The 127,461-nt window shown below is 39.9% G+C and overlaps 3 protein-coding genes across 3 annotated transcripts; all 3 read right to left on the minus strand.

Annotated features, from left to right (window-relative positions):
- Positions 1-693: 693 nt before the first annotated feature.
- TPH2 (tryptophan hydroxylase 2) lies at positions 694-51,040 on the minus strand. The gene is made up of 11 exons (XM_084500313.1): positions 50,853-51,040; positions 47,078-47,230; positions 45,847-46,030; positions 45,643-45,743; positions 42,192-42,259; positions 36,126-36,322; positions 34,211-34,346; positions 29,291-29,417; positions 8,760-8,855; positions 1,292-1,425; positions 694-1,203 (listed from the first exon to the last, which is right to left on the minus strand). The coding sequence occupies exons 1-11, from the start codon at positions 50,949-50,951 to the stop codon at positions 1,029-1,031; spliced, it is 1,470 nt and encodes a 489-aa protein (XP_084356439.1). The 5' UTR covers positions 50,952-51,040; the 3' UTR covers positions 694-1,028.
- Positions 51,041-62,292: 11,252 nt separating this feature from the next.
- Positions 62,293-92,950, minus strand: TBC1D15 (TBC1 domain family member 15). The gene is made up of 17 exons (XM_084500445.1): positions 92,825-92,950; positions 81,357-81,455; positions 81,051-81,125; positions 80,284-80,422; positions 78,648-78,858; positions 74,859-74,961; positions 73,701-73,898; positions 72,097-72,225; positions 70,097-70,200; positions 69,734-69,828; positions 69,069-69,185; positions 67,204-67,304; positions 66,379-66,478; positions 65,894-65,991; positions 63,963-64,079; positions 63,300-63,386; positions 62,293-62,655 (listed from the first exon to the last, which is right to left on the minus strand). The coding sequence occupies exons 1-17, from the start codon at positions 92,846-92,848 to the stop codon at positions 62,449-62,451; spliced, it is 2,004 nt and encodes a 667-aa protein (XP_084356571.1). The 5' UTR covers positions 92,849-92,950; the 3' UTR covers positions 62,293-62,448.
- Positions 92,951-104,370: 11,420 nt separating this feature from the next.
- RAB21 (RAB21, member RAS oncogene family) lies at positions 104,371-116,814 on the minus strand. The gene is made up of 7 exons (XM_084500497.1): positions 116,446-116,814; positions 110,209-110,268; positions 109,896-110,003; positions 108,255-108,318; positions 107,429-107,483; positions 106,926-107,014; positions 104,371-106,065 (listed from the first exon to the last, which is right to left on the minus strand). Exons 1-7 carry the CDS (start codon positions 116,614-116,616, stop codon positions 105,926-105,928), a joined length of 687 nt encoding a protein of 228 aa, XP_084356623.1. The 5' UTR covers positions 116,617-116,814; the 3' UTR covers positions 104,371-105,925.
- Positions 116,815-127,461: the final 10,647 nt, after the last annotated feature.

Consider the following 127,461-nt stretch of genomic DNA (forward strand, 5'->3'; position numbering starts at 1 on the left):
TAATCACCCCACAAGTGATCTACTACCTGATAATCATCTTGACTATAATTAAATAACAACTTCCATATTCACCTTTTTATATGTACTGATACGATGTAGACTCAGTCATGCATGCCCATGTCAAGGTTGAATGTGGGATAATGAGGAAAGGCAAATTATGCATGAAATGCAATAGAGGACTATGCTCAAAGGGAATGCAGAAGGCACACAATGATGTAGAAGGGCTTTATATTCACATCTAACAACCTGGAATTAACACAGGCACTTCCACTCTTGTTTCCAGATAACCCCTGCAGTGGAAGTATGCTCAGGATTGCTACAGGTAATACATGTATGAACTACCACTACCTTTCTGCATGAATTGTCAGAGGTTGGTTTCTTTGTTTGCTTTTATTGTTTTGCAATTACTCAGCCACATTGAACATTTGTCAGTTGTAAATTCTCATAATCTGTAACCTCTACAGACCTTTTAGTACTATTACATAGCCTTCCTGATCTCTGCATCGGTATATAAATTGTATTGTTCAGTCACAAGAGACACACAGTGCTGTTACAAATATATGGGCAAAACACTGTCTTCACCACTATATAAAGAAATACAGATTGTCTTACAAAGAAAATGGAAAATGTTGCGAATACTTTTTTTCTAGATTCTTAGGGGAGGAAAGGGATTGTGAAGAAATAAACTCAGGCTTAATGAAATCAGCAACACCATTTCTTATACATCAAAGGGAATCATCTTAAGGAAACAAAACTATTGCCAGGCAAGCTTTTACTGGTGTACTTGTACATGACATTGTGTTGAGGAATTGCTGGTTATATTCTGCCACACTCCATGTTGAATTTACAAATTAGCATTGCCTTGGTTTGTCTGCACATTACAATTAGACAGAGCTACACAATGTTGCAAGCCACAGGCCAAGCTGAAAAGGGAAAATTGATGGGTTTGAAAAGTTAGCCATATCATGTGATGTTACTAGACCGGCTACAGAAAAAGCAGCTGACAGCAAATCACAGTGCCACACATATCAAATCCCTAAGTATCTGTTCATTTTGCTTAATGCATCACATACAGTGTTTAGATCGCTGCGTAGGTCCTGGACAACATTTTCTATACTCCTGGTATCCTTCAGAATCTCAATGCTTTGCGTGTATGGATTGAAATACACAGAGAAGGGACGGTTGATTGATTTAGCAAAGTCCCTGAAAGAAAAAAAGAAAATTAACACCTTTTTTTTTCTACCACTAAAGAAAAGAAAATTAGATTTTAGAGTCAAGGGAAATAATTTACCTCATCTTTTCTTTGGCTTCTTCAAAACTTTCTGAAACAAAGTAAGCTTCCTGAAATGTGGTGATAAGGCATTCTTGCAAACAGGTTGTCTTTGGATCGAATGTTTTCACCTTGGCCTTGTCAGAGAGAGCATGCTGCACAATAAAACACAGGATCTGTTAAACCATATCTTGATACTGCTTTGTATCTGTACAACAGTTCATATATACAGCTTCACTGTGCTATATGTTTTCTGTTAGTTTGTAGCCTCTCTTGTCTTATGTACAGTGGTCTTTCAGTGTGAATAGAACAAATCATCTGTTACTCATAAAAAACTATTTTTAAGAGTCATTTTTCCTCACAAATACTTAATAAAATAGCAAAGAGCAGATTAGAAATCCATCTGCCATATAAGCATACACACCTTTAGATGGAAATGAGATAGTCATAAAATAACCATTCCTGACAAATTATCTACAATTACAAATATGTATGTCCCCAAATGTCACTTAACTGCAGAATTGATCATCATCCCGGTAGGTGAATTAAGCCTGACCAAATCATTCACATATCCTGCATTACATTTTCAGGCCAAATTCATGTACTATTTTCCTGACAGTGAGTTTGAGTGAAACTATATAAATGAAAACCCATTATTTAGTGCCCATGTATTGTGTGCTGATGAAATGCATTGCCCTCCCACTACATACACCTGAGTAATGAACATTGGTTTTAATACTGCAAGAAAAAAGGAACTAAAAAAAGAAAAAAAAAAAAAAGGCATGCAGAGGTACAAAGCAGACGCTAAGTAAGATGAGGCATGAAATATTGCTGCCCAGAGAAGAGATTTCAGATTAGCCTTCATTTTTACATGTCTGGCAAAAGCCACTAGAAATGACACAGAGGTTTCAAAAACTGAAGACCTGGTACTGAGACATTTTAACAATAAAATTTATTTCTACCTCCCCCTTGGATGCTCATGTTAGCTTTTGGATCTAGTTTAACTCTTCGAGCACACACATTTTCATTCTCAGTGCTCTCTGTACTAAAGTACAAGGTGAGGAAGGAAAGCATATATAGGTCAACTTCTGTTAGGCCACTAATATCTATCCACAGGGAAGATGTGCATGAAAAGCACTGAGAAATGACATAGAGAAAATCCCTGAGATATGAAGGTGTCTCTTATTTCTTTATTTTTATTTCTGCATGGACATGCTTTACAGCAGAGTAAAGTATTAGCCTTGAGGTATTCACCACTGTTTACCTGCATTCTTCTTGCTTATGCTCATTTCTAAATCCATGTGAAAGGCTCTGAAAATATCACACTAGTTAGTTCTCAACCTGCTGTTGCCAAATAACAGGACATAAAACTGGAACAAGAACCTCTTCCTCCCACCCTCTCTCTCTCCAAAAATAAATACATGAAAAATTAATGCATGGTAGCTTAAAATGTCAGGAAACTAACTTTCTTTAGTACATGTATCATCTCCTTCTCACAAAGTTTGCTGTTTCTAGACAGCCATCAGTGAAACAGGTTTGAAAACAGAAATCAAAAATGGTCTACATCAACCAGCACCCTCTTCTAAATCGATTGCAGAAACAGCCTCACCCTGACACTATCTCCTTGCACAGCCACATTGTGATCTAGTACCTGTAAATGCAGGCATTTACCTCCTTCCACTGAATTGGTTTGTCTTGACTGGCATTATAAAAAGCTCCCTGGGTTAACCACGGATAACAGCATCTCCTCTTAATGTGTCTCTGTACTTTCAGATGGGACCTGATGCTTCAAATGTCTAAAGGACAAAGTTTGAAAACTCTGAGGGGAATTAGTGAAACCCTGTGCAGGAAATCAAGAGGGTGCTACTGGCCATGCTTTCTTAGGAACTGAATCACTTCTGGTGACCACTTCTGGCACATGGATTCTTTCCTGTACTGTGACAGCTTGAACAGAAAGAGTGACAGAGTTCTTTCTCCTCTTCCCCTCGCAAATGGCCTCTGCTGGTACAGGTCTGCTCCTTGGACAGAAATACAGTGAGAAGGGATTCTGCAAAATCACAAACAACTACTCGAATCACTGAGCCCTCGTTACATGAAAGGAGATAGTTTAAAGAGAAGCAAAAGTTAATTCTTTATCACAGTAGATGTCCTCTGAGAGGGCATTTCTGGTTCTTCTTCCCAGATTATCCACATGAAATGTCTCCTACTTTGTGGATCCCAATGTAGCTTGCGCATGAACAGAGCTGCTGCTTCCAAAGTAATTTGATGTGCAGACATCAGGAAACATGCAGCCTGGAAAGAGATGGTACAAAATTCTGACATGCCTTCCAAGTTAGCTGACACCTTATCAATTATTATTGTTAGGATTGCAGTTTTGGAATGATGTACCTAAATTCTGCTGAATTCCCACCTGAGATACGTATTTCCCTTCCAGGATATGGCCTTTTGGCTCCTGGATCAATTAGGCATTGTCATTATGACCAGAGCAATGGGAAGGATCCTGCCGTTCTGGGTAGTGTTTTGAAACTCTGCAGCCTGGTGTTTGTAAAGTCTACAACTGACTTGGTGTGCTGACACCAGCAACGCCATTCAGCGACGGAACACAGGCTGCAGAAAGACCTTCATACAGACCATAAACTGCTTAGCACAAACTAGGATGGTCGGGACACTGACTCAAAGCTGAGATAGAGGCTTTTTTTCAGGAACATTATGGTGCTCTAAAATGTTGCTCCTTGGCACTCTCAACATTGTGAAGTACAGAATCTCAACAACAAAAAAATTTCACCTGGTGAGTCCAAAAGCTTTTAAGACCTCAGACCTGTATTTTTCTAATGAATGCCATTCCCTTATGCTTTGGTTGGACATACAGTTCTTCAGTGAAATCAAATGCCTAAGGATGTAATATGGATTTCTCCATCAGAAATCTCTTAATTCATCCACCTTCATGAGAAGTCAAGGATATTGATAATATGGAAAACAGCTTTCAGTCAAAAAGAACATCTCACCGCCTTGTGAGTTTATAACAACTGTCTCTAACAGCCCACTCACACAAGTTATATGCTAATGAAGTTGTTGGTGATTCTCTTTCAGTTTAAGCAACAGAAGTTTGGAGTGAAACTTCCAAGTGGATCATCACTGATTCCCAGGAAAAGCAGCAATGTTAGACTATGGGACATCTCAAGAATTCAGCAACTACTTCTTCCTATTGGGAATACGCATAACACTACAGAAATACCTCCAGTCCAACTAGATCAAAGACTAAGAAAGCAATTCAGACACCGAACCACAGGTCTCAGGTATCTGTACAGGGATGGAAGCAATAGCACAGGACCTAAAGACCTATAAGTTTCTGAAATGCCAGCTGCAGAGCTGGTCAGATATATTAGGGCATCTCAGACAGCACCAGGCATTTACGTGGAGCAACCATCAATCATTTCCTAAATGACAAACATCACTGACACATGAAAGATCAGTTTTGTCTGCAATTTCTCCTTTGCATATAAAAAAAATAATGTAATAATATAACTTTAAAATTTTTGGTTTCACCAGAAAAGAAGAAAAAAAATAACTCCAGCTAGCAAGGGGTAAAGTTGAGACGAGTTATAAATACTGCACTGTCTGAGGATGACAGCAGGGCAGAATAAGAACACTGGTGAGAAGTTGCCTGCGTGCCAGAACTGGTTTTATCACCTTGCTGTTCTGTGAGAGAATACAGTCTCAGAAAACCTGGTCTTAAACGTTATTCTGCTTATGCTTTTCAACATAGGACACTCCCAGATTTGTGACCTGACTTTAACAGGATTTTATTTTTTATGTTATCAGTGTAAGTTTTATATACTGTTTAGAAAACAGGAAGAGTCTCGATTTAAAAAGAGCACTATAATGAGCATCTGGGATCCAGGAATTATTTTCTCCATCATCTTCATATTCTTCAAAAAACAAAACCAAAGTATTTGAGACTTTTTTTGTTATAACGGCTGATACTGCCTCCTCTTAACACAAAACTGTCATTAAAATAAAACATGACTGGATATTGTTACTTGACTTTAAAAAAATCTATACAGAAAGACTTGGAGTCCACCTCTCTGTTAAATATAGAAGCGTATAACAGGGATATATGAAGATCTACAGCCAACTGAAGTTAATAGGAAGACTTCCTTAATCAAAGGGTTCAAGAGAGCATCATACAAACTAAATGGATTAACATTTCCAAAGACATTTGGACTGCCTTTTAGAAATAGTTTTAATAATTGAAATGTACATTATTTCTGCCTTATCTCTAAGCCCTAAATATATACTGTATAATGGCGTTAGCTAGAGTTAACCTGATTATATTAGGCAGAACATTTATAACCACTTACTGTATTATTCTTCCCCCCCAGTCTTCATTTTTAATCTTCTCTTTCTCCTTATTTTGTTGTGCTTTTCAAATTTTCTGCTTGATGTTTCCACAGCATGCACATGAGGAGTTGCATTTTTCAATATCCGAAATTTGAAGTCTAAATACTGAGTGGGGGAAAAAAAATGCAGGAAATCCTATATTGATAGGATGGTGCCCACATTTCTCTAGCTTTTAGTTCTCCTTTGCTAAAGCTGTTGACCAGATTTGCAGGGTGGAACAGTGTAATATAGAAGCAGGGATGACTGAACAAGCCCTTCACTCATCTGAAACGCCCAAATCCTGCTGGCATCTTCCACCCTGCAAATACTGTGACTCAGTTATTTCTAGAAATTTCTAGATATTATTTCTAAAATATAAATATTAGTATCAAATTAGTATTTATATCAAATATCCGTAAAGTCTAGATAGCAAAATTCAACAGTGAAACAAGACCTACCTTCCCAATGACAAGAAAAAAATAAATATTTTACCTTCATGGAGAGGACTGTGGGGACAACAGCTGCTGTTGTCTTAAGAATGGCAGCAGTTATTTCTAAAATGACTTCTTCCCTCTGACTTCTGTGGGAAGCATGGGGGCTGCACACATAGTCAGGCTTCATGGCCATGCAATCTGGTGTGGATTCATCCCCATGCACCACAGGAATAGCTAGCATTGTTCACATAGTTTTCAGAGCAATTGCTGCCATCCATTAGCATTTCAGTTACAATCAGGATATTGGTATCATCAGGATCTCAACTACAGTCATTAGCATTACATGTATTACATACCTTTGTAATAGTACATACAGTACATACATCAGCATTACCTTTCAGGTACCTTCAGATCAAGAAGGAAACTTTCCCTCTTAGTGGGTGCTTGGAGATAAAGTCAGAGGTAAGGGAGGTTGCTTTCCCATGAAAGGTCAGAGAACAGCAATGGCTTGATGCAACGCTGTGCAACAGTGCCTTGAGGTACCCAGGGTTTCTCTTTCCTGAGCACCTGGCTGACATATCTTGTTGAAAAGAAGCACTGTCAATGCCAGGTTTCTGGTCTAGAAAGAGCTTCTCCCCTGGTCAGATTAGCAGAAAATATAGTGCTTTTTTTTTTTTTTTCATTTTGTTTTCCCCCTTAGGTTCTTTTCTACCCTAGAGCACAGTCCCACAAAGATTGTCTGGACATTTTTCACCTTATCTGTTTCTTTTTGGATACTATGGGTATTCTTGGTATAGTGCTGTTCTGTACCTGCAGTGCACAAGCGCTTAGTCTCTCAATAACTGAAATGTTTTAGTCTAAATTAAGTCTCTGTGATCAATACATTCAAGATATGGGTGAAATTTAATAGCTTATGATACACAAGAGGTCAAATCAGATGATTTGATATAGTCGCTTCTGGCTTAAGATCTATGAAATAAATACACAGTGTAATATAAAAGTGTATAGTATCATTGATTTATGGCAAAATTATTATGATATATGGCCTTACGTTTGAAGCCAATCAGTACAGTCTATTAATGTACACATTATTTAATTTTTACTGTTGCTTTTCAAAAGAATTATTCTTTGCATTTATACTCTGAGATTATTGCTGAGTGATGAACACAGAATCGGGATCACAGTTCAGTTAAGATTGCTGTATGGTAACAGAATGTGCACACTTGCCAAGAATAATGTGTTTGTTTATAACATTGATGGTGTAAGATTTATGATGTTCTTGACTATCTATTTCCTTGTTTTTATGCTATAGATTTTGTAAATGATGTGAAAGGTATTTTCAGGGTCATCACTTAATGGCTGCAACTGTTAGTTTAAATAAAGGGCCTGATTCTCTGCAGAATCCTGCACCGAGTTTGAGTCTCAGCTCTGGATGTTGTTGGGCCAGGGGAAAACAAGTGGTACGTATTCATCTGCTTAACCATCTTTGCACTGTGGGGATACAACATTTCCATGCTGATGCTGAATGCTTCTGTGGCTAAAATATGCACTGAACTGAGAAAAAATGTAATGAAATCAAATTAAAAAAAAGTTATTTTCTTTGACCTTTTTTTCTATGCATTTCTTTTAATCCCTTTCTGCAAGCTTGCTAATAAAAGAATAGCAATTTGACTACTGAGCTTCATTATTAATATTCTCAGTTACAGGTAAAACAGCAAAAAGAGACTGAAACAATTCTATTGAACTGCCAGGTACTTCACTGAAAGCTGGCCAACAGAGGTGGGAAGATGCTTAAATGCACATAAACAACAGATATATTGCAAAACAGTTTGTAAGCACTATTCTGTATATGGTTTCTGAAACCAACTTTTTAAAGGAAAAGCAATGAGCTCATCTGGGTCCCAGAGGAAACATGGTATTCTTCCCTCTCCTTCCCGTCTCCATCCCCTTCCCTTCCATCTGGCCAAGAGAGATGTATTACATCTCAAAACACTATACTTGTGACAAAATACCTTTTGCTTGTTCATTGTGTTTACTATGCATGAAAAGAGGCAATAAATGATCCACTACAACTACTCACACCATGCAAAGGTAAACACTTTTGACTTTGTAAGAATAGTTCCCTATATATTGTGACATACACACGTACCTCAAGTCTAGCATGAGTTTTTATGCATACCTTAATCCTAAATACAACTAATCTACTGAATCAGTACCTTAATAAATGCTGTTGTTTTAATATCAATAACAAATCCATCAAAGTATTTTGGATTACTTGCAACAGAATTGTGTCTGATTTCAAAACATGTTTCTTTCACCTACTAAAAACATATTCACCTCTTCTAAGCAAAGCTTTCAAAGCCCAGAACACCCTGAACTCTGAGCCTCCATTTACAGGAAATGCAAGTGTCTTATGGGCTAGTTATTTTTTAAATTTCAAACAGAAATAAATGTTGTAGTTTGTGGTAATTCAGTCCTTACAAATCCATTTCATGCTTCACATGCCAGCTGATACTTGTAAAAAGGATTCAGGTCAATAACACATTTTAAAAGAAAGCTTTTTATCTTGAGAACTTTAACTGTTATTTGCAAGTCAAAATATTTACATCCAACTATTATTTTATTATTATTAAAAGAAACTTGATTTTCCTTAAAGGACACGTCAACCAACATACCTTTAGTTCTCCAATAGAAGACAGAAGTCCCGCCCCATAAGCACGTAGCTGTCCTTCTTGTTTGCAAAGGCCAAATTCAATCGTAAAAAAATAGCACTGTAAAATATATAGAAATACAGATATATGCAATGTAGATGCAAAAAAAGCATTTCAGCCAAAACAATTGGCACTATAGTCACCTCATTGCCCCACTTCTTCAGAATTTCATGACTTAACATAGATTCTGGTAGAGTATGTTATTACTACCAAGTATTTTAAACATCTTGTTCTGCAGTAAGGGAGCTTTGCCCAAAAACGTGGTATTTTGTTTTCTTCTGAGCAACGAGGCACTTGACAGGGAGAGCCAGTTAGGAACAGACAAGCAAGACCATTTAGGTATCAAAGACACAAACAGAAATCTACAGAGATTTGTGAAATAAATAAGGTGCTTTAGAAGAAAATCCTACAAGGCACATGGTCTCCCTGCCTACGAACCTCTGAAGATTTTTGAGATCTAGTTCAGAACACTCAAATTTGGCACATATTTAAGTGCTGTCTTGAGTTAGAATAAACATACAAAAGTGCTTAAGAGCTTTCTTGAGCCAATGTCTTAGTCCTCACTAGATTTTACTCTGTCATAAAATGAAGGACCAATATGCCATTTGGCATCTTGAATGACAAAGAAAATTACTAGTGAGTTCACTTGGCTCATCCATTACAATTATTTTCTAGGTCTATATTCAACCAACATAACTAGAAGGCAGGTAACATAGCAGAGCTGATGAGAAATTGTGAAGGAGGTTGGCTAAATCAGCATAACAGTAATGTATCTAGCTTTGCTGTGTTCACCTAACAATGTGAAATGTTAGAGAGACAGTAAAGAGTACAGATAGTCCGGTATCTGCTAAATACAAAGGACAATCACATCTGCTCCTTTGGTAATGAGTTTTAGTTGCTTTTATTATGACACGTCAAGATGGCTTTTTGATGTTAGATCAAGCAGATGAGATTAAGTTAGTAACTATTTCTACATATGAAGGTTTGGGGAAGTTAGAAATCAGCTTCTACAAAAACACTGCATACATGCACACACATTTGTTTGTGTGTGCGTGTGCATTTATTCGACAATTTTAGTATTTGTGCACAGAAATACAACTCTGCTGAAACTAAGAGCCTTACATGTTTTGTATGAAATTTCAATTTAGACTACAGTTTCATTTAACTATGTAGCAGGTACTGTGGGTGAAGCTTACTTGTGTTGTTGTTTTTTTTAGGATAAACTTCAACACGCTATTTGGTACTAAATCTTAAACTTTTCTGAATATCTTCAAAATAGACCCTAAACAGATGATTTTATTTATTTATTTGCCATTTCCCACTTTTCTTACAAACCCCACTTTTTTAGACTGAATCTCCATCGCTAACATAAAAGAGCAGTAATTAACAGCTCTTTTAAGTTCAGCAACAAATGGTTAGAAATTGAGAAATGATTCATTTCTCTGCCTCTCATAAAAGTTCCTGTAGTGCCACTGATTCACCCAGCACTACATAGAAATGCATGATTAAAAAAGAATAAAAAAAAATGAGCCCTGCATCTGATCTAAACCCGGTAGACTGGGAAGAAGGAAAGGCTGCAGAGACTTAAGATGCCTTTAGTCAGGTTCCACCACAGCAGTCAAATCACAGATATCCACAAGAGGTGAAAGCACAACATTGTCAAACAAGAAATCAAAGTTCCACCTCTGACTTTGCTATTGACTTGGTAAGCCAAGCTGGCACATAATTGTTCATTAGCAATTAGCTGATGTCATCACTTAGAGGAAGGCCAAGGCAACTGCTTTCCAAAAGAGACATCTCGGGAACAAACAACCAGATGCACAGAATGACACAGGCATCACTGTAGGACTTGAGTGAGGCTGAGACACCTGCCACCAAGGAGAGAGCAAATTTAGCTTCTTTGCCTAAATATTTCACTAGAAAAACCTTTAGAGGGTTACAGTTCTGGTTCTGTACATGACAACAATGTCAGCAATGAAATGCTCAGCTTTATGCTTAAACCCCACTAGCATCTTTGAATTACCCCTTCAACAATCTTAAAAGAACCAACGTGGTAATGATTTTTATACTATGAACAAGAACATCCTGATAGACATGCAGCTGTACTGGGCCCCTCATAAAACACCGTGATCACAGTCATTTTCATTCTCAAAACAGACAACAGCTAGGAAGAGGGAGTCTGCTGTTTTTCTCTTATAGATCCACCATGGTGGCCCTAACTTTGTCCCCGTAAGTGGTCCTGAAGAGGACCAAATGAATGTCCTGCTGAGAACGCCCTCTCAGCAATCTGCAAGGCCAGTGAAGGGAGGGTGGAGAAATGCTCTCCACTTTTCTGAAGATGGGCACTAATGGGGAAGGAAGAGGCAGAAAGCGAGGGGATATAAAACTAGCACAGGAGAGAGCAATCTCTGCTGTCCAGGGGTAGGGTGTTCACATGACAGAGGGAGACATCAATTTCATTTTTCCCTTAATAGCTAAACAGAGCATAATGAGATATCTTTTTATCTTTTTTTTTTTTAACTGATGTTGCAAAACTATTAATATTACTATAAAAGGGAGCCATATTTATGAGTCAATACTTACTTCAATGTTGATAAGACATGCACTCTCAACATATCTAACCTAAATAGCGAGCGTACAAAATGACCTGATGATAAAACACGACTGCCCACTACTAACCTGTGGTATTAAGCTACAGTATTAAGAAGAGCCCTTCAAATGAAAAGATGATTTTTTTTTGATAAATTTGCCATATGCAAAAACTATAATTTCTACAATTTAAGAGAGCTCTACTTAGCTAAGAAAATGAGAATAGCACACCCAATGCTGCCATCTTCAGCTCATTACTCAGTAATACATGACTCCCCCCACCCTCCCACTCACATGGACACCCAGAGAAGGCTCGGTGCCTTGTGAGACTCAGCAGGCTTTGGAAAGCCATGCTGTCAAGTCTACAAACACTGGAGTGTGTTGATAAGGAGGTTAAATATTAACTATGTAAAGACCTTTTTTCTTTTTCTTCTTTTAATACACTGGACGCATACCCACTATATACAAATACCCACTCTAGACCTCTCTTTGTATGGAGCAGCGACAGTAACTTTAGTTACTGCTATACACGTATATTACAGAGAAGATAACTTGCTACTGCAGTTGGAGTGACTGAATAAAGTAACGGCTGCTTAGATGAACAGAACTGTAAAAGCCTTCCCTGAAGGCAAATAGCTGATAATTATATCATCATTATGTGTAGACTGGTGAACATAAGCACAAATGGGGATGTTCAGGCCTTCATGTTCTGATTTATATCTTTGACCTCTCTCTGGCATACTCAAAACACTGAAATTACAGCTTGCTCCCCAACCTGCAGCCCCAAACACATGGCTCCTGTACAAGCTACATCAGCATCCTGTCTTCTCCCATGACTTCCACTTCTACCTCATTTTTGGAGTGAAGTACAGCTTGCTACATCCTACAGGTGGGCTCCTGGAGTTCTGTTGGGTTCAGTACCAGATGCTCTCCCTTCTCAGCTGGCCTCCTGATCCCTTCATTCACTCCCTTGTCTACACATCTCTTCTCCACCCCCACCCCCAAACTACAATACCCCCAAAAGTTCCATGCCTACAGTTCACTGCCCAGAGTTTTCCTTCTCCTCCTACACCAACACCACCTTAAGACCTCTGCTCCAGTTTACTACCCCATAATAGACAACATAAAGAAACAAACATATTTGGTGGCCACAAAGAAGCTCCAGAATTATGCTAAATATGACAGATTATGTTGGCATTTCCACGCTAATCTCTTTCAAGTACTCTTCTCTCTTCCTCCTATTCATCTCCCTTCTCATTCTTATAAAAAGATTATGTTATAGGAGAACAGATGAACTTTTGGTGCTTCCACTCCCAAGTCCTTCCATACACATTTACAGCAGCAATGAGAATGGCATTGCTTAACACTCCATGGAAGCTCTCGGCTGGCACAGGAATCAGTCTTCTTATGCAGTGATATGAATTCATGCTGAGATCAACAAGAACAATAGCATTCACATCCATGGACAGCAAATCAAAATGTAAAAACACAAGTCAAGGAAGAAGGAAGTTTAATATTTAAAGCAGGAAGACAGCAGCTTCCTGCCAAAATAACTATTGCAAACTACAACAAGAACAGCAGGATGACACAAAGCAACAGAAGAGATGTCTTCCTATCTTGTATAAATTCTGTAATTCTTGAAAAGCCCTCCACTAAAATGCCTTTCTGTCACCCAAATAACCAAAGATGAAAAATCACAGCACCAAATGAAGGATTAAAAATATCTTTTTAAGCCAAGAGACACCAATGTTATGATGAAGACTGTACCAGGAGGTTGATGCAGTGTGGGATATTATTTTAATTTATTTCTCTAATTTAACTGAAGTATATGACTGATAATTTACAGTCATGCTCATTAAACGCTGTCTACATGTGGGTTCAAAAATGCATAAATAGATTCATGGAAGAAAAACCTTTAAGTGCTATTACATACTAATACAGCAGGTCTCTTCCTTCAGAATCCATGAGCCAATGGTCGCTGCCAACTACAAGGAGGTACAAGGAAAATATCACCACTGTAGTCTTTAGACATACACAGTTCTCCAGACATCTACAATTGACAGGAAAGTGATAAAACAGATCATGCCCCGGCAAACTCCAAGCTTGCTCTCCATGGAAAACACGATGTCTATTCTTCACATTCATGCACAGTCCTGCATTATAATCCAGACTACCAAAACAAGAAAAGGTTCAGTTACAGATATGACAGCTAACATATATATATATATATATATATATATATATATTCAAGTTTATATAGAAATTTGCAAAGGTAGAAAAGAGGTCTGGTAATTGCAACTCTCCACATCTGACTGGTTTTGAAGATTTTTTTCAAATCACTCTTCAACATCATTTTGCATTTGTGAATCTCCCTCCTGGGACCTGTGCAAAGAACTTGTGCAGGCTGTTGGGTGCTTATGTCACAGACTCAGTACTTCAAAATCTGCCTTGTCTATAAAAAGACCCTTCAAGCCATTCCTTTTCACATCGGTTTCTTATGGCATAGCTGAGAGACTGATATTTATGTTCACTTTGTAATTTTCAGTATGATGAATAATGAGATTTTATCTGTTCTCTAAAAAGATGTTCTCAGGATGAGCACTGGGAACACCAGCCGTGGTCAAGAGCTGATTCACTTGCACTCCTTGTCACAAGGGGCAAGAAGGAGGGACTGAGTAATTGCATGACTGCAAGCACATCATATGGACAAGAATATTCACCACTTCAAGTACTGCTAATGGGATGGGGATACAGCCCCAAGCTGACATGCAGCACCAGAAATAATCACTTATATGTAAGTACAGATTTAATTAGTTGCTGTGAAGATAATACAAATACTAGTATATGTAAATACTTACAAGACCAGTGCCAAATAAATATCCTTAAGGAAAAATCTTTACATTCTTTCTACTAGATTTATGATTTCAAAGGATATTTGAATGGGCTACTCTTAATTCCAACATGTGTAATATATTCAATAATTTGCAAAGATTCATTCCTTTTTCTTTAGAAGAGAAGACCTTTAGCTTTAGCTTTAAAATTACTCACCTGGAGATTAAATCTCTCACATAGCTGTAATTATCTTGTAAGAGGATAGTTATATACAACTGAAAGACTTTCAAAAATCCCTGTTAGAAATTAATCCTAAGAATTAATGAAATACAGGTGTTTTCTTCCCCCTGTAAAAGTTGCTCAGATTGAATGCAAATGTTGATTCAAAGCCATCTGTGACTCGTTTCTGCTTGCTTTCTTCTTTCAGAGCTAGCATAAACAGATTTGTGAATGCTTGCTTATTCTTCCAGTCTCCAAGGTATCAATAGCCACCAATAATAGTAATAATAAAAAAGCTAGCATTCTACATTTGACCGAATTATTCAAGATTTTCAGCCTGTTGAGTAGTGTCAGGAATGCTCCACTACAAGAAACAGACAGATACAACACAGGTAACCCAGGCAACTAGCCAGTACAGCCCAACGTTGGCATCCAAACATCAAGCAATACAAGCTATTTGACAGCTATTCATGTGGGAACAGTATTGCATAAAAATGCAGGGAGAATTTTGAACAACAAATAAATCTCATGATGAGCTTGTGAATAGATCAAAAGAAGAAAAGAAGAAAAATTCAATGGATAAGTCTTTCATTATAGATGATTCGCCTACCTCCAGGAAAGGGAGTGACCCTATTCACAACCAACAGCATTTCTAAATAAGAAAACAAAGTTTAATTTTTCAGAGTTACCTTCCTGAAGAATTTTGTTTAGTCTGCCACTTTGAAATGTACTTAGGCTCACTGAAATGAGGTCTCCTTCAGGGATTTCAAAGTGTGTATATTTAACAATATTCTCCTTTTTCCCCTCATCTGACTGCTTTGCATTCAGACCTTTCACTAAGGGTGAATGTTTGGAACAATCTTTTTATAAACAGAAGTTTGAGTAGATGTGGTGATGCTCATTAGAGCACTCTGGATTAGAAGCACCCCAGCCTTCACGTTTCTGTTGACAGCCATAGCGCACAGCATCACTACATGCAAATTCCTCTAATGCAGTGGCTTGACACCGTCAGAGAAAGCATGCACTAAAGTTAGTATTGTGGGTCTCAACCCCTTGCGAATACTTTGAAATATATTTCTTTTTTCAGGAGTTTCTGGAGAAAATCTCATAACAGTGACCAAAATAAAATCATAATCCTGAGCTTGTAAAGCAGAATTTGCAGAGCAACACTCCAGTGGCATCAGTAAGGAGGTAACTTTATACCACCCAATGCAAGAGAGCTCACCAAAGGTAAGAAAATGGGTCCACAGAACTGGAGCCATTGGATATCCCACTCCATGTGCGAATTACTCCTAAATAATCTAAACCAAGGCCTGCTCTGTGCTGAGACATTTGTCCACCTCTCTCATTTTATCTCAGTCAAAAACCTTGGAGACTCAGAGCTGCAGAACCAAACACCTCAATGCTTCAACAAAAAGAGTTTCTACATTCACGGTCTGACGTTTCCCATCAAGGCAGCCAAAAGCACACTCACTTCAACTTGCTTAACACTGTCAGAAGAATAATTCCTAATTTCTCAAATGTAATTAACTAATAGTGCTGAAGCTTAGTATGTAGCTAAGGAGATGAAACCATTGAAACTATGAACTGCTGCTTAGATCATTTGTTAAACATAAGGCATTGAAGCCCAAATGCTTTACCCTTCCTATTTCTCCTTCCTTTTCATTTGACTCTTATCATGAAGAACTTCTAAAACCTGGAGTTTCAAAGCTTTATTAATTTCATATGGAGTTATTAAGAACAAATGATGTGCAATAATGAACCATTCCCTTTCCAATTTATTTTACAATATGTAATGTGAATTCATGTTCAGTGCTCCCTACAGTAGCTGACATGAATATTTTCCCCTTTCTTTTTCAAGCTGTTGCTTCAAATTTCAGCTGTCGAGACCTTTCACACAGTTAGCTCAAGAGGCACAATCAGGTCTTTCGACATGTTTGCTGGTCTCCAAGAAATACGGTTCTCTGAATTTCCGAAAAAAATTAAAAAAAAAAAAAAAAAGGCTGGGTCAACATATGTCACTGCTGCCCACCCATAGTCTTCAGCCTGCGCTGCTTCATGAGACCCATCTGATCCACCAGGATCTTCAGGGATTCACAGGCTGCAAGCAGAGACTGTCTTTAGGGCTCTGACATCCCTGTTTTCCAGATCTTGTGCTGCTATTCTTCCAAATGAGGACTTTGCATTAACAAAACCAAAGCAAGAACACTGCTAATTTTATACCTTGTCACAGGCAAGGACTGGCACCCTGGAAGTGCCCCCTCAGCATTCTGGATCATACTACAGCCTGGATCTTTGCTAGAAAGATGCCAAGGACTGAGTGACAGGTTGGCATGACCCAAACACGAGCAGAATTTGGAACAAATGCACATATGAGAGGTCATTGAGGCGTCCTTCACCTGCCAACACCTACATTTTATGGGAAGTCATCAACCTAAGGACTGGTGCCCCAGTTTTGAAGTGTATTGCTTAGAACCTCCAGAGATGAGGCAAGAACAATCTCAGATACACTTCTTCATCTGACATTCAGAGCAAACATCTCCACAAAAGCCTAGCCCAGGCCTCAAGACCAGTCTCCTGCATTTACCTGTGGACCTCAGCACTGGTCCAGAATTGTTTCCCCCTCTCTAAAAGAACATCTTCCACCCCCAGCAAGCATTCTCACAAGGAGACTCAGAACAGAAGGTGCAAAGCTGTAGTGCTCCCTGAAACATCAAGAAAGCCTCTTTGGACTGGGGAGGCATGCATAATCTGTCCTTTTTTGCATACTAGAGTGCTATAAGCGAACTATAGAAGGAGAAGACTGGCACCAGAGCTTCTTCCACTCTTTCTAAGAGAAGCTTTTGATAGACTGGCAAGATAAATCCATGGATTCATGAGAAGCAAAGCTGGAGCAACAAATCATAGTCTGGGCAGTCCTCATTTTATAAACAGAGAGCTTACTGAATCACTGCCCTATGTCAGTCCCCTGTCAGAATGAGTTACTGCAGGCTGCAAGGCCTCTTTAACAGCAATCCTTGGCCAGCCCAGAGACAGGCCCTCGGCGTTCCCCTGGGGAAGGCACCAGGCACATGTGTTTCTCAGGATGCCATTCCCTGGAGCAGGCTGAGTCCCACCTTATTGCCAGACCGATTACCGTGTCTGGCAATTGCACTGCAGGGAGTGATGCAGACTCACCAAGCCTGCTGAGTGCCTCCCATGACATTTTAGCGGAGGAGGGATATGAGGTTCTTAAGTACATGATCAACAGCAGAAGTCCTAATGTGTCTGCTAACGAGGAGAAATAATATCTCCAGAAAGCAGAGCAGTCTCCCAGGGCTGGAAAGATCTCAGAACCTGGGCAAGCTCTAGAATTGGGGGTGCAGAAACACACTAAAGAGATGTTGACAACTGGCCAATGCATTTGTCAAATGTTTATTTCAAGGAAAAAATGCACTATTTCTTGGCAGTCATATCCACCTAAACATTTCTTTGTAACGAGAAGGGAAAAAAAAAAAAAAAAAAGAGGACTTCATTCCAAAAATAACAGTACACACGCTAATTTTCTAAACTTAAAAATAAATAAATGCTTGTGTCTATTTACTGAAAACTGATTTAATAACCAGATAGCTAAAATCTGTTTTCAAACATCACAGTTTCCAACAGCAACACTGCATTTAAACCCAATGTTCTTTTAAACACATAAATGCAAGGGGACTCCCAAAAGCTTTTCTGGCTCTTAATGTATTTGCTTAACCTGCCTTGCACAAAAAAATAAAAATAAAAAAAATAGTAGGCATCAGCACAAGTGCAAGTTCTATTCATGTCAAGCTGACAGATGGATCAAAGAAGAAAAGTAGCTCAGGGAATTTTAAATATCTATTAATTTTGCCACTAAAAATATGTCTAAACTGGAGACGGCTTTCACAGCCTCAAACAAAATCTTTTTCAAGTACAGTTGAGTATCTCCTTGTCTCTCACTGATTTTAGGCTGTGAGGGCATGTAAAAAGAATCTGTCATAACTACAGATTAGTCAAGTGAGTCACCGCTGGGTTACCTGCCAGAAATCTGTAAATACACAGCAAATTATATGAATATGCATTCAGCAAGGTGGAAAAAAGGTATACTAAGCAAGTTATTTGTGAGCACAAATTGCAGCTCTTCCCTGCATAGACAAAAGCCCAGGCAGTTTACAGCAGCTCTGCTCTAGAAGTGACTTACCAAACATAAAGGTCACTGAAACAATCAGTTATAACCAGGCTCTCACTCATGTGTAAGGTTTCTGCTCTCATATAGGTACTGAATTCATTGCAGACGTGTGACATAAGCTAATAGGTTTCTTGAGAGTTGAAAAATTAATCCTACAAAGGTGTTTGCATGCTAGAAATGTAGAATGTGGTGTAAGCTATAATGTTAACTATTCATACAGTCAAATTATACATTTGTAACAATTGTGGCCTACGGGTTAAAGAGAGGGAAGAAAAACCTTTAGAAAAAGATTAATATGTTTTTTGGGAAAAAAAAAAAATAACATCCCGGGAGCACCCACTCTTTCCAGCGTTTCTTTTAAAAGAAATCCAAGCTGTTTTATCTAGTGTTATTAGTAGGAACCTTTATCTAGCTAGTGGGTACCATATTTTATCAATGCCACGATGACGATCTGCAGAAAGTTCTCTACAAAATACAGAAAATATAAAGCTTACAGATACAAACTGAAGTAAAATTATCTTGTCAAAACTAATGCTTTGTCTGAGGAAAAAAAAAAAAAAAAAAAGTCTGACACCAAGCTTGAATCTGAGAAACAGCCCGATTGGGACAGGGGTGTTGGAACTGCCTAAAGCAGCACCTGTTCTGCTGTTCTGGTCACTTTGCCTACAACATCATCAGGCACAGCTGGATTCAAACCAAAACAACCAAAATTATCAGATACAAGGCTCTTCTCCACAGACTTCTCTTTGGCTTCAACAATGCCCTGAGGTTTAGGGTATTTGCTTTTACTTTCCCAATTCATCCACAAAAAACCCTATATACAATAACGCCTGAAGCCCTACCAACCCTAAGGAACACCCAAGCGAGTTTGAGACATGCCCTACCACTTGCACTTGCCTTTGACAGAGACTTCCATGACAGTAAAACCACGTGCTCTCTGGAGTTGGCTTTTTTCCTGCAGAAGCCCATATTCTGATACGTTAATCTTTTGCTTGACAAAAACTGTTAATTTTACAGTGGCAAATCCTACCTCCATTTGCACGTGCACAACCATATTGACTTTCAGGGAGACTTGCATGGAAATGTAGGTCTGTGGGCTAAACCCTGACTTAATTCTTTGAAAGCAATGGCAAACCTATCCTTGGCTTTCTGAGGTGTCAGGACTGGCCCTGTAATTAAGATATACTTACAAAAACATTGCAGATCACCCAAAAATATATGAATTAAAAATGTATGAGATCACATTGATGCAGCACTCTGATGCCATTTGATAGAAAGATTACAACAGGCACAAGAACCACTTCAAAAGCTGTAGCACCAAATAATTGAGCCCTAGGCATAGTTAGCTCTTTATGGATACCAGACAGATTTTGTCTTACTTCCCTACTTTTCTCTGAGCACACAAAGAAACTACTCAGGAAAATGCTTGTTGAGAGAACTAGACTGAATACATGTGATATGCTTAGTCCTCGAGCCTGTATTTAAAACAATTCAGATTAGCACAGTTGTGAATATTAAATTAGGATCTTTTCAGCTCTCACAAACATGAATTCTTAGACAGTTTCCATAAAATGATGTTATTTGGGTTATAGATAGTAGCTACAAGTATCAGTGTCCTTCCGGAAGCAAAATCATTTACTGAAGTACTCCAGACAAGCTAAAAGACGAGCGTATGGTTTGAGGACTTTGCTCATTAGACATAATTAGTTTGATTTCTGCCTGAAAGCAGAATCTCTTGGCTTCCTTCTCCAGCTGGTCCCACCAATCCTCAAGAAGAGGGCTGTGTGTGCAGGGCTGCAGCTACGGTTGCACTCTGCAGTGCAGCAGGGTGCTGAGACGCTTGAGCAAGGGGAAGCTGGAGCTGGCCCACCCCAACAGCATTCAGATCCTAGCCGGATAACCAGGCAGCTGAATTCATGGGGTGGGGCTGATCCTAATAGGACTCAGTAGGGCCAGCCCCACATGCAGTCACCCACACTTTTTTCCACAGCACTCCTCAACTGCTCTGGCTCCACAGAAAGCATGGGTAACACTAAGTCAAGCACTCACAGCACAGACAATCCCTTGGTCCTAAGTGACGCCTAAACAACACGTCTGAAATTAGTTACCATGTGCTGGACTCCTTCACTTCCCCACAGTCCTCCTTCCTCTAAATGCTTTTTTTCCCCCCATTTCTTTTAAATATTCATTCCATAAGTTATGTGCTTTGCTAGTAGTTATTACCCAAAACACTTGTACAATTGCTGCTCATTGGAAGCAACAATTTGTCCTGGTTTCATATTGTGTATAAAACACTCTTTATGCCCTTTTGTTAATATATGTCCTACTCTAGGTCAAAAGAGAGAAAAAAACCACCATCAATATTCATAGATCGCTTCCATCTATTCCACCATCTCTCTCTCCTGGATGCAGCACTAAAGTGGCAGATCTTTGCTATTTGAGTGCATTCCTAAACTCTACAAATTCTTCCCAGGCTGTTTTTTTGAGGATCACTTTTATCACTGTAGCAGCAGAGTACACATTCAGTGTGAGCTACTGAAGTACCAGCAGAGATTACTATTGCAGAATCTGCAATTTCTTAATGAAAATGAAGTTGCTTCTGAAAATAAACAAATGTAATTAGCAAGCCAGTGCTGTGTGAAATGCGCACCATTCTCTTGTTAACCTATGTGTCAAAATGTATTACTTGTGTGCATGTAAATTTGCATTTGCAGTTCAGTAACCTCGCAGATCATGGTCTAACCACTTTTGGAAATATAATCCTACAAGAAATAAAAACAAATCCAGTGTCTGGCTATAGTTATTTTATTAGAGGCTTTCTCTTCAGCATGTCTAACTGCTTAGTGCTTGATCTTCATAAACCGCATCCTGTCTACAAGGAGTTATATTATTTCCACAACAATTTCTAATTCTTTCCCTGCTCCCAGTTAAGTCAAATTAGTCCTCTCTTGCATTTAGCTTCCTCATTGCAGGATTGGACCCAAGTACGCAAACACAAAAACATGTTATTAAACAACATTAGGTCAAGTTACTTGCAGGTACAAAATTTTGCTTGGTAGGGCAACTTGAGATCCTCTCAAAAGGCAGGTCAATCACCCAAGCAACTGCTAGAATGCAGCAAGGGTTCACCCTGTGTACCCTCATAACAACAGATGAACTATCCTTGTTCTTAATTTTAAGTAACACCAAAGCATGAAATGTTCCATTTCCAGATGTAGCCCATCCTGTGACCTAGCCTAGAGACTACATAAAACAGGAGGTTTGTTTATAAAATATTTTGCAAACTGATATTTTATGCCACTCTCTACAAATCAAAAGCAAAAAATAAAAATAAATTCCAACAGCAGCGGTCCAGCTCCCCACCTTCGTTGCCGTGGCTGACAACATGATTTCTTCATCATCTAAATTATTTCTCCCATCCCCTCACAGAACTTGCAGTAGCAGAAACGCCCCTTTGTACCTTCTGCTGATCAGAAACTGTAGGAACTCATGTGCTTGAATAGTGATGCTGGTTGATAAAGATGGATCCACTGATTCCTACTCCCCTCCTGCACCTGGATGCAGCCCATTTCTCTCATCCCCAAGCAGCAAACCATGTCAGCTACTAGGTCCGCTCTTCCTGCCATACAAAAAGTCTTTAAAATATATGGGCTCTCATTTCTATAGCAATAACATTCAAACCTGGCTTAATTCTGTAGTGCTGCTCTTAACCAAAACAGGCATTAGGGCTGGAACTGTTCATTTACCCCATTGCCCAGCATGATGATTTAGATATCCTCTCTCTTCCTTTTCTTTTCCAGTTCTAGCCAGAAGAGTGGAAGAGGTTCAGGGAAGAAATAGCATGCACATAGTTACAGAGCATCTTCCACATGCCAAATAACTAAAACTATTGCTTTTAAATGCACATAAGGAGACAACTAAGGAAAAGTATGATGCAATTCTGTGAAGTCATGATGGCACTGAGAAAGCATATAGGGATGATTTGATAATTCTCTCTTCAAATAGCAAACTACGTGGCATCAAAAGAGCTCGTAAGAATCAGGCTAGATACAGCTGAGGGAGATAGTTCACCAGACAGCAAAGAGTTGAGTCACAGAGCTCTCTGCAGAAGGTATTGTGGGGACTAAGAGTCTACATGTCTTCAAATATAGACAGCTGTCACTGAACAGATATCCATTCAGGAAAATTAAATACACAGAAACCACATTTGGCTTAAGAGTCCCTCAGTGTCAGAAAGCTGGAAAACATTTAAAAAGAATCAGGCATGCTCGTCCCCTTCTTACCCTTTCTAAGCAGCTGCTTGGGACTGCCCCTGGGAACAAGGCACTGGCCACGTGGGCTGACCAGTACAGCAGTCCTTACAGACCCAAACTTGGCAATAGGCTGTCCAAATCCAGAACAAAGACTACAACAGACTGTCACAGTTCCTGCAGAAAACGCACAGGGGTTGCTCCTGTTTCATCAACTCTTCAAATTCTCCCTGTAGCAACTTCTCTGGAGTGCCAGCTTATTTTTATGTAGTACAGAGCCATTTGTTTCTGAGATACAAAGCTAGTTAGATATTGTTGCTGAGTTTTTGTTCTTGTGCCATGAATCTCTGATGTGATGACAATGAAAATGCACCGCAAGAGAACATTGCAGTATTCTAAAATATTAAATATTGATCCCTGGAATCTACAATTTTCCCCTTTTAATCTGGTTCTGTGATAAATGTTCTATACTATCTTTTCTGATCACCTATTTGATTATACATGCAGACTTGACATCAGTGCTCCAATTAGTTTATCAACTAGCCCTTAAAACAAGCCCTTAAAATCTGGGGTCAAACTATTATCTGTTATTAATTCCTTCAAAACATTATGGAAAGCAAAACCAGAGATTAGGGCGTGCTTTTAGAGCTGCAGTCTGTGGGCTCAGCACCACCTCACCAATCAAAGAGAGTAATCCATCAGTACATCAGCCTTCTCTCCTGGTTCAGACAGACTTGTATGACTTTGCAATGATCAAGGCCACAAGGTCTCATCAGCATTGTCCTCTGTTTTAGTATCAGCTTCAGATTTTACATTTGAACAATTTCCAAACATATCCACGTGTAGGTGTTTTTGCCTGGTCAAAGTCAGGAACAGACATAGCCCACACCATGGTCTCATACTTCTCAACTGATGAACAGTATGGATGACAGCATTTTCAGTCTCATGCTGTGTGGCAGGACAATGTCTAGCTGTAGTTTTCTTTCACATATATTTCAGCTTTACAATCCCAGGTTTTACACTGGGGATTGGTTCATCTTCTCTAAGTGACATGCATCCCCAATCAGAGTTGTTTCATGTCTCCCATAAGTCTGTCAAAATTTACTCAAGCAGTTTTTAAATCATATTCATCACACCCAGCTCTTCATGCTGCAGATCTTTAATTAACTACAGGTGCAGCTGGAAGCAACTCCTTTGCAAGAAACTCCATTATGCCTCCATTGGACTTAGGGTACGCACTCTGCTCACTCCTGGCATTTGTCACACAATTATGGCATACATTTGGGATACAGAAAAAAGACTGAGTAGAGATTTGAATGTTAAACTTCAATATGCTCAGTGAATGCCATAGCTCTTGGGCTATAATAGCAGGTTTCAGTTGGCCAATACACAATTATTTTTATATGGCAGAACAGCTTCAGCAGGGGATCTGATCACAGACTAGCACAGTGGTTAGTTTGCTGCCTATCATTTTGCAAGTGTAAATGAGAAACATTCAAGAAACCTTGATTTTCCAGATGCACAGTGGGAATGTTCAAAATCTCAAGTATTTACATAGTTTTCTTCTCTGCTCCATTTGTTCATTCATGGAGGAAGGCAGTTACCCAGTTCACAAGCTGTACTTACAGCCTAATGCTATCGATAGCCCCTCTGGGAAACCTAATCTGTTTTGAAGATGAGAGATCACAACAGTTTGTGCCATCTAGTATGACCACAAATGCTGCATCGACCCAAAGCTGGTAAATGCAACTCAGCCTTTATCTGCAATGCTCCCGTTTCTTCCATTCTGGTCATCTGCCCCTCAGGTGAAGGGTCAAGGAAAGAAGTCTTATGAGGAGTAGCTGAGGGAACAGGGGCTGTTCAGCCTAGAGAAAAGAAGGCTTAGGGCAGATCTTATCTATAGCAAGGTGGGGATTGGACTTCTGTTCCAAGCACCAAGTGATAAGATGAGGGGAAATGCCCTCAATTCGTGCCAGTGGAGGTTTAGGTTGGATATTAGGAGAAATTTCTTTACTGAAAGGGTTGTGTGGCATTGGAACAGGCTGCCCAGGGAAGTGGTGGAGTCACCATCCCTGAAGATCTTCAAGGTATGTGTAAATGTACAACTTCGTAGCACGGTGTAGTGGTAGACTTTAGTACTAGGTTAAAGGTTGGACTAGATGATCTTAGAGGTCTTTTCCAACCTAAATGATTCGAAACATAATGTGTAATTGTCCTGAATTGTGTGCCAGTTGTTCGGTGTAGAAGAACTTGAATGAAGCCAACAAAACCAGACAGCAGAGATCCTCAGGGAAGACAGGCAAGTAAGCTCACATGAATTGCTTATCCCAGCATATATATCTAAAATACTTTGTGTGTGACTCACACAGAGATAAACTAAGGTCATCAGTAGAAATACACCATTGGCCTCAGCATTTATCCAAGGCAAGGTAAAACGTTCAGATTCATAACAACCTTGAAACGTATTCACAAGACCTCACCACACACAATTCCTTCAAATTAGGAAGCAATTCACTATTGTGATTTCTGCATAAAGACTAGCAAAACCAAGAGAAATTGCTTGATTTCTACTGCCCTATGCTACTAAAATACCGGGAGGAAAATATTGTTAAGAAAAATGAAAAGGCAATTTTTCAGTTTTGGAGAGATGAGGGTTTAAATGTACCTTACAGTAAGTAACTATTGTGGGAAAAAAAGTTACTAAGGCTAATTAGCCCATAATGGACAAATTCTTGGATGGAAAGATTTCACAATAAACCGCATACAAACCACAGATACTGCCCTAACCTCCTCTTTTCTGAATCACCACCAATTTGCCCCAATTTCTGAATCCCCACTCAATTTTACATACATGTCTACTACTTAACTGCCCTGCAAAGGGCAATCTGAGCTATGCTGAAAGAGCTCAGCAGGAGTTGGGAGTCATTCCTGCCATCAGCAAGAGAGAGAATCCTGCTTATCGGCTTGCAGCTTTACAAAGGCAGCTGCTCTCAGGCTCACAAGTCCACAAATTACAAGATAATATTGAAATATAAACTGAGGTGTATTTTTTGTACAATTTTTCTGACAAAACCTTACATTATGTGCTGTTAAATGTGTTGTAAATGATATATTACATAAATTAGCTGAAACACCTCATGCCAAGTCCTCCCTCCAGCACAGAGTTTGATAGGTAAGCAGAAAAGACAGTCTTTGTTTATTAGTACTATATGAAAATGGAAAGACCAAGCATGCTTGAAAAATCAACTCAAAACCATTTTTTACAAAGTCACACACAGTAGCTCAAGACATTAGTTATGATGATCATAATTAGTACCCAGGCAAACATGGCCAATATTGTATTTTCTGAACTACTAAGTGCTTTGTACCACAGGACAAGCAAAAAAAAAAAAAGGATTGTGGAAATATTTTGCCTTGTTGCAGTAATCTGTCACTCATTCACTTGTATTTTTTTTTTCTTACTGCCCTAAAATATTGTAAAGGGAACAGTAACTCTCTAAAAACACTGCTAAAACGGTCTTTTGGCTCTTTCAATATGCCATTTCTCAGGGTTAGAGTGTTTAACTTTGAAAAGGAGCAGCAGCCATCTCTTCCCCCTTGCCCCAGCCTGACTACCAGACCCAAACCGGAGGCAGAGGTAGACTCACATCCCTCCCTTTTCAGCCCTCTTCCACTGCAGCCGTCCTTCCCCTGCAGCTGGCCAGCACCTCTGCAAGGTCTCCCATCTAATCTGTGCCCTCAGCAGGGTTGCACAGGGGTGACTAATTGCCATTTGGCAAACCATTCTGGTCTGCCTGGGGACCAGACCCCTGCTTGCTCCCCATGCACCGTGTCAGCTCTGCAGGGACAAAACTACTGGCACCCTTCCTTCGCAGCTCAGGCCTGATGGCACACAAAGAGCAGATCTATCAAGGCAGATACAGGGTGGCTTTTGAGAGCAGACTGGAGCGGAAGATTAGCAAATCACCTGTAATAATTCTTCCCTTTCTGGTCTGAATTCCTAAGAGGCGTTTTCCTCTCTTCCTAAAGCCATTGTCCTCCCGGTAAGGGCTCAGCTGTTAATGTCACTATCTTTTGAAACAGGTCATGATAATGGCAAGCTTGCCTTGAGCATATTGCTTCGAGCTCATTAATATGCATGTTCTCCCTCCATTCATTTGTTTCTCTATTTACTTTGAAGTTGCCTAGCTGGAACCTGCGCTGTTTTTCTGTGTTAAGACTCTTGGCTGGCATTTTTCAGCTTGCTGGTTTTTGTTGGCTTTTTTTTTTTTTATATAAATCTAGGATGGAAATGGGACGGAATATTGCAAAAGTCAGTTAATAGCACATCAGGTGACATTTGGTGCACAACTAAATGCATTTCTTGGCCTCTTCACCCTCTCTGCTGAGCTATATTCTTTCTACTTGCTCTCAAACTGACTCTGTTTACATTGCAAATTTTAGGACAAGTAATGTCTCTGTATTTGTCAAGCACCTGCCCCAGGGGAGTATAGCCCTTCATTGTGCTTCTACAAAAAATAACAACACCTGGGTTACCATAAGGCTCTTTTTAAATGCCTTTTTCCACCTGAAAGAGCTATTTCCAGCATGGGAGGAGAAATCAACTTTGACTCAGATTTCAAATTCTCAGTGTGATAAGGGAAAGTGACTCAGCTGTCTTCTTTTATTTTTGGCTTTGTGATTCAGGAGCAGTTCATTGTTCAGATGACACAGTCAGTCATAACTGGGAATTTCTGGGAGGGGGAGAGTAAAAGCATTTATATAATATTCAGAGGTCATTTTGAATTAATATCTCTCCCAAACAGATTAGTCTCAACCTTGTCCTCTGCAACAGGCCCATGCCATCTAAAGTTATTATGGGGTGAAAGACTTGAATACACCACTTTTTTCAAAATACCTGCAGAAACAGCCAGATAGCTAGTTTCTCTTGAGGCTGCAACTCATGACAAGGTAGGTCTGCTTCCTATCAAGTCCCCTCCTAGCAAATTTGCATATAGACACACAACTTTCATGAGTCCTCCATATGAACAACAATTTCTTCTCAGTAGACAGCCATTGGAAAAGCAAAAAACGTATCCTGAAGCATGTGAGAGGAAGCAGCCAGGAGCAGGATATCAAGCCTGTCTAATTACAGAGTGAGGATTTTCCATTAAATAAAATTGGTGGCCTCATCTGGAGGGCTGCAGGAGAAAGTAAAAAAAAGGGTACAAACAAACTCCTTTTTCAATAGATGGGACTCAGTAGATGGGACTCTAAGACTGTACTAAGCCAGTGCATCACAACTACGACAGTTTAACAGAGCCTTTTTTGAATCTGCTTTCAATAATGAATCCAAGTTATTTCTAACCATTAAAATCCTCACTGTGCTTCTCATGTAGGAAAGCAGTAGTACACAAAGTAAGTTTTAAGGTAACCTGGTAATTAAGGTAATTTTTCTGCTGGATCTCCCAGAATTTTTCATCAGATAAAATATTTAAATATTGAGTTTTTTTCTAATGCAATAATGTTTATGAAATTATTTGCAGCGTAGGTTTTAACGGAATACACACAAGCAAGCTGCACACAGCAAGTTAAAACAGGACAGCTGAACTGAGCAAGCAGTATAGCCCAGGGGTCACCAATCTATGTAATGATGCAAAGGACAGCACGTGAGCTATTTGGAAATGGCACTGCAGTAGGGCTGACAGGCTGGCAGGAGCAGAGAGTCCTGGCAACTTGACATAGCCTTTCAGTGCAAACACTCACACAAGAGGCAGGAAGGTTCCAGTTGGGTGGTCATCTAACATCTTTAACATGCAGCCTCTTCTGTTCTCACTTTCTGTGGGAACATGCCTCATTTGATGAAACATAAAATCCTGCTCACAGCTACTGGCTGAGGCACTTGACCTCAGTCTAAATCTACTGCAGCACAGCCTTGGCTTCGGAACTACATGTTCTCCAACAGGAGCAGTAACAAGGATGCAAAATCATCTCAAAATCTATCACACTACAATACAGTGAACATCTGCAAGACTGATCAGTGAGTACAGAAATAGCAGTGCTAAGAGCCAAAGTGGCCACCTGTGGAGGAACTAACTGCGTAGAGCTGAGAGTACACACCAAAATGTTTTTTCTCCCTCCCCTCTTCCAAATTACCTTGCTTACTTGTTTTCAGCACCTTAAAGCAGACAAAATCCATCTCAGCTAGCCCTTGAAATTGGATGGTTATTGCACATAAATAATAAAACTGACTACTTAAAGATGAGTGTTCAGCTTTGCTCTTATTAAAAACAATGGAAAAACACCTAAAGCTCTGAGATTGTCACATCATAGTCATCTGAAAACACAGTCAGCTCTCATAAGACAATACGTGTCATTTCATCAACCAAAACGAAGGACAGATAGGAGGGAGCATGCCACAAAATGAACTGACTCACGGTGGCTAATTTCTGAACATCTTCATCAGATGCTCCCAGTGAAGCAAGTCCTATCTCTTGAGAAAACTGGGCAAATTTGGGATCAGCAAGTAGAGGTACATGTCCCAGGAGTTCATGGCACGTATCCCTAGGGGAACAGAAATGAGAAGAGAGGCATTACAGAAATAAATTCCATAATCAATTTAACATAGACCATTTTACATGGGTCTGACCTCTGCTTGAAAGGTCTTACCACAAAGCATGTTTTTACAGGCTCTCTCTCCCCTCTATACGGTTCTGTAGAAACACACAGGTTTATTTCTATTAAACGGGTTAACAACTCCTGTTCCATGATTTCCCCATCATTTCCAGATTGACTGGTGGGGCGTGATCATTGTTGTCTTCCAGGCTCAATTCCATGAAGAGCGAATTGCCCAGAGGAAAGCCACTTGTCTCGCACGTACAGTTTTTGGCAATTCTCTCCACATGAATCAAGCTCAAAATCCTACACTCTTCTTCTTCTTCATTACCTCTTCCACACCTGGGCACAGCTCCATAACCAGACATTTTGCTACTTGCCACTGGAAATTTAGGGCAGTATTTACAGAAGTATTTGTGTTTAATTTTTCATTTTGCCATGACTTCCTGCTGAAATTAAGAAGTTATTTTTCTTACAAAGTCCAATTCTCACCAAGCAGATTCCAGAAAAAGCAGAGAATTTGTCTTGTTTCAGAAAATCTGTCCACATCTGTAAGTGCATTATTAGTCACAACAAAGTGCAAATATAAGTCTAAAAAAAACTCACCAAACAAACAAAAGTGCACATGCATCATCTACAAAAGCTCTCAAACAATTCTGAAAGTTTTGGTGCATTTGTTCACAGAAAATAATGGAGTTGGTAATAAAGTTCACTTTAAAAATCAGATCTGACATTTCCTTTGCTTTTGTCTCTTCAAAGACACTTCTCTCTTTTTTTTTTTTTTAAGCTGTAAACAAATGTTTTAAAGGCAGGGAGAAAACATCAAGCTTTCTGCCTTCTATCCAAAATCATCCAATTTGTCTTTTATAAACTATTTTTGTTCTAAAAGACACAGAACCTGACACTTCAGATAAATCATAAACAGAAAAACAACCCTCTATATAATTTAAAGCCTCCTATTTTTACTCACTGCTCTTTACCATGAAGCCTGTGCCAACTGTGCCTAGGTAGGTAATGGTTTCTGAATGCATGCAAATGAACATTAGCATTTTGGCATTCCTACTTTGCTTCACCAAAAGCTGATCAAATACAGTTCCAGTATCACAAGGTTACTTGAAAGTCTCTCTTCTCAGCCCAGCTGGCCTCACTGACAGATGCTTGACAACATTTGCTTATGTTACCTTCACACTTTTTGGTGAGACAGGCAGAGCTCAGAAGTTGTGCATGACAAGTTGGAGCTTAGCTCACATTCAGCTAATTCGCTCAGCCACCTAGAAGAATTACCAAATCTCACTTATCTTCTTTCCCAGACATACGTATTTCCCAAAGAAAGATAAGAGGATGTTCATGACACACGATGAAACAAACACATTCCACCTGTTACCTAGAGACTCAGCTGCAGCAATATAGACTGAGTGTTCAAATTAATTGTGTGCCAATATACTTACTCAACAGCTCTGAAACAGGTTTGATAATGTACAGCTGGCCAGGAACAGCATCAGACTTGCATAAGGAAAACTGCTTCCCCCACCCCATCCACTGCCTGGGAAAGCTTGCCCTTCCTTTAAGGTCTTCCTTCCCTTGTTCCTACATCACTGCACCTTCAAGAGCCTGGGAAATTCACAACTTCTCCTTATTTGTATTTATTCAAAATCAGCTGGCAAGAAGGCTTTTTTGTTGTTGTTGTTTTAATCATCTCCTCACACCTTGGCTCCAGGCAGGCTTCCACAGCTGCATCTCTACTACTGGCTACTGAGTGAATGTCTACATCCCTGTTTTACTGCGCTGAAGTCACAGCTCCCAGAAACAAATAAGACGTATTATTCCTTGATCTGCGCTGGGGCACAGGCTCTTTGTGTCACTTCCATCCTTGCACACAAAATGAGAACAAAGGCCAGCCGTACTAGCTTGGCTCTCCTGGAAAGGAAAAGAAGGTGAGAAGGCAGAAAATATTTCTCTTATGCCTTTACCTTGCAGATTTTTCCTTTAAAACTGTGCAAAGTATTTTGAATGGGTAGTTAGAAAGAAGTCATCTTGAAACACAAAGCATATGAACAGCAACCACAAAAATAAAATAAAATAAGGCGTACCACGGCTTCCAGGCAGAACCGTGAACCAGCATTTGGGATTGTCATTGGAGCCCCTTAGATTTCTGTGCCTGTCTGGTCCTTTATAGATAGTCTAAACAATATAACTCTCTGCTTAACTACCAAGTCTTGATTCTTTTGTTTTGTTTTATTCAGAAAATAATTAAGTTCCTTTAATTTATTCACACACATTGCTCAGAGAAAATAAGATTTTTGTAATGCACTTTTCACAGCAAAAGATTTTTCTTGGACTAAATTAGTTAGCTGAGCAGAGGAAATCTATATAGCTCTGTGAATGTAGTAGGAACATAATGAAACTCAGAAAGAAATGTTTTAAAATGCATATAGTAGTGATACAGATCAAACCAAATGAACTCTCTAATTTGTATCTAGCTCTATAGCCTGGGTGTTAAACCTGATGGAAAGCCCACTGAAGTCAAAAGTAGTTTTTTTACCAGGTTTATATTACCGAAATGCAACATTCACCAAGCCATGGACCTGCAGCAAACCTCATTATGGCCCCATATATCAACTAGCAGATCTCAGGCCATTGCAGCTGCTGTGGAAGATGAAGAGCTGTCCCTGCTCAAGTCAGTTTAGTTTTGCCATTGATTTCAACAAAGCCAGGATTTCACTCCTACATTTCTGGTAACACCTACTCTGTGTTCTATTTTATGAAAAAATCACATACAATTTAAAAGGGATTTTCAAAATTTTACAGTGGAGTTCCTCATAGTGCACATTATTTCATTTATGTAGTTTCTGAACAAGCAGATCTGCAGGAAAAAGGTAGCATAATTAGGGCATGACAACTTCATTCCTCTGTTAGTCATAGTTAGAGTTGTTAAGACCAAAATCTGAATTTTTAAGCTTAGACCGAATAGAAAACAAAAATATTAATTCTAATTGAACTAGTATTACCAGACAGTGACATTCCAGACACCATGACCAGAAAGGTTACAGAAGGTAGTTGCAGTTACTACTAAGGATCAGCCGTGACATGCTGCATAATTCTGAACACAAGCAGCATCCTGGAGACTACAGAGGATACAAATATACAAATCAGTGAACCAGAGAACATCAGTAAAAATACAGGCACACTTAATTGTTTCCTGAAAGATGTTCCTTCCTTGGTTCCTGTTCGAGTCATGCACCTAAATCCTCTATTAATAGGCAAAAATATACTCCTAGTTTTAAGTTAATAATGTCATCACTCACCTGCTATGTATCAGCAGGTGTTACAAACTGAGATACTGGCTTCCCACAGGAGAGAAAATAATTGGTGCAAAGTCTGGTATTTCCTAAGTATATATTTTTATTTTTTTAAATATCTACAGGTATTCTCAGACCAGAGGAAATCCAGCAGCATACATCCGAGCCTTTCTCTCTAAATTGTAACGTCCCTAAAACTTGCAAGTGCATTCCTTCGGTGACTACCACCTCTTTCTCAATGGAAAAATGGACACAAAACTAGCCTCACGGCATTTTAGCAAATGCTTTGCCCTGTCCTCACGCTGAGGAAAAGAGTAGGTAGATGAGTGTCTAACAGCACCACCTGCTGACTCCGGTCAGAATAATGTTAGTGCATTTATAAATCCAGTTTAATGCGCAGTTCCATTAATCCTTTTACATCCAAAAATATTATTCCATGGTTTCAGCAGTCTATTCATGAAATCAAAGTTAGGCATGGGTCCAAATGTTTACAGAACTGGAGCTGAATACATATACATGAACCCTTTGTGTAAATTTTGGCGAAAATAAAACACACTGAAATAGTACAAGCTGAGTAAACAATGATGCAGTTTCGTTGTAGCTGTCTGATAACTGATTCACTGCATAAATGCCATTCCTGTGGTTTACAAGATCAGCAGCTGCCTTTGTTGAAACTACCTCCATATTACCTGACATGAATTGTTCTGTTATTACTGCACAGAGCACAACATATATAATACAAGACAAGAACTATAATCCCTTTGATCTTTTTTCCCCCCTCCATTTTTCACCAAGAGATCAAATGCCAAAAATATTTCCTCCAAACTCACAGCACTGTTTTGGAAAAGCCACAATGCTGTCCCATGAAAGTCATAATTAAAGTCACTCTTATTTCTATCGTGTTCTCTGTAAAGGGCTTCATATCTAATATCCTTACTGGGTGAGAAAACTGTGCCTCCTGACTTGCTTGTGTTGTATCATAGGCAAGAGATGAAGTTTTGCTGTGGTGTCTGGCCCAAAAGAGATCAATGGGGATGCAAGGAGATCAAATTATAATTCTGAAAGTAATTGTTTTCAAGGGATTCAGTGCTTTTCTTTCAATCTTCTTTCCTTAATTGTCCACCAGAAAATTGTATGTTGGTTTTTTTTTTTCAAAATATTTAGTTGAAAACTTACATCTTCCACTGCAAAATAATTTAGGTAGATATTTTTGACCCAGCAGCTAAATAACACAGCTATTTAAGACCGCTGCAAAAAGTCCAAGAAAAAAATCCTAATTAAATTCTGATTCCCCTAAGTGAAGTGTTTTGTCACTGACAGCATAATTATATTTCTACATTTGCAGCAAGCTTCCTCTTTTCAACCTTGGCAACTTCAATTGGGTCTTTTAAAAATTCTGAGAGCATTTCTTTTCCAATCACTGAAGCAAATGTAGCGACTTACGGTTCTGGTGTGTAGAGAGGATCTGAGCCATGTCGTATATACTGAGTACAGTGAAAGACTCTGTACGCTAAGCCAGCTAAAAAATCTCGGGGAGAGAGGTATCCAGCAACTGGTCTCACTGTGAAGCCAGACCTTTCTGAAGTGAAGGAGATAATAAAAGACCATATTATATATCATTACATCAATTTCTGAAGACAGGTAATGGCCTGCAGTTAATTACCAGAAGCATGACATGGAGAATATTGGCTAAAGATCACTGTATATAATTTTCACCTATTAAGTACAAGAACTATTTTTGCATTACTAGCATATGTTTTTTGAAAACAGCATGAGGTACTTCAAAGTTTGTTTAAATAACTTTGTATAGACAAGAAGGTAAGGTACCATACAGGACGTTCTCAAATCACAATGCATCTGATTTTTATATATGGTAGCAAAACAGGAGAGAAGCATCCAAAACAGAGGATGACTTCCGTAAATGTATTAAAAACTAACAAAGCAAAATAGGATTAAACCAAACCTGTCCTTATTTTTACAGATAAAATACTGCCTTTCAAAGTTGAGGTCTTTGTTTTAATTTTTAAGAAACTGTTGCTTCATCAGGTAAGTCCCAGTAGGGAATTATTTCAGACTCTGTAACTTTGCAAAGGAGATTTCTCTTCCACATTCATTCTTTATTCTTTCCAAGAATTTACAGGAGAAAAACTGTTTCAAGTTTTTCTTCAACAGATATTACTGTTGTTCTATTTAGTCTGAAAATATTTCTGAAAGAAGTGCAAGTTTTTGAATTTCCAGTTACAGGAAAAGAACATCTAGACTTTAGCATCATTTCTTAGAAATCTGAGCGCAGTACATGACAGATCCAGAAGGACACAATAAAATTCAAAGACCAGTGAGTCCATTATGCGTCAATGCAGGTGTTCACAAACAAGAGTTAAGGATGAAGCAGGGACAAGGGAAAGTAAGCCTTCTATTATAAATGTTATATTTCTCTTAGTTAAAAGTTTGCTATGCACATTTGGGATGAAAGAGGTGGTGAGGTTTTTTTCTTCCTTCCCCCTCCATAGTATTTAACAGCACATAACATTTCTTCTTAACATATATCTTTGCAATATTTTAATTCCTGAGCTCCTGAGGAAGAGAATTAAGGATATGTGAATATGTGTCTGGAGGAACACCTGGGGAGAAGAGAAAATCTTAACTGGATTCTTTGGCGGCTTATTCTCTAGAGTTAAAAACAGGTTCTTCTTGTCTACCACTTCTCCTTCCACATAGGATACGTTTCCATTATATATAAGAAAGCAGAGTATTTTCAAACTCTACTGTGTAACACTCTGATCCCTTAAAAATAACATGAAAGAAGTGGCAGATCACCCATGGAGTCTCACTGAGTTTATTCAAGGTACAAACGTAGTGACCAGCTTCATGAGGTCTTGGGCTTTCAGAAAAGCCTCATATTCCTCAGGCTGTATGTCAACATGCCAAACCTCTTTGAATTCAGTTATATTGACATTTTTTTTTTTCAATTTTATTTTTTAAACTGCCTGGATGTTTGGGGGATGCATGCTGTGGTCATCAGGACACCTACCCTGTGGTAATCAGAACAGCAGAACTAACTCAGCTTTGTTTTCATCATACTGAAAGGCTTTTCTCCCTGTGCAAGACAGCATCAACGTGATACATGATTAGTTGTTTAATTCATCTCAGCTTCATACCTGCAAATACATACAACTGTCTTCACTCAGCAAATTCTCTCCCGTGGAGAACATCAAACACAGAACGATACTCCAGCCTAAACCAAAGTTGGCTGACAGTACCGGGAGTCTTTTCATTCAATGTGCTTTGTATTACATACTAAGAGAAAAGAGTATTTTCATGAAACACTATCTATTGATAAATCAAATATGAATCTTACCTTTAAGGAAAATAGAAACGTCTTCCAGCTGAGGCACGTTATCCTCTCTATATCCACAGTACTTAGTCAGCAGAGGAAAGTTTTTTAAATATTCACGACAAGCATGGGTGGGATAGAGTTTACTGAGTTCCCTAAATACCACCCCCCATGTCTTAATTTCTTCAGCTGTGTACTCCACTCTGGGAATGGGTTGACCACTGGAAAATAAAATTTAAAAAAACTGAATTCAAACAGCTTCTAGATAGATTCTGGATAACAAAATTTCTGTAAAAAGTATTAATTAAATAAAACTACACAGAGCTTATTTTAAAAAATATTTTAAAATAACAACTAGATGCTTCTTTCTTGAAGTTTCTTCCCTACGTTACATTGCACATATCACATATATTTCATAAGAATTGCGTTTCTTACTAAGCAATGAGATTATTTCTTAATCTTTGTATATATCATATTAGAAAGATGGATTTCTTACATAATGTGTTTGTATACCAAACTAATAGCTCTGTTTTCTGTTGATGATGCCTTTGCAATCATTAGCTGAAGATCCTAATTCAGTCTAATGTGTATACTCAGTAAGACCATCAGTAGACTTCATGCTCTATCCATTCTGTAACATGCATTATATTCACAGAGCATCATTGCCTAAAATTTTACAAAGTGAAGATTAGGCAATTATGTAGATGTTTAGAAATACTAGGATCCAATCAAAATACATATATTTACTATTTGGATTAATGTTTAAATGTGCAGGTGTGTTTGGAATCCCAAACTCATTCAGGACTGCATGACAAGTAAGCTCACCTTGGAGCCAACAGCCTAGCCAGAGGGAAACTAAGCTTCTAAATACATCACAATATTTTTCTTCTGCACAATTCCTCTGCCTCTTCCCACTTACTCAGATGCATAGAAATTGCAAAGCAGGAGCCTCCCAGGGTGCCTGCTAATCTGTCTCTGACATCCAAGATTTGCCTTAGTGGTTACAGCTAATTCAAAGCTGACTGACAGCACGGAGTGTGAAGGGCTCCCTCCAACTTGCACTGCCTTGTATTTAGCTTTAAGGAACTTCCCACAGCGTGGTCTTCACCTCACATTATGAATTCCCCCTGGAAACTTTACAATCTTTCTCTGGATTTAATGTTCACAATCCATTGTATGTAATCACAAAATCTGCTATGTCCCCAGGTGTCCTTCTCTTTTCCCAGGCCGTTATCAAGCACAGATGAGCACAGGGATTCACAGAATCCCCTTCCAGCCCCCTCAGTCCCTATCTCCCACTCCCCTGCCGCAGTGGGCACCCCCAGCTCAGTGCTGCAGTATCATTCAGTGTCCCAGACACCAGACCTGGGTGGCCAGCCCACCAAAGTGGTGCACCAGGCATGGGGAAGTCTCACTGCAGCACTGCAGAGCTGCAGCACTGTGCATTTGCCAGCAGGCTGAGTGTCCTTCCTGGACCTCACCCGGCTCACAATCCCATCTCCACCATGCCAGGTAACAAAGAACAAGCCCTCGTGTCACATGCAATTGCTGCTATGCAGTCCCTATACGCACTAAAGAAGAGCATCTGCCCTACATTTGTTTGTGGCTGTCCTCTATTGAAAACTTACTATTTAATCCCTGTGCCTTTCACTACATCAAGGTATTTTGACCACAGCAGTACCTGTCAGTTAAAGGCTACTTTGTGTGAGGCACTCACACTTGTCAAAGACTCTCTGAACATACAATGTGTTAAATCTGCTAGTTCCATTTCAGCCACGCTTTTGCAGACCTGACAAGAATTGCAATGCTTTTAGCAGAGCATTTCTCACCAGCAGAAGCTGCGTTACCTCCGTGTCCATAATACAGCAGGAATCAGCCCTCCACATCTAGCATCTGTCCTCAGCAGTACGCTCCACCAACCTTATGCTGCCTGCCAGCTGATGGAAAGCATAACAGAGCTATTCCAAATTGTACCAAGCACACCAGGAATTCTCTTTTCCTTAGACCCAACAGCTACATCAACCTCATCAACATTCTGCCCATTCAGAGCAGCAAAGCTGAAGAAATCTGGGCACCAATGAAAAAAAAAATAAATCAAGTTTCTATTTAGCGTGTCACTAGAGAGGCATAAAGAAGATCAAGGACCTGAACCTTGTTCATTGTTCACTACGAGGCTTATAACTTTGTTACTGTTTCAATTAATTCATTAGTACTGAAATAAGGTTCACTGAACATTAATTCCTTATTAAAATTTATGCCTAGGAGGGCTGGTCTTATTTCCAGATGATGGTGATGCTGCTTTACAGAGATCACAGTAGCCAGATTTGAGGGAGGACTGTGCCATTTTCACACAGCCCTGCCAAGCTCAGTTTTCTCACCCTCTTGCTTCAACAAGCAAGCCCCACCTTGCAACTCATCACCCAATAAATCGTATGAGTGTCAAGCCTGCTAAAACAGTTCTCTTGGGGCTGAGGAAGACAACTCTACAGGCTAACCTGACCTGATTTTTTTATCTCCTCTTATTAAAACAGGGTCTTTCCATTTTGCCATGGTCATGAGCTATCAACTCACATTATGAATTCTCTCTATAAACCTCATACTTTTCCTCCAGATTTAATTTTCTCAACACTTTTTCAATCCCTAATTGCAAGTCCTGTCTCAAAGGGCTAATTAGCAAGATTAACACATTTTCACTATCTTTAGGATAGAAGCTAACTGAAGGAGGGAGGAATATTTATTTTTTGGTCCATTTATTTCATACAGCTGATCTCCATTGATGTTCTCTATCAACATGTCTTTGGCTTTAACACCTAGCACCAGCAAGTAGCTGCTCCTCCAGCTTTGATTCTTAGGGTTTTTTTTTTTCCTCCCCATCCCCTACTGAGGGCTCTTTATGTTCCACCAAAGTAGAATATCTCCTGCTACAGTACAATAGCAATTCACAAAGAAAATGCCAATCAGGGATTTTCAATTCAACAGTTTTTGACAGAGCAGTTCCTTACAGCTAATTCTTTGTAGCCAAATCTTTTATTTTTTAAATATAAGAGGTTCAAGACAATGCTCTAAATTTGTCTCAGAGGGAAGCACTCCATATACCAGAACTGTCATCTATGTTACCGTGAAGCTCTCCCAACATTTCCTGCCAAAGCTGTTCTTTTTGTATAAATAAGTAAATAGTCATCAGACTGCAGGAGAGGGTGTAACGAGATTGCAATGCAGCGTCAAGACACCTAAATTAGTTTTGAATGCACCAGCATTGGTAGCAGAAATAGCTCGGCTGGAGCAGCACAGGGTCCTCATGGAGCTGATTTACCCCTCCCCAGGCTGCCTCTGCAGGGCAGACATCTGGGAGGAGAGACTGACTGCACAGCCCAGTGGATGTGGCACTTGTGAAGACAGCTGCTTTAGCAGACCTGAGGAGTATGCATGGGTTTTTACCACGTCTTAGGTAATTGCTCTAATTACTGGCCTCTCAGACATTTTTATTCTGGTGTTATTCCTGGCTAAAAAACTTTAAAGCTGCTGATAATAGCAGGAAGAGTTTGAAAACTTTTTACATGTTTGAAAATATTATTGGGATGAGGGAGTATTTCTGAGCAGCTTCGCTGAAGTACAACATCAGGTCTTCAAATAACTTCTCTTTTGGGTTGTTTGTTTTTTGTAATTTGCCTGCAGAAATGCTCATTGAGCCTTCAAAATCTAAGGAAGGAAAAGAATTCTCATTTCCTTTAGCTGTTTTTCTGGGAACGTGAAAGATTTTTCTAAAAAGACATTTCTCACTAGTTTCAGGGGGAAAAAAATCCTTGTAGCAGAAGACCAACCACTGCTCAGTGAACCAGCAGAACCTCATCAGCACTTAGGCAGCTTAGAGGGGAAGAAGGGAGGAAGATATTTCCAGCAGCTTAGCAACTGTGAAATGCAGGGCACTACCACTGCTAGCATCATGGATAAATGGAGAACTGTCCAAGTTTACTGAGACAGCTCTACAAGTGCACACCATCTGCCCTCATCCACAGGTACCTGCTTGACACTTCACACTACAGTCAATGCTAGGCAGGAATAACCAACTCTACAGCAAGAATTAGACTGGGGGAAAAATTGATCAGCTGCAAACAAACAAAAACCCTGTCTCAACTAGTATTTGAAAACTGGCTAGCTTAGGACTTACCCAGCAGAAGCCCAGTGTGCCGGATGAGTGCCACGAGCACCCAGCTAAATAAACACCACCATGGGCTGACGAAAGGGGAACCAAACACTTGGACATTTATTAGATTGGTTATGGCATAACAACAGGAATGGGACAAAAGCAAAGAAGAAACATAATTGGGAATATATAGTGACAAAGCCAAGTTAACCTTCCTGTCTCCACCCCTAGCCTTCTGCAGCCTGTGGATTAGCCCTATATTAAAATAAAAAGTAGAACCAAAATAACTTCAAAAATACTTTTCTGAATTGCTTCATGGCAGGACGTGCCTTCTGTGAAGGCAGCAAAAACTGTTGCACTTTATATCCTTTAAACAACATACATAGAAATCCCAGCGGAGAAAAATTAAAAATCTGAAAAAGTAAAATGGAAAAGAACATGAAATTAGTATGTTCTCTCCCTTGATAATGAGGGCAAACAAAACAGTATGATTAGAATTAGTACAATGCTTATGTGACAAGAAAATTGCAACGCAGTAGGTATTTGTAGGTAGCACAGAAAGTTTCCTAACTTCCAGGGATGGCAGCAAATTGAAAATACTGACTTGACAGGGAAAAAAGATCAAAAGGAGGAACCACATGGAGTGTACTTGTGTGCAGGCACCAGGTCCATTAACTACAGGGCAACCCACTGAATGAATTCTGAGAAGTTTACAGCTGTGGTGGCAAAATTCATAAAAGGCATTTTGCAGCATCCAGCATATTAAGTTCATGAAAAGAATCATAACTCCTTTTTCAGTGAAAAATCAAAATTTCAGGCTTCAACAAGTTGAGACCCTGATATCCTCCTGGCTCTATGGAAACTACTGATGTATGGGGGGAGAGGGGAAGAAATCAAGGGGGACATCTAATTCTGCTGGGCTCTTTAAAATAAAACTCTTTAAACCACAACTGTACTGTGATATGATGTCAAGGATTTTTCAGAAAACAACACAGATAAACAGCATCCAGGGTTCATAGACTCTTTCAGAGTGCACAGCACATCCAAATACTAAAGAAATTGCTTTAGCCCCTCTCCACATCAAGGTCAGGACTGTATTGGGCTCCAACTCTCTTTAGTAATCAAAAATCATTCTTGCAGTAAAAGCAAAAAGCAGTAATTCTTTGTCATGGATTCAAACATTGCTTCCTATATTGGATAGCCTGTATAAACCCAAGTTTTCCTTCCATCTCCTTTCTCTTTTTCTTCCCCCCCCCCCCCCCCCCCCATGTTATGTTTGTCACATATGGAGTATCCCGTGCAAAAACATATTCCTGCTCCTACTTCAAAAAGCTCACCCTTAAGTCAATACATAGTTTTGGGGGCTCTGAACATCCTCAGGACCTGACTCTTACGTCTTGGCAGCACTTCTGCAGGCAGTGATATGAGTTATTTAATAATTATTACTGACTAGTTTTGAGAGTTCATCCTATACCAATGGTAGGAATCAAACTGTTGTGACAAACACGACACTTATATGAAGCAGGGGAAGTGTACAGCACTCCTACTGTGTACATTTTCCTCTGGGTGCCTTTCCTGGTATGTGTAGCAGTTCTCTTCACAACAAGCACCATTTTCTTTGGTCAAAATACTGAGTAATGATTTGGCATCCAGTGACCATGGATTCAGCAGTACCTCAGTTTTTCATTAATAAAAGAGTTCCTTAAGTTTAACCAGCTATGAATAAAATGCGGAAAAGATAGCGCTCACATTTCAAATATTTTACTTGCCTATGTCTGTACTGAAAGTGCAAGAGGATTCCAAGCATCAGGTTTTTGTTTTATAGGCTACACTAGCAAAAGTTTAAAGGATGACGTTGTCATCTGCAAAACTTCATCCTACAGAATTAAGTAGAGCATGAATTCTAACTAGTCAGCAGCACAGGGAAGAATTATACCAGTACTTACTATTTATAGCTCATGGCAACATCCACGAAGTACTTTCTTCTCTGTCGATAGACATTGTCTTTAAATCCCTTAAGCGAGGAAGAAGAGAGTAATTTATAATAAAGACAGAAAATCAGCTGTAAGAATTATAAAATAAATCATTAAAGTGTTTATTTAGTACCAAATTACACTGTATTTTGATTAACACCATCTACTGGACTGTAAGAGAAGACAAGGATTTTCTTGCTTTTTCCCCCACCAAAGTCCCACGGGAGTATTTTCAAGACAGGTTTGTGCATAGTTGTCATTCATCCAAGACAGCAAAAAAGGGAAACTTTTTCCTTGTCATTTCATCTCATGCAGGTTTTCCTTAATCTGAATGGAGATCTACAGGCAGGCATCAAGCAGAATAGCTGACCTTTTCTTAATACATCTGTCATCACTAGAAGACTGAAGTGCTCAGGGTTCGTAAGTAACTCATTTTGAAGACGCTGCTTCAGCAGTTGCCATCTTAACCAACACACCAGGGACTGAACCATCAGCCTCCAACAGCAACTACATACATTGCCCCAGTTTGAGCTACAGAGGAAACACTCTACGTTGTGGACTACAGCAGGCTCTTACCTTTTGCATATTTAGCACAAAAGAGCTGTATAAAACATACACACCAGTCAGTTACAGCCCTTCAAGCTATTCAAAACTAAACCATCATTTCTTCTGTACCTATAAAAGATTTGGACGCTTCAGGTTTTTGACTACAAAAGTTATCTACTTTCAAAGCAGGACTTGTAACCTCTTGAAAATGAAAGAGAGTAAACAGCTATCTAAGCTCCATAGTTAGTAGCCCAGAAAGTGCATTTACATTTCCTCAAGTGGCATGACCTAAACAGACTGCTCCCACCACCTAGGCACAGCTGAAAAAGAAAACACCATTTTTTTCCTTACCGCTCAAATATACAAACACAAATCAACAAAAGGAATGAAAAGACAACGTCTTCTGTTTTAAAACGTCTGTATGAGAAAACTGGGAAGGTATTTTACTGCCCTATAACCAAAGCTGTGCTGCTAGGGCAGAGTGAGGGAGAATGTCAGAGGACTGCAGAAAACCTCCAAGCCTCCGCTCTCACACAGGTTAACAAAGGCCTTGTGCAACACCATTCAGGTACCGGACAATCCATTTTCTTCCTTGGCATTCATTTGGTTATTGACTTGCTGTACATACCTTATAGTGAGATTAGTTACTTCATAAACTCAAGCACATATCTGCCCTCTCTGAACCTGCATCTGTGTGGCCTGCTTTCTACAGAGCCTAGCGGTCCCCCTGCAAAATGCAACTGAAGAGTCCAGAATGACACATTATAATGACACTGCCTACTGACAAGCTTTTTGATAGACAAAAATTTGCTGAAATTTTGGGGAATATCCTTGTCTGCTTAATACCTTCTGACATTAGCATTATGTTACTCAGCTATAGACCATTCAACAGACAAAATGGGATGGATGACAGCACAGGTGACTTAAAGGTCCATCACGTGCAGTGAAATCGAGACTGAAACCATTAGCCAGTTTGGAGTTGATAAGTATCTAAAGTGGTGCTATGCTGGTTCCATAACGAGGTAATTCTCTTTGGTCCTCTGGCACGTACATACCAGCATGAAGGCACAGAGCAGGCACCAGAACTAGCATCCGAAAGGCCAGTCACAGATTTTAGGATTTTTTCCCCCACCTCTAATACCTTGTGTGCTGCATAAGCTAACAAATGGTGTGTAAATTATGTTTATAAGAGTTCCCCCAAGTGTAAAATATATATTCATATAATGCAAATGTCTTTTTTCATTGTCTGTAAAAGGGAATGCAGATTTTCAGCAAAGCACTCAAGAATTTAATGAAGGCACCTGCTCAGAACATAAAACACTATCAAATGGCCCGTCACAATCATCAACTCAAGCCTAGAATGAGTTGCCATTATTAAGGCCTCTGTTTGAACCAAATTACTGTTAATGGCTGAAGGCAATCAACAGATTTTTCTGTTCTGAGAACACAGTAGGTAAATCCTAGCTTGTCATCAAGAAGTAAGTGGCAGAAATCAGGACCCAGGAACATTCTCCCTAACTGTAGACCCACAGAGCAGGAATGGTTCATGCTCTGCAGGGGTGGCTGGAAACCAAGCAAGGTGCTGATGCTTATCGTGGCTGATAGGCAAGTGACATGAGGGACAGGGAAGTGAGACTGCCAGGGGACATGGTGATGATGCCAGTTTAATCGTGCATGTCTGCACCCAAGACCCTGCCACAGCACAGTGGCTGTAAGAGCTGTGGAGCAGCCAGAGCAGGAGGCAGTGGTCTGACTGCCACTTGTGTGCTGCACAGAGTCCTAAACACCGGGTCACCAGGACTGCCTGCCCCTCCTCAGCCAAGGCAGAGGCCAGGGAAGAGCCCGGACAGGCACTGTAACACCACGGTATGGCACAGATGGATCTTTGGAGTTCCCTACACTGAATTTATGTGAACGCATTTAAAAAACAGCCTGCACACTACCGATGAAAAATATACATGACAAAAAGCAAAGGAGACTATTGCCTACAGCTAGTTTTTAATCTGGATATATAACAAGACAGTCTTAATGTGGTCAGGTATTTTAGTTCATTACTTCCCTTCAGCTGGAAGTTGAAGTTTCCTACAATATCAGTTGAACCCATCCTTTTTTTTTTTATAAATGGTTGAAAAAAGCATTTTGAGTAGGAACAAATAGAAGTAGTTGCCACCAGTAATGCTGAGCCAAGGTGTGCAAAAGGTAGAAACTGATTTGAAACAAGTGAAAAAACTTCCAACACTAATGCCTGATATCATCTGGCATTTAAAGACTCTGAGGTTACGAATTTATGGATATATTCCAAAAATATATATATATTTTTTTTGCCTCTTGAATTGAGGATTTGGTACTACTGCAGATAATGCTTATGTGAAATGCAAGCTTTTGTCTCCTGTCACTGAAGTCAGGAAACAATGCGAAGCACCTTCCCACCTGCCACATCCATGCAGAGACAGGAACATGTGGCTCTGTTCTATTTTGTAATTATCTTCTGAGTGGCCAGGATGTCTTTCTCCATACTTCTTTCTTCTCTGACACCTAGGTTAATATCAGTTCTTATCTAAGAGCCACTTGTGGCAGAACCTAAGGTCACATTGATCTAAACTCCCCAGTTTGTCTGAAAGCTTCTATCAACCAGCTAATTAAAAAATAAGTGAAGGCAGGACAAAAGGGAACAAAGTTGTTCAAGAGTAAGTTTTCAGGGGGACTTCCTTTTTGCATGTCCAGCTACAGAAAAGTAGAATTGATTCATTGAAGAGAACTAAATCATCACCTTCTGAGAATTCGGAAAAGTACTCAAAATCAGCAGTCAACATGCTTTTTATTTGACTGGCAAACAACCTGAACATGTTATCTACAATACAATTTTTGTTACACTTACAGGGTGATCTGCATCGAGCTCAGATCCATACATCAAAACTCTCTGTGAGCATTTGTCTAATTCAGATATCTTCCTGGGGAACCAAGGGACACAGTCAAGATCTGCAGAAGACAGAATGCAAGTTGAATGTATTGAGTATGAGATTGAGATACATGTCCAAAAAGTTTGTCAGCGTCTAAAGCGAGTGAAATGAAGGAGCCTTGCCTTCCTCATCAGTCCAGATGTTTTCTGGTGGATTGAGAGACACGATATTAGTTTGAAACTTGAGCAGCTGGATTAGTTCATTAAATTCTTTTTTACTGCAGTCACAGTCCACAAAAATTTCCACCTCTGAGTTCCTCCTCTTTGATTTTCGTGATTCAATATGAACCATACTGACATGTTTCTCCTGTGGAAAGACGAAAAAATGGATTAAGAATAAACATATCAGTTAGAATGGTAATATTGACAGCATGTTCTTCAGGGAAGATTTTTTGAATTTTAGATGAAGGTCCCCTCTGGTACAGCCAGCTAGCTATTTCTGCTTTTCTACCTCTGGACTTACATAGTAGGTAATTCTTTCACTGGCACACTCTATAAGGAATGCATATAGTGCATCTCCTTAGCCAACTCATTCATCTAACGCATTCACAGAAGGAAAAGCTTCCATCTGCTGAGGGGTTTGAATCTGCTATTTGTAGACTGGTTACAAAGCCAAGTGGGATCATTTTGATGATCTATTCCTGAGTAACACAGGCCACAGGACTCCCCTGCATGTTTCCAGCTGGCACAGCGCTAACAGTTTTAGACACTCTCTTCAGAAGTAAGAAGAGTGGTTTTGATATACCCTGGGTTGAGAAGACTTACAGCCTAAGACTTGCATCACACTGCTCTGCTTTAATTATCCTCAGACACACCTCCAAGTCCTCTCAGTTTATTAATGAGGTAAGCAGACTACATCAAGTACCAGCAGCCTGACTGAAAACCACCAATTGCATGGGGATCTATACAGGAACCAACACTTTACAATTTATGTTCAAGTTAGACACAAAGCCTTGACCCTGCAAGCACTTAAAGGTGCACGTAAATTTATGACCAAACATTGTCCTGCAGCAAGGCTGCCATCACCATCTGACTTCAGGCATATAACTTAGGTGCTGAACTGCTCTCTGAAAGTGCTTTCTTTCATCACAGTCTGTACAGAGAACTTCAAACCTAATTTACGGTATTGAGAATCACACTTTAGAAATCTAAAGTGAATGGTGTGAACATCAACATCACTGTTAAACTTTGTTCCAGAAAACTCTTTGTGAGTCCAAAATGCTTTGCTGAATGATCCATAAAATTTGAAGTTACACTCTGCAGAATTCAATAAAAGTAACTGCACTCCCCGGTGCATTAATTTACACCAACAAACACCTGACCTTCCTCAGTCTGGTCCACAGAATGACTTTACCTGGAAGAGCCGGAGAGCTTTCACCAACCCGCCAACTTCATTCTTCAAGGAAAACACCACAGCTGTCTTTCCACCTTCAGAAGCCGATTCACCTTTCCCATTTCCCTTATTCCCTTTCTTTTCCTCGTTCTTCCCAGAACTTGATCTGTTCAGCTACAGATAGATAAAGAACATCACTTCAGATGTAAAAGGGCATTTCCCAAAATTAAGTCTGTTTACATGAAGAGAAATATTTGTTAGAAAAACAACTGAATGGAACCCATCCAGACTTAAAGGTTAATTCATTCACTTGAAACTAGAATCACAAGTCAAAAGCATCTGTTAGAGATGATTATGTAAGAGTTCAATTCTTAAAAAGAGGAAAGGCAAAGCATATGAAAGTATAGGATACAGGTATAATTATACTATTAGGGCAATGCTATCAGTAATAAACAAATTGAGTAGAGATGGTCAGAATTACTGCAAAACCACTACTTGTGGTGATGCTACTGTAATTTGTAGGAGTCAATTTATGCTGATTTACACTGGCCTGTATTTTTGTACTATCCATTGTCAGAGTCCAATACTCTGACCAGCTGCTTTCAGATATTCCATAGGTGGCAAGTGTAACATTTAATACCAAATTTAAATATCTGAAGATATCTGATGTCACCCCAGAGCTCTGATTTATCAGAGTGATGTGCAATGTACTGAAGACACAACACAAAGGTAGGCTACACTTAGCAAAACACAGCAGAGGCAACCCACAGTTCAGCCACAGGACCAATGCGATTTGCATGACTGGTCTCTGTGCTATGCTCACTGCCACACCACTGCACAACCAGAAATCCCAGGAAGGGATATGAGCGTCACAGCCAGTTCAAGCCCACCAATCTCTGAAATCCTCCTGTTCATTGCTCAGTTTCTGTACCCCACACTGGGCTGAGCCGTGCATTCACTCACCTCCTACAGCTCTGGGACTCCAGGAGACATTCACACTCCTCTAATGAACTCAGGGAGAAACATTTACACCACCAGCTGATCCACTTCACTGCTGACAGCTGTTCACCTAAACTCCCCTCTGTGTTGAGACGAAATCAGCTTCTTTGCAGCTGCTGTGGCCAGAGGCACCCCACAGGATACCCTGAGCTTCACCAGGGTATCCTCCTGCCCACCACCACTGAGCCTCCCTCCCTCATAGGTAGGGGTTTAGTGGTCAGTCATGGGCATAACATAATTGTTATACTGTGAATGTAATCTGTTGATGTGGCTATGTAAGGTCATTTTTCCCAAGGAAATAAAACCCCTGTTGGTTATACATATGAGGACAGACACACAAGCTGAGACTGCACCTCCCACAAGTGAACCAGCTGAGGAACTCCTAAAAATAGAGGAAATTACATCATCCTTGGCCACTCTTACAACCTTCTCTTAATTTCAGGGGTAAAAACTTTGCTTTAAGCCATATTTCGTCCCATAGCTTCAAAAAAAGTTTATGGAATTATATTTTGTCAAGACGCAAACTGTACAGTGAGTCAGACTTTGTAGACAATTTTAATAACACTGACTACAATTTTCAAAAAACAGTCTGCATTTTCCAATATCCATTGTCATGATTCCTGAAAAATGACATCCCCAGTGAGGAGGTAAGTGGTTTTTGAATAACAGCATCACCTGTAATATGAAGACTGAATTTCTATGATCACTTTTTTCTTTAGATTCATATACAGGTATTCCCTAATTATTAATGGATTAAATTGTTCTTTGGTAAATTGTAGAGCAGCAATAAACATAAAACAGACACAAAAATAGGTGGAGTTTTTTAAACAGGTCTCAACAGATTCTTAAAGCCAAGATAAATCTCTATTCTTGTTTTTTTTGCCTTTCATGTGGGACTGTAAAGGCAGGTTATCCCACCTGCATAATGTCTGTAGACCCATGACAATGGGCTTCAGCAAAGTCTCCTCATGCTTCTAAGAGATTTCAGAAGTTTTCATCGAATGCTCCATGACCCAGGAAAAAAGTCAGTAAGCTTTAGTCTAATTCCTCTTCAAATTGGATTATTTAAGATAGCTTTCTTAGAAATAGATATCACTGACAGATGAGGTATTTGCATCACATCCATCTCAATGCATCCACACGGTTCATGTCAAACTGGAATATCTCCCTCTGCTGAATGAGACCACAGCTCTCAAGTCAGCTCTCACTGGACATTCTGAAGAACACACTGAATTAAGAAGAGGGGTAGTTGAAACATCTTCTTACCAAAAGCTACTCTTTAAAACAGTACAAGTTAAAGAGCCCACACTCTTTTCAGAGCATGCTGAAGAGTTTGGTCTCTTCTCATCCTTTATTAGATCACACACAAACTGGAAAAGTAATTCTGCATATGAAACGGCATACGTAGGATTTTAAACATTTACCTTTCAGTAACTGAGCTTATATGAATCTGCTTGGTAGTAGGGTTGCTTAGGAAAAGGTCACTTTGGCTTTAACTTCAATATATTTGGGATTAACTTAATGGGTTTTTGGGATTTGGCTGAGGAATTTTCACACCTATCAAGAACACAACCTCCACACAAAGTGTCAAAGAGACAAAGATACTATTTAGATGGCATCCATGCTTTTCCACTGTATGCTGCTTTCTGGAAGCTCCGTACAGAGGATCATGCAGTACCATCGTTTCCTCCAGGAAACAACAGCACTTGGCACCTTCCAAGACTGTCCCAGGTTCACCAACACTTGCAAGCAAGCTTTACCTGAAGCGATGACTGAAAGCCTCTCTCAGGCATAGAAAAACTAGATTAGCTTAATTGTTATCAATCTAGTAGGGGGCTGTGTTACTGCCAGAACTCAAATCTTATCAGCCATGCTTATTAATACACTTTATAATTAAATAATGATTAGCAGATCAACTTCCCTAATGAAGACAAATTCTCTGGAGCAAGCGCAAGTGCTCAAGAATGAAAGAGCGACCTACAGCAGAACGCAGTGAAGTAACTCAGATATAAAAACTGTGAAATGAGTTTATCACAGTTCATTCGATATTGCCAACAGAAATAAAGCATGTACGAGAAAGAGCATTTCATGTTTTACTATAAGGACTGGTCCACAACTGGCACAAACTGGTGCACTCTGTCGGCTCTACTCAAATTATCAGAGCCTCCATGCACTGTGGATTTGGCATAAGGTATTATATGGGTAACCTTAAATATCTAATGCATTCATAGCGGATTACATTGTTAGCACCATTAACACTCTCTGTTATTATTAATAAAGCAAACCTGCTCAAATCTCTTTACCTGTAAGCACACAGAAGCGTGTCCCGTGCTCGGGATCACCCAGGCACCTGTCGCACCCGCTCGGGATGGAGGTGCCAGCAGCAGGCATGCACTCACACGAGATGCTACTATGGAAGTGTTTAAACACCACGCTAGGAGGCTTACAGGTGCTTTAACACGGTGGGTGCTGCGGGTACAGCACAGAGCCAGCGGGAGCACCGCCGGGCTGTCAAACCCCAGCACTCACCCACACCTGAGCCGGACCCCGGCGCCTTGCAGCGGAGCGGGGAGGTTTGAGGCTCCAGCAAAACTTTTGCCGTGGCTTGAAGCTGCTTCCAAAGCAGCGCTGGTTTAACCCCAAAGCGGCTGCCTGCCCGCGCAGCGCCGACCCCCGGGAGCACCGGGGTGCCCGTGCAGCACGGCTCCCATCCCTCTCTCCCTCTATCTTTCCCGAGCCGGGACCGAGCCGAGCCGGGCTCCCCCTCGGCACCCCCGCTCCCAGCCCCGGCACTTACGGCGAGGCCGGCGGGGCGCTCCTCCGGCAGGGCCGAGTCGAGCGAGAAGCCCCTGCGCGCCCAGTACTTGCTGGAGAACATCATCATGGCGGGCTGCATGGGGCCGGCCGGGCGGGGGCAGCGCCGCGCTCTCAGCCTCGCCCGCGGCGCCTCCTTTTATCCGCCCCCGCCGACACCGGCGGAAACCCGGCATGGGGCGACCCGGCGCCGGCTGACGGGAACCGGGGGCAGGAGGGCGCCCACGGCCTCCGCTGACCGCAGCCCCCAGGGCAGAGCCCAGCCCGAGCCCCCTCGGGACCCCCTCAGGAGCCGCCACCCAGCAGGGTCCCGCTGTGGGGAGGCTCCCCAGGGCTGCGGGTTCGGCTCCTCACCCCTCAAGGCGAGGGGCTGGGGCACCGAAAGAGGCAGCAGGAGGTCACCTGGCCCAGCAGGGCCAGCTGTAGCATTAATTGTTTAATTAGAACACCTTCGTGTGGATTCTGACTCCGTGTGCTTATTGGCGGGGTGCACTGTGCACGAGCCTATGGATAACAGTTTGGGCAAGGAGACATCACTCTGAACCCAACTGGAGAACCTAAAAACCTGTCTCTGGAGCCCAAACTGCAGCTGTGGGTGCCAACAGGCATTGGCTACAAGCCAGAGCCACCAGGGTCCCTGTGGGTGGCTCTGGGGAGCAATGGGCAAGTGGTGGCCCTGGGGGGACATGGGGACAGCAGGCCTCACTCAGCACATGCCAAGAAAAAGTAGCGGCTGAGTTTCTGCAAGGAAAAGTTGTATGGAAGTATTTTCACATTGACTTTGATGTGAGGAATTCTTTGATGTAGGAACTCATCTCTCCCCGTTTTATAAAAATGTAGGTTGGTTCTGAAAGGAAGCATTAAGGGATAAGAGATATATCTTATAATGAAAGACTTAACAAACCTTCTACATTAAAGGATGATTGATGACTTGCAAAGAGTATTTCCACTGAAAGAGAATGCTTAATTGGAGAAAGCTTTTTAATCAAGGCAGCAATGGCCGTGGTTTCTACCTGAGCTACATAAGGGCCAGACTCTGATCGTACGACTCTCTTATAACCACAACATCAATAAGGCAATTAATCATCTATGAAGGTAGAAACAATCCTGTATGGCTCCTGGAGGTCTGTTTGTATATTAGACAACTTCACTTGTCTCTGAATTGCTCATGTCTCAAGGGTGAAGAATTTTTTTCTAAAGAATTTGTTTCCTACTTAATTTCAGACTAGTATAAGCTCAGAAATTGTAAATGAGCAGAAAGTAATTGCTCAAACAATAATTTGACTGCATTGTTAAGGTAATGTCTCCGTCTCTCAAGCCTACTTGGGAAATTGTGTTAGGATTCTGTATTTCTCTTACACTAACATACTCAAGTCGAATACTCATTTTGTCACTTACTCTCGTCACTTTCTCTTCCTATTATTTTCTTCCTCACTTCTCCCGTTTTCTAGAACTTTTCTATTAGCTACCTTGAACAGGTTATCTTACACAGTGTAGAACTGAACACCACAACTGGATCAGGAGCATTATTTCATTAAGGTTTGTTCAAATACATACAGTTTTCTCTGTTCTAAAGCATCGGTCAGGGGAAATGACTGCTGTGTCCTTCTGCAAGTCTGCAGTGCTTTTCCCTGCAGTATCCCCAAACAGGAGCAGCCTAGCTGAATGTGACAGCTAGTACCATATAGCCTTAACTGTTATATGTAAAGATAACATACATCGAGAAGAAAAAGTTAAAATTGGAGCCACTGATCTGAAATACTGAACAAGGAGATACACAAGTAAAGTGGCAGAAAGTCTTAGCACCCGTGGTGCTAAGTTTCATGTCACATCTAATGCTCAGCTGTTGCTTGCCTCACTTTACAAAGTCAATGTCTCTGGCTCTAGCCTCAGCATCTTATACCTAGTGTTTGAGACTGTGAGTACAATGGAATCTTATCATTTACTACAATTAACAGAAACCAGCAAAAGCTTCAAGTCCAAACTGGCCCCTGTCAGACAGATGACCCCTTTCTTAAAAGGAAAGGTCATGACTGATGTTCAGGACTGGGATGCTTTTGCAGCTGCCTCAGTTTTCACACAAGGTCTGAAGCAAGCACTTTTAGCCTCACTTTTCCAGAGTTTCCCATGTGTAAAATGTAATAATGATCCTTTCTTCTGCTTGACGACAAGCTTGTAATTATATTTGGTTCCCCTACTTGCTTCTGTAATGCAAACCAATCATTTTCATTATGCTAACTCACAAAGTTTTACTTTGCTTTCCCAGCTGGGGAAAGCATGTCTACATGTGTTAGTTCAGCCTTATATCCAAAGTTACCAAGAGATATTCTCTGTCATGTTTATTCAGTATTTTTAATAACGGGAAAGTGAATCAGAGTGTTTAGACTTTGATATTCCTGTCCACTATGCGTGAGATACCTGGACACAGTTCCTGCAGTTGAACAATTTACGGGAGCAAGATTGCTTAGCACTCTCCAAATGCTCCAGTGACAAAAACAAGCTCTACTCGAGGCTTTTCTCCTATCAGTGTGACAGAGCATGATTTTATCTGCTGCTAGATGCTAGTTGTGCAGCTGGGACACCATACAAATCAGGGGTGACCCCACTACCCAGTAGCCTTGCTATCTATCACAGCTCTGTTTGGTGACTAGAGGCTGGCAAAGATTTTCTGTCTCTTGTAACCTCTTCAGGATGACTCATGAATGCAAACCAAACAAAGCTACTTTATGTCGCCATGGACTGTATAACAGGCAGGGACTACTGAATGATTCAACTCTTTTAACAATGCTGCCTGCCCATGAGTCCCACAAACAGATTGCCTATCCCCAGAGAGGAAATTATTCTTTTGTAACTTCTGTTTTGTAGGTGGATTTTTCCATATCAATGCCAGAATGAAGGACACATATTTATGGACAGAAAACATTTCTTTTTTTTCCTAGCTGCAGTACAACAAACAGTACATGGCTCTGGGAATACTGCTAAACTACAGATTTTGTTTAGAGCTTCTAATAGCACTAAGGAGATTTTAATCAAAAACAGCTTTTGGGAAAAGATATCTACCAAGTGATAGACTGACTAGGAAGGTCTGGAAGTACAGATGGTAAATTTTGATGCAGGTTTTAGAAGAAAACAATGAAATGGAAGGCTCTCATAGACTTGAACTAACAGAGAGGAACCAGTTGAAAATGCTATGCAAAATATAAACTGTGTGACAGTGAACATAAAATGAATTCATGATCTTCAGCAGAAGGAGGGTTAGAGAAGAAAGCAGAGATTGACAATTTCAGATCTAAAAAATAAATAAATAAAAATCAATAAAAACTTCAATAATTCAGAGTTATTACAGCTTCTGAAGGGATGAAACCCAGTGCAGAAAGACAACCTTTTCCTTCCGGTACTGGCTTTGGCTAGGATAGAATTAATTTTCTTCCTAGTCACTCATATGGTGCCATGTTATGGATTTGTAACCAAAACAGTGCTGATAACACACCAATGTTTTAGCTATTGCTGAAGGATGCTTACGCAGTATCAAGGTCCTTTCTGCTCATGCTGCCCCATCAGTGAGTAGGCTGGAGTGCACAAGAAGCTGGGAGGAGACACAGCCAGAACAGCTGACCCCAACTGACCAAAGGAATGTCCTATACAATACAAAGTCATGCTCAGAAATAAAAGCAAGGGAAAAGAGGAGAAAGGTGAGACATACAGAGTTACAGCATTTGTCCTCCCAAGTACTTATGCACAACAAAGCCCTACTTTCCTGGAAATAGCCTGCCAATGCAAAGTAGTGAATGAATTCCTCATTTGCTTTGTGCACACAGCTGTTGCTTTACCTTATAAACTGCCTTTACCGTGACCTAAGAGTTTTCCTTTACCCTTCAGATTCTCCCCTTGTCCCACTGGAGTGGTATGAGCAAGCAGCTGAGTGGGGCTTAGCTCCCTATTGAGGTTAACCTGCAACACTCACTTAAGGAAAAAGTTAAAGTTTCACTGGGACACTACTTCACTGCAGAGGAAGTGGGGTCTTCTACTATACTTTTACTACTAGTATCATAAGTCATTAGTTTCATTACCCTCAACTCAAAAAAAAGTAACTTACACAAGATGAAAACTAGGGCTGAGCTTCTACATACAAACACCGTAACACGTAGACAAAAGGTGTAGTACAATATTCACAGCAATTAGTATAGGACATCAAAAGATTGCTTTTCACTTTTCTATAAATACAGCAGCAGTCAGAAAATAATGAAACTATTAGTCCACTACAAGGAAAACACAAGACAGAAAAGAAACTTTTAAAAAACCTAAGTATTTAATGTTTTTTTTTTGTTTTAAAATATGCTTTGAATCTACTGTGACTGGAGGGCTATCATAATTAATGGCAGGGACAGATAGATAAGCTCTCAGCTTTTCACAGGATAAAATTTATTGGAGAATAGTTGGGTTAAATCTGATCTTAGGAAATAACATGGTGCAGAAACTATGCTAACAGAGTAGGCTCGTTAAATCTCAGCCATCAATAATTATTTTGATAGCTCAGAGGATGGACACATGAAAAAATACTTAAACGATGCCTATCTTTGAAAAGATATAGGGGGAGGAAGGGCTGAAGAGTTCTGGACCAGCCTGATTTAATTCTGGGGGGAAAACAGTAGTAGCAAAATTATTTGTAAGAACCTAAAAGATAACAGATGATTAAACAGTCAAGATGGATTTGCTGAGAACAAATCGAGTCGAGTAAATCTCATTTCCTCCTATGCCAGTCCTGTGGACCAAGGCAAAACAACTCACATCATCAATCTTGATGGTTGTGAAGCTTTTGCCATAGTCTCTCATAACACTCTCACAAGACAGATAAGGAAAAGTGCAGATGAAACTAAGAGATTGGACAAAAGAGTGGGTTCAGTGTTAAATGGAAGGGTTGTAGAAAACAGGAGAGCCACAAGTACCCACCCTCACTCCTATACTAATTAAGAACAGGCCAAAGGACCACACAGTGACCACCTTTGAGTTTTCAGATTGTATTTAACTCAGAGATGCTCAACAGTTACAAAATCTAAATAGATCTTGGGTGGGTGATGGTGGCAAGCTGCTTACAGACAAGCCACACAGTTACAAGAGAAAGCAGAGCTCATATCCAGGGAGTCAGAGGCTACAGAAAATCACCAGCTGAAAGTGATCATTCAGTCTACCCTGAAAATACAAACACCTGAAACGTGTTTGGGTAATAGCCTGCAAGATTTACAGTTATCCTCCAGTCCTCTTCAATACAGGTGATCTCACCCAGGCGACTTTAGCCAGTTTACATCCCGACATTGAAAAAATAAAAATTATATAGATCATCTCTTGTCCAGAGAACATCTATAGGAGTGCAAAGAAAGGTGATCTGTACATAAAAAAGCTGTGGCAATTACGGCAGAGTTTGTTTGGTTTGGGTTTTTGTTTGTTTGTGGGTTTTTGGCCTAAGCAAGAGAAAAGGACAAAACTAGCTACACAGAAGATTGCTGGAAGAAGCAATGTTTTCCATGTCAGTAAGCACTCCCAGTTCAGTGTAAGCAAAGGCTTCTGACAGCAAGAACCACCAGGCCATGGAAGAGTTGCCTGCAGCAGTTGTGGACCCAATGTTATTGGAAGCCTTTAAGAAGAGCTAAGACAAGCAAGCATCTGGCAGAAGCAAGATCTGCCTTCCAACAGGAGATGCTCTTGCTAGTCTATATTCACAAGCTTTTAAAAGTGCCTTCCAATGTTGTGAATCCGTGATTTTAACAAACTTGCTGTGTGTGTATACTCAGGTATATACACTCGTGGTGAAAAAAAAAATTGCAGGATGATTGATCTGGCTAAGAGAACTGGTTAGCTCTGAAACATTTCAGATCCTTCATGTGATTTACCACACACCTGCACAAATTGATCATACCAGCACTAATAGGGTAGTAGCACAAGGAAGAGAACAAACAATCTGGACAGCCACTTTTCCTAGCAGAAGCTGTATTGCTTTGCTGCTTGAGGACTTATTGAGTCCGTGAAATCACATACCTGTACTTTAAAGATCTTGGTCTCCTGCATCAGTTGCTTTAACATTAAAACCTGAAGGGCACTGAAGCTCTCCTACACCAATGCCCAAACTCTGGCGTGCACCCATGTAACTTAAGGGACAAGTGGACTAATTAAAATACCAAGGGTATTGTGGCAAAGTTTCTGGTGTTTCACCTTGTAGAGTTAATGACAGGCAACAGAATGACAATAAAAGTTGCTTCTGTGTGCTACAACCATTTCTGTGTTAAGTATAAGTGGGCATTTTAAAAGAGTCATCTTCACTAGGAAGGATTAATTTAGGATAGCATGAGGTCACACACCATCAAGTCTGGCTGTTGTCATATTGTACTGGGTGTGGCTGGGATGGAGTTAACTTTCCTCACGGTAGTGCTTTACATTCATGGCTACAGCACTGCTGGTAACACCAGCATTTTTGCTACTGCTGGGCAGTGCATGCACAGCATTGAGGTTTTGTCTCTTCTTAGCCCAGGGGTGCACACAAGGTTGGGAGCAGAAGCAGCCAGGACAGCTGACCCCAAGTGATCAAAGTAATTAATGAAATCCTCTTTGTACTTTGCTTGCAGGAGCAGCTTTTGCTTTCACTGTCATCCGTGGCTCTTCTCACTTTCTCCAACTATCTCCACATTTCATGAGAGGGGAGCGAGAGGCTGAGCAAGTGCCTGCCTCCTTGCTGGGGCCAACCACACCATACACAGAGGAAACAAGTGGCAGCAGTCTCCTGAAGTGCTCACCTTGGTTAATAACAAGATATGTACAGAAAAGGCCTAAGGGCTAGTGTTACCGTGTGGTGCATGTATCCTGTATAATCAAAATGTGCATTATAATCCAATTCCTTCAAAACGTAACTGTTTTAGAAGATTTAATTTATTTGAATTACAAGGACAGTTTGAAATATACATTTATGACTAATTTCTAAAATTTATTTGGGATGAGGCAAAAAGTGACATTCTACACTCAATATTGTTTTTGTTCAGAATGCATCAGAAAATTCAATTTGTGCCTAAGATAGTGATTTAACATGAAAACAGAGCAAACGTTCCCAAGAAAATGTTTATGGTTAAAATCCCCACTTAAATGAACAATGAATTTCAAGCTTAATTTATATGAGACCTGCACTGCAATAACATCACTTAATTGAACAGCAGAGTTATCAGGTCCCACTAAACATGAAGCACAATTCATTTTGGTTTTTAATACCATGAAAAAGCGTTTGAAAGTATCTTTAAATCAAACCTAATTGCAGACATATATGAAATCTGAATGCCCCGTTATGTAGCTGTGTCTTATCGATGCTCACGTAGTCACAACTATTGAGCCAGGTCCAGGTACATGAGCACATGTGCAGAACCCAGGGTTGGGACTTCCCACCACAGAACAGCTCAGAGAATTTCTCCCATACGAACAAGCACCAGCCTCTATCACGGTTCTTTCACACAGAGAGAGGTGGCACCAACCACTGTCTGGAAGTGTTCAGAAAACAGTCAACAGGTTGGAAAAAATATATATTTTAAGATATGTAGTCAGCTACAGACAAAATCTTGTTACCAGCCAGTTTTCTACAGCCTGTGGAACAAACAACTTCAATCTTAAATTGCATCTGTACAGGAATATCAGTTAAATGAGAGACTGAAAAATGCTCAACACTTTTCCTAAGCGAGCGATTATTCCTCCTCACAGCCCACTTAAATCACCCATTTTTAATGTCAATCAATTCTCAGAGGCACTTTTAAGATTCCAGTAACTTCAGCAGCACTTTCCTTTGTTGTCCAACGTGGAACAAGTTGAGAACGTACACGTTGCCTATGGAAATGGAAATGCAGTCCCTATAACCTGGCAAGGCTCCATTTGTAGCACACCAGGACATGCATGAGTTGTGTCAGTGGCACCAAAACGTCTGTCTATGGTCTAAATTCTGAATGCCAAACCATTTACAGTAAAATCTATTTTTCAAGTTTAGAAAAGAGTCCTGTAGCAGGAAATTAGTTTTTAAAAGTGAAGAAAGTGTCCCAAACTTATTTTGAACTGTTCTATTTAGAAATAAGAGCTGCAAGAATACTTTTGACTGCTTTCTACTAAGTTCCCACTATGGAATTTTGATTCAGAGCTCAATAACACATCTGTAAGTATCCTCACTGCTTACATTGACTGGGAGCCAACAAATTTTTCAGAGAGCAATACGTGAGAAAACCTAGAAAGAGTACCTGAGGCGGCAACATAAGCATTGTAAGTTTGTCTATTAGAAAAAAAAGCAAATGTGTTATAAAAAAAATATGTTAGCAACAAAGCTGGGCTTGTTGAACACCTTCATTTTAATTAAACTACAGATCAATGGGAACAAATTGCTAATACAGTCAACATCACAGTATTTCCATAGCTGGTTCTCAAAGCGATCAGGACCCGTTAGTATATGTAGCCTTAATATTGAGAGAAATTATCCAAAACTATTGCTAACACTGAACCTCCACTCTTTACATAGGTTTGAAGGCCACTTGCTATGATGCTTGCTGGGTGCAGATACAGTGATTATAGATGAACAGGACAGGCACACTTGTGCTAAATCCATTCAGTATAAATGGAGTATTAATGATGAGCAATTAAGTACAGCATCACCCTTCTATAAGATTTTTAGACCTGCCACTACCAAATCCATTCTATAAACATTGACATTAGTCCAAACTCCCAAGAACCTTTAGAAAATTCTTTTGTAGAGTAACCTTTTGCTCTCAAAGCCTCAAGAAATTACTTACTAGGCAAATAAAATTGCCCAAATAGGCTCAAAAGGCAAAAACATCTCTTAAGGAGAAGAGTACGTAAGTGTAAATTTTACCTTGGAACAGGTACTATTAGAATACTGAGACTGAAAAGCATGAAGTTTTAAATACACACCCCCAAAATATAACTACCTTCAAGTTCAAGCATTAAAAAACAGGTTTGCAGGAACCTGCTTACAATTATTGCCTTATATCCTAGCAACTGTAGCCAAAACTATAGTCGGAATTAATTCATATTTGTTAATTCTGAGCAATCTAAGTAATTCAAGTATTAAATACATAATCACACATCCAGAACTTCCAACCCATGGCATTTTTGTTAGCAATCACAATCCCAATTAAGGCCTTTCACAGTGCTGGCAGTCTCAGCTTAGACTATATCCATCCCCAACAATCAAGAACAGGTTGCTGGAGGATGAGGTTGCTCATAAATGCAACTCCTGCAGGCTGCCTTTCAGCAGGAAAAAAACTACAGATGACAAACACTGCAATGGGCATCTGACTGCTGGGAAGCAAAGTAAGCCTACCTACTCCAAGCCTTCTACAGCAGCTGCTCTCTGTAGTTCAGGAGCAGCCTTCTCATTCTTGACATCCAAGTGCTTCAGACAAAGGGAAAAGGTCGATAATTATACCCAAAAAGGAAAGGCAAACTTTTTTTCCCCTCACAGGGCTGGTAGTATTTGTTAGTCACAACTGAAATTTTTAAAATAATTACAGAATCCCCCTTAAATACACTTTTCCTAAGCACTTAAATATTCACCCAATTATTACTTCAAGATCTTAATGTTGCGTATAATTTTGTGATTGCGTATCCCGAATAACTAAGACCCATGCACAGTCAATTGACAGACTCATGCATTACATTTCCCAGTTTTAGATGTTTCCCTTCCCTAGTTTCATCTTAATTTTGGACAAAAATATTTAACAAGTACACTTCAAAGTGAACTAGGTGCTCCAAAAACACTGAAACTAACTTGCTTAGTATATTTGCACCACAGTGTTGATTATATAAATTTTAATGCCTTTTTGTATTCTACACCATGTTAAATGAGCTGCCAGGAAGCACAATGCTCCACGGTGAACAAAGGCATGATGCTTCACAGTAATTTCCTGAGCAGGAAATGAAAGGCTATAGATATGCTGAGCTGTGGTGAATCCTTGACTCTCAACGCGTAAGATTTTCTTATTAGCTGATGAGAGATACTGTGCTGACGATATTAAAAACAAAGCCTATACTGATTCAGCTCTTCAGTGCCTGTTCACAACTGGTGTGAGAAGTTTGATCAGGTCTCAAATTGTTGTAACAACTTGATTTATCTATTAAAGCCTTTTTGGATTGCTTGTATTTGGCTTTACATGGTACAAATACCATTTGTAATAGCAAACTGCTCCAGAAGAAAAGCTAACTCCTCCATATCCAGCATCAACAGCCCAGAGATGACAGGCATGCTCCACTCTGTAAGAAACAGATATCCCCCCTGCTCTTCATTGCACATAAAATATATATCAATGGACTAACGGTTGCTAGCTGTCCCCTCTATCTCATGATTAGATCAACAACGAGACAACTAGATTTTTTCTCTAAATATGATTTAATTAAAAACACTAAATCAGCTTTGATTTTTATTTTATATATGTACAGTAGTTACCAAATAACGAATACACTGAATCAGTTATGTTAAATTTCACATACCGTCAAAGGACATCATCGTGGCATGGAATAAACTCACACTGCCTTTTGCATATACAAAAAATGCATTAATGTTAATTGTGATTACTTTTTTAATAACCTGCTTATTGATTCTCCAAATAATCTTGGCATAAAAAGTGTAAGTAGTTAATTGATCCGTTAATATATTAGCAAAGATAAACATTAGTAAATTTGCAAGAAATTATTTGCAAAATGACCTCAGGTGTAAGACTGAATGTATTCACATGAAAGTTTCCTTCAGTTAGAAAATAGTTTTGAAAAAGAGCCCAAGTTTGAGCTGCTCATTAATTTGGTCAAATTGATTCATATGAATGAACAGTCAAGTTTATTCAGATATTGAAAATATGACTATCCTTCTAGTATTCACAAACATCTGTGTATATAGTGTATGTGTGTAAATATATATATATATATGCATATATAAAGTGAAGTTATGTTAATGTAAAAATATACTGTTCATCCACTCCCAGTTACACAAAAATCAGTATTTGGACATTAAACTGTATGTAAAAATGTCCATTTCAAATCTACATTCAACCAGCAACAAATACTTACAAGTATTTTTGTAAACATTTGAGATAAGGAAAACCCATTCATTTACAAAATGATCTTTAACACATCAGCATCTCTTCAGCTTGAATTTTTTTTTACAGCAGCTTCAGCTGGCTTATTGTGAATCTGCTCAAATCAAAGAACTCACACCATCTTAGATCAATGTGTGAAAGCTCAGCAAACATGTACTTTCCATATATGTACTTTTCTTTCTTAATCTCCATTCATTTCCAGTTCACCAGCAAAAAGAAAATGCACTTGGCTACAAAAATATTAAGGAATGTTATTGAAAACAAAAGGCTATTTTGGTAGAAGAAACTACAAAAATAGTTAAGTTGAGTCATGTCGTAAAGCTTTAATGCAAGAGCATTACAGTACAGATTTTCTTTCCAACCTTAAAGCTTAATCAACACCAAATTTAAATATCCATCTCTCAAGTGCTTGGAAAAAACGTGCTCAGTAAAGTCTTTCTTCAATTTAATCAACTGTAATTATGCAGGTGTCAAGGTCTGCGTCTCAGACATCTGTTGAGTGTTTTCTCTTGTTCCATTGGCAGCAGTTACAGGTGTTGAGATGCTCTGATACAACGACGTAGGACAGCTCAGCACTGTTGCACTTTCATCCTCTCCAGTATCTGAATCTGGTGTTACGGAACTGCTTTCTATGCCCAGGATCTCACTAACTGCTTGAGGCAATTCCTGTAAAAGAGAAGGAAAAAACAGCCCAACACTGTAATTAAATTTAAAAATGAGATTTAAAAATCCCCCCCCTCCCCAAATAAGTAATCATTCATCTGAATTTGGCTGTACTGCAAACATCTCTCCCAGCACTATTTCCATTAAAGAGATTGTTTTCTGCATCTGCTTTTTAAAGAGACAGTAAAAGGCTCTAATCATTTACTGATTATCATCTTCATCACTAAAATAAAACTCCACATAACTATTATAATTACACTTCATATTACTGAAATTATTTTTTTTTAAATCGAGTGAACCATTAGTTGCTGTCAAATACATTTGGTATGCATTCAGTGCAATGGATCTTTCCCCTCATCTTTTCTGAGCACACCAAACATCAAATTACTTGTACTCAGGTTAGTCAGAGTTAAGAAATTACTGGTCAAAAGGCACAATTCGTCTCCCCCCCCCACACCGTGAACAGTATTTCCCTGTAACATTAATCTTGCTTATAGACTTTTGGAATGTAGGTGCCATGTAGATACAGCACACCCTTTATCATATCCAAACCCTTAGTTGTTTCACAAGTCATACATATACAATTAGAGCCAACTACTAGTTTCACTGTCTAGAAATGCTCACAGATAGATTCAAAATACCGTTACCTTGCAATTCATCATCTGCATAGAAATTGCTTCTGCTTTGCAGAGTATGTATTCCACATCGATTTTCATGGACAGCTCATTGATATGCTGAAAATACATTCACAAATAACAGTAAGTGTAACAAGCTGTGTAAAATATGCTGTATTGTAAAATATAGTAATACTGTACTGCACTGCTAATAAGTATCATAGGTTTGCCCCTTAAGCTGTGAAGTGCTGAACATGCTCTATTTGCATTAACAAAATAGGTACTGAAAGATGCATTTAACTGCTGGCTTTCATCACTATCTGAGACCTTTAAGGAGAATCTATGGTACTTCCAAATGTGACAAACCACCCAGTCTTTCCAGTTAACCCCAGCTCATGTTTTCATGTTTTCAAACATATCAAATGAGACTACAGAAGACAAAGCAAATATTAAGAATAAACATACTAAGCAGCAGTCTAAGCAAGAGAACCATTTGTCGATGATCTTACTACAAACCACAGGCATCCAATAAACCTTTTTGGAAGTATGAAAAACAGATATTAAACATATATTCACATTTCTGAAGATAGTATGGACCTTTCCTACACCTATTCCCCCTAACCATGAAATACAGACATACTATACTCACTCCAGAAAAATAATTAATATTTAAAATAATGTATAAGAACTTAGTACCTTTAATATTTCATTAAAGCCATAGTGCTTGTCCATTATTTGCTGTTTTTCAGATTCTAAGATAGCACAACAGAGAAGAAGATGAAAATTCTGGCAAGGCAATTCTGTCCACATGACCTGTTAAAATATGAGAAAAACTTTTGAAATGTTTATGTCCTTCCTCTGAGAAGAAAGGTAAATGTTAGAAAATGTTTTAATGAAGCTTCAGTAAGCCCTAAAGCCTAGTTGTTTAAGAACAAACTATTTTTGATGGCATCTAAGTATTTCTAGAAATTTTAAAAACTTTTATTTTAGCCAATTAGTGACAACTGCAAGTTTGAATCACTAAATGCTTAGTTCTTCCTTTTCTACCCAGTCTTCCTGTGCCATCTTGAGAATAAGGCAGTTCACTTGCGGAAGGGAAAAAGATCAAAAGGCTGGCTGGAAATTACCAGGTAATACTGTATGTCGAGGGTATCCACTGTGAAGGAAGGACTGAGCTGCTCTCAATTTTAGAACATCTCAGCAGCTGGTCAGTATGCTATCTGGGTTGAATTTGGGAGAGACTACTAAAACACTGTACATAATCCCACCCAGACAGAGCAGCAAAACAGCTCAACTTGCAATTGTATTTCTGTGAAAGATGCTAAGTATGTAATGTTGTACATAGCACTGCAAATGACTCTGCAGTCGTGCTGTGCAGCCCAACTTATCCACACAAGGTAGAATGTCACCCCTCTAGTGCATGCACTGCCTAGCACACCCTGCTGCCCCATGCAGTGATGATATAACCACCTACATTTTCTACCCCAATCTGATGATTACAACTCTTGCTTAGAGAGAGTAAGGTTCTAGCTGCTGGTCAGCCTGATGGAGACTGATATGCCCCATCTCTAGGGTGAACACCTCATCGCCAGCCTTGTGAAGAACCTTCTCCATTCCTTGTTTTGATATAAGGCACTGAACTGGAAAATGATTTACTTTCAACAGTTTTATATAATGGTTCTCCTCCTTAAGTGGAAAAAATGAATGAAGCATCAACATTATATTTCATTATACCACAAACAACATTAGTTTTCTTTATAGAAGAAACCTTATGCATCTTGGTCCCGTTCTTTTCATAACCCTTCTGTTCCCCAGCACAATTCTATGTGATGTTATGTCCTGCAAAACACTCCTTTCCAGGCTGCTCCCATTCATCTGAATGTTTACATGGATAACTCCCAAGTAAGAGTAATAGTGTGCTCTTGTTAAATGCATCTTGGACAATAGAGCTGTACTCTTGTTAGACTTTCTTCTTAGAACAAAGAATTAAACAGTGCTCAAAGAAGTTTGTTTATCTTAATTATGCTATCTGAACACAAAATCGCTTCAGTAAAAAAAAAAAAATCTCATTAACCTGGAATTATCAGAATCTCTACATTTTGATATCCTTTATAGTATGTTACTTGGCATCAAGGTTAAAGAGGATAATGTCAGAAGACTTGGTTATGGATTTGGCAAGAACAAAAACTACCTGCTGCAGCTTCATTCCTCATAATCTATAAAGCAATATCAATATCAAGCCGAATATCAGAAAGATGAGTAACTAATAATCAGAGACACAAGTGCTCTTTCTTCTGTTTTTCACAAAAAAAAAGTAAGCTGACATTCTCCAGTAACTACTCTCACTTATGAGCCTCATCTGAGGGATCCTATCCAAATCTTATGAAAAAGCTGACTTGTCCCCATCAGATCTTAGAAAGATTTTTTTCATTAAACTCCCAAGTTGTTCTTTTGGCTAAAAAGACGTAACATATGCTAATGTCCTCTCCTTATTACATTGATGCAGGGTTTTTTTCCCTTCTATGAGCCTATTGCTTTGTAGAATGATCCATGCTTTTGTACTGAAGAAGGGTACGTTACAGAAATCCAAAAACTGATGGAGTTTGTGTGATGAAATACCTGCTTACCTCCCAGAGTCGAAGAATATCTTGAAAGCTAAATTCCCTTTTAAATCTGATGAGAAGCCATCGGAAGCAAAAATAAAGGTAGCCTGAGTCTTGAGATTCTAGGAATAAGAGAAAAATACCAGATTTGGTTAAGAGAAAGGCGGGGGGGGGAATATATATATATATATATATATATATATACACACACACATTTACAGGTACACACTCATACAGCCGATCTTTAGTATGGTGGTCCCTCTTCAAAATCAATGATACTTGGTGGACGATGGCATATTTTTTAATTCAGTAACAAGATAACTTTTTTCCAACACTCATGGAACAATTATCAAAATCTTATAGGTGTTTCCTAAATTAGAAGTCCAGTAAATGAGTCCTGTGTACATTTAATATTATTATTGGAAATATGTTTAAAGACTGGTTGGGATATCAGTGCACACAGAATGCAGTAAGTTGCTTTAGTTACCATGCATGAATAACACACCTACCTAAATAACTGCAAAATCCACTGTCTAGTAAACGAAGCAAAGTGCTCAGCTGAATTAGTTGTGTCTTCATACCCTGCATCTGTTCTTCAAAATTCTGATGCTGGATAAAATAAAATATTAGCAATGTCATTTATATCAGTCAAATAATGATGATTGAGATTTGCAGATATGGTTAATTATAACAAAGAAGTTTTATCATAGCAAGTGGATCTCACCCCTTTAAGTATTTCATGTGTGGAGCCCTTAAAAGATTGCACTTGTATTTAAAGAAATGTCTGCCTTTTACTGAAAGGTTTGAGTAAAGCAGCAAACTGTGTTTCTCCAACAATAGTATTTACTTTGGTATATAATAAAAGATATTTTAAATTAACCCACACTCTGTACTACTGCAGCATCACTGCACTCAAACAAAAAAAAACTTTTCTTTTATTGCTGCACTAGTTTTTATGTGCTGTACCACATACTGTTTCACCACAGGCACAATTCAGAAAAGCTTCTGTTTGTGGGAAGTCTCAATTCCATTTAACAAGTACCAAAAGGCAGTTCTGATAGAGAACCATTACCCTGTACAAAATCCTTCTGGAGGACTCCTGATTGATATGAATTTGTGCACTCTGGCTCTACGTTACCTTGGAATTTTTTTTGAGTACTAGCTAAATTTCTGTCAACAATCAAAACAGTTGGCTTCAAACTGAAGATAATATTTGTTTTATAAGTATTTTGTTTTATAAACTTTTTTTTTTTTTAATTAAGCCCAAAAGCTATCTGCAGCTTTACGTTTCCTTTTTTGTTTTATGTATGCCAAAAACAACAACTTATTTTTACCATTTGATCCATGTATGACACAAAGCACCAAAAGGCATCTACTTCATTCTCCATAACATACAAGACAGGTGAAAGCAAGTCACTCATTCCCTGGACATAACCTCAATGGAGACAAAAAAGACAGGAATTTAGTTAAATTCAACAGTTAAACAGCATTTTTTAAAGAATAACCAAGCAAAACAAGTTTTGCATTCCAAGTTTGTATGGACACTGTAATTGTACTTAACAGCATGCTTAAGAACAGTAGAAGAAAAGGATTTTTTGAGCTAGTTGTTTCCCCTTCTTTCTCACTCTCTCAGCTACCTTACAACTGCTGCTATAGTCAACTATGCCCCACTGCTGCTGGGGACTTCTTTAAGCAAGGGAGAAAATAATTGATGTGCATGTCTATCATCAGTGGTTGGTTTAGCACATTACATTTCTCACTTAGACTCAAGCTTGGCTGTTTGCACTTCTTAACAATGCAATTATAACTGAGTAACCAAAGAGAACTGGAGTCGAATGTGAAAATAGGAGTAGGTTTGAGAAGGAAAAACAGAGAAAGGAACAGAAAACAGGTAAATAATTCAAAAAGGTCAAAAGAAAAGTTCTGCTCCCTGAATTTAATACTACAGCCAATTAAAATAAATCCAGAGAAAATGCTGTTCCGGACAGCTTAAGTCTCTTAAAGATCAAAAACAGTTTCATTAATATTTGACTTGAGGAATTCATTCAGAAAAATGTTGTATCAACAGGTATCAACACCATTTTATCAACAATTGAGTACCTTAGAAACCCAGGATAGCGAGTGGTGTCAAAGGTACTGCATTTCCATTATTCTTGTTTGTTTATAAAACATAAGACTTCTCCCCTGCATAAATTTAAGCCATCTAAATAATTTTTTCCATCACTGTGTAGGTGGTGAACAAGCCTTTATTTCACTAAGATATATGTCACTGCATGCTAATGCAGACAGAAATGTGGAAAGACGGGTAAGAGCTGCACTTTTAGACGGAGTCTTTTCTAATTTTCCCTTTTTCAAGCCAAAAGATCAAGCGTCTTCACAGACTTGACAGAAGGGACAAAATCCGGCAAGTACTACTACTCTGCAGCAAGTTTATTAGTAATTAAAGATTTGTTCCTACTTTGTGCATTCAAAATCTGTCAAAGCAGACTTTTGCAGACTCCCAACACTTTTCTGAAACAGAATACCTGCAAGTATAGAACAGCCCAATGTCATGCCAGGGGTGAAGGCGGGGGAACCAGCTAGAAATCTCTTTTCCCTCCCAAGACAAGTAAAAGAAGTCAAGACAGACATCTCAGCTATACTGTAATTAAAGGAAGACGTTATGAACTTTTCCTTCCGCAACAGATGCATACTCTGTATCATAGTTTCTGACAGACTGCTAAGTGTACTCCTCGAGAATCAGCTTTTGAAGTATTCATAACAACACTCGTGTTTACAAATAGCTGGTTAAGCATGCTGAGCTTTAAATACAGCAGTGGCAGCTGGTTTATAATTGTAATTGGTGTATCAGTCTTAAAAATGTGTATAACGCTCATGCTCCAAATACCCAAACCCAGATAAAACTCTGAAGAGCAAAGTTGCTTCAAGTCTATGAAAACAACAGTAAAGCTACTGTGAAGGCAAACTGCCACATAAGTCCTAACCCCATCTCAACTGAATTCAGATGCCTGTGATACTAAATAGAAGAGAGGAAGAAGCAGCAGACAGGAACCAAAGTTATTTACATTATTAAAATATAAACATTGACATTTGAAGAAAGTATTGTAATTAAAACAAGTTGAATTCTATTAACTGTCCTTAACACAAGTAAAACTAAATCAGAATCTAAAAAGATTAAGTTCAGAGGAATGTAACTTACCTAAGTCAAAGTCATACATGCAATAGGTCATCAAAATATCATGAAGTAAAATCAGTCCTGGATTATCTTCACCTTCATAGAATTTGTTTGTTCTATCTGTCCTGTTTACATCTTTCTCTAAAAACAGTTCAGAGTTAAAAACATTTTAAAAACATGTTCTACAAAGCCAGGATCTAATGAATTCAGGATAGTTTAAGTGATTTTTTTTGTCAAACACTGTTTCAAAGGTTTGAATACTGTAAGACAACAACTACATCACGGAATGTCATTTTGAAATAAAGTAAAAAAATCCTTCCTGTCTTGAATGAAAAGGTTCACTTGTAAATGGATTTGAAACCCTTTTAAAAAAAACGTTTAATTTTTAATGGCATAATTACTGATTATAATTCAGAGGACATGTTCTTTAACTACCAGGATTAAGAACAACTTTATTTAAGTTATCGATACAATGTTAATTGTATCTGTAATAGTAAGATGTAAAGCTCTGAATTACACCAGTTAAAGACGTTTCAATGTTGAGCATATAACAATTTATGACACCTTTGAGAATAGCAGCATGTTAGTTTTTAGTGGTTTTTCATACATGTTACTCAAGATTATAGTTATTTCAAGTTGAACTATAAATGTTTGAGAATTCAGTTACATGTTTCTGAAACTAAATTTACCTATAAGACTCCGGTAGTCTCTTAATCTTGAATTTCGTTTTTCCTGTTCCTCACTGACAGATTTCCACTGCAGTTTCATCCTGAAATATTCATCCCTGAAGAAGAAAGATTATTTTGAAACCAAAACATGCTCAGTCATTACTTTTTTTTTTTTTTTTAATTTAAGCATTCATTCTACTTGTTATTTGGACTAAACAGGCTAAGAGCAATTTGTTTATGTAACATTTTTCTTTGCACAGAACAATCTTTTTAAGGTCTCAAACACTTCACTGTATTGAACAAACTTTAATAGCTGTCTCTAAAGATGTGTCTTAAGAAAAGAAACTTTTCATGTATTTTCTAACCTAATAAAACCGTACTCACGTTTTCCTCTTTTGTAAATTTGCTCTCTCTTCTTTAGTGCTATTCCAAGGAAAATACCCCAGAAGAAATTTCCATGCCTCTTTTCTTAAAGTATGGCAGAGTCCCTAGGGAAAAATAGATAAGGAACATTAACAAAAAGACCATTTCAATTTGGGGAGGAAATGTTTCTACATAAATACAATGCTTCTTGAAGCAACAACATTAAAAAAAACTGTTTTCTCTTTCTACATTATAGCCAAATCTTATCTGCTAAGTACATAACACATTTGCAGGAAAAAGAGGGAGAAAATATGATTAAGCAGCAATACAAATTAGACTATGAAAAAAAATGGAATGAAAACCAGTTTAACATGTCCTACAAACCACAGAAGCGTTGGATTCATCTTTAGAACATAAAACAAACTTTACAAAAGGTATTTCTTTATATATTTTTGCTTCACTGCTTGGTATAAAAACCTTAAGGGCATCACAGATACTAAGAAATTAAAAAAAAAAAGTACCTTTAAAATTTATATATTTAAACATGATGCTGTGTAACTGTCAAACATTTGGTCTCTCCACAAATTGATCTTGAGTACTAGCCTCCTACTTCATTTTACTTTTTTAAAACAAATAGTTATGTCTATCAAGACATGGCCAACATACAGATGAACCTTCCATGCAATTCAAAATACCACTGTCTACTCAAGGACACTACTTGCCAGAGATCTAAATAAAACTCATTTTTATATGATAAAAATGCAGTAGCTGAATCCTATCCCACTTAACAAAAGAGATTCTTCCAACTCCTGCAGTATAGTCATAAGAATAAAGCACTTCTGCTACAACACTCTGGAATTTACCAATCCAAGGCTAGTCCGCATGCTGGGGACACAATGCTTCATGCCTCACTGTATTTTTTCACTTACCATTAAGTTGAGGCAAGGAAGGTAAGTGCTGCAAATAGCATCAGCCACTGAAATTTGGTGCTCTAGCCAAGCAGTAACTGGAACTTTTTCAGTAATATGCAAACAATTTAAGAGAATCATGCTCTTATAAGAGAATCTGCATTTAACATATTGGAAGTTACATTGGTTTCAGAGTCATGAATAACACTGGGCACTCACTCGTCTGGCAATGGACAACAGAGAGGACAGAGAAACTTCAGCTGTTGGGAAAAAAGTTTTGTAGAAATCATCATGCAGGGTCCTTAACTAGATGCCTCAGGGCAAAAATATATAAAAGAACAGTCAAACAAGCTGTAAAGGGTCTTAGTTTTGGTTTGCCCTCTTCACAGTTCATTCCTTAATATGTATTTTTAAGAAAAAAGACTGTAATTTTAATTTTATTATTCTCTATCCCTGCTTAAACTCCCAGAACAGGAGACTGCACGCTTATAAACATGCACCAACAGGTGCACAAAGAATGCATGATTAAGGCAGCTGGATTCCCATTAAAAAACCACTTGCTTAAAAAAAAAAAAAAAGTATGTTGGGTAGAATAGCTACAGTATAGTTACAAGTTTTAAAAATTGTGCTGCCAAGACTGAATTCACATTCACGTTGCAGTTCAATAATAAATTTCGGCAAACGATGAGTACTGAGGGCAAAATCCAGGTAAACTGCTCAGCAAAGAAAGAAGCTTTTGTTGGAAAAAGAAGAGAAAACGCCCTTAAGAATAAAATAGATACCCTAACATTGCAGTGTTTTTCTGAAAGACACTTTGATTTCTCCCCTCAATCACTCAGGCCTCTGTCTTTCCAGCTCACTCCCTTTAGCCATCCACCGTAAGATCTCTCTACCTGTACAGCACACTGTCTGGCTGCAAGACTCAGGAGGTATTCAATTAGCATTAAATCATTTTTATAAAGTCTCTCCAGCAATACTGACTGGCTTGTGCCTGAAGTCCTGCATATAAAGCATTACATGTATAAAGAAAACAGTATAACCACAGTTTGGGATGGAGAGAAAAGGGACCAGAAGCCAGCCACAGGTCTTGCTAACTTTAGAAAAACAAGTTACCCCTTTGAATATTGATTGCTTTATGTAGTCAACATTTAAAATTCTTCCTTCGGAATCCATATTCTTTGCCCATTCTTCAGTTGACACAGGCTCTCTTCTACTAACTTCAGGTTGTTTTCCTAGATCAATCTGAAACAAACACAAAGGTGTTCTATGAATCCCAATGAAATGCTTCAGTATTTTTGAACAGTCACACAAAGCTTGCCAGTTCCTTATGTTCAGTTCGACTGTATTTTCCCATGTGCATATTCAAATTCACCTTAGATCCTTACAGTTAGTAACTCTACATTAGCAAATAGCGTGGACCAATGCAGGCAGAAAGAACAAGACACTTTGTGCTAAGAACCTGGCTATCTATGCTACTACTGCATATTTCAGAGGAGGTTGTGTGTTTTAAATAGCCTTCCACCAACACCAGACATCTCTGAACTGACTTCAGCCTAGTCCCACAGACTGAATGCCTCTAAGCAACCTGAAATGCATTAAGTATGTGCAGCACAGCAAACAGGGACAATAGGGAGCTTCACTTCAAAAGCACGTTCTTTTAAGAGAGAACAAACTCAGGTTCATGAATGTTATGCCCACACAGTCCAAACAGTGTGGCTCTAAGATCAAATACATTACACTATCCCTTAAAAACAAGGGAAATTATTTTCAGAACTCCTAATGCCTGAAGTTCCATAGTTCAGCTGTTAGTCTTACTCCAACTTGCATGTTTAAACACTAAAGAATTTAGCAGACAGCTGATCCTTATTTTCTAGAATCATTTAGTAACCACCAAACCAATTTATTTTTCACATTTTCAAAGTTTTTGACTGAGAAGTCAAGGGCGTTAGCCAGATTAACACAGGTCAGTATTGTTTTTAATATGTAGTTCATACGTAGTTCATACTGTTACTGACAAGCTATTAACACTATTTTGAACTCAAGGAGAAACTGACAAAACAGTGAAACACTAAGAAACATGAGCTGCTTGAATGGTAATCACAAGCATTTAAAATACATCTTTTCCACTGATCAGTGGAAGAAAACAACAGGAGCCCACAAAAAGTGATTCATGACACAATTACAAGTTCATTCTAGTTTTGGTTCAAGCGATACATCAATCTGTACATTTATACACCACAGACATTAGTTATCCAATTAAATATTTCATTTTAATCTTTTTAAACCATCTTAATTCTCTTAAAACAAATTGAAAAGTTAAAGTGATCAGCCATGGAAGTTAGGTATTAGCTTGCACACCCCAATTTTACTTAATACTGTTTCCTATCTGACCAAAGAGGAAACACTAAGCATGAAGTGAGACAGTTCGGTTTGCGGGGTAGTTATTCTATAAGATAAGGATAATCTTAAGGATAATAATAAGGATTATCCCTGCTTCAGTTGTGACAATTTTTTTAAGCAAAATTTGTACTTACAGGCATAAAACTGATATTCAAGAAGTGGCTCCTTATCTTAATCTCATCAACAAATGGCAGGGCAGCACATGCCACAATTGCCAAACAAACACCACAAGTCATCAAGCTTCAAGCTTACAGCTCCTTCAAATGTACACATAAAAAGAACCAAAGCATCTGTACTATATTCATTTACACACTCACTCGTGTAATGACTTCAAATCCTGGTTCTTCCTGCTGATTTATCTTTAGCCCTGGGATAGCATCATTAAGAAAGTCTGCCATTTCTGATGGTGGTCGCCGCTGAGTTGAAGGGTCACTTGATCGGAAACTGTCAAAAATATAGTTTGTGACTTTGGAAAATCTTCCCATTGTTACTGTGTATGGATCTTTCTTCCATTTCTGTGTTATAACAAGGAAAACAAGCAAAATATGAAAAACCTCAGATTATTTGGAATTCTTGTACTCAACGTAGACAACGAGTATTAATATCTACAGTAGGTCTCAAAGCTATTGAAGTTTCATGTACAAGTATTTTCATACAGTACATTCACTATACAATAAAAACAAGTATGAGATCTTAAGTGTTAAGATAATACTACTGATTGATTTGAAAGATGGGATAGCAGTATGCTGACGTATGTATAAGATCAGATTTAGTGTTTACTTTCCTGTGATTAACGTCACAAAACATCTTCCTTCTGCCTACCTTCTCTACCTGCACAGAGGAAAAGCACCTTGAAACATCACATACTCTGCTGGCAGCATCACAAAAAATGTTTTTCTGACAAGTCAGTCAAGAAACTATGAAGATTATGAAACTTATGAAGATTTAATGTAATTAAATGAACCAGTGGGTCAGAACTCTGGCCTCACTAGAAATTTTGCTGCTGACTTTCGTAAGGCCACAAACTCCACCTAATGATAACCAGTTTTAAGATTAAAAACCTCTTAAGCAACACTGTGCTCTTTGCTGTTCAATTTCCAGCATCCCTTCAAAACTGTCAGAAAACAGGAAGAGAATACTTGGTCAAAGAAAGTTTAGGAAATCCTAGCTGATACATTTTGATAACACCTACAATTTTCCCTCTTTCAATTTCTAAAACTATTTGTACCTAAATGTACACAGGCAAAATTAACTTGAATAGGTTTGAAATAGTTCACAGGGAGGTAAAGAAATCAGTAGCGTACTAAACTTACAAGTAAGTGTATTTTCTACAGCAAACAGCTGTTTTAGGATGACATCAACGGTTCCAGAATGGCAATGATTCAGGGGATATTTATGATACAGAAAGGTTTTTTTTCTTTCAATAAATGGTTCAGAATAATAATAAAAAAAAAAAAAAATCAAACAACGCATACTTGCAGTAAGCCATATGATGGTTCATCAAGGAGATTTTCAAAAGACTGAGACAGAGACTTGTTCTGAGAATTCACAAGAAGAATTCGTTTATCCTGTGGAGATCTGCAAGAAAATTAAAGCATGGTGTTTCTGTAAGTACCACCAGTTTTTTCTGAAAATGTTTTATAACTTTTAAAGGTTTTAGAAGTCACATTCCAGGTTTTGTGCAAGGAAAACAGGCTTGATGTAAGATCATTCTTGGCGAAAGTCCACATGCTAACACATTATACCACAGGACTTTCATGTTCTCTAAGATTAGTCATACTCATTCTCAATTATATTCTTTAGGTTTTCAAAATACTACAATGCTGTATGGAGAAATTACATGTGGGTTGTAAAAGTTATCTTTCAGAGCAAGTATTTTCTACATTTGATAGTGGACAAAGAGAGGTGACACAGGAAAGGAAATTTAGTGAGAGACAGTCAACCCCAATACACACACTGAAACACCTCTAATGTAACTGGGCAAATGAAAAGAACCCCTGTCACCATAAGCAGTTAAGGGATTCGCTCTACTGATCAGAAAATCTTACATTAAGACATACTGTTAAACATTTCATAAAGGAATACAAACTGCCTTTCAATGTACAAAAGCACATCAACAAATTTCTAACCAACAGTACTACAACAGCTACTGTCAACATAATTTTAAAAATTATCCCAGTAAGAGTTTATTAACACCACAGCCATTGTGTTGTGAAACAGGAATGCCTCATTACAGCCACACAAATATATTTTTGTGTAGACTCCAAATGCTAAATGAACACAACTGATTTGACTTAATTCACTGTTTTGGGGGTTGTTTTTTTTCTTTTTCTTGTACTTCAGGCTTGCACAGTCAGATGAAAACTATACCAAAGGCAGCTGGGACTATGCTGTTCCTTTTTCTTTAATCCTTTTTTTTTTTTTTTTTTGTTCTCATTCCCTCTACATCCTCTTCACTCCTCTGGTATGGACACCTGATCAATTCATTAATTGGCTTCTGAATCACCACAGTTTACAGCTTAATATAATACAGCAGAGAGAACAGTTCAGAAGTCACTTTGACATACAAGCCTTGGAGTTAGTAGCCAGGCTGGAGAAAGCTAAGCACCTTGCCATCTGATCCTAATACATTGAACAGACTTACATTTACAAAATACATTTTTCTGTTGTTCTCTCCCAAAGTTTAAATCCACCATTTCTAGTTTTAAAAAGAAAAAAAAAAAAAAAAACTTTTACTTTTATGATTACCTGCATCATCTGCCATGTTATTAAAGTCAAAGATAAGAATTTTTTAATAAACCTTATCTGTCTTCAATTCCAACATGACAGGACACTGTTAACATTGACGGATATGAAATCTGACAAGAGATCTCATTTTGGAACAGCCAGACACCATAGTCACAGCAGCAACAGTTAATGAAGCTCAACTGGCTTGTGCTAAAAAAGCAGCATAGGGACACAGGCTGAGTCACGTACCATGCCTTTTCTTAACTAAAAGAACAAAAACTTTGTACAATATTTCCATTTTAATTAAACATTTGCTCTGGACAGCTTGTTCAGTATGGGCAGCTACTTGGGTGATGTTCAAAACATATTTGTTTCAAAACATATTTGTGAGCTAGACACTTCAGTAAACATTTATTCATAATACTACTGCTTAGAAAGACTCATCAGTATGGTATTTTCCTCAATATTACCCTGGTGCAGCCAAACTAGGAAAAAAAAAAAAAAAAAGAATCTCTAAAGCAAGAGATTACAAGTACTTTGTTCAGGTTCAGTTACTTCACACATACCAATTTCAGCAATGTCATGACATTTTATAATGGTGTTAAAGAAATGCAAACAGCTTTGAGGTAACAGAAAGGTGTTTTAGGAGAATACTCTGTCATAACATCAGTACCTGCAATCTAGACAGATGTAGAGGCTGGAAAACCAAGTAATTACATTGCCATCTACTTCTCTATGCAATTCAGAAAATTGAGTATGCATCTTTCCTTAAAAGAGGCTGTTAGCTTATATACACCATATATTAAAGCATAAGTAACTATTAGGAAAGGACAGGAACATATAAAAAATAAAGTTTGCTACTTGCACAAGTTGTGGCATATTCTTTTCAACAGAAGAATCATGCATGACTAGACCACAGACTTTGGTGCCAAAATTACATCTTAACTGGAAAAGAAGAATCTAAGTAAGAAAACTAAAACTGGAAGTTCCTGTTCAACTCAATGCCTGACTTCATGCAAATTTAATTTCCATAGCTGCATCAGCTTTTTGCTTTAACTTTCCCAAACTATCTGCTGTTCCATTCTGTAACGCTCTGTACTTTTTCAGGCAGCAATACTACGGAGCTCAGCACATCCCAAATGAACATGCCCTCAAGTTTCCCCATCTTCCCTGGCTCGGGAACTCCTGAACCCTCCAGTGGGGACACCTGCTGGATCAGACTGCACAAGCTTTACACACTGCTTTCTTTTAAGAACAGACATGAGAGCCTCTCTTTCTACACTTCTCCTCAGCCTGAGGAGAAATGTTGTTTTGCACTGTCCCAGCAGGAATATCCACATTACCTGGCAAGAAGCTATGAAGGGCAAGAATCAAACAACTAATGGATCAAAGAAAAGAATGTTAAAGTGCCCAATCACTCACCACAGACCATGTGAAAAAGTCTTTTGAACACGAACAAAAATCATTATCTGCTCCATTTCCATTCAGGGACTCACCAATAAGCACCAATTTTACATAGCAATATGAATTACAATTATTTGTACCACATGACTGTGTAGAACTGGAAGTAAATAAATTTGCCATCCAGGATTTCCTAGTCTACAATTATATAGAGAATATTCTTAATTACCTCTACCTCGGCTTCTTAATGCCCTCCTGCTTTTGTGTTCATTACTTTTCTCTCTTGAAAAGCCCACCAACAAGTACCATTTCACCAGCTGGTCTCACCGACTCTGCCACCTTCTCCAAGCAGTTGACAAGTTCAGAGTGTCCCAAATTCAATCACCACCATACTGCCAAAGCCTTTTGCAAATCAATTCAGTGACTACACTACACTCATATCCCATTGGCTTGCACTCCAACCTGACAATATTAACAAGGCCTCAGCTTTACCTACTTGCAGAAGAAAATTCTGACCTTCTTAACGCTCCCAACATGAGAACAGTTCTCCATTAACATTCTCAAAGCCACTTCACTATCTGCCTTCAAATCTTTCATCAGAGTATGTTGTTGCAAGTGATGCTAAAAAAAAACATGTCTGAAAACACAACACCTGTTACACTGATGAAATACCTCATGGTTTCTTCATGCTCTACCTACCCTTTCATTTCATTTCACTGAAAATACTCTAAGTTAACTCACAGGGCAACATCAATACTCAGATATTTTACTTATAGTAGGAGATCCAAAATTTTAAATGAGTTATCCCATTTAACAGTAGTGGTTCATGAAGAAGGATTTAACTTTAAATTATCTGAGAGTTCCTGAGAAGCTTCTGTATCCACAAGAGGGAGCTACACTTCAGCAAGTTCTGAATAGTTTATAAATCGATCCAAGTTTAAAAACTTCAGCCCACATTCTAAGTGTGTATGTGAATTTTCAGCTTTAGTCACCTTGACAATTGATTCTACTAATAGAAAAGGGACATAAAAGTACCTCACGAAGCATTAATCTGAACCTCACTGCAGAATTAAAAAAATAAAAGTAAACCAACAATCCATACTTTAAATCAGAACTAAGAGTTGTCTGATACTTACTCACTCAGCACAACATGATTTTCAAGGCATTTAATTAGGAGTTTGCTATCTCCATGATGGAAGTGAAGAGCTGGAAGCTTCACATCATCCTTCAGACAGAACACCAAATAAGACCATCCCATGCCTTCTTTGTTTTGTTTGATTGATTTTAAATCTGCCAAACTGAACAGGAACGACCACTTGCTTTCTCCATTTGCATGAGCTGTAGCATCTTAAAAACAAAATTACCACAAGATTTTAGTTTGCCTTCCATTATTAGCAACTACAAAGCTTTATCTGTCACTGTTTCTAAAAACAAACTAAAAAAAACACGAAACTCAAAATCCAGAAATAGTTCTAATAATAAAATATACTGTAATTACTACAACGATTTCTCATTGTGCCTTCTGTTCTGCAGACTTAAAATAATAACCAGTTCCGTCAGACTGCTTCCCTAAAGCTCTGTCGACAATTTAAGAAAGCAATCCAGCAGATAAGCATGTAACTGCTGTATCAAATATCAGCAGCAGATGAATCCCATCAGCACCTCTGCCTGGTAGTAGTGCTCACTCGAGCTAAATGTAATATACATTACAGTACTGTATGCTGTGCACTGCACACCACGCACATGTCTTGTCAGGCTGCACTCAAGACACAGAAGAAGAAATTGAAAAGCTTCCCCCACACCTCTTACTGTGCAAGTATATATACACTCTGTGCAAGAATACTGTGCAAGACTGTATAAATTAAAAACTAAAGGATTGGTTACGCTACTGTGGGACACAAAATTGCCAGATTGCCTACAAGGACTCTGGCACATATCCCACTCTACCCTGATCAAATTACAGCAACTGGAAATAAGCAGAAAGTGGCAGAGCATCATCCCTGTCACTAGTGCCCACTAACACTCACTTTGGAGCAAGATGTACTCTGCCTCTTAAAAATGCAAAAAAGTATTCTATAAACAAAGACTGTGCTTCACCCCCAAACATTCACAATCTTAAATCCAAACCCTGAACTCATAAATGACATATGACAACATACGACTGCTAGCACCATTTAAAACCATCACAGATGGGAGGAAACAAGTGTCTCCAGTTACAGACTACAAGAATCAGAGGGAAAAGCTGACTGGATAATTTTATTTATTTATTTATTTTAAGCACATCTACTGAAACAGTGTAACCTAAATAATGTAGCCATGAAATTATTTTGCCAAAGTACATTCACTACACAAAAATTGGTTTTCTAAGCTTCCACATAAAGAGACCCATGTACCAATATAGCTGTACATTCCATCTCCCCCTGCTGCTCCAATATTGAAATGTATTTGAGTAAACTTTTTTTTTTCCTTCATTTTCCTTTCTAATAAGGCATCTCGTTTGAATTCCATTTGTTTGAAAGAATTTAAGAAGAGCACAATGCACATAAAACTGCTGCATCATTTAAAGATCCTAACAGCATGATGTTAGATTTAACATTTACTTTCTATACACTTCTCTACTAATTTAAGGAATAAATGAGATTGGAAGAAGAAAACAGGTATTCCATTGTGGGCTTTTGTTTTTTTACACACTCATATACTGTATATAGCAGACAATTCTTCAGTTACAGGTTAATAAAAAGAAAAAAGAAAATCCACTTATTTTTGAAGTACCTCCATTTGAATGAGGTTTCTTTTTAAAAGAGACTGTGGTAACCATGTCCCATTCTGCTTCATAGCTATTTGGACGGTCTGCTCCTCGGGCAAGTTTTTCTTTGGGAGCTGGAGTCCACTCTACAACAGAGCTGGAATCCTAAGCAAAAAAGGTAACCATCAAAAAAGCACAAGACATGAAAACTGGGCTAAGAAACAATACAATTCAAGACAGGAAATTTTACTTATGACAAAGACTAAAAGGTTTTACTTAAATCCAGTATAGTGCTAAAATATCCTAGCCTCTCTCACAGACTCTACCAACATAAAACTCTATTTAAATGTAAAACTAAAGCAGAAAGATTAGTAACATTCTCTTAACACTGCTTATATATTACTGGCTCTTGGAACCTCCATAGACTTCTTTATTTACTTTGCGTTAGAACAGTGTCTCTCTGTTTTGAGTTTAATTATGAAGAATGAATCACCAGAACCCAGCATAATAGATGCAGGGAGACCAGTGACTGTGATTTGCTTTACACTCATTTGGTCTTTACTATTCAAATAGACAGTTCCCTTCTATTTTATGTATGAACCAAGCACAATCACCTAAATATTATATCCCAGTAACCTGAACCGGGCTGTAGTCCACAAATGAGATTCCTACACATAGCTATTAATACCGATAGTCACAGAAATAGATTTTGCTGCCAGTTATGAGATCATCTACCCAAAAGTTACCACAAAATGGAAACAGAATGAAAAACACTCAAAACCAACAAACATACCTTTCCAGCGCAGAGGATATTAGAAGTATCCAAAGTATCATCCAGTGGCCTCCAGTCTACTATTACTTCATTTTCCTACAATACAATCAATCAATCAATGTAAAGTACACATCTCCCTCTTTACCCAGAGTATGATTCAGGCATAACTTACATTATACATATATATAAATGATGCAGATGGTATCAAACATGCAATGTTCATTCACTAATGAATTCCAGTACTTGAGAACATTTGAGATTTATCAAATACATTTTGTGCTTGGCCAACAAATGTAAGGAGTTCCCATAGTTGTGTAACACCAATACCTTTTCTATGACACGTAGTACTCCTGATATTAAGTTGTCCTGATCATCGTTTTTTCCGCAGGATGAATGAATGCAAACTCCTTCTTGCTCATATACAACCTATAACAAAGAAGAAATAGAAGATTTTAAAATTTTATTTCCTGTTATATTGGCATTTTGATTCACCTACTTAAGTAGAAGCAATCAACTAGCAGTTGTTACAGTTTTCTACCTTTCCTTTTATTTCCCTTTCTAAGACAAGAGTCTTTCACATAAGTCAAGAAAAAATAGAAACTGGAACTTATTAATTCTATTCTCTAAGCAGTAAGTTTGAGCACTACACAGCATTTGAAACATTTGAAGGCTCTCTTACATAGCCTTCTCTTAGGCATCTCTTACATAGTTTGCCTTTTCCCCACTTGTTACCTAAGCATGTTGAAATGGCAACCATTTACACTGAATTTACAGCGAACTTTACAATAAATTTACTTTACAGTAAATTTACACTGAACTGTCCTTTTTCTTAGTTTACTAAAGATGAATTCCAAAGACATTTAAAATTGCAGCCTTAAACTAAAAAACAGCCATGTACACTCAGGTTGAATAGCAAAGGTTCCATTGCAAACGTAGAATGTGAGAGTCACATAAGAGTGGCCTGCAGGACTGCGCACTGCCCACCAAACCTCAGCATTCATTTCAGTTAACTGAAATACAACCAAGGGCAACAGAACTCCAATCATGCTCTTAACAAAATATAACAAAACCAAGAATTGTTCTGTCAAAATTCAGCAGGTTCTTCAAAGCTACATTCTATATAAGAGTTCCTAAGAACTGTATAAACAATATAAAGAAGTTCTTTTTTCCACAACTCTTCCAGAGAAGATGGAAAAGTCCCTAATACACCAAGCTAAGATTTTGGGGAAGTGAAATCCGTAAGAAGTAACAGTAATTTTCTATAATAACATTAGGTTTTCAAACCAAGCAGAAAACAACACTGCTTTAATAAATACGTATTTTTAAAAGCAAAATGAAGTAATTTCTCAACTTATCAGGGGGAGAGATTACATTTCTTCAGTACTAAAATACCATTATCTCTTTTTCTCAACTTACTCATTCATCAAATTTTTTAAATCATCACAACTGCAGTCAGGCCAGCAAGCTACAAGTCTAGGTATGTAAGCTGAACAGCACTGAAAAATACCAATAAAACTCTGATTTACTTGTCCTTTCTGTTGTATATATATTTCTTAAATTTCTCTTCAACAGAAATTTCTAAAGTGTCAGGTTTAATCACAAAAATACTGCTTGGAAGAGGCCTCTAGAGGTCACTTAACTCTAATCTCCCTCTTGAAGGATTATTGCCAACACTTTATTAAATTCCCTTCCAAATACTCGAGGTCTTCTTTCCTGTTCACTATTGCAGGTTTTCTTTCTTCTACCAAAAATGATCCCCCTTTTATTTCTACCAAATACCTGCTTTGAAAATCAATCCCTGTTTAAACACTGCAACTTTGCACATTCATTTCAGTTTTACCTTCTAGTATTTGGACCTGATCTATTAAGACTGAACCAAGAAGCGATCAATCACTGGGACAGCCGTTCCAGACAAGCCACCCGTTTCAAAGTTGCTCTGGTAGACCCGCACTTCTGCCAATGATTTTACTAACTATCAAAGTACACCTCCTCAGTCTAGAAACACTTGGTCCAATGTATTACACCAGTTATTCCATGCCGTCAAATCAGCCCTACTACTAACAGTCTAACAATTTATGCTTTTATTATTTTCCAACCGTTGATCTCTCAGAAGGACAAACTTTTCCTTTCACAGGAAAAGACAAAGTGACCCCCATGCCCCAGTTCTTTGACTCCATGCCACAGAGGTCACCTAGCTGGAAAGTCCTGCATTGCTCCACACATCTATTCCTGCGATGTGATTCCACATTGCTCTGCATAACAGATCCACCTCTGTTATGATGAAATCAAAGAACGAGGAACATGCTCAGAAGAAGACATCTGTAAAACAGAGCACTTTCCACAATGCAGTTTATTTCCTTCCTAGCATTACTCAAGAAAAAGTTTCTCCAAGTATCGAAGGCCAGAAAGTCAAGCTGTCAGGTTTTATCCTTATTCAACAACAGGTATAACCTTGTATTTATTTTTTCCAATTGTTATCAAGTCTTGAACACAACTGACCTTAGACTGCCTTTAAAAAAAAAAAAAAAAGAAAAAAAAAAAAGAAAAAAATAACTTGTTTTAATTGTTGAAGAAGGCTGAGTCTCTCCAATGTTTTCATAAATGACTTGGATGTAGAACTAGATGTTTTAAGTAACTTTGCAGACAGCACTATAATTGGAAGAAGTTGGCTCAACTGAGGGTAGACACGCCTTGCAGAGAGATCTTGACAAATCAGAGGACTGGGCAATCACCGGCTATATGAAGTTTAACAAGAGCAAGTGCTGGATTCTGCACCAGAGAAGGGGCAGCCCTGGCTTTACATACGGACCAGTGGGGCAAGAGGCTGGAGGGCAGCCCCTCAGAAAGGGACCTGGGGGTTCTTGTCGACAGCAAGCTGAAGACGAGCCAGCAGCATGCCCTGGCAGCCAGGAGGCCAACAGCACCCTGGGGTGCATCAGGCCCAGCACTGCCAGCCGGGCGAGGGAAGGGATTGTCCCGCTCTGCTCTGCAGTCTCACTTCAAGTACCATGTGCGAAGTTCTAGGTGCCACAACATGAGAAGGACATAAAACTACCAGAGAGTGTCCAAAGGAGGGCTACAAAGATGATGCAGGGTCTAGAGGGCAAGATGTGTGAGGAGCAGCTGAGGCCCCTTGGTTTGTTCAGCCCTGAGCAGAGCAGGCTGAGGGGAGGCCTCATGGCAGCCTGCAGCTCCCTCACAAGGGGAGCGGAGGGGCAGGCGCTGAGCTCTGCTCTCTGGGGACAGCGACAGGACCCGAGGGAACGGCATGGAGCTGGGACGGGGGAGGGTCAGGCTGGGGGTTAGGGAAAGGGTCTGCACCCAGAGGGTGCTCGAGCACTGGGACAGGCGCCCCAGGGCAGTGGTCACTACACCGAGCCTGCTCAAGTTCAAGCAGCATTTGGACAATGCTCTCAGACACAGGGTCTGATTTTTGGGTGGTGCTGTGTGGGGTCAGGAGTTGGACTTGATGTTCCTTGTGGGTCCCTTCCAGCTCAGGATATTCTATGATTCTAAGTCACACATAGGTGGTAGTCTAGAAGATGCAATAACATAACTAGTTTGAAGAAAAATACGGCACCAATCTTACAAAAGAATACCTAGAAAGTGCTTTAACAATTTATTCCATTACAAAGCATTTTATAAGTCATCATATTTGAATTATCTTAAATATTGAGTTGCTCTCTTTAGCTGCATTTTATGAATTAATTACATAGCTGAATGTGAATAAGTTGGTTTTGAGAGTACGATTTCATAGTGGTAGCACTTGAAGGCTGGCTACACTTGGCTGTGTTTCACACAACGTTCTTAGCAAGCTGAAAACTCAAAAATTCCAAGAGTATTCTGACGGCACGTTACAGCCAGATGTAATTTGTGACTTATTTTTGTTTTCTTGTATGACGGCAATGGCAAGCTATTAGCCCATTAAAAGACGGAAACCAACATTAAATTACACATACAAGTACTAAGGAAATGCCTAAATTAAAAGCCAGTATACCAATAGTTAGATCTGAATAAAAGCCATCCCTCAGTAGGCAACTACTAAAACACTGCACAGCTTGACCTGGCGCACCGTGCAGCCCACAAGGTGTTTGCTCAGCGCCTCACAGCCCAGCAACCAGGCAAATGTCTCATCACCACATGTGGGCTTCTTGAACAGCCAAAAAAACAGATGTTTCAAAACCATGCAGTTGCAGCAAGTAGTCTCTTGCCTGAACAGCACGTTACTGCAAAATACGTATGATGGGAACCTTTAAAGAAGATGAGGGAGAACAGACAGCAAATGCTGGAGAACAATCAGAAGCATCATTAAAATAGTTAGGACTTGTGTAAAATGTGCAACCACAATCTTTGCAGTGAGCTCCTGGTACGTACAGACAGTGAAGGAAGTGCTATGAGCAGGGCAGCATAATGTGCTCCAGTTGCCCCATTATTAGCAGTTAAAGTAACCATGACCCCCAAAACATAACTTAATCCTATCTGTATTACCTGTCAACACCCTCTGTGCACTAAAGCATCCTGTTCTACTTCAAATCTTGATAACTTTTTAGCTTCAGCGACAGGTCTGATCTAGAAAAGTCTCGTTATCTGCTACGTGGAAGAACTCAGCAGTTTCAGGAGCCCCACCTGTTCAGTTCGTTGACTATGCTTCTTTTATTACAAGGCAGGAAGGTATGCTACTAGCTCACCTTGATTTTGTACTAGTCCTTATTTTACGTATTTCATCAGTCTCTTTTTCAAAGGCAAGAAGTAGGTGGACTCTAGCTTAATCTTTCATTTCCTTTTCATATGATTAAAGCCATCACTTTTACTTCCTCTATATCTATACATTAACAACCCCATCATGAAAAAAGTTGAAGTTAATAAGCACACAACAAAGGTGACTAGATAAGTTGATGTGCCCCTAGGATTTTAAACCCAAAGGTACTCCTCACCCCAATATTACACCCCCACGGCCACCAGTAAGAAACCTGTGCTCTGCAGAGTCAAAGGACCAGCCGTGGAAACAAAACCCCAGGGAAGCAAAGCAGCACACATTACTCACCTGCTGGAGGCCAGAGAAGTTGTCCAGCCATGAAACACCTAACTACTCTGATTTAAACAACTGTATTCGCTTTTTTCCACGCCTGTTTGAAAGCATATGTTGAACTGTCCAGAGTTCCTCAGGCTTAGATGTTATTACACATGTAAGAAGTCAGACCCTCTGGTCCCACAACTATAATAAAATGAAGAACGAACGAAGAACATTCAACACAAATGCAACTAAAACAAATGAAGATGTAATATGACAAGCGAAACAACTTTACAATAACTTGATTTTAAATACATTTGAATTGTTTTGCAACTGCACATATAATAATTCAAAGGTTTTCAGACATCTTATAACTTACAGACAGTTCTATGAAAAAGTTTCCTTAATATCACAGTAAAATAAGAGTAACCAAATCCAGGTTTATCTACCTATGATATCCTTAAGTTCCTCAAATGTTTAAAGTATTATCACCTAAGGAGTGCTATCACTAAAAGCATCCAGTTGGCAACTGTTCCCTAAAAAAGTGGTGGAGAAAAAAAAATCTTTACGTATTTTTTAATAATCTTAAAATGTCACGCTTGCCAGCTGTAAGCATGAAATTGTACTAGGTCTATTTTCCTAATTCTACAGAATGAAAACAAGACACACTGCCACTTTGATGCAGAATCTTACCAAAAGATAAAAAATTGATGCAACAGTTCCCAGACACTGTTAAGCCACCTGTTTTGTTGCTTTTTTTTTTTTTTTCCTGTAAGTGCAGGGAAAAAAGCCACTGCTTGACCTGCTTGTTTTTTTTCCCTGTAAGTACTACAGAAGTCAAAGGCAGATTCACAATTCATCCCAGGCAGTCACGAACAACTCCGTGCCACGTGGAGACAGCAGCAATTCTACCGAGTAAACTGACAGAGGGTCTACAGAAACAGGGAACCACAGCACAAAATTCAGGAAAGCCACGGAAGAGCTGTTTACCACCTCCTATGAAAAGCAGAAGGAAGAAGCAGGATGTTGGCTCACTTTACCCAAGACAGCCCCTAAGAAGCACCCCCCGCTGTGCTCCTCTACGACCTGCCATGGCCTGTGCCTGTTCAGGTTATGGAAAACTGTTCAAGTATTTATAATCCCTGTCCAGCAGAGTAACTTTCTGAAGTCCCACTACTATGCCAGTAACATTTTCTCAGAAACAGGAGGTACCATTCTTAATACTGTAAGGACAGCGCATGGAGTTTTTTTTTTTTTAAATCTCCAGTTTATTATGCTGCTTACAATAAGCACTCAATGGGTAACATTTACAGCATTTATCGCCCGGGACGTACATCAGAAGGCCTTCACCAAAACCACACTGACAATTACAACATATGCCAGAACACAAGTAAAGTTTTGGATTAAATGCTTGTCGTTCAAAGGCAATTTATGGCCCTGTGCAACCATCTAGTGAGAGACTGACAACACTGCACTGAAAGACAATGAGGTGTGGGCAACAGAAATGGACAGCTACCCCACAGCAGGGCACTCCTGCCCTCCTTACTTGCCATTTCCCATCCTGTCTGTGCTGGGCATAAAGTACTGAGCTCACCATGTGCACCTGCAGCCCAGAAAGCCAACCATGTCCTGGGCTGCACCAACAGCAGTGTGGCCAGCAGGGCAAGGGAGGGGATTGGACCCCTCTGCTCTGGCTTCATGAGACCCCATCTGGAGCCCTGCATTCAGCTCTGGGACATCCAGCACAAAAAGGACATGGACCTGTTAAGAGCATGTCCAGAAGAGGGCCACAAAGGCTGGAGCACCTCTACTATGAGAACAGGCTGAGGGAGCTGGGGTTGTTCAGCCTGGAGAAGAGAGGGCTCTGGGGAGACCTTGTTGTGGCCTTCCAGTGCCTGAAGGGGGCCTGCAGGAATGCTGGGGAGGGACTCTGTGTCAGGGAGTGTAGTGATAGGGCAAGGGGGAATGGCTTTAAACTAAAAGAGGGGAGGTTTAGGTTAAATGTTAGGAAGAAATTCTTCCCTCAGAGGGTGGTGAGGCACTGGCACAGGCTGCCCAGAGAAGCTGTGAATGCCCCATCCCTGGAGGTGCTCAAGGCCAGGCTAGATGGGGCTTTGAGTTTTGGATGGGGTGGGAGGTGTCCCTGCCCATGGCAGAGGGGTTGGAACTGGGTTGTCTTTAAGGTCCCTTCCAACCCAAAGCATTCTGTGTGTCTATGATACCACATGCACTCATTGTTAGTACCTCAAATTCCTCCTCTTACCTGTTGCACACCAACAACCCATCAAACATGGGACACTTCAGAGAATGGAGAAGCACTGCAACTCTACCAACTAGTCCCATCTTTCAGATACTTCATATTCCTTCCCCATGTTCTTGAGCACATTCTCCTTTTCTGCCAGAGTATGACCTGGGACCGCTGTCACTCTGCCAGATGCCATCCAGCTTATGACAGACACAGCCTGTAGCACTTGTGCAGTGAGACAGCCACCACGCTGGGGTCACTGAGCAACTGTGACACTGTGCAAGTCTGGACTCTAACAACTTTTCAACAGTGGTTCTTTCATTTTTGCCTTATATTATAGCATCAGGTAAAGGACCTCATTGTGGATTCAACAGCTGAAGTAGCAAGCAGGCATGCTCATAAGAAAATAACTCCATTAGAAAGTCTGAATGCTCCCCAGACTACAAATTAAGGAAAAAATTGGTCTGTCTGCAAACATTAACAAGATGCTAATCAGCCGCTCTATCTATTATTTCCAGATCCTGACAGGAGGTAAACAGAACAAAAGATGCAACACCGAGGAAACAAGTACAGGCCAATAAAATAAATCCAATTTAGTCAATGGCTGCTCTGAGATACCTTACATCAACAAAACATAATAAAGCCAAGCTCTAAACTAAGCTAAGTCAGAAGAAATGGATCTCAATTTAAAAATCTGTATCATGCTGCTTTCATTTCCACCTCCCTCTCTGGAATAGCCGAGGTTTCCCCAGAGCACAGTCGCACAACCACTGCTGATCTGTCAGTGTCCAAACTGCACCAACAGCCCGCTTCCAGGGCCCACAGATCGCTGTATCTGAGTGCTCTGCAAAGCATCAAGCTAACATTATTGACCAGCATCATCTTTTTGCTCCAAAGACACCCAAGAACTTCTGGTATTTGAATTCAAGTTTTAGTAAGAGTACAAACCATACCCTTGTACGTCATGTTTACTGCGCCTATGCTCAACCTGTTTCCTAGGACAGTAAAATTTCTCACCCTGCTGGTCTTAGAAGCGTAGAACTCTCACACAAAGTTTCTAAGCGGATGGAAAAAAGCACAAATATTCATATTGTGATAAATATGACAAAGCTCCCAACAGTAGGAACCACATATCAAAGAAAATACTTCCTGTTTTACAACAATAAGCTTTTTAAGTTCTGCCTCTGCAGGTTTCTGGAATCAGGTATTTCTGCTACTTATGCAACAACTGTGGGATATCAGCAAACGTAAAAGTCTGGAGTAAGTGCTTGAGACAGATCACAGCGTTTCTACCACAAACACTTCTGCAAGAGAAGTCCTTAAGGAATAACTATACAATGGAAAGAATACACAAGAATTTCAGAATGATGAGTGAACTGCTTTAGTCAAACATAACGAAACCTTTACTAAATTAAAAAGAGGCAAAGGCAGGCAGAGGTTTTGTTCACAGAAAAACCTATCAAGTACAAGATATTCAGCAAAGATTACGATTCTATCCATAGTAAATGATAAAGGGTAAAAAAGATATAAATCAAATGCTTCATAGAATAGCACAACCCACTAGTTGGTGCAGCAAAATGCTGCTTACACCAGAGCAATGTATATCTACATTGAAAAGTCTGCTGCATACGTGCCAACAAGCTACCTAGGGAACACAAAGCTCATTTTAACAGGCTGTATTGTAAATCTTTGTTGATCCTAATATAAAAAAAAAAAAAAACTCAACCACACTCCCCCCAAACACTACAGCTTTTACATCACAGTTTAGGAACATGTACGGTGTTATTTGAACACTTGTAGTTGCTACACGCTGGCCAAATAGCTGAGCTTAGACCACGATTTAGCTTCAAGAGAAAGGGCACAAGCAAATGAAAAATAACTTCTGACAGCTCGTGTGCCAACTAGTAATTTGAGGAAGATCTAACAGCCCATATGCTGAAGATAGACTCAACTCCAAGAACATGAAACAAAAATCATTACTGTCTTTAGCCCAGCTGTAATAATAGCCTATAAACTGACAGGCTAAATTTATACTTGTCCCCACGCCAACTTTTTGCCTCATTTTCTAACATAGTTTTCTGTTATAAGGGTGAGAGACGGTCCAGAGACTTCTCTGAAATCAGGGAAACAAAATACCACTTGCTAAAGCAACAAAGAAGAGGTAATATACCTGCTTTCATGTCAAAAGCACTGAAACCAAAAGACCTCACTGCCAAGTTACACACAGAAAAACCTAGAAGCTCTAAGAAAGGGCCAAAAATATGAAGTTCACACTGTTCTAGGGCAAGTGGTCATTAATAAAGTATGAGTCAGGACTTCAGAACTCTTCGGCAATAACCTCAGTCTTCTGGAACTGAGTTAACCGTACATAGAAAAGCAGGGAAAAGAACCTTCACAGTAACAAAATAGGATAAAATTCTAAGGAAAGCAGTACATACAGTTACATGAGGTGACTGAACTTACAGTTCATACCACATTCATATAAGAAGCTGAAACTAGAGCTCTGCAAAAAGAGATGAGACAATATGAAATAGCTGAGTTGTGAACCCATTGCTTTTAACGATGTCTGGGAAATAAACACAACGGAAGGAGAAAGTGAATGGGGTCCAACTAAAACCCTCAACCTTATATGGCCTGCTGAAATAAGGTTTCATGAAGTCCAAAACAATGCAGGCTATCCCAGCTATTTAATATGTCGCCCCATGCACTCTGTGGAATTACCTTGTGGAATATTTTTCAAAAAAGAATGAATACATCCAAATACGTTAGTTTCATATTACTATGCCAAATGAGACTAAAGCACCCCACAAGGTAGTACCTACCACTCTCCCAGACACCTACCACCTGCAATACCTCATCAAAACACCTCACAGACAGAAGGAAAAATGGAATCAATTTAGGACACCCACAGTTTGGAAATACACCAAAAAGCAGAACGCCCTATATGAGAATATCTGGTCTGTACCAAGTTACACTGCACAGTCCACCTGGATTGAAGGTTTGCTAGTTTGTGAGCCCATCTAACATTCTCCTGACATCCAAAGAAAGAATTTGTGGTCCAGTGCATCCCCCAAACAAAAGAAAAATGAACCCAGCCAAAAATAAATTCACAGTTTTATGTATTTATTTTTTTTTCAGCTCACTAAATCAGATCACTTAGAGATCAAACAAGTACAGTATCCGAGCAAGCAGAAGTGCACCATACAGGTGGGGAGAGCCACAGAAAAGTGAAACTGCTTCTCATGACAGCAGTAAAACTTCAAATCAGCCACTATGTGAGGTTTTAGGAAACGCAACCGTCACTTTGTTCTCTGATCAAGAGCTTTTACTTTGGTGAGATACCATAATTAAAGTACTTGAACACTAAGGACACAATTAGAAGTCGTGTTAACAAGCTGCATTAGCATTGTGGATGCAGAATTATTGGACCATAATGTTGCAGCAACTTAAGAGACTTACAGAAGTCCCAGGTAAACAGAATAATAAAAATGTGAAAAAATATGAAAATAATTAGTATCACTCAATAAGCTATTGAACTTTACATGGACAAAAAATCACAAGTTTCATTTAGGTTGGATTTTAAAGAGCGACAAGATTTCAAAGTTTATTTTCCAGGCGTTTTGGAAAGACTTCAAGGAAGCTGCATCGAGAGAGGCATGGCCAGCAGGTCAAGGGAGGTGACTGTCCCCCCTCTACTCTGCCCTCATGAGGCCCCACTTGGGAGTGCTGCGTTAGGTCTGGGGGCCCCAGCACAAGGATGTGGCACTGTTAGAACGGGTCCAGAGGAAAGCCATAGTGATGATCAGAGGGCTGGAGCACGTCTCCTGTGAAGACAGGCTGAGAGAGCTGGGGATGTTCAGGCTGGCAAAGAGAAGGCTCCACTGAGACCTCACTGCGGCCTTTCAGTACTTACAGGGGTCTTATAAAAAGGATGGAGAGGGGCTCTTTACTTGTGTAAATAATGACAGGACAAGAGAGAATGGTTTTAAACTGAAAGAGGGGAGATTTAGATTGGGTGTTAGGAAGAAATTCTTCCCTCAGAGGGCAGTGAGGCCCTGGCACAGGCTGCCCAGAGCAGCTGTGGCTGCCCCATCCCTGGAGGTGCTCAAGGCCAGGCTGGATGGGGCTTTGGGCAACCTGGGCTGGTGGGAGGTGTCCCTGCCCATGGCAGGGGGCTGGAGCTGGGTGGGCTTTGAGGTCCCTTCCAACCCAAACCATCCTGTGATTCCATGACATTTCTCAGTGAGACGAGTACCCCTGCATCAAGACGCCAAGAGCCTTGAATAAGCGGGCAGGTCACCGGGCCTACCCCCACCCCCACCCCGACCAGACCCTGGGGCAGCCCGGAGCCCCCCGGGCCACCCCTCACACACCTCCCCCGCCCGCCCCTGCGCACAGGAGGCCGCCCAGCGCACCGAGGCGGCTCCCGGCCGAGCCGGGAGGCCCAGCACCGGCGGAGCGGGCCGCAGAGGGGCCGAGCCGCGGGGCCGGGCCCTGCCGGGAGCGGCCTCCCCCCGCCGGCCCCGCGCCAGCCGTTACCTTGCCGCTCGGAGGCGCCGCCATCTTGCCTACGAGTGTTTATGGTGACGTTGCGCTCCTCACGTGCTGCCCCCCCCCGCCCCACAACAAGCCCCGTCAGCCCCTCGGCCGCCGGCGCATGCGCGCTCGGGTGGGGACCCGCCCCCTTGAAGCCCCGCCCTATAAGCCCCGCCCCCTAGCAACCACTTCTCCTCGCAGCCCCACCCCGCCGAGGCCTACACAGGCTTTCTCCTGAGTCCCCCCCCCCCAACTGTATCCACAGAAGCAGAGAGCCACTCTGCTATTGAGATTTAATAATCACCACCTTGAGATTGTGCTTAATCTGTGCCTTATTGCAAATATGACATAAAATCACTCTCCAGTTGGTTCCCTTCCATTCTTCCGCAACATCAACGCTAAGGAAACACCAGCCCCATATGCACCGTCAAGCTGCCCTAATGCCAGATTTTTGTTGTCAGTGAAAAATGCAGCATCTTGTAGATGAGATTTCCCTTGGCTTTCAACACCTAACACATTCATATTCATAATGGGATAAAGCCAAATTTTAATGACAATCTCGACAGCGTTAGCAAATGTTCAGCATTTGGATGTGTGCGGGTTTACAAACTGAAATAATTCTCCTGCTGATATCAGCGAATTTTCATTCATCATCTTTAGCTGTAAAAGCACATAATATGTGTTACTACTTAAATATAAAAAAATAAAGTCTGATTAAATAAAAAAACTTACCTTTAACCCAGTAAGTCTGAAATATTTGGTCCTGTTGACAGCCATAAATCAAGTTGTTTTTTAAGACTACTTTTTTATATATTCAAACACCTTATAAAATGTTTTGAGCAAGCAGTGTATCCCCCAATTTGTGTAACCCCAATTTTGTTTACTCAAAACAAGTAGATGGGATGCTCACAGGGAAGTGGTTTGCTACTCCAAAGGAGCAAAAGTAATTGGGCCTTTTTTGTCTCTCATAAAATAGCAGTATAATTTGCTTCTGGCTTCTCAAATTTAAAACTCTTCAGCTAGATTAATATCTATACTGTACTTTTGACTATTGAAAAACACTTTTGTAGGTTGTCAGGTACATCTCTCTACTCAAAGCAGGACAAATTCTGCAGTTGGGTCAGATTGCTCAGGATCACTTTTGCTCAGGACAATGTACAACCTCTTGGCACACACAGGAAAACAGCTACAAAAGCATTGGATTCAGCTGCAAAGCATGATTCTCAGCTGAAAGAGAGATCAAAATCAGTGTGTAGGAGTTAGACATACCCAGTGTTAACATGCTTACAGAAGATCCTGCTCTGAGCAAGACAGATTTTGCTTTTTCTCATCTGAGGGTGGGCGAAAGTCTTGCTTACTCCTGACCCAAATTAGGTCTGATAGCTGCTTTTGAAGGAGCTATTTGAAGGGTCATTTAAAGGAAAGCCAGTTCAAGATACTGCCACCTTTCAAGAGACTGGCTTATGGACCAGGGTTAGAGACCAGGCTACAAAAATCTAGCACAGCAGGATCTTGATCCTTGATGAGATTTTGAAGGTAATGTCGTAATCTAATACTACTGAAAGCTGCTTCTTGTAATGTTCCCATGGCTAGAAGCATGCTAACTGACAGTTGATTACGGTGCATCTGTAGGCTCACTAAATTCTAACCTGTGCTCTCCTATGCATCTTCCCTTAAGCTTCCAGCTTTCCCACATCAATTTGTATGGGCACTCAAGGAGAATATAAACATTGTGTAGAAATTAAAAATTGCTAAGGTGTGGTACTGTTAGAAACTCTATATATGAGTGGGTTTGTGTATCTATGCACACAGCCAAAGTTGCTTTGCCAAACATGGAACCACAACTCAAAATAATGGCCAAAGTGTTCTACATAAGGACAGAAGAGGATTACTTAGCAGAGGCCAGGCTAGTACAAAGAAACTCAGCAGAAATGTTTGAAGGAGGTGGAGCTGTGAAAATATCCAGGAAGTGGTAAATTATTTCTAGACTATTTTTCTTAAATGTTTTAATCTAGATAACGAAAATTTAATTAGGACTGGTTATTGTTGCCAGACTTGTGCTGAGGTAATCAGTATTTGTCTAGGGAACTATAGCTCACTCAAAACCTGAGCAAAAAGACACAAAGCTATTTTCCATCATTTACTAAGAAAAGCAGCAGCTAGGGCTTTGGACGCTGGACTTGGAGAAGCCGAGTTATAAGAAAGGTACCCTCTTCAAAAATCATTGACCAGCAAATTCTTGATCATCCCTGAAGCTCAATGGAGCCTGAATGCCTATACCTAACATCACAGTGTTCTGGATACAATGTCTTGAGAAGAAAATAAAATAATAATAAATAAATAAATAAATAACATGAGAAGACAGTGACCGGGCTTAGCTTTGAGACTTTATGTTCCACTGATGGAGATGTGTTCATTGCAGCTTCCTTCTCCTTCCTCCAGTCATAGGAAATGAGTTTCTGCCAGAAGATTCCTTGGTGAGGGCTTAACAGTTCCCACAGGACTCTCCCTGGGACTCCTTTCCCACTGCAGTCCTTTCACAGAGTCCCATTCACAAGAACACAGAATTTTCTTGGTCGCACAGAGCAATTTAATCCCTGAGATGCTTTACCACTTTCTAGCTAGTTTCCTAATCTCCCAGATATTCCCCTTGGGCCATTCTCCCTTGTTCTTTTGCAAGCTGTCATTGCATAACATTGAACATGTCGTTATTCAAGATGGAGAGCAAAATGACTCTTCACTTCCAGGTTGCAATATCACAGGATTACAGAAAGGTTGAGGTTGGTGGGAATCTATAGATATTACCTGGTCCAGCCCTCCTGCTTAGAGCAGTATCAACTAGAACAGATTGCTCAGGATCCTGTCCAGGTGGATTTTGACTATCTCCAAGGATAAAGACACCACAACCTCCCCCATCAAGCTGTTCCAGTGTTTGACCTCTTGGAGTGAAAAATATATTTCTTATGCTTAAATGGATTTTCATGTATTTCAATGGGTGCCTGTTTCCTCTTGTCCTGCTACTGGACACCACTGAGAAAAGTCTGGCTCCCTCTTCCTTAAGGCCACTATGAGCACAAGGTGGCATTACGCAGATCTATGCCAGCATCCAGCCCCTTGCACACTTCCTAAGAAGATCTTTGCAAGGAAGGTACCATCAGCTTGGTGGCCCACACTCCTTTGGATTTTAAGTAGCCATCTGCTCTAATGAGGAATCTTCTGCAACATAAAGGTAGTCACTGACTGTGCAGCCAGAAAGAGTTCCTGGCTTTCCTGTGGTTTCTGTTGCTGTCACAGCTGCAAGTGGAGCTATTATTGCTATGCCAAGAGCTGCAGCAGCTGCTATTGTTCACACAGCTATTTCAGCAGAGCTCCAGGCTCCAGTCCCGTATTCAGAAGTGTCATCTGCCCACATGCCCGACCACATGAAAACCTGGCCTGCACAAGACAAGTACAGATTCTGTCAAGTCCCTCCATCACAGGCTTAATTTGTACAAACAAAAACCTCACAGCAGAGAAACAAAAGATACACAGTGAAAAAAAAAAAAAAAAAAAAAAAAACACAAACGTTCCCATGACCTCTTTTTCACTTACAGCAAAAGGTTATGTTTCAAGCTTTGCTTTGACAAATGCAACCTATAATTTTTCCAGGCCATCCCAGTTTGTCACAGGTGACAAGCAGACAATAAATGTGGTACTGTCTTGGACTCCAGTTGCAGCAGAAGACCCCAGAGGAAGTTGCAGTCCAGGCTTGAGTTCCTCATATTCTAAGAGGTGCCAGTCCTCAGCATGAATTATATCACAAAGGATATCCCTATCCCAGGATTTACCTGTCACATATTATCATTTTCCACGTACAAGAGGAACAGAAAATAAAATAAACCTCCCATCCTACTTCACAATTAAAAGAATAGGAGGGAGACCAGGCTGCAGGTACATGAAATAAAACAAGCAAGCCTGGGGTACTGACCTCCCATCGTCCTTGCTGTTTCATCATTAGCGTGCTTCTGTGTATAACTGTGGTCCATAGCATTCAGGTTGTCTACAGGCCAATATCTAGATACAGTGTGGTGAACACACAGCCATCCCAAGCAGGCAGTGTATAGGAGTTTTTCAAAGGGGAACAGATGGTTTAGGCACATGGATGAGAAGCTGTACTGTGCCATTTGCTCTCAAGGCCAGAAGTCCTTATGCCCGGGCCTAATTTACACAGTAAAAATAGAATGTAGCCTTTGGGACCATTTAGCATCTCCTACACTCAGTTATCATCTCTCCCTCAATGTGAAAACCAAGAAGCTCTTTCCTACCTGTTCCTTTAAAAAAAACATGCAACACCTAACCTGCGGAAGCAGAGCACACTGGTACATTTATGTTCCATGCTTGGCTTCCTTTTGCTGCAAGGTTAGACAAGGACAGAGACAAAGGAACTACACAGACTGAAATTATAAGGAAGAAAATCCCTTTCCCCACTAGCATTTATTTGCATTTGGAGTGTGAAGGCATAGAGACGTATGCGATATGAAGGCAGTACACAAGATGAGGAGCTTTCTTCAAGCATTTGTGACATGTCACACTTCATATATATACATAACCACAACTGTGAGTTTGTTTGTGAACCAGATTATTATTTTTTTTAATCTGTGCATATCGAATACGAACAGAATTCCAGAATATGAAACAACCTAAAACATACAAGAATCAACATAAGAAAATATTATGGTTTATAAGACTGATGACAAGTTTACAATGTTCTCTTGGTGGGACAAGACGTTTTATTTTTATTATTTAAATATAAAACAAGCAGAACAGACACCAACACGAAATGCTCTGTATTTGCCATGCAAGGAAAGATTCACGATTGCATCAGCCACCAGAGAGGAGCTGGAAACTATCCGAGAGTGATGACTAAACAGAAACTGATCTGTTGTTTGCTGAGCTGATTGGCATAAACCAGCATTGCCAAAGCGAGGAATTCAGAGAGCAAAGACAAGCAGTAGTACCCCAAATGCTTCTACATATGCATTACAACACCACCAACCAGAAACGTTTCCCAGAAAGAACAGGAAACCAATAGAACAATTCTTTTAGGGTGGGGGTAGCCAAGGCTGTATTTCATCTTAACTGCTCAAGAAGCAATGCTAGATAGGCGTCTTGTCTTTAACAAATAATTCTTTCCTATTTGCCACCATAATCCACTCCAGGGATCACTGTTTCCTATACAAGCTGAAATCCTTAAGTCCTGAAAACCCATCAAAGTCTCACAGCACCAAGCACTGCAGTATTCACATAGCAAAAGGATTGTCAGGATTCCCAGAACGCTCCAATCAAAGCACAATCTAATATTTTAAAACTTCAAACCAACTTTTCTAACAAGTACAGGCACATCTTATGGTCAAGCATTGTTTTATCGTTTTGTTATTCTAACTAAAGTCACCAAACAATGGCACGAGCAGAGGTGCATTGGATGCTGCTACCTCTCGCTACCTGAAACGTTCCCCACAGGACGCTGACCTTGTGAGATGCTGACAATGTGTGGGAAGAATAAATCAGTGAAAGCACTACATTTACTCAGAAAAAAAACTTAAGATCTTACTTTTTTGATCAATAAGCTTCTCAAACAGAAAATATACCCCTTGATGCAAAGATAGTCAGATTTTTGAGAAGTGCAGACGAAGGGGTTGAGAACAACCAATGCAGCAACTGTGCAGCCCTTCTGTTCCTGTTGCTTGCTACTTTCTCTCAGTGTCCATCCAGTTCAAACCCTCAGCATCTGCCAAACAGTGACTTTCACTGGGGAAGTGTGCACAAACATTCGTTACAGAGGTGGGACATCAGTATACTATCAACACAGCACTGTTGGTAAATTCTCAGTCTTGTTGGTTCAACAGACATGGAACTAAACGTGGTTCAACAGCATCTGCTTCTCCCTTAGCAACTGCTCTGGGTTTTGAGTATTAAAGCTTCATTTTGATGAGTCCTTGCTCACCCTACAGTCCCTGGGGCATGTTAGCACAGTCACAGCAGCCTTTCTGAACCAGATTTCACCTCTTAAAGCCATCTTTCAGCAGATTATATTCAGATGTGTTCAGACATTGTAGCATGAAAAAAAAAACCTTTAGCCTCTTTTTTTTTTTTTTTTAACCAAACCTATTCATAAGCCAGCTCTTCCCCAGCCCCCAGCAATTTTCAGAGCCACTTTATTTCAGACTGTTCAGGTTTCAAATTTTATCATTTATTATATGTGAGAGAATTTTCAGATACGACAGTAACAAGTTTTTAGCTTTTCTACCCTATTAGACTGCCCAACTCTGTTTTTTTCATATATATTTTTTTTCCAATACACATTTTTCACATCTGTTGATCCATTCCTGCTTAGGCACACATTCAGTTTTTATATCAGACATTGACAGAACAGCAGTCATGCTAAAGTTGTTCTTGTGTTCTTACTTTATTTATCATTTGGAATTAATTTATCACAGAACTATCCCTATTTAAATGTGTACAAAATATTCTGAGAAGTATTTGGGAACTTCAGCTGCAGCAATACAGTGGGAAAAATTAAGGCTTGCAAAGCATCTTCTAGATATTTTCAAAATACCTTTTAAAAAAATCTTTTATCCACAAGATACAAACAGAGCATTCCTACAGCATCGACAATGTCATGTTACCTGATGTTAAAAATTGCCACGTCCTTTCCAGTGTTGCCTTCTGTCCTGCTAACATGTTCTTTGGGTTCAGGAAAAAAAAAAAATAAATTTGTTTGATTGAGCCTGGGAAGCTCAGTGAGCTTATCTGACAAGAAACAGTACAATGCCTGTATGATCAAGTAGCACTGACAGCATTCAAGTGTTTTGGTATTAAGTGCTTTCTTCTTCTATTTCCACTCATAAACTGCCTCATGCTATTTTTAGTTTCCTATTCTGAAAAGGAAACAACACTTGTTACCTTACAACATGAATTTCAAGTCTGTGGCCCTTTTGGAATGGAGTGCTGGTTAACCTGAAGAGTTTGCAGTCTAAGTTTCAACAGCTCAAAAGGACCTGTTACATGAGTTTGGATCTGTCACAGGACAGAGAGCAAAGATGAGAAGGGGTTCTTGCCATCTCCAATCCTCTCTACTTGGATTTCCTTCTAAGCTACTTTCAGTACCCTAGAATCGGGATTCAGGTCCCAGAGATAGCAAGGACTCTGTCAACTTTCCAACGTCTTCCTTCACTGGTTTGGAAGCAGGACATGACCAACTGCTGCAGCAGACCAGGGAAGATCATTGCATAATATACTCACCCTCCTTTGTTTCTGTAGTTTCAAATTGCATTGCTTCCAAGTAACCTACAAATGAAGTATTAACCCTCACTCCACCACCACCACCCTGCATCCCCCGAGACATCAGCGGGACTAAATACATTGAACACTGAAAACAAGTATCAATAAGTTAAAAAAAGCTCCCCTTAAGAAAAACTGTTCTCAAAAAAAGTTTTCAATTCAGGAAGGACTGTGTATTACTGCTGCAGAAGAGCTACTAAAGCAAGCAGAGACTACAGGTTTCCTTTCTTCTACAGGAGGTATTCTGTAGTAGCGATTCATTAACCATGAGGAACAGGGCAGCCAGCAAGCAGGAAAAGAGGGACATGAGCTCCTTAGTGACAGCCACGTCAGGTTGTGCTGTTTGCCTGAGTGCACAAATTAGTGGGAAATAGAAACTATCAAACTATTCTTTCAGGCTACATTTCAACATCCTGGTATTGGCTATAATCAAAGCTCTACACTGCCCAATGGAACCAATGCTCAGCTACTCCCTGCAGTGAGACATTTTGGGGCTGTACAACCTGCCAACCAATTGACCTTTTTGGCCCAGCTTAGTAAACTTGGCGGCCTCAAAGAGCAATCAAAATATATCACCCTGAAATAAATTTCTTTTGAAGTAATTTGAACAATTTAGATTTTTAAACATTTTTTTTCTAAGCCAAAATATTTTAATTTATCTTGGACACAATAATGCCTCAGAACGGAGACAGTTTCATAGATTCTCACTTTCCAAGCCAGCTCAAGATGAGAAACATTGCGGATTTCCCATTTCTCAAAGCTGTTTCTCTGTCTCACTCTGCTCTACACACAGCAGCTGATGACAGCTCTGAGAACACAGGAAGGGAAAGAATACACATTATTATTTCATAGAGAAAGCCCAAGTTCAGTAGATGGCTACAGCGCTGAAATGGCACAGGTTGGCCCTAAAGTAAAAATGCCAGTGTTGATCAGAATCCACCCCAGAAAATAGCATGAGCAATATGCCCAGTTAAAAGGGAGATGATTTGTCTTTGTGCTTGTGCAACAACTAGAGCCCAAGATCTTAGTCTTCACCTGCTACTCCCTGACACAACAGCAGTTATCAGAACTTCTTTCAGTGAAGACAAGTCAGGAAAAAGTCCCAGAATTTGATGTGAAAATTAACAAAATCAAGTAACCAAATGCTTCATAAAGGAACATATTTTAATCAATCTTTAGGTAGGGTAGTATCGTGCCCAAAAGCCCATTCAAAATTAGTTGTATTATCTTCTTTAAGGCAAGGAAATACCAAACCAAACCAACCCCCCCCCCCCCCCAAAACAAAACAAAACAAAAACAAACAAACAAAAAAACCCACAGTATTTCACAGAGGAAAACTAACCTAGGATATCATCTTAGAAAGGTTTGGAATTAGGCAATTACTGAAAGGAGATGCTAGCAGCTCCCTTAAAAGCTGGTTAACTTAGCCCATACAGTCCATTACCAACACCTTCAGTTCTTCCTACCTCTCTTATTCCCTCACTCTACCCATTCGTCCCACTTGTTTGCTTTCAGCTTCTGAAGATTCCTGATCTCCATTTATCCTCAAGCAGGCCTTCCATTCCTCTTACTTTCTTTAAACTTTTCTGACAGCACCCAATATCTTCTCTGAACCTCATTTGAGTTCCAAACACATTCTGAGACCTCCTAACTTTCTGTAAAAATTTTCACACGCCTTGGAAGCTACAGCAGAAATTGAAAAGCTGTAGGCAGACACAAGTTAAACACCTAGAGCAATTAAAAGTGGCAGCATAAAAGGGCTAAGGGGTACTTTTTGATGTGGTAGTAAGCACGAATGCTTGTCCATAATGTGTCAATATTGTCAGAGAAAAACATAAATCAAGGCAACACTCCATTACTTAACTGTCTCAAGAGACCAGTCAATGCAGTTCATCTGGACATTAGATTTCCAAATCTTGGAATTCTATGCAAATCCACTGCAAACCACATTAAGAAACCACCCCAGATCTTTAGCACTAGTTACACTCATCTCTGAGTACCACAGATCTGAAATGATTTAGTAGAGCGTCCTCGTCTCAGTTGGCCTACCTGGTCATGTAGAACTTGTGAACTAGTGCCTAAATACATTAAAGCTGCATCCATAAACAACTATTAATAGAGATACATAACTGCTGCATTCATGTTTTTGGACTTTGGATTGTTAGACATTATTTCAGCAAGTCATAAAACTTCGTATGTCTCTCAGGTATTTATAGCAACAGCACAACCATGAGCAGCTAAAAGTTGTTTTAGAAAGGTATTTATACTCACATACTACAATAAAAAGGTCTCATACTAATCTCTGTCAAGATTTACCCTGAGGAAGGGAGTTCCATGTTGCAAGCACTTTTAAAGTTGACTTACATGCTGTAGCAAATGCCTGGCTGGTATTACCTATGCAACCATAGAGGTACTTGGTAAAGACATAGGTGTTCTCTTGCACTAATCTTGGGAGAATGAGAAATAGAGAAATAGTTTTCTTGTTGGCAGCAAAAGAAAACGCTTTTCCCTAAACAGATACTTCAGACATACAAACCACGCAATTTAGATCTCAAAGGCAAGATTCCTGAAAACCCAAGCCATGCAGTAGTAACGCTAGGTTACTCAAGGAAGATCCTTGAGATCAAGCATAGAAAACCAAGCTATCTGTACCTCCTTGCACACTTGGTCCGTGTGATCTAGATAACCTCTGTAAATAATAAAAATGCCTCTTCCAGGAACAGAGGTACTTTGGCAAGAATGAGTAGCTTATGTTAGTCAGTTTCAAGAACTAATAGTATTCTCTGGTGTCTTGGAAACAAACTTTCATAAATTCATATTCACCTTGAGACATTTACTTTTTCAATTTCTTCCACCTCAAGCCTTTGTTTTAGATACACAAGCTAATTCAGTCTTTTCAAACTTTGAAAGAAATCACAAATATTCTAGTCTATGCCACAGATCAGTAGGTAATACTAAGGAAACAGGCTTCAGGTGACATTCACTACTCATGCAATTAAACACAGTTGTTACTTCTGGCTAAGAAAAGTCACTGACAGGGCACAATTCTTCCCACCCTTTCACACAAGGATCAGTCTTGTTACAAGCATTTATAAATAACTCTGATATTAATCCTTACTGTAGTCTACAGCATTTGCCTGAGACATTAGGCTGTCACACATATATTGTAATACCTATGTCAGAAATACTTTTATTTTTTTTAGAACTGTACTCCTTAGATAATAAACATCTGTGCTTAGCAAGGTATCAAGTTCTACAGATAAAGTCCAGGCCAACTGCAGCTTAGACAGAAAAGCTCCATTCAAGATTTGTCTTGCTGTAGTTTCATTGAATTTAAGGACAGTAACTTCTGACAATTTCTTTTAAAAGGTATTTTGTAAATAATAGTAGTAGTAGCCAAATTTTTTTTTTTTAAAAGATACAAAGGTGTCAGCTTATCCCCACCCAAGTTTTCAGTAGTTAATAGTTTTAGTCTTGCAAGTGACTTATGAGTTGGTATAACATGGCTTTGTTGGTGAGACCAAAGTCTCACACCACCCCTACTACAGAATACACTACATTAAGACAGACTACTTAAGTTTGACACTTCAGTAGTCAAACATAACATTCCCTTTGGTAAACATCTTGTATCAATTACCAGGCCAGGACCACAGCTGTCTAGTTCAACAAAGCAGGGAAAGCTCTGCTCTGGAGAAAACAAGCTCTAATGCATTATCTATGCCAGAGCATATCTGCTTCCTTATCAAGCCTAGTGGAGTTGTTTTTTGGTTTTGTTTTTTTTTTGCATCTTTGTAAAATCTGAAATGGGAATCCAAAAATCTGCAACTCTTCTTATAATGAAATTTCAATCTTGAGCAGTCTCACTGATTTCACTCCTCATATCAGTATTTTGTTATTTACAAGACTGACTTCTCTAGTGTATGGATTTGAAGGTACTATTTGTTGAATCAAGCTGACCCAATTTTAATTTGGGTGAAGCTCACTTAAGTGAGATATAATATCAGGATGTTGGCTTAACAAAGTGTTGCAATATACACATATACTCATGAATTTTAGATTCACAGCAAGGCTCTGTACAGTCAAGTAACTTTGTCTTCACTAACAAAAACAGAGCACCTTTGCCCATCACGCATACAACAACATCAGAAGAGCACACCAGTGTCAGCTTTAGAGAAAGTACACCGCAGTTTTGGCAGAAAGAAAAGAAATAAAGAGCATTGGGACCAGTCTGTAGCAAAGCCATCTATTATTTCAGAGAAAATAAGTCAGATGAAGACAGCACACTTCTTACATGTCAGACTGATTAGTTACTACTGCTCCTGTTGTGCATTGTAATACACCCACACCATTAAATGCATTTATATGCAATACTAATTCTACCCTTCAGAAAAAGGAAGGCCAAGGAATATTCTATTTTGTCATAGACATCACCTTTACTGTTTTTCCAAGCATGACAACTTAAGTAAAAAAAAAAAAAGTCAGACCACAAAACATTTTGAAGTTTCAACTACCACCATTTGTTTTCCTTCTGTGATAGTAATTTATACACTTTATTTCTGAACACCCTCCTCCCAAACCTTAAGTGGACTTCAAAAAGCTTTACAAGAGAAAGAGCAAGTCAAGATTAAGTTCAGTTTTGTCTATTATTCCCAAAGTTACAATTGCATCTGGCAGTTCCATATCTTCCACATAATCACTCAAAAATCAGAAGCAGTTCTCATTAATGCCAATTCATTTGTTCACTCAAGCCCTGCAATATAGGAAAAAAATTACGCTCATAAGTAGTTTATAATGCTGTCTTGGGACACAAATGTCTTAGTACAGCTTAAGAGCTTCCCATGCATCTGGTTTAGCGGCTACCAGACAGACAAGGGCTAAATTTGCTTCAACTTTCTGGGGGATATCTGAGAGGCTGAAGTAAATGCAGAGGCAAGATAAATGCATGCTCCAACTGTCTTAGCTGGGAGTCAAACGCCTCAGTGTTAAACAGCAGTCTAAAGAAGCATTCCCTTCCTACTAAGGGGGTACTCTAAATACTGCTGCTTGACAGAAAAAGCTTAAAAAAATGCTGTAGCTGTGAGTTTACCAAAAAAAAGCTGTTTTCAATTTTCAGGAAGGGGGAATAGAATGAGCAATTCAACAGTACACATGAAAAGCTTGCATCTTTTCACTGACTTATTCACTTCACAATCACTGACAAGACTGATGTACATATTTCTGCACCTGCACTTGTAAAAGCAGATAAAATATTTAATATGTAATTTACAATGTATTTTACCAGCTTGGCATACAAGATGAACAGAATATATCAAAGTAGTTGACGGTTATAGGCTTGTGGAGACCCTGCAAAAATATTACTTCAGATATCTGCTAATTTAAAAAAAATCAATTTGCATTTTAGAAGTGATACAATTCAATCTACCACAAAATACAAAGAGCTGCAAAAATGTATACCATTCCAACAACAACGTATATAAGTTATTAAATAATGATCTGATTTAAAAGAATATAAATGAAGCCTTTAAGTAGGTCTTTTCTACATGCATATTATTCCTCATTAAAGAAAAGTATGTAAAAAGGCCATTGGTAATTGCTTTGTTAACCACTGTAGAAAATGCCAATTCTCTGGTCACAGACGCCACTAGTTTAGCACTTAAGGTCTCTGCAGTGTTATGTGTGATTATTTTTAAATACTGTTAATTCTATTACTCCACTGGTAAAGAATGTGTGACTTTGAATATGGCAGTCTTCATATTGAGAGGGCAGTGATGCACAGTTTTGTTACTATCCAGAAGAACAGCACCCGCCGCTGCTCTGTACTTGGGGTTCATCGTCAATGATCTGTACACCTCGCCTTGCTGTTCCTGACTGACTGGAACCATTGCCTCTTGCTCTTTCATCCACTTGAGCAGTTTCTATCATTCCTGTAAATGAAGTGTAGTAGATGAAATGCATTAGTACTCCCTTGCATTTTTACACAAAGCTCTAAGATCTTAATCTATGAATTATGCACACAAAGACCAGTTCTCTTACTAATTATGCAGAAGTAAGCGCTCTGGTATCTCATGGCATAGTTTTAAGAAAATACTTAAGTGTTCTTCCTAAAGCAGCAAATACTCAGAAGCTCCCGTTGACTAAAGGAAGACCTTAGATGCTCAGATGTTCTGGAGTTGGTGACTTCAAAAGCTAGATTTACCCACCCATTGTAAGAATATTTATTAAACAAGAAACGCAACACACATACACGTGCACATCACTCCTCAAAAAAACAAACAAACAAAAAACATAGAAATGTTTTGCTTAAATTCTTATTGCTTAAGGACAACACAAATGGGGTAACTTCCTTGTGCTGTATTTATACTGCATATATGTGCATACTGCATATACTCCCACATTCTTTATCATTTGCTTCAGCTGCTGCGTAAGATTTGTGTAATAATGGCTTCGAATTCATGAACTGTAATTCAGGAATCTTGTCAAGTGATGTCAAAGATGTTGCAACAGGGTATAAAGTAGACAACAGTGAGAGCAGAATGTGGAGTAAAATTGAACTCCAACCCAGGACTCCAACAGAGTGGCAGAAAGACGTTCTTAAAGTACAGTATGAATTTGCATCTATACATCAGGCTTCCATAGTTGTTATAACACACAAGTAGCTTGAAGTAGACTCAAGTGAAGCCAGTTCTTCTCAATAGTTTAAAAGTTAAGGATTTTCTATAGGGTTTGAAGCATTCCTGAAACCTTTTCATGGAAGAGCTCTATAAACAAACTAGACAATACCTACTTTTACAAAGGTCAAGAAACAGTTCTTCAATTCCTTTGTTCTGTTTAGCTGAAGTATGATAATGTTTTGCTCCAACAGATTCAGCGTACCTGTAGGAAGGCAGATAAAGAAGAGCTTCATTGCACTGAAGAATGCAGTTTTCCTAAGCCACTTCACATGAAGTGGACAGAACTCAATTCAAAATAAAAACTCTTAATCCACACATGCTGACTTAAAGAGAATTGCGGTTACAATAGAGTGATTCATAAAAAAAGATTAATTGAAAATTTCCAGTTTAGAAATATATTTAAACTACAAATGTTGATTTTCAGTGATGTACAACTCACAAGTTACACTTTAGCCAGTGACATCCCAAGACATCCCAAGGCTCAAATACGAACAGAACACTTAGCAGCCAGCGAGCCATGGCTGGTTTACGCTGCCAGCTGTTAAGAGCATCACAAGTTTATTACTCCAGCATAATTCTGCAATGACTGTTTCTAGTAATAATTGGTGTGACTTACGTTTCTGCTTCTTGCACTGAAACATGCCTCTCTTTTTCCAAGTCTATTTTGTTACCTGTTGGAAACAATTAATGCAATCATTTTATCCCATCATCTTCTTACAAGCTGTCCTAATAAAAATTGGCTCTGAAACAGGTCTCTATCTAGACTGTGCCAAATGATTAGAAAGTTCCTTTCACTCAAACATACACAGGCAATGAACTTCTATCAAGAGACCAGGGATAGCTGAATAACTCAGTAAATTAAAAAAGAAAAGCAGTGTGTTTTTTTTTTTGTTTTTTTTTTTTTTTAATCAGACAAACTATCTGTGCCACAGAAGGTAGCTTTCGTGGAATATCCATACATCTAACCTCCTGAAGGTGTTTTAATTACTAGATCTGATTTTAAAACAATATTTACATACATTTGTAAAAAATGCATTGAAATATCCAAGTTTTAAGAATTATTCTCCCTTGCAAGCAGGTGATTCTAAAAACAAAGAAGTATCCATCTGTGCCACTAGAAACAGTGAATAAACAAAAAAAAAGGAGTCTGAGTCCTTGCAAGAAATGTATGTAGCACATCTGAGGTTTATGTTCCTTTGTTCAACTACGCAGTCTGCATCTATCTGTACTATGCACTTTCGCCATTAACATTTTTTCCAAACTCTCCTTTTCCTCAGTTGTGATCTATTGAAACTTCTAGCTCAAACTGTGTTTTTAATTTTCAGATTCACATAAGCTTTACCCCTTCACATGCACAAACTGTCAAAGCATTTGGAAGATGTTATTAACCAAAAGAAACTTTTCTGATTCAGTCACTAGAATTAGATGTTAAAAGAACTTACCTACTATACATAAACAGATTTCGTTTCCCAACATTTTTCTTAATTCCTTAACCCAGTTTTTTACCTGCATAAAGAATAGAGATAAATTTATTTTCTCTTGATATCCTACTAGTGGTTTGGGCACTGCAGAACTGACCCATTTCCATCATTAACTGTTCACCCTAATCTTGAAACAGACATGTTTAGAGCAACAGATTGACCAAATATTCTTTATATTGCTGAAGAGCCAGGTGCAGATGATTTTAGTTCACAGCTGAAATTTAGAGCAAAGCAACTTCTACAGAATGGTTCAGTTACTCCAGAAATTGAACTTGCATTCACATTAGTCCCATTCCAAAGAACAAGTTCACTACACTGACCGCTTTAGGGCAGGCATGAGATCTTCAGCCACGGGACCATACTAACACATCACAAGTGGTTCCTTAAAGGTAGAAGTACCTGAACCAAACCTGAACCAAGTTTATCAGATTAGATTATAACAGATGCTTTTCCCTAAAGGAACAGATGAATGTTGAGTCAGCTGGCACTAAGGGGTGTTATTAATTTTGCTGTCATGCTTTGAAGTTGGATGGTCACTGCATTGACTTGGAGATGCTATTTTAAGGGAGTTTAAGCTGTAAAGAGAGGCGACCACTCCAAAGACCTAAAAATAGTTAGGATACATGATATATAGGTAGTTATGCAGTAACTTCTGCAAATTAACCTTTCCTCTTACTTCTGAGAGGTAACTTAAATGTCCTAATTTAACAGCCTTTTCACTAAGCATGGCTCAGCAGAAAAAGGCCCAAGTTGAACTGGTACTCACAAGTCACAGCTCCACAGACAGGGGCCCGATGCTGTCAGCACTAAGTGCTTCACTGGCCCTACATCGGACTGTTTAAGTTGCTTATTCTGCTGTGGAACCATATCCTGATACTACTTGTATCACTGCTAGCCCAAGCCTAGCCAATACAACGATAACTTCTCACTCCCCTCCACAGAACTCCTACTACTTTTACTACAATCTAATCAGGTCCAGACTCACCTAAGAACATGTCAATAGTTTTCAGCTGGAACAACAACACAGTAGTACCAGTCTGACGTAGGACCGGACAAAAAGTCATCTACCCTGACCTGATCAATTGATTCTGCGGTAAAATAGTTGATCATCAAATTTCATATTAAACAAAGCCTTGGAAGTCTAAATACCTATTCTTACTGAGAATGTAACATTTCCACTGTCATGTATTGTGATTTCAGAGTTCAGATTTGTCAAAGGTCACATCACTTAGTATCTTTTAGCAATTTGATTTATACAGTAGAAATCAGTACTGTATATTATTGCAACAGTGCCACTTTTTTTATAGCCTGCCACAGTTAACTCATACGTTAATTCTCTAGTGTTCTTTGAATAACTGTACTAGACCTTTATTACAGGTAGACTTCAGAAAATACTAAGGTACATGTACACTTTCATTACACGGCCTGAATTTGCAGATGTAGCAGAAGATGAACACGTGGCAAAGTCAGGTATCAATCCTATAATTGAGGCAAATTAAGCATAGATGCTATTGCTGAAACAGAAGATTCCCATGTATGCACTCATATCACAAATTCCCTCTCAGTTTACATCTTACATTGAGGTAAAAGTCTCTCCAGTACCTTCTGAAAAGAATCTTCATCTGTTATATCATATACTAGAATAGCGCCATTAGAATCTCTGTAGTAGATCGGCCCCAATGCATGGAATCGTTCTTGACCAGCTGTATCCTGCATTTAAAATATTCCTGTTAGCATAGAAGACTAAATAAACAATACTTCAAGAGATTCCAAGTACTTCTAAATTTTACTTTATTACAAAGTCCCTAACGTTTCAGTTCTATCAAGCAAGTACTTTTTCAGGAAAACAATTTGTTTAATCAAGAGGGGAGAGGGGACGCGCAGTGGAGAGGACAGTGTAGGAAAGCAAACATACCCATATTGCAAGGTTTACTCTTTTCCCACCAATATTTAGCTTCTTTGTAAGAAAAGATGCCTGGAAAACAAAACAGAGTTCAATTTTTTACACACAAGTGTCTCATTTGACTTCAGATTTATTTACTAATGAAAACATCTGAATCAACAGAAGACAGATTCCTCAGTCCAAATGCTCCTGGAAGAAATACCCAGAAGGCTGGGTCAATACTAAGCCAGTTAGTCATTTCACTACAGTTTGCCAGAAGTCTATTCGAAATAAATTTGCCTTAAGCCAGTCATTTCCTGCATCTTTTTGCTGTTGTTTTCTGAATGACTTAGGAAGGATACGAGGGTTGTGTGTGAGGAGTTCAAATTCAGAACGCTCACTTTTAAGTCTAATCTGAACTTAACATTTCATGACAGTACACAAAGGAACCAGCCTACATGCCTGCATTTACAGGTTGCAAGAATTCACAAAATAGTTCACTACTAGCAAACTACCACAACAAAATAAAGGGGTTTGAGTTTATAGCCAAGGTTAACTTCTGTCTTTTTCCTAAATTATACTCAGTTTTCCTTTTACCTCAGTGTGCAGTCAGCTATCAAGCACTCGGCGGTATCTTAAGATACATTCATCACAGATTATTTTAGGCTGGCCTGCAGCATCTCAACACTAGGCCTCTGCATGAGAGCAGTGACCAGGCACCGAGCTGACTAAAAATCACGTGGATGTGGGAAGGGAAAGTGTCATCAGCCAGGTCAGCTGCTTGAACCAGCCTGCTGCTTAACTGCATAAGCAACCAGTACCCGCGCAGAAGACCACAGGAGTTCAATTTACACCAGCCTAAACTGCTGTGAAAATAACTTTCTGGAGTGCTGCCTGTGTTACACTAACCCAAGTCAGCTCCTAGAGCAGCTCCTGTCCTGCTGCTTCTCTGGGATCGGTAGGACTGAAGGGGAGATGATTCAGGAATATTTTCTGGAAAATATTTTCTTCTTTTCTGAGAGAAGTTCACTGCGAAGCTTTCCACAAAGCCTGATAAACGGAGCAGATCCAGAGAGAAGACAGCCCGCAGGGAAGAGAAACACCCAGAAACCTTCCCACCAGCAGGTAGAACAGACTGATCCCTGTGACCACTGGCTGCAGCATACCTCGCGATTCCTGCTGCCCTTCTGGTCTACAGTAAGGTGGCGTACGTCAACTTCAGGAAAAACTCCAGGCAGCGTGTTTGAAGTACGCCAGGCAACTTGTAACAAACAGCTTAACAGCAGCACAGCAAGTCTTACACATCCGGCAAGCTTCAGCGGATTTTCAGGCAAATCCAGAGTACTGCACAAGTTATTTTACAGCTTTCACCCAGCCGTCCCTAAAGATTGTATGATCAGTGCCTCGTCTTCATCTCAGTTTGTTCTACAGCATCACAGCTTAAAAGTCATAAGCTTAGAAGAGAGTTCAGAAGTTTCAATGCACCGGCACTTGGACCACATTAAGAGAAGCTACGGGTTAGGCACACTGAACCAAGCTTGCTTATTTATCTGCTGTACTCAGCACTTGACACAGTATTGTAAATCTCAGAGGAAAAGCTCTTGAGGGCACTGTTGGCTTTTGTCACTATAATGAAAAGTCAGCTCTACTCAGTTGATACAAGTTTCACAGAAACAGTTGAGAAACACGTTTCTGGGCCTCTGGACCAAAATGAAGAAAACTCTCACTGAAGCAGGAGTTATATTTAACACAGAAGACACTATTCACAAGGTTACGTCATCGGGGCCTCAGACATTGGCCCAGTAAGGGTAATTGTGCTATTAATTGTCTGACATATCTAATATTAAAGTGGGTTTCTCACCATAGATAAACCTGTTTTTTCTGTGTTTTTGGTTTTATAATAACCTCTCCTCCAGGTCACTCCAGCTTTTGATACAAATCCTGCCTTTTAACAGTGGGATACCTCCTCTCCTGTACACCCAAGTATTAGAAGGCCAGTACACTCGGATCAGCCTTTTAGCATCTTCTATAAGTGACAGGAGGCAGAGGCAAGGACATTTAGGATTGGCTGTTGCACTTGTTCTCTGTATTAAAACTTGATGAATTTGTACTTTTTAAGATTTAGTTCAATAAGATCTTATCTCTTTGGCTAGGGATCTATCCTAGATCAGATATCCTGATTACAAGCAAGTTTGTATAAAAGGCTTGCTTGATAACAACACCGGAACCTGGTATTAGAAGTGGCTGAGGTTAATAATGAGCAGAAAGCTTCGTAAGCATACTGTGAGAAGCTGTCAATACTATAATACGCATTAAATGCTTAATTCCCCCGTGTGTTCATATACTTGAAGAATACTGTTAGCAGGCCCAGTTCTTGAATTAATTGGTACGGGTAAGTCTGGCATAATTAGCACCAGTTAAGTGCATGTTAAAGCCACAGTGGTGCGCACTCTAAGACTAAACAACGAATATCCAACTCTATAAATAAAACTCCCCCCACACAAGTTCCAGTTGTCTCATGAAGAGTGAGGTTATTTCTCTTCATTAATTCTGAACTTAGAGAGCAAAAAGCTCATCAAGTGACGGGCAGGACATGGCACCGTTTAGAAATCTGGGGGGTCCCACACGTAAAGAGCCTTAACTATCAGTTTAAGGCAGCAAGCTCCGCATCCAACCTAGTTTAGAAAGAAAATATGTTGCTGCCAAGAGCATCATAGCCTTTTAAAGCAATGCAGGCCAGACAGCATTAGATAATCACACAAAGAAGAGGACTTGACATTTGTTCAACTCTCTTGAGACTCCACTAAATTGAGTATGAGAGTTAAGTGTCAGTCACGTCTTGCTTTACAATCAGTAATTCCTTTCCATATTCTTTTCATTACTATGGCAATTCGCTTTTGTTAGGACTTTCAAAAACACAAGTGTACAGGTTCTCGGTTAACTCAAAGATAAGTAATCTCAAACAGCTCTTTGAAGTATGCTCCTGATTTGGGTATTTTGACTCCAGTGTCTTATGACTGGTCTGAAGAATACTTATGCACTGAGAAGAAAAGGATAATGCAATTACAAGAGCTAAAATACCATTTTCTTCACGTGTCTGCAGAAAATCTTTTCCCTTTCCTTTCATTCTTTTTTTAAGAGCTCAGTTCCACACGTGCCTCAGGCCCTGTTGAGAGGGGATAAAAGGGCCTGAAGACAACGACCCAGCTGGAAAAGATTCTCTTGAAAAAAATAGGAGGTGTGCATCACCCAGCCCTCGACTGCATTATCACCAGGCACATAAACATCACACACAGCATAGAACCACCTTGTATTGCTTTTTTCCAAGCTGTCAACATCCAAGACAACTCTGCCAGGTCAGGCAGGCCCCCCAAAGCACTGCAGATCGCTCGATGTGATTAGCATCACCACTTGAGTGGCTCTCTCAGGTTGGGTATTTGGCAGCCCTCCAAATGTTTGAGAGATTAGTACACAAAAGTTATATTTATCCTGAGCAATTAACAGACAGCATCCACCCAATTTTTAAAAGGGCAGTTTGACAGTAGGTGTTTGTTGTTATTATTAGAATATTTCCAATGTATTTCATTTGGCCTCAGTTCACAGCTGTGGAGCTTCACTATATGAGAGCACTGACCTCAATGTTTTGATCAGTGGGAACCAACTCAGACCTGGTGGGACAGTTAGACAGCAGGTTACATGTTATCATTATTTCTTGTAAAAAAATAATAATAATAACAACAGCCTTTCCTGCTTCAGATTTTTTCATATTATTCTGGGTACATTTTCCTTCAGCAAACCAGTAGCTACTTTAATTTCAGTTTGCAGGTCATTGGTGTGTAAGTGCATGACTTCAAGCTAACAAGATTTCAGCAACATGTCCCAGCAGCCTCCTAATCTCGACATAAGGAAGTCCCAGGTCACCATTTCCCTCTTGCTAGCGTTTAGGGAAGGGAGGGGGGGGGAAACCACTCCCTTTCACTAAAAACATCCTTACCAGAAAAAAAGAAAGTCACCTTTGTGTGTGTGCACACACAAACCTCACAACAGAGTAACGCCGGTGTTAGAATGCAGATAGGAGAGGACAGATGTACATTTAGATGAAAGGTTCGCACTGCCCAACGTGGCTTCCTGTGCTCTCCCATCACTGGGGTGACGCAGCAGGAAGCACCAGGCAACCTCTCCAAAGCACTTTCCAGATGTCTCACCGTTTTTGTGGTGCAAAAAGGTTGGCACGAGGTACAACAGCACTTCCACACCCCTCACAACTCCCACAGCAGCCCCCGCTAAATCAGATTACTGTGGATTGAGGCCCTCATCCCACTGACCAGCAAGATTTATAGGCGGCTCATCACCGTGGCTCCTTTGCTGCATCAGGAGCCAAGTATTTTTTAAATTTTGGCTTCACTGGAACAAAACTCATTTGCTGCAATACTTTGAACTGATGCCATGAAACGGAGCCACTTTACCAGATTAAGCCCTTAATCGAAAAAAAAAGGAGCTCTTAGAAAAAAAATGTCACTTGGTTGTTTAATCAGCTTCTCCATATCTTGTTTTCAAAGGGATGTTTTGATTTGGTAGTGAAAGGAGTTACTACACCTTCCTTCTACAACTCTGAGATGCAGGAAAACAAAACCAAGGCAGATTATACTTGACAAGCACATGTTATATACAGTCTGATTAAACGACAGCTGACACTGCATTTTCCAATCAATAAGATGCATGTGGCTAAGGAGGTTCGGAACAGAGAAGCAGGGAACAGAAGGGTGACCTGAGATGTACCATGCAGTTAAAATATGCAGTTAGCAAAGAGAAACCTAGTCAGAGCAGAGGGACAACATTTCAGTATCACACGTGAGCATGCGTTCCTGTTCCTTTACAAACATTCTCCTGCCACATAAACAGGGAAAGACAAAAGCTCTCAGGCTGTAGCTTCTGGAGAGGACATTTTAGGGTCAACATTTTGGGCCTGCTTAGAGTTCCCTATCACGTCATCTCTGCCCCAATTCATGTTTTGCTTCTAATTTCAGGCTTTCTGCCACAGCAGAGCTACATCCCATAACAAACTACTCCCCTACTACCTTGAATTCAGCTACACACAATCACTTGCAGTGCACTTTAAACACGACTGTTTGCTCAACACCACACTTTGGGCAGTGTAACAGCACAGAGTACAACTGCACCCCTGCCACCTACGAGCCACTGACCGCTCCTGTAGCACAGCAAATGTTAGGCACCTCCATGGCAATCAGATCCACAATTAGCCTGGTATAAACACCTCGTCATGCCGAGTAACCCTAACAATAGATGCACCCAACAGCTGAGCACGAACTTGAAAATGTTTTTAGCTATTTATAACAAAAATAGAGCGACAATATCTGTTGGTGAAACGTTCACTGTGTTGTTTCCAGTGCCTCTCTCATGCTTCCTTTGTTTTAAGGGAAAGTTTCACCCTTAAATACTTCTGAGACACCCAACCCACAAGAATTTTCCCCTAGATGTGCATGAATAGCACACAACTACGCAGAGGCTCTCTCCTGGCACCACCTACTATTTATTCTGCGTTGCACAGGAGAAATTCAAAACCCACCACTGGCCCACGTGGTGGCAGGGTTTGTTTGTTTCTTTATTTGCAAGAAAAGCGCATTAAGTGTAGCGAATGATAGATACAGTGCTACACTTCTATGTATGCGTATAACTGGCAAAAAAAGATGCTGTGTTGCTGGCGTAACAGCAAATGGAGAGGATAAGGGCTCAGAGAGCCCAAAAGACTCTTTGTGGGTTATACAAACCATGACATGAAGTTTAAAAACACATTTTCCGTGTCCGTGTATAAAATAAAACGTGTGGATGTTGCAAGGTGGCACACACACCACTCAGTATGAGCGGGTGATGGAAAACACCTCTTTGGAGCAGACACCGCCACACGCCTGTACGCGGAGCATCATTTCTCGGTTGTTTATTAAGTTGGCTGACAGAGAGCCAGGCCACAACTCAGGGCGACACGGTGACAGGCAGGTAAGCCTCGGGCACCTCCTCAGCGTGCGATCGGTAAGCTTTAATCCCCGAGGGCCTCCTGTGGGGGCTGCCCCTTCCAGGCGCGGCTCCCTCGGCACCTCCACCGCCGGGCTGCCGGGATCCGAGGCTGCGGCTCGCAGGAACCCCTGAGTCATCAGCCCACCGCCACCGCCTCCAGCCCTACCCCCCCACACACCCCCCCCCCCCAGATCCCCACCAATTCGCCCCAAAAGCCCCAAAAGCCCCGCCCCGCACCTGCAGGGTGGTGATGTGCTTGTCGTTGAACTTGTTCTCGCAGTAGCGCAGCACCAGCGACGTCTTCCCCACGCAGCCCTCGCCCAGCAGCACCACCTTGAAGGAGAAGCTGCGACCCCCGCCCGCTGCCGCCGCCGCCCCCGGGCCGGCCCCGGCCCCCGCCGCCGCCATGGGCGCCCCCAACGCCAACGCCGCCGCCGCCTCACATCCACGGGCCGGGGGGCGGAACGCGGGACGGGCCGGAACGCAGCAGGCGCCGCCGAGGTTCCCGGGGGGAAACCGAGCAGGGGGGGGACACCGAGGGGCACGGACCGGCTCCGCTCCGCACCGCTCCCCCTCCCCGCGGCAGGCGGCCCCGCTGCCCGCTAATGGCGGCTCCTTCCTCCTACGTCACACGCCGCCCGGTCACGCGCCGAGCCGCCGCCAATGGGAGGGGCGAGAGGGGCGGCGGGGAGGGGCCGCGCCCAGCGAGGGAGGGGAGGGGGTAAGGAGGGGCGGGGCCGCCCGCCCGCGGGAGCGCGCGGCTGTGACAGGGCTGCCGCGGGGGGCAGGGAACGGGGCGACACAAAGTCACTGGGGTGGGAGAAGCCCCGCGGGATCGCCTGGTCCAACCACCGTCTACCGCCACTGTCACCACTGAACCCTGTCCCCAAGCACCACGTCCAGCCTCTCCTTGAGCACCCCCAGGGGCGGTGACTCCACCACCTCCCTGGGCAGCCCGTCCCAGTGCCTGACTGCTCTTCTTGAGCAGAAATGTCTCCTCATTCCCACCCTGAGCCTCCCCTGGGGCACCTTGAGGCTATTCCCTCTGCTCCTATCACGAGTTATCTGTGAGAATAGGCCGACCCCCAGCTCCCCACACCTTCCTTTCACGCAGTTGTGGAGAGCAATGAGGTCTCCCCTGAACCTCCTCTTCTCCAGACCAAACAACCCCAGTTCCCTCAGCTGCCCCTCAGTGTTACAAATATGGGTTTTGTTTTGTCCCGCCAAACATCTGTGCCCTCATCCACATAGGCTGTTAGAATCTAAGTGTTTGCTAAAGCAGTCCATGGTAAAGTGCCTCAAAACTGGGAGCACGAAGTGAAAAGTGACAAGAAAAAGCATTCTTCAGAGCCCTGCAGATGTAGGGTGGTTCTCACACACCTAACAGTCCAGAGCTGGGTGACTGCCTTATGAAATTCAATATTGCCCCTTAATTAAAAGCAATCTACACACACCAATACAAACTACTGCATCGCGGATTCTCTCCTGAGAACTTCTTTCATGATCTACACATTGGTTATTTCAGCACGTTACAACAAACATACTATCTTCAGAGAATCACAGAATCACAGAGTGGTTTGGGTGGGAAAGGACCTTAAAGCCCACCCAGCTCCAACCCCCTGCCATGGGCAGGGACACCTCCCACCAGCCCAGGTTGCCCAAAGCCCCATCCAGCCTGGCCTTGAGCACCTCCAGGGATGGGGCATCCACAGCTGCTCTGGGCAGCCTGTGCCAGGGCCTCACCACCCTCTGAGGGAAGAAAATCTTGCTGGAAGTGATAGATCTTCTGCCAGTCATGCCTTCCATGTACAGGCAGTAAAACTGACTGGCACACTAGCTGTTCTTCTTTCAGGCTGAACAGATGAAGCGAGTAATATGGGGTTTGGGTCAGGGTTGCCAGAGACACTGGAAGCTGATGCTTGAGGCACAAGCTGCTCGCAAGGACCTGCAGATTGAGGCTTTCCTGGGTAACTGATGGCAAATGCGTCTGCTGAGGTGCAGGGCTGCGTGTAAGGCTGTCCTGAAAGCTGTTAGCAAAACCTTTCCTGTTCTTGTAGCTTTTGAGTGTTTTCAACAAAGCCAGGTTCTATGTGCATTCTTTGTAAAGACACAGGGTTAAACTGGCTTTTACTTTTCAGTTCTCCTTCAAATAGAAATAATTCATATATCAGTTACATCTTCTTGGTCAAAAGGGTGGTTTTAATGGGTAATTCTTCATCAGTCTTCAGCCAAGTGTGTGAATACCCAACACTGTGATGAAAATACAGGCACTCTTTAGAGTGAGAGAATTTACCAATCTTTAAATTGCCCCTTGAATGGGAACTAAAGCTTTTAAAAGGGCTACAAGAGAGTCACCGTGCTTGAAGTCCATGTGCCCAACTGTGCCTGGCTGTAACTGTGAGCATCATTTTTCTAACACAGATCTAACAAAGCATCATACACCAGCTGAAGCTTAATTCTGGCAGACTGAATTTCTCCAGCAATCCTCTGTGGTAGTGCACAGTCAGGAGTGCATCTTCCCACTTACAAAAAGCTGTTGCGAGTGACTGCTGTGTTCTATCATTCCTGTTTTGCTCTCTCTTGTCTGGAACCTATGATCGTGGATCTTCTTGTATGGGAAGCCCTGTAATATCCAAAACTTCAGCCACCACTACTAAATGAAATTAAAAGGCTAATCTGTCTGAACACAGAAAATTCTGTCTGAGCTACAAGAAGTGTCACATTTCACTGTAATCTGATGTGTATGACATTGAAATCTTCAGGTTTAAATATCTGTGAGAGTTAAAAAATTATTTTATTTTAATAGTGCTGATTTAATTTGGGAAGCATTTATTTTATTTCACCATATTCAAGAAGAAAATGCCTCTTCCATTTAATTTGGTGTGCTTCCCCTTTTTACATAGCTTCCTCAAATTACTTTCACAGACCTTCTGCTTTATTTTTTTTTTTAATATTGATCTTTTGGTAACATTTTTCACAGCTTTTAAATGAACTGGCTTTGCAAGATAATCTATTTTGTAGATATCTTATAGCCCTGTATGTTTTAATCACCACCCCTGAGATTCATCCTGTCAGCTGCTGCAGAGGCCTGGCAGTCAATAGATCTGTTTGAGAACTGAGCTTGTTGCTAACTGGCATTGAGGTGACAACGCTGTCGTGGCAGTTTTGTGGTGACACAGAATCAGACAGAAGGCAGGGCGTTTGCAGTGTGAGCTCCAGGAACACGAGTCCCCTGCACACTGAGGATGTAGCCGCTAGCCCCTTAGCTTGGGGCTCCATTCACCCAACTTCTGGATAAATCCCTGCTCCATCTGTTTGAGGAAGAATGCCTGGGTGGCCTGGTGGCACGTGCTTTTCCCCACAGCTTCAGTGAAACAGCCGTTTCACCCAAGCAGTGACAGGTTCTGACAGAAACGAAAATGAAAGTCAACTGTGTTGCTGGCTACGCCTGCAAGAAAAATGTCATTCAAGATGTATTTTGCACAAAGAAACTACAATACTCTACATCTTATGATCCCAAAACTAATTGCACCATTGTATCCATTGCCACTACCTTTTATTTTGCTTGTTGAGGCTTTACAAAAGCCTTTGCCTCTGAAAAAATCATCTCTGAATATGAAAATCATGTATTTCTTCTGGCTTGCATTATTAGATCTCTTCATAAAATTAGTAGATGTCTTAACTCTGGTGTAAAATAAAGTGCATTTAGTCACTGTGCAAAGGACATTATACGCTTACCAGTCAAACCAATAACATCATGAACTTCCATGACATTGACCATACAAAACTGATATCTGGGTTAATTATCAGTTTTGTGTAAATACAAGGATGGCAGTTATTTTGAAGGTAACATCAATCTTGTATTGGCATTTTTTCCCTTGAGTAATACACAATTTGTCATAGTTGCAGTAAAGTGCTCTGATTTTATCAGGTTTACTTGGAAAAGAAAGACATCGTGAAATCTCAGCCAATTAATGTACAGTTTTATAAGATCAAATGGCTCTGTGAAACTGTGTAGATATCCATAAAAGCAAAGAATAAGAACAGGGAAAAAAATAAAATAAAATAAAAAATAAAAAATAAACCTCTTATCACGAAGTTGGTAATATGGTCTCAATACTAGCAGAAAAGAAAGGTGCTCAGAATGAAGTGCGTGTATTTGTGTTTCTGACATGACTGATATGAACATCCAGCATGGAAGGAGAGATAGGAAATGCTGCTCTACCAAACGGCTATCACCAGTAGCATCAAACTATCCATCAGAAATATTTGTAGGTATATTTATCTAGGGTAAAGTCCATACTTTGAGTGGCTTAAATCATGATAAGCACGTTTTAAGATATACCAATGTATTAAAAATGTGCATTCTGCTCCAAAAAGAAAGATGACTATTCAGGTACCTGAGATGAAGAGTAAAGATGAAGGAGAAGAGGAAAGCGTATGAACCTGAGCAGAAAAGAACAATTCAGAAATAATGTTGACCCAGGAGAACTTTTTGGAACATATTTTACCCACTCACTCAATGCTTATAGCCTCGGTGTACCCATAGTAAAGTACTTGACAGGTTCAGTAATATGCTTGGAGACTTGGCTCAGCACGAGACTTATTTCTAATTTGTAAAGTAAAACAGGGAATCTGACTTCTAGCTAAAAAATAAGACCTGCATGGGACAGTGCTTTGTTTTGGTTTGTTTTCTTGTAGAGAAAAAGATCATTGTTTCTTAAAAGTTCAGCTCTCCTTGTTGAAGAGGAATTATCTGTAAATGTCATTCCTCCCAGGACAAGCAGTTCTGATTCCTTTGCCACTATACATTATCTTTTCAATACATACACCAAGACACATATGACCATGCCAAATCCCACCCCCACTTGGTTCTGATATCTTTTCAGGCTCTAACTACTCTGTCCAGTGCTTATTCTTTTCCTGCTGTCTCTGGAGTGGGTGAGGGAGTGTAGGACTCAAAAGAAAGCAATCAGGTAAATGCTTTATTCATTCCTTGCAATTCTGCTGTTCCTCAGGAAAAGAAAAGCAGAGTGAGTAATGGTCTGGGCTAAGAATGAAGAGGAAGTAAAACTTTTTCTCGATTTCTCTCTCCTCTTTTTTAAGTTCTTCCTCTCATATTTATACCTAAAATTTTTCTCTATGTGCCTTGGTTTTTAAAAAATTGGCTATTATCTTAAATATGCTTGGCTGACCAGAGTGTTTTTAAAGCCACCCATTAAAGTTGCTGCAGTTCTTGCTGTATTATTAATAATTGAGGTACAATAATAATAATTTTTGTATTCTCTGACAACATTACTCAAAGCAATGTGCAGATGTGACATGTTTGTTATAGGAAATAAAACATTCAAGATGTAACATGTACATGAGAGAAATGTTGTCATCCACAGGAATGTGTTTTGTCAGAACAGCGTAGGTTCAGCCCAGATATTCCCAAAGTTGACTGAGTGTAACTCAGTGTAACTATTCTCACATGCCATTTCATTTCCCATAGGCCTTCAATATGAATTTCAATTATTCAGAACTTGCAGAAAAGGACATGGAGACAGCATCTACTGTGCTATTTTATTATTATTATTATTATTATTTTTTGGAGGGAGGCAGAAAAACAGCATATAACAGCAAGATTCTCTGGGACTTCCCTACAGATATTCCCTGTAGGATATGGAAATTTCTCTTCATGACACATTGGAACAAACTGACTGGCCTCCCATGGAAATTACACAGAATCTGAAAGAAATGAAGAAGAGACCAGTGTGGTGTTTCAGTAATTCCTTTCAGTGCTAACCCACATTCAGTGGGTTCTTCAGTGGGGTTCTTCAGCCTGAGAGCAGCCCTGCTCCAGGAGGTTTGGCTGTGGGGTCAGGGCTTGCACAGAGCCGGTGGCAGCCCCTTACATTTGGGATGATGTCCCCAGGCAGCCCTACCAGCCCCCAGCCTGTGGGCACCCTGAGATAGCGGAAAATACTTCATACAAATGGCTGGGGCCTCAGTTGCTGCCAATACAAGTTCAAAGGTTTCATTTGTGAGGGTAACTCCTCCTGGTTGGCAACCAAGATGAAATCATAAGAGGGTAGTGAGAGGATAAATACATTACAAGTCCATCTACATTGCATTATATTTATATTAGCAGCTTGGGAAGTGAGCTAGAGGAATAAAAATATCACCAATGAAAAGAAATGTGCTATGAATAGTGTTTCTGAAGCTTCTGTGGGTATCTCGAATAGCTGGAATATAAAAATAATATGCTATAACCTATTTAACAAGCGTAAAGATAGTGGAAAAGTACTCGTGGGACACTATTACTTGTTTTGAAGATGCTATAACTTGTGTCAGTATTATTAACAACTCAGATACAGAGAATCATGAATGCACCATCTCGGCCAGCAAAAGGCAAGAAAGGGAAATTGCTGGGGATCTATAAAAGATCAGCATCCAAACAGAAAATGAGGTTCAATTTCTTCATAAAACTTGTTTGCATTCTGCCTGTATGGGAGAGGAGAAGGAGAGGAGATGGTGTAGAAGTCATCTATTTAAAAAATCTTTATCAGAGGACCAGGAGACCAGCTATGAACTATCAGCTGAATTTCAGTAATGCCTAAATCTTTCATTTTGTAAAACAGTAGAGCATGTGGCATGTGGTAATCTTGTTTTGGACTTGATGCTTAAAACAGATGATGGCATTGAAGATGTTTCACTGGGCATCAGGGACAGAAAAAGGAGAGAGGAAGAGAGGAAAAAATAAAAAATAAAATAAAAAAAAACATTCACAGTACTAGGTAAAGAGGTAATTTCACAAAGCAAGAAAAGTTTTTGCTTACAAAGGAAAGTGTAAGTCATAATTGGAACTCCTAAGAGGAGCTTGAAAGGCTAGAAAAATTCTAATTCCATAATTTAAAACGGAAAGATAAAAGTCAGCTTTCACTAAATATCCCACGTGGATGAGCTGAAGCAGAAATTAAATTTAAAAGAGAGAGAGAGGGGTGGGGAGAGGGAGAGGGATTGAAGGCAGGAGAAATAGAAAGCAGGTAAGTCATTTAAGACAGTGGCAGGCAGAATATGAGCAGGACAGCTGAACAGTAGAGGGGAAACCCACTGCTTTTAAAGTCAATAGATTTTAAAATTTCATAGGAACAAAAGCAAATAGCTCCCCTCCCCAGAAGTACATTTACAAGATATGCATTATAAAAGTGTTAAGAAGGAAAAAAAAATAAGGCAAAAATAAGTAGAAGTGCTTATTCTAAATGTGTGCTGGTAGACCAGGGAAATTCCAGAGGAAGGCAGAACTGGTAAGCTCATGTCAATATAAAAAATAAATTAAAAAAAGAAAAAAGAAAATGGGACCCATGTAATTATCAGCTACCTAGAATAATATCAGTCCTTGCCTTGTTTTTAAGGACTGCCTTGTTTAAACAACCTTGCCAATGTTTTCAAATGCAGAAGGCCAGCACAGCTGCTGGCAGGCCTGCGTAAACTTCACGAGGAGTGTAACGGATGAAACTTTCCACCAGGGTAACTGGCTGCTGCAGGGTACAGCAAAAGATGAGTACAGCAGAAGACGGGGAAGTCAGGGGCACTGTAGGTTCCCTCATGCTCTGTGGTCAGCAAGGGCGATGCTGGGGCTGGGCTGAGGTGAGACCTAGCAGCGTGCTGCCTGTAGATCAGTCAAGAGTGGTAATAAGAGAAAACAGGTTTTGTACTTTCTGGGTGATCAGCCAGAAAATTCTCCTAAAGGTCCTTTCCAGGGAACGGAAACCTGGAAAGGAAGGGTGGATGCTAACAGAGTTCCTCAGGGACATCCTAAGGCTCACTTGTCTCAGTGCTACTGAGCTACAGACAAGCAGGGATAATTGCACAGGTGAGGAAGGGAATGAGCTTCTCTGACAAAACCAGTCTGTTTTGGATCATGGGAAGCTTAATTAATCAACAACACATCTTCATCCAAATCATCATCATTACTGTAACAATAACCAGCCAGTTCAGAGACCAACTCTTTGGCAATGATAATTGCCTATTGCACAGAGGCTTGTTCTGCCTTTTGTACACACGCAGACCCTGACTCATCCCTCCTCATCATGGCATTCATATCTTTGGCTGCAGGGAGGAGCAGGTGGCAACAAGGAAAAAAGTAATGAATAGCAAACAATTACATGAAGCACTGGAATATTATGTGTGCCAGTCAACAAATTCTGATGGAAAAATAGGGCTGGTCACACAAACCTGCAATGAGATTACAGACTCTGTTAGAAGATAATTACATAGCTGTATTAACTTTAAAACTGCTTGACTTGGCACCATGTGTTAATGATCAGAAAGAAAATTACTTCATAAAGCAATAAAGCACAGATTCAGTGCATCAGTAGCTGATTGGGAACTTCAAAGTAGCTGTCACTGGGACAAGTGTCTTTGAAAGCTGATGTTTCCTTTGGGGTTCTTTGGGGTTCCTAAATTTTCTGGGAAGCAAATATAAAATAGCTGCAAATCAAGCATGATGTGGTGCTGTCAGTGTGATAAGAATCAGGCTGTCAGCTGCATGACAAGCTATCTCCTGGAAAGTAGGAATATTGTAAAGGGTGTAAGAGTGACAACTCTTAGGCAACATAAAGAGTATGGGTGTCAAAACCTAACAAGCATCTCAATGTATGACTGCAGCAAAAGGATGATGGTAATTCCTGGATATGGAACAAAGGAATATTGGAGATAATATTATCTCTATATATAGCACAACTAAAACTGATGCTGGATTTTGGCAAGCAGCATAAAAATAAGGCAGAGAACAGGAAAGAGCTCACTTCGGCCTGCACATTCATACTGTATCAAGGACAGGCACAAGGGAAGAACTTGGATTCCCACTATCAAGTGGGAAACAAGCCAGACAAATACAGATTCAAAATGAATCAAAAGTTTTTAAACCAGGAAGAACTACCAAGTGAAGCAAGCAATTCCTTATTTCCTGACAGCTTTGCATAAACTTTTGGGAGCTTACTGGCATGACTTTGGCCAGATAAAGGTTGTGTTTCAGGCAGTCACCACAATTCACAGGAGACTGATGTCTCTGGCAGCTGTGAAACTTATAAAATTATTTTTTAACACCATATTCAGCATATTTATTGCTGAAATAAAAATAGTCAAACTTATTAATGGCCCAAATAAGTATCACACCTTACTAAAATGTTGTGCATTCATCTAAGACTTCTACAATTTGGAGGGAAAAAAATGCATTCTAAACATATTCTTTATGGAAATAATAGGAGCAATCCTAGGAATACATTATACGGTTTAAATTGAAGCAGTTTATCCTGAAGCAGCCTTCAAAACAAAGAATAAAACAGTTAAGGCATTTTAATAATATCATTCAATCACTACCAATCATATATAAAAATAATTGTTGGACTCTGAAATACATTTCATTTTATATATCCTTTCCTTTGCAAAGTGTTCCTTGTAGTTCTTTCAGTAGAGATACTGGCTATGAACAAGTGAACAAGCATGCAACAATAATTACATGCTCTCCTATCACTCCTGCTCAGTCCTGCATTTTAAAATATTGCATAAAAGGCAAGTGACTGGACACCAGGATTATTATCTTAACTCTTAAAGAAAGTGCTTTCATTTCTGTTAACTGATTAAATAAAGCAGAATCAGTCAGCCTTTTCCTACCACTTATTGTTGAAATTACACTCAGTAACTCAGTTTGAAGAAAGTCACATGGGCACAATGGGGAAAAAAAAAAAAAAAAAAAAAAAGTGTAGTTCATCAAGGGCAATTACATATTACTGTCAGAAGAAAACATCCCATAAGAGAAAACCTATTGTCTTGCTTTGACTGATTAAATGATTTCTTTTAAAATGCAAAACCCCTCATTGTTGGAAATGGAGAGCTGTAGTGACAGAAATAATTGGTCTCATTTTCTGTAGAGAAAAATGCCTATATCTGGTTCTTCTCCCCAGGCCTGAAGCAGCTGACACTGCAGGGCCCTAAGAGGGGTTTACATGCATCACCTCAGCTCTGTAGGAAACCAGAAACCAGGGTGACACATTTCTGACATCCACATGGTAACAAGCGCTGCTCAGAGCCAGCGGCAATGCTGTTTCTGGCACAAATCTTCCACCTGTCCGTGAGGGAAAGCACTACAGCGAGCTGCTGGTGCATTGCATGCCTGTCAGCTCTGGGTTAAACAGCCCTTGGAGAGCAAATACAGTGCTGTATGCAATTGTGTGCATGTATATATATGTCTCTATATATGTGTATATAATGTTCTGTAGTATGCATATATGTTATATACATAAAAGGTGAGATTAAAGTAAGGATTAACCCCATTACAGTCATTCAAATAACAACCTACAGTTCTTCAAGTGGGAAGCCCTTTGGAGAGAGATTGTCTGTACCAAGCACGTTCTTGTTATTTGGTAAAAAACAGAGCTGATGGCCTTGGCGCAGTGGCCAGGGCAGAGCAGGGGCAGCAGGGGGGCTGTGGTGGGCACACACGAGGCTGTACCTGCCCCCTGCTCTGCTGGAGCTGGCCTGGGACCATATCCCCACTGGGAGGGGGCTTCCATGGCCTGCTCAGGCCTGAAGTAAAGCCACAGAGAGCAGGCCTGGAGCCACAGCTCACAGCTCTTTGTGCTGGAGATGTAAAATATATCACTACCCACAACAAAGATGAAGCTGCAGATATGAGACTGTCACAGTTTCCAGTGCTGATTTTCTGTGTTCTCATTCAGGAGTCATATTTTATCTTAACCCTATAGTAACTGCCCTAATACCATTATTACAAAACAACTCTCAAGCCAAGTTGTGTTAGGCCTCACCCAGCTGGTTCACATACAGCTTTCCAAGGACAAATGGTGCAAAGCTTCGATGTTTCTTTTTCTGGACAGCTGCTCACTTGGCAGCTTTGGAGGAAGACTTGAGACTTTGTAGGCTCATGGGAATTTCATAGGAAAAGTCTGAGGTGATAAACCTCAAAACAGCCCCAGTGGTTCTCGTTGAATGATCACTTCTGGAGGAGTTGCCCTCCCTAACCTGACAATAATGCTGATGATATCATACCATTACGACATGTAGTTAGTAGGTGAATTTATACACAAGCCTGAGGTGGCAGTTGCTTCTGGACTTACATGTAAAAGAACACTTCATCATACAAAATTCATCATTCCCTTAAAAAATAGTCCACTGAATCACAACGATAAATAAAATTTTACAAAAGAAGCAAATAGGAAAGCGAGCAAGTTTTGTTAAAAATGTATCTTA

This window comes from Aythya ferina (genome assembly GCF_964211825.1).
Source record: "Aythya ferina genome assembly, chromosome: 1".
Lineage (NCBI taxonomy): Eukaryota > Metazoa > Chordata > Aves > Anseriformes > Anatidae > Aythya > Aythya ferina.

Coding starts and splice junctions, on each gene's coding strand:
- TPH2 (XM_084500313.1), bottom strand. CDS start 50,951: ATGCAGCCCGCCATGATGATGTTCTCCAGCAAGTACTGGGCGCGCAGG. Junction 46,031..47,077: donor AAGCTCTCCGGCTCTTCCAG/GTAAAGTCATTC, acceptor GTCTTTCCACAG/GAGAAACATGTCAGTATGGT. Junction 8,856..29,290: donor ATGTTCAGAAATTAGCCACC/GTGAGTCAGTTC, acceptor TATATTTTACAG/TGCTATTTTTTTACGATTGA.
- TBC1D15 (XM_084500445.1), bottom strand. CDS start 92,848: ATGGCGGCGCCTCCGAGCGGCAAG. Junction 80,423..81,050: donor ATATCCTCTGCGCTGGAAAG/GTATGTTTGTTG, acceptor TTTTTTGCTTAG/GATTCCAGCTCTGTTGTAGA. Junction 62,656..63,299: donor TGCAGATGATGAATTGCAAG/GTAACGGTATTT, acceptor TCTCTTTTACAG/GAATTGCCTCAAGCAGTTAG.
- RAB21 (XM_084500497.1), bottom strand. CDS start 116,616: ATGGCGGCGGCGGGGGCCGGGGCCGGCCCGGGGGCGGCGGCGGCAGCG. Junction 107,015..107,428: donor TCAGTGCAAGAAGCAGAAAC/GTAAGTCACACC, acceptor GCCTTCCTACAG/GTACGCTGAATCTGTTGGAG. Junction 106,066..106,925: donor GTTTCTTGACCTTTGTAAAA/GTAGGTATTGTC, acceptor CTTCATTTACAG/GAATGATAGAAACTGCTCAA.